The sequence below is a fragment of the Lissotriton helveticus genome, chromosome 3_1 (assembly GCF_964261635.1).
Source record: "Lissotriton helveticus chromosome 3_1, aLisHel1.1, whole genome shotgun sequence".
NCBI classification, from domain to species: Eukaryota; Metazoa; Chordata; class Amphibia; order Caudata; family Salamandridae; genus Lissotriton; species Lissotriton helveticus.
In genome coordinates, this window is record NC_136061.1 from 1163159314 (window position 1) to 1163303492 (window position 144179).

General features: G+C 44.0%; 1 protein-coding gene and 1 long non-coding RNA gene across 2 annotated transcripts in view; both read left to right on the forward strand.

Moving 5' to 3' along the window:
• Positions 1-69, forward strand: part of LOC144824219 (NXPE family member 1-like) — a 23773-nt gene extending 23704 nt beyond the window's left edge. The window contains exon 5 of the mRNA XM_078683367.1: positions 1-69. This exon is cut by the window's left edge and continues 1220 nt beyond it. The gene's annotated coding sequence lies outside the window, so the exon portion shown is untranslated.
• Positions 70-15398: 15329 nt separating this feature from the next.
• On the forward strand, positions 15399-85057 carry LOC144824897 (uncharacterized). The gene is made up of 3 exons (XR_013609168.1): positions 15399-15510; positions 70007-70126; positions 84694-85057. It is a non-coding gene; the product is annotated as an uncharacterized LOC144824897 (long non-coding RNA).
• The last annotated feature ends 59122 nt before the right edge of the window (positions 85058-144179 follow it).

The window sequence follows — 144179 nt, forward strand, 5'->3', positions numbered from 1 at the left end:
ACACAGCCTGAACGTGTTTCACTGAGGTCCCGGTCACTTCGCACATCCTCCAGCCACTTCACATATCCATTAGCCACTTTGCACATCCTCCAACTACTTCATAAAGCCTCCAGATACTTCAAAAAGTGCCAAGATACTTCTTACATCCTTTAACTACTTCACACGGCCTCCAGATACTTCTCACAGCCTTTAACTACTTCATACTGCCTCCGGCCACTTTGTAGATCCTCCAGCTGCTTTGCACATCCTCCATCCACTTTGCACATCCTCCGGCCGCTTCACACTTCCTCCAGGTATTTTGCACATCCTGTAGCCACTTTGCATATCCTCTAGCTACTTCACACACTCTCCAGATACTTTGCACCTCCTCCTGGAGCTTCACACAACTTCCAGCTGCTTCGCACATCCTCCAGCCGCTTCACACATCCTTCAGCCGCTTCACACATCCTTCTGCTGCTTTGCACATCCTCCAACTGCATCACACATCCTCCAGTTATTTCACACATCCTCTATCCACTTTGCACATCCCCCAGTTACTACACACAACTTGCAGCTCCTTGGCACATCCTCCAACTATTTCACACAACTTCTAAATACTTCACACATCCACCAGCTACTTCGTACATCCTTCATTGCACTCCGGGCTCTTGCATCCACCAAGTAAATCATACTCTGGACCTCAACTTCCACCTAGACAACCCCAGTGATCAGAACACCACCTCCCTACTGGAGAACCTTGCCAACATCGGACTCAAGCAGCTAGTGACCGCACCGACCCACACGGCTGGACACACTGCCAACCCTGTTTTCTCTGCTAGCAGGAACACCACCTACAGCCACCCCAGTTAGCTCCTCTGGACCGACCACCACTGCGTACATTTCAACTTCACAATGCCCAACATACCCCACTGCCCTCATCGCCCCCAATGCAACTGGAACAAGGCCACCGAAGAACGTCTCGTTGACCTCCTCTGCACAACCACCCCACCAACACCAACAGATGCCAACACTGCAGCTTGCAACCTTCACCGATGGATCTCCAACTGTGCCGACAATCTGGCACCCCTGAAGAAGACACCAGACTAGCAACACTCCACGAAAGCCAGATAGTTCACTCCCACCTGCCGTGAGTCCGGACGCACCTGCCGGCGACTCGAGAAGAGATGAACAACAAAACCCCTGAAACCCACCAACCTTCAAATCTGCCGTCAATGCACACCACCTTCTCCTCAAAACCACAATGAAAACGGCCTTCCAAGACAGAATAAATGCCAAGGCACACAACAGCAAAGAACTCTTCACCATCATCAAGGAGTACGCCAGGCCCAATAGCGAGACCACAAACGTCCCACCCTCCTAAGACCATTGCAATAAACTCGGCCCCTTCTTTCACCAGAAGATCAGGTATATCTACAACACCCAAGACCCCGCCACCACACTCAGCACCACCACATGCAACCACACCACACTCCAACAGATCGTGCTCAACTGGATTCCGCTCACCACACACAACGCACTCAAGAACATGAAGAGGATCCACTCAGGAGCCCCATCGTATCCTTGTCAGTACCACTTGTTCCACAGAGCAGCCGCCTCCATCACCCCCCAGCTTCGCTTCACCATCAACAGCTCCATTGAAACCACCATCTACCCAGATGACTGGAAACATGCCAAGCTCAACGCCCTGCTGCAGAAAGGGTCCGCCAACCCGACAAACCTGAAGAACTGCAGATCCATCTCCCTCCTTCCATTTCCTCCCAAGGGCATCAAGAAGGCATCAACGTCCAACTCTCCGATTTCAACGAAGAGAACCACATCCTGGACACCTCCCAATCGGACTTCTGAAGCAACCATTGCAATGAAACTGCACTCCCTGCTGCCACCGACGACATCGGCTCCCTCCTTGACCCGGGAAAAACCGCAGCCCTACTGGACATCTCAGCCATCTTCGACACCATCTCCCACCGCACCCTAATCACAATACTCCACAATGCCGAAATCCACGACAATTCACTAGACTGGATCCACTCCTTCCTGTCTGGCCGAAGACAGTGAGTCAGACTATCCCTGCTCCTCTCAGAACCTTCAGAGATCAGCTACGGAGTGTCCAAGGGCTCCTCCCTGAGCCCCACCCTCTTCAACATCTATATGGTTCCCATCGCAGCCATCTTCAGAAGCCACGGGCTCAACACTGTCTCCTACGCCGACAACACCCAGCTGATCATCTCCTTCACCAACAAACCCACAACCGCCAACATCAAATTTCACAACGGAATGAAGGCATTCGTTACCTGGATGCAAGACAGCTGCCTCAAACTCAACTTGGACAAAACCAAAGTACTCATCCTGGGACCCACCTCCTCAGCCTGGGACGACTCCTGGTCATCCGCCGCACTAGGAACCCCTCCCACTCCTACGGACAACAAAAGCAACCTTGGCATCATACTGGACTCCACAGAACCCAGAAAGAAGGTCACCTGCGCACTCATCACCAGCAGACTGGACTATGGCAATGCGCTCTATGCTTGTGTCACCCAGAAACAGCTCAGAAAACTACAGAACATCCAAAACACCGCAGATAGACTGGCCCTCAACATCCCCTGCCTCAGCCACATGACACAACACCTCTGACTACTCCACTGCCTCCCTATCAACAAGAGAATTACATTCAAGATCATCACACATGCCTACAAAGCTCTCCATGATGCTGGACCAGAATATTTGAATGACCTCCTCACCTTCCACACATCCGCCAGACAACTCTGCTTCACCCAACTTGCCCTGGCCACCACCCCACGGATCCTCCAGACCAGAACCAGAGGAAGATCCTTCTCCTACGTCGCCGCCAAGACCTGGAACACCATGCCACTCCACCTCAGGCAATCCACGCAGTTGACACAGTTCAAGAAGGATCGCAAGACCTGGCTCTTCGACTGACCCTCCACACCCAGACGGATCAGCAGCCCCCCACAGCCCCACCCTCAGTGCCCTGAGAGCCTCACAGGTGAGAACCCGCGCTCTACGAACTCCTGATTGATTGATTAATCTGCTAGTTTGCACATCCCTCAGCTACTTCACACAGACCTCAGGTACTTAGCACAGCCTCCAGCTCCAAGACAAAGGTCTATGTACTTCACAGAGCCCCCAGCTATTGCACAAAGCTTGGAAATACTTCACCGAGCCTCATATACTTCATACATCCCCCAGATGCTTTAAATAGATTCCACATTCTTCACAGATCATCCAAATATTTCACACAGCCTCAGAAAACTTTACACCGTCACCAGATTATTTTCCCAGACCCAGATACTTGACTATCCGCTATATGTATCAAGCTATTTAGCATTCGCAAAGGCCGAAATTCTGCGAATTTCGGCCTTTGCGAATGCTAAATAGACAAATGGAATGTATCAAACAAGTTTGATGCAAAATAAGGATTAGCAAAATTTGCTAATCCTTATTTTGCGATTGCACTTAAGGAATTGCAAATTTTGCGATTCCTTAAATGCAATGTATCAAACAAATAAAATGCAAAAAATGCCATTAAGGAGTAGCAAATTACCACCAACTTCTAGTTGGTGGTAATTTGCGAATTCTTATCAAAAATCTTTTTTGATAAAAACCAAAGGTGCCATATGACGCCCATACATGCCCTTAGGGCATGTATGTGCGCCATATGCCCCCAAATGTCTTTTTCAGGGGTGCAGCAGGGTGTTCTTGAGACACCCCTGCACCCTTGGAAACATCCCTAATTTGCGATCAGCAAAGTGCTAATTGCAAATTGCACTTTCATTCCTATGGGCCTCCTGGCCCATGGAAATGAAGGGGTAATTTGCGATTGACAATTTGCTAATCTCAAATTAAGGAATGCTAAGGAATCGCTATTGGAAAGCGATTTTGTACATACATACCGTTTTGCATTTCCTAAATAGCGATTCCTTAAAATTCGCTATTTAGGAAATGCAAAATGGTTTGTTGATACATATAGCGGTATATCTCTACATACTTCACAGAGCCTCCAGACATGTTATCCATCCCCCAGTGCATGGTTAATTCACCCTACCTCCAAATCCTCCACATATGTCACCTCTGGGTACTACACACAGCCTCCACATACTTCAAACAACCTATCAATACTTTAAGTTCACCACCAACTAGTTCACACAGCTGTTAGGTAATTCACGAAGACTTGGTTATTTCAAACATCCTCTTTGTACTACAGTTACTGCACACAACCTTCAGATACTTCACATATTTCACATATCCCCAGATACTTAACACAACCCCCACATACTTCATGCACCCTCAGCATATGTTGTTTAGCCTACAGATACTTTGTTACTTTATACATAATAAATATACTTCAAATAGTTGTTAGGTACTACAAACAGCCTCCAACTAGTTCAAACAGCTTCAAGATATTTATTGCTGTATTCAGATAGTGTGCATCAAAACCAGGTATTTCCCATAGCCTCTAGATACTCCTTGCTGGCTTCACAAAATTCACGTAGCCTACAGTTTTGTCTCACAAATGTAAGTTGCTTCACAAAGCCTGCAGATACTTCATATATAAATTGCACCATTCAGATAAAGCACACACTCTTATGATCCTTCACACAGCCACCAGCTACTTGGCTTATCTTGCAGATTCTCCACACACCCATTAGGACTGGATGAGCAAATGCAGCCTACAGATACTTCACAAAGCTTCTAGATACTTTACACAGCCCCAGAATACATTACACAGCATCCGGATGAGTTACACAGCCTCAAAGCTATACTCTACTCAGCCTACAGACACTTTACACAGCTACCAGCTACTTCCCCAATCCTCAAGGCAACGCATGCAGACAATGCATGCATGTTACCATATGGTTCACAACCTTCACAAAACGAAAACAGCTCCAGATATTTTGCACTTTCATCACATGTCCCCAGATATTTAACACAATCCCCAGATACTTGTAATGTATCTTAGCTTTTGTTTAGCTCTTACTACCCCTATTTGGGGTGCTGAAGCACTTACCCACACAGAAAGCAAGCAACTGTGCATGGTTGGTAGGGTGCTAATTTTGTATTGAGTTTATGTGGTAAGTGTTTTCATGTTGTGTGTGATGACTACTGAGGTACTATTATCGTGTTATGGGACATAGGCCCTGGTGGTGTAATGGGAGGGGGTATGTGAGAGAAAGAAGTGTAAATCATAATTGTAATAAGGACTAAAACATGTGGTCATTTAAGCTGCAGTAGAATGGCCATAAGGGCAGTAGATGTTTAGGGTGTGTCAACAAATAAAAGAGGGGAAATCGCAGATGGTTCAGTAATCCATATGGGGTAGTTTTATTTTACATGAGAAGGCTTCTTCCTGACATTTTAAAATGTCATCCTAAACAACTTCCACTTTCATTAATAGTAGTGAAGGAGACTTCAGGATGAAAAGAGATAACGTTAGGGAAAAGAGGCTCACCCTAATTCCATTGTACTGTTTTGGCTAGGACAGCAGCATGGCACAGATGTGGAAGTTCTCGCTTTGTTCAATCTTAGCCCAGCTCTACTCTGGATATTTCAGCTTTGTGAAAAACACCTTTTATATATGTTTCTACAAGTCATTTTCCTTCCTATCTCCTCTCACTGGCCCCTTTCCCTTTTCCCCTTCCTTCTTACTGGCTCTGTTCTCACATTTGATTTGAAACAATAGGAGCCAATAGGTGTCATTTTCTGTCCTACATATCTCCTAATTCAACTTCTCTGATTGCTGACTGCAGCCAGCAGAGTGTATTGATTGATCCTTCTGAATACTGCAGCTCAAGTCTGCCTTAGGAGAGCCGAGCATTTGCTTACCTTGCTCATCCAAGAACTCAGGCTTTGGGCTACGTAGGCACATTTTAGTGAAAAATAAAACTGACCCTGTTAGACCTTGCATACTTGGCGGGGTTTCCACAGTCTTTTTGCCTCTATCACCTGTATTTTTTTTTACTGTATGCTGGACTTCATTTTTGCTGGTTTGTGTACTCTGAGCACTTTGCCATTTTCGATCAGCGCTAAAGTGCAAGTGCTCCTTGTATAACTTGTAATATTATGATTGGTTATCCATGATTGGTATATTTGATTTACTAGTAAGTCCCTAGTACAGGGCACTTTGTGTGCCCTGGATCTGTAAATCAAATGCTACAACAGTGCCTGCAGCACTGATTGTACCACCCACATGAGTAGCCTTGCAAACATTCTCAAGCCTGCCTCTGCAGTGTCTGTGGCACCCACTTGCCAGGCCTAAACCTTCCATTTTCCTACATGTAATGCATCCCTAAGGTAGGTCCAAGGTAGCCTCATGGACATGGTACAGTGTATGTTAAAGTTAGGGCACATACTAGTGTTTTTTATATATCCTGATAGTGAAACACTGCCAATTTCGTTTTTCACTATTGTAAGGGCTATCTCTCCCATAGGTTATCATTGGAGCTGACTTGTGACGTCTTACAAGTGTAACTTACAATTAAGAAAAGATAACGATTTGGAGTTTGGGTTCTCTGAACTCAGGATTTAGAAATACATGCTTTAATGAAGTTGGTTTTAAAGTGCGAGTTCGAAAATGTCACTTTTTGAAAGTAGGCATTTTCAAACTTTACCATTCTCTGTCTCTGACTGCCTATGGAATCAACGTCTGGTTTAGGCTGTTGGTTGGGTTATTTATGAATTCATTCTAGACAGTCACACAAATGCAGCTGAGGTGTGCCCTGCATACCTGATGGCCCATCACCAGGCTGACAGGCCTTCCTAAGGTAGAGTTGTGGAAGGAGTTGTCACACCTGAGTAGGGCTATGCCTAGTCTCTCACAATGCTGTCTCTGTCCCCTGTAGTGTGTCTGGAGGATAGGCAGGATCTTGTGGACAACAAAGACTTTCCTCCAAAAGGGTTATAAGTATTGGACCTATAACCCCACATCTTTGAAACAGTTCTGGACGGAGTGCCCTGCCAAGAAGAATAGCTAAAGAGCTGTCAGAAGGAGTACTGCCCCTCTGCTGTGTGTTGTCCTGCTGGGTTAGGCTGCATCTGCTGCTTCTGTCTGTGGGCAGTGAAAGTACTGGACTTTGCCCTCTTGTATCCTGCTTTTCCAAGGTTCTCCAAGGGCTTGTGTGATCTTGTCTCCTATGAAGTCTCAGGGCCATCAAAGTCTTCATCTGCAGCATTTGTGAACTCCACTGCTGGGAATTCAGACCTGCCAAGTGGTGCCAATTTCAGTTCTGGGCCCTTGGAGGTGATGCTGCTGGTTCAAGACTTGAAAATCCACGCATTGTCTTTCCAGTGCCATTTTTCCTGCCACAAGCTTGCTGCGTGGTTGAAAAACCAATGTATCGCTGAGGTGCAGCTGATAAGTCGATGCAGAGCCTGTTTGCAACCCAAAGAATTGCTGCAGCTCCCAAAGAATTGCTGCAGCTCAAGTCCAGAGCCCCGAGTCTCCGACACCCAAGACCCCACTTCAAATCTGAAGCAGGCTGTGCTGTGAGGCTGAAGAAATCGATGCATTACCTGTCTGCGGCTGTGGAAATCGACGTGGTGCCCGTTTCACTGCCAAATCAACCAGTAGCACGTGGATTTTCTCAGTCATTGCATCGGTGTGCCAAGTTTCCAATGCATCGCCCGGCCAAAAGGAGTCCCCTCTGGAAATCGACGCATTGCTTCTCCTAGCAGTAAGGAATGGATGCAACACTTCTCCTGCTTGCTGCAGAACAGACGCATCCGTTCTCCTGGGACTTAAGAACTGATACATCACTGTGTTTTCTGATGTTTTCCTCCTTTGCGGTTGTTTTTTTACTTGTATTTTGGTGCATCAAAGGTACGTTGTGCTAAAATCAACGCATCCATAGAGTTTTATAGACAGAATTGCTTAAACCTTTTAAAAGTGATATCTTGAGTTATGTATGTTGGATTTGTGTAGTTTTCGTTTTGTTTGGTTTAGATAAAGATTGGGTGTTGTTCTACAAATGTGTGGTGTCCATTAGTAGTGTTTTCACTGTGTTACTATGAGTATGATGTACAAATGTAAATGTAAATGTAAATGTCGGAATTTGTAAAGCGCACAGCTACCTCCACCGGAGGTGTCCCGGCGCTGTCCGTATACCGCTTAGGAACCCTTCCTGGCTTTCCTGGGAAATGTCCACTCCTGGGCACCCCCCAGGTGCAGCCAGGCATCCCAGCGCTTTTGGGGCCGTTGTGGAGACTAAGCAAGCTATTGCCCAGAGTTGCAGCGTGGGACCCATGATCAGAACAGGTACTGAGGCGAGAATATCCAGTCAGGGGAATTAATGAGCCGGAGACCCGCCGAGGCGGGAATCGAACCCTGGTCCCTGGCCAGAGCTCTGCATCAAGGTCTGCCTGCTCTAACCATTGAGCCACACATTGCTTCTGAGGTAGGCCTGACTGCTTGTTTCAAGCTACCAAGGGGGTGAGCGTTTCACAAATACCAAGGGGATGAGCAGGGGTTATCTTGGGTGTGTAATTCCCTTATCCTGACTTGAAGGAAGGGTCCCTAATTGGGCACAGTGCGTACCATTACCAACTTGAGACCCCCCTTTCTAACAACCCCTTAGTATTCTAAAGTTGGTCACAATGTATTGGCTAGCTTTGCTGATTCCTGGGCACTTGGTTCCAGCCTACTGGCCCTTTTCTTTGCAAAGGTGCAACCTGCAATCTGCCTTTATGATCATCAATAAAGAATGAAACTATCCTGAGCCTTACCATTCAAGAGAAATCAAACCCCCTCTACTACTTTCATTCTAGTTGTGATGTCTTGTGCCATCTTTGCTGATATCTGTGCATTTGGCCCCACCCTACTGACCCTTCCCATTCTTTGGGGATCTCCCTTAAGGTTTGCATTTAGGAGTTAAGGAAAAGGAATATAATTGCAGTTAGGATTAATCAGAATGCTCAAGGATATAAAGAAGGAAATGTTAGGGATGTTAAAATGTATACACAAATTCTAATTAAGGCCCCGATCCTGAATGCCGAGGAATATTTGGTTGGATGTTCACCAAAGTTACCAAGAGAAATTAAAATCGAAGTAGTGGAATAAATCAGCATGCACAAATACTTCACCTAGAGGGAGTAGCCAGATAAAATGAAATACAACCAATTTTAAACTGTATCCTGAATGTCAAGCAGCAATCAGTCCCTAGTTTCCTAATGTGTGTTCTTTTCTCTTTCTTTTTTATAAAGTTCCTTTCTTTGCTTCGGACTTTCTTCATTCTCTCAAATTCCTATTTTTGCCATAAAATTTCAATTTTCTTTTCGTCTTTCTTTCCTTTTTTCCATTTTTCTCACTTTCACCCCTCTTCCCTTCTGTAAATCTTTCCTAATATGGTTAAATGTTTTTTTTCTTTTGGACAAGCACATATTTTTTAGGCATAAAACACTGATGATCCGGCACCCTTCATGTTACTGCACTCCACAGAAACAGCCATCACCAACACACCCAACTGATTTTGATAATGTTGATCATTATAATTAGGTTTATAATAAGTATTCATAGGGTATCTTCTACTAGCCACCCTACCAGCCTTGAGATCACACAAACCATACTCTGTATAGTCTCATACTTGCTCTCAAATTAATATTGGGCTGTTTCTTGGTGGCCTTTACTTACCCTACCTAAGCCTCTGCTGTCAATATTATGCAATTGGCAGGCCTACGTCCCCTCCTCTGCTTACTGTACACCTAATCTCCAGTCACATAATTTCTTCCCTTGGTTATTCCTATCCTATCTAGGCAAACCCAACCCAAGTGCTTGTTACGTCTCCTATTTCCACTTCTTACAAATTAAACTGAAGTCTCAATCTGCTTCTTGGACATCTGCAACTGGAGACAGGTCACTCACTGGTGTTAGATTCCTCTAAAACAGTAATAATTACTTTACTGACACTTTGAAAGTCTTCTTACCACTACCAAACTAGCTATGTATCAGCAAAAAACAGAGCACTATGCAAGCTACTGATCCTGGTCTTTAAAGCCATCAGTGGCGACTCGCATAACTCTCTCTCTCGCCCTTTAATTCTGAGTCAGTAATATGTGCTTATTTACAGCCTGCGCTTAGTCAACAAAACCTGTCCTGCCACTGCACCTTCATGTGCATCATATAGGTCCAATTCCTTTATTTAATGGTGCAAACTATGGCGGAACTCTCTTCCAGCTAATCTGCTCACATCAATTGCAACTGCTGTCAAGAACTATTCATTTCACAAATGTTCTCTTGACTACTTTACCTACTCACCAATGTGTCACTAAGAATATATGATAATGCACTGTACTGTATTCATTTTTCATCATCTAACATAGTCAGCCTCATTTCGAAATGTACACTCATAACTACAGTTATGTTTTAAGGAGTTTCAATTTTTATGTGCAGCATTTTCTATGAAAAATGCTTGTTCAGTGCAAACAAATGAATAAAGAAGCCATAAATATGTACTGTGGATATTGGTAGTGTAAGACCCATGTCCTGGTAGCCCCCATTCCATAAGGAATGACTTGTAAAGAGACTGTAATTTTGGGTACAAATTTACTGTTGCCTTATCACAGCACCAACAGAAATTACCCACATTAGTTTTCCACTAACTAATTAAAGTATGTATTTTCTCCCCAACCGTTTTCTCACTTTACATGTTTCTACTTTTATTATGAACCTACACTATAAATTGAATGAGACTTATCAAGAAACACTTCCCTGACATGAGTACTCACAAGCATCACATCCACTCATCAAGTCTGGAAGTCTCAAAGAGCTTGAAGAGACAATCGATGTGGACTTCATCGAATTAAACTCGTGTAGTAGACACTGCAAATGTAACTGCTAACAGGTTTTTCGACTTCAAGTTTGAGTATCTCATCTAGTGTAGGTTTTTAGTTTGCATTCCGACGTGTTGTAGTCCTGTTAATCCCATCAGTAGCGGTCGGCATGGCTCGCGAGTGGGGGAGTCGGGGTCGTGGGGGGGCAGGCGCTGGGTTGTAGGGGGGCAGGCACAGGGTTGTGGGGGGCAGGGTCATAGGGGTGGGCGCTGGGTCGTGGGGAGGCAGGAACAGGGAGGGAGGTAGATCATTTAAAAAAAAGTTTAAGCCTACCTAGTACCATCATGGCAACGGTCCCCCCCCTCTTAGCATACAACCCGCAAATAAATACACACCACACAAGTTTTAACTTGGGAAAAACTGCTGCAGGTTTATTACATACAACGTTATGTAATCTGGTGGGTTAGCTTACGGGCGATCCAAGGGCAGGCAGCATTCTCGCCACCTGCCCGCCAGATGAGCCAAGCAGCACTGTGGCGAACCACCTTTGTACTGTCCTTCTGGTGATCCCCTTCCCGGATCACATGACCATTGGTCCCTTATACTCACGTCCCTTTCAGGGCGGAGCGTAGCTAGGCAAACCCCTGGTTGCTCAGGCCCACAAGCGCCCGAAGGACTAACGGGGCGCCGACACAGGTTCCAGGAACCTCCTATGAGGCTCCTGGGGTTAGGCTCTGGCACAACCTATGGTGCTGCGCAGAGGTACCCTTCTGTACCCATATGCTTCCAGATCGCCCTGTAACTCTGGAGACGGCCACCGTCGCCGCCAGAGCCCCCCATCAAAACAGCTATAGTCTTACCCGCGACTTCTCCTGTCTAGAGCCTCATGCCACTCTAGATGAAAGTGAATTATCCCTACTGATGATAGATGGGCCCCATCTATATCACAATAGTCCTTTACGTTAGCCTGGATCAGCTAGTGTCTGATGAAACCAAAGGCCCTTTTGGCCTGTGAAAGTTCCACTGCATCACATGACTCAACCCCGTGCCAACTCTGGGAGGGACTATTGCAGACACCATGGGTCAACTTGCCCCATCTATTTGCTGGTCTCACCTAGCTGCCGTCCTTCTAGCACCGTGTGTGCCTGGACCTCTGCGTGCCTCAACTATGGGACAGCAGCCCACTTGCTGGTGACCGCTCCCCCAACCCACCTGCCCACTTTGGCTATTATGGCGAGAAAGATTATACGTAACCTTTGAACAGTCCCTATGTTTGCTAAATCATGCCGCACAGGAGTGTTCATAACTAGCAGTATGTGACAATGAGCAAGGGTGCCCTCCTGCCCTTGCCATGTATCCCTTATTCCTTATGGGCAGCAGTGCCCACTGTCTATAATATGGTGTCCAACATTAAGGGTAGACTAAGTCCTACTTTACCCCCTCCTAGAATACTCCCAGATGGCGGGCGGGGTGGGTGTGGGTTCACCCCCCCCCCCCCCCCCCCCCCCCCGCGGTGAAAAATTACCTGCCCCAATAATTTTTTTTTTTTTTTAACACTGGACGTGTCAAATGTTCTCTTACATAGTAGCCTTTTGTGGTTGACACCTTGTTCCCCCATTTCTTGTGACAGCAGCACACCATGTTGGCTGACAGCATCCCTACCCAGCGAGGCTAATATAGGTACCCGGGTGGGGCATTTGTGCTTAACTGCAGGAACATGTCACCTACCCATGGTTCTGGGGTGCCCTTACTTCGCCCTGTAGACAAGGCAATTGCACAAACCCCTTTGAATGCTAAACCCTGGTGAACACCGTAATGTTGTCAAATCTGGTTTGAAACAATATCTGCCTTGTGCCCATTATTGGATACAATACAACCTTTTGTGGAGTGACAACTACTTGGGAACCTACACAAGTTACCCAACCTACGCGTTGGCCCTGACTGCCTTGTGTTCTGGTGCCAGATTTGGAAAGAGCCTTGCCTTCCCTTGCTGCCCCCTGGGATTAAGTCATTCATAGCACTGACCCACAAGGGCCTCATACTGGGCTGTGTAAATGCAGCCGAGGAGGACCTTAAACAATCGGCTTGGTGTGGATGGGTGCTAACATTACCTGGCTGAAGTGCAATCCCTTTGACAATCACCCCAACAAGATGTGCCAATGCAGGTAGAAGAAAAAGTTATCCAGCCCGCCTTACTTCATGTCCCAGTTATCTGAATTGTCATGATCCCAGATCCCCAGTTCACTGTTTCGCTGTAGTACACCTTCAGTGGCACCATACCTCACATTTTTTGTATAAGCTTAGTGTTCCGCCGGCTGGTATTTCGAAGCTTCTGTCCTTGCATCCAGCTATATGCTGCACAACCACACTATACCTGCAATACATCACTACCATTGGCTAAGACAATGCTTGTTTAGTTGTACAAGGTAAATTAAGCCCTAATTTAAGCTTTGTTGCATAGCGTATTGAGAATGCTTCAGAACACTGGTGTGTTGACCATTGAATAAAATGGCTCATTTCACTCGAAAGCAAGTTCAACCGCAAAATCAACTGAGACCCAGTACCGTCCCATGAAGCAGCTAAATGTGTGTAAAACCAAGCCGTAGCCAAACGAAACCTCTAAAAGCAGTTTACCCGGGAGTCGTGGAGACCACCGGAGGCCCTCCGTACTTCTGCAACAGCTAGAAAGGTCACCCGCGCACCTGCCAGGTGCCGAAACCAGAAAGCGGCAGCCGTATTGAAAATGGAGTGGCGGTGCACAATCCTCGCATAGGAGACAAAAATGGCTAGTGCCGGCATCTGCCCCACACTGGGCAATCTATTTTATTTATCCATGGTGCTTTCAGTGAACTGCCTTCTTACAGTGAACTAGAAAATCATGGCGGAAGCTGCATCTATCCTTAACCTATCAATTCTCACCGGCACCATGCAGCTCCTTACCTGTGAACTGCGTGCCACACGATGCATCAGTCAAAAACCCTGGTGCTCCAAGGCCCAAACTGGTGAAACCCAGCACACAACCAGAGCACTGTGACTGCACTGTTAGCCTGTAGCGAAGACGCCCAGGTCCATAATGTGCTTCTCGTAAGTTACCTCTCATTCCAACATTCTACAAAACTACTGTTTTATCACCGTGCTATATGTCTCTTGGCCACCTATCCAAGCACCCAAACATAACTAATAAATTGAGCCTCAACCTTGAAAAGTAACAAAACACTGGCCCTGAAACGAGGCAGACAATGCTTGAGCAACTCAGCAGCCTCACTCTCCAAAATTACCTGCAGGTTATATGCTAAACACAACAGGGTAGCTAATAGCAAAATGGCCCGAAATATTGATTACCTTTATATGCTCATACCTACTCTTTGTCAGTAAGGAGAACCGGGTCCATTTCATGGAGCATAATTCCATTGCATCTGTGAGTGACATCCAGACTGTGCCTGACATTTTCTAGCACCCCACCTATGACAAGCCCATCCCCTGGCTTAGTCACTGCTTATTTGTTACCCACACAACTACTAACCACGCTACTCTTATGAGAGCGACAACTGAGACTGCTCGAGATACCAAAAGTGACTTGCCCCGCTTAACAGGATGCTTGAGCCTACCACCAGACGCAAAGAACTATTCTGGAGCAGGGACTAGTTGTCTCCAATGCACATTGAACAACTGCTGTGCTCATCTTTAACCACACAACAAAACACACAAACAGCGCAACCATGTAGCAGCGACCATCAAGGCCGGCGTCCGATGCTCAGCTCCCGAAACCACCAGCTCAAACCCAAGCTCTGCGAAAATACCGGCGAGGCAAACGCAGACCCCCCCATCTCTCCGATGGGCACAGCGGGCAGCAATGTGCATCCGCGCTTGACACTGGACTACATCCAAAGTAAATTTATCACAAGTTATGCAACAGCGTCCCCATGTAAAGGACCACTCTCCTTTGCGCCGGACCAAATTAAACGCTGTAACATTGCCAGCAAGGCCAACTTAGAGCTTTATCACTCCGACGGCGAAAACTGGGCAGCACACCTCTGAGTAAATCTCGTTATTACCGCACTTCCGCTCCAAGGCGTTTTGTGCCTGTTGTGGGCGCTGCAGGGTTCGCACCGTGCCTGACATTTGCTCACTTTATTGATAATTACACTTCAGAATGACCACCCTTCAAGCACCAGGGTTTGAACACATGACAATCAGAATAGGAGTCAGAGACCTTAACTAGTACGCACTGCTAGCTTTAGAAACATGACTACTACGAAGGAAGGTGCTTCCTTCCTATTATGTAATTAACAAAATGGGCTCCCTCCATCGTATGCTGAAACTGCACTTTGAAGTTCATTGCACTAAGAAGGGGGCAGTCCTGCAATCCAGTTAGCTGATTCACCCAGCCACTTCCCCTAGCTTCAGCGGGGCCTGCAGTTGCAAGAATGCGGCTGCCCGAGGCCACGCAGTGGCCATCAGGAGGGCGGCCCCTTAGGCACCGAGGGCTTCCCCCCATCCCTCTCTAGCCTCTCTCCTCCCCCGGAGCTAGGAGGAGCTGAGTGGGCACGTCCGGTGCGGCAGGCAGGGCGAGGGGTACTTAAGCCCCCCTCGCCATCTTCTCTGCCTCTTTGCCGCACCGGACGCGTCGTAGTGTCCTCGCGGGGTGACACACATTTTTCTTTCGCTGCTCGGATGCCGTTGGATCGTCCTTGTGACATGTCGTACCGGTCCGGCGTCGGTTTTGTTCCGGTGAGTGTGGGCGCTGTAGCCTAGCCGTAGGTCTCCCCCCCTCCCTCTCCTGCCTGTGGCTCCGTGTGGGAGTCAGGTCGCACTGGTCTTGTGGGCAGGGGTTGGGGCCAGGGTGGTCCGCCAACCCCCTTATGCTGGGGTGGTGTTGTGCGGCAGAGGAATCAGTGGCATCGAGCTCGGGGGACTAGGTCACGTTTGTCTAGCGTGAAGATTGCTGCGGTCAGGAAGGAATGTGATTGAGTGCCCCCTTCCCCCACCGGAGGCCATTTTGGGGAGGGCCGTCGGGGCACAGGGGCAGACGCGCGATGCCCGGGCTGAGACTGTGTTCGCCAGCGGGGGTGGTGTCTTCCATTTTGCCTTTGCTTCCGGTTCATGTACCCCTAATAGGATGGTGGGGGTCAGGGCTGTCGTGTCCCAGGCCTGCCTGTGGCCGCTCGGTCTTTCATACAGTCCAGACGGGAGTTATTCAGACCTAATACTTTATTGTGTTCACGTGCGCATACTTGCGCCTCGTAAGTTGCTATATGTTTCATTCAGCGCTTCTTACTAGAACCGGTACAGTAGCTGCCGGAGGTATATCAGTCAGATTTCGCATTTATTGGGGTGACCCGTTGTCGCCGCTCCGTGCGCTGCTTGCATTCACACTTGGTGGCGGCTATGCCATCTGTTGACATGCCTCCGCAGGCATTTGTCATGCGTGGGGCCCCGCAGTTGATCAATTCTATCCGGCATGTCTTGAGCGTGATCTGTGCCCTGCAACGGTAGAGCGGCCGCCCTAATGCATGTAGAACGTTCAGCCGGTGAACCTTTCCCCAGCTAATAACACTTCCCGGGGAAAGTTCAAGGTATGTAAGTGTGCGCTGCGAGCGGATCGGTGTCAGCTTCTTTGAGTAAACTGCGTATCCATTAATAGTGAACAAATAGATAGTTAAATAAACGGAAAAACATTGATTATGCAGAGGTTTTGCCGTGGTTGGTGCTGATAGCGCTTTACGTGACAAGATTACAGGAGTTTAGAAGAAGTTTCATATTTCCAGGTGTGCTTCCCTTATCATGCAATATGCCTTCATGCACATTCAGATTAGACCTTTTTAATGATCCTGGTTACAGAAATCAGTTTTTGACAATAAATGAAATGCTTTATCATTTTCGTAGGAAAGTATTTTAAGAAGGAAAAGAACCAACTGTATATGCTGATTACTGTCATCAAAATTCAGAAATACACCAGCAAATTGTTTGTGATGATAAATTAGAAACGTGCAAAAGTGTGAACTACCACATTTTCTCAGCTAAGCCTCTGGCGCTGTAAAGAGACTGTAGCTGGAGCTAGCGGGAGGGTCTTGCTGCAAGTGTCCGAAAGTCAATGGTTGTGAAACCATACAGGGCTGCCCCCGGGTGCTTTGGAGCTAATTATAGGTACCTTTTTACAACTCGCGTTTTCTTAATGTACAATGACCCACCCTTTGTTCATTTGGGGATTCAGTGTGAGTGTGGACAAGACTGTGGCTTCCCTGTAGGTTTGCCTGCTTCCACAGTGGGTGGGACTTACTACCTTTGTTTAGGAGCCCCTGCCCAATTGTGTAGTTGTCTAGTGGGCTGGGGCAGCATGCGTCCGCTCACTGCCAGACCACTCCTTGCTCTCCAAACAAACACAGCTCAAAGATTTTCTGTACTGTGCAGGCCATCGCCCTGCATGCAGGACACGGCACCTCAAACCCGCTAGCACAAACCAGCAGAACACATGGTGCCTAGAACCCGAGCATCCAGGCAGAGGGAAGGACAAAGGCCAAAGAGGAACATTCGGGGCCCTTGTTTACTTTCGGCTTCCATCAGTTCCCCAGAGAACTTAGCTGACAAAGCAGTAATGCCTCCTGGTTTTATTCGATTACTGTGAAAGGAAGGTATATTCTCAGTCTTCGGGAAACATAGATTCAATGCCCCTGGGTCAGCTGGCCTTTCCTGGGCAGTATGTCATACACTGTCCGGTGCGCGTGTGTATTGGCGTCCGCTTGCGGCCATTTTCAGGCGAAGTATGTCTCATGAGGTTCGGCGCACGTGGGTAATGGCGTCCGGGTCCGGCCATTTCCAGGGGCATATTTCTTGCGAGATGGTCCGCGCATGTGAGTAATGGCGCCCGGTGAAGCCATTTTGCTTTTATTTTCGTATTCATGGGGGACATGTATGTTTGCATTAGTTATATGCGAGGTTGTAGGTGCGTTTCCAGGCTGCAATTTTGCGGATAGTTCGCTCGTGTGCATCTCGGGCTGTGAGGTGTTTTGGCATCGGGTGGCACTGTCCCTCGGTTTCACAGAGTCTCCGTGCACGCCGGGGTTTTTTGGATATCCATTCAATGGTTTTACTCCTGCTTTTTCATACATAGTACTGTGATTTTATTGAACTCGCAGTCAGGGTCGTGTTTGATTCCCGTGCATGTTCTTTTGTTTCGACGATTTTGTCTCTCGATTTACCGTCAAGCCATAAAGTTTTCACAGCGCTGGCTCGTCCGCGACCTTGTCCTATGAGAGCTTAGCCGCACTCGTTAGTTGTAGGCATTATGGCCCACTCGAGGCCAATGTATCAGTATGGTGCCCCCCCCCCTTTCACGCAAGGTGTGGAGAGAACAGTGTGGGCCTTTTGTACGAGGTATGGTTTTCTTTGCGGGGTTATGCTTACCGGGCGCGGCCTTCAATCGGCACTCGGTGAAGGTGTGCGTTTGGTTCGTTGCCCTGGCCTGTGAGGTGTCTCTAGTATTGCAGACAGTACGACCGGTACTGAGAAGGATCTTTGCGTCTTCATCGCAGTAGCCTAGGAGGTTTTGGGAATTAGTTCCTAACTGGTGCTTACAGCATGCAGTGCCTCGTTTCCACAGCTTAGAAAGTGCTATGAGTAATCCACATTAGCAATTCGTTAGCACGTTTCTTTAATTGGGCCATGGGTGACAGACGGGCTTCCGGTGTGGCGGTCAGTATCGCACTTGGATGCCGCACGCTTTTAAATCCCAAAATAAGACGATTATTATCCCAGAGTATTTAAAAGTATATAGTGTACGTATGTCACCGGCCTTCGGTTGGTGGTACTTGGTGAGGTACCAGGCTGACCTTGGTTTTTTATTTACTATGCTACACCAGAAGTAGCAGAGGGGCATTATCTGGTAGAAAAGTGACCTGGGGTATGCAGATATTTTCCAGTAGAGGTTATTTCAGGAATGCTTGGCAGGCAGTCTAAGACATGTTCTATAGATTCCATAGGCAATGGTGGCACATGCCAACTACTGGTTACGTAGTCTAGGTTCAGAAGAGTGGCGTGTGTATGTTACACGAGAGTACCAAACTCAGGCGCGAACATACCCTAGGGTGTCAGAGCGATGCATAGGAGAACTAGTTCTATTAATTCAAACCATGTTTTCTGCTTCCCTCATGCTGCCTGCAGGAGTTGCAGCGACGTTTATTTAATTGTGTTTTATATAGCGCAAACATTGCCCGTAGGGGTCAGAGCGCATTCAGAAAAGCAATTGCATTCAGTGACTTTGGTCTACATATTTTGAAAATAGATAGAAACAGCCAGAGTTGCTTAGGAACAGGAGGCGAGTGGAAGCGTTTCTATTTACACATTCCATGGCTGACTTTGTGGAGTGTGTACACCTTACATAGCTAACGCTAGTTTCAGGTTATAAGTGACAAAGTTGGGCAAATGTTTCAGGGTATAGCTTACTTGCCATTACAGCAGGATATGTGACTTATGGGTAGTTACATAAGCTTCAATGTACATGTAGAGGCTAAAAGCATTACATGTCAGAAAGTTTCCATGGAACCAAATTCGTAAGCTGGGGTGGACGTAGCACAATGTGTGTGTCAAGATAGCAGTTGAATAGTCGTCATAGTTGCATGACACGTTCCACACTATTGACCATGGCGCTGGAAGTAGGCATATGATTGCCTCACCCACCCCTTACGAGTAGGTACTTTGCTCACTCTGGTTTGCGTACCTGACTAGCAGGATTGGCCTGGGTGGCGTGCGGGCATTGCTGGCCCCGCTGCATTGCTGAGAATATGTATTGGCATCAGGGGGAGGCAGGGCGCTGGAGTACCGCACAAACTCATCTTTCATTATGGCGCAGCGCATCTGTGTGATCTTTTGGCAGCACTCTGCCACTGATTAAGACATTAGTCTGGACTTATAGGTATGATACTTGTGCAGCAATACTGTTGGGTGTCCTCAGGACGTCTAAGGTTAGCGTTTTCTATACAAGTTGCTAATTAGCTCAAGCACATGTCTGGCAGGCTCCACATTCGCATTCCCGGCTTCCGGCCATTTTCTCCCTGTATTTCACCAGCCAATAAGTAGTGCTTTGGCTTTCCCCTATGTGGCTGCTCCTGAGCATTAATGTTTGATAGATATCAATCATTTCCTAAGTATGAGCCCTGCGAGAACAGCCTTATGTTTTTGTTTTTTATATGTGGTTGTTGGCCGGGCATGTGGGCCATTTCTTCGTGGGTTTCCTGGGCTGCATAGTGATCCCAATCCTCACTGCTGGCGACAGGCATACCCAGGAACGAAGGTTACGCAGGTGTTGGTGTCACTGGTGCTTTGCAGGTAACCACCTCATTGCATAGGTAGCATACAGGTGTGACAAGAGATTAGTAATATGGCATGTTACTACGAGTTCCTTAGACTGGTAGGAGAGATTCCCGCGTGTTTACGGACTCTGTTACAACAAGTATTACTGGGCTGACACCTACACTCAAGGCAAGTAGAATTCCCTAGATTGTAAGGTATGCCATCAGATATTGGTGAGGGCAGGTAGTATTATTGGAGGTGTCATTTGTTGGGAGGTCTTTTAGGTTAGTTTGAAGGCCCACGCCTTTACCTTACCTCTTCATCAGGCACTGGAGGTACGTAAGCAGTTGCCCAAATATCTCCTGGAGGGAGGGTTGGTGGTACTGCTGGTACTTGTAACTGGCAATCAGGCCTGGCCTGGGTGGCGGGGGGGGCATCCACGACCCACTTCCCGCTCTGTGTTGCAGATTGGTATATGGGGGCGGGGCAGGACTTCTAATGGATGTTTTTCTGTCCAATACAGGACCAAAGTTGGAGTACTGCCCCACCCTTGGGGGGCCAGCGGAACCACCATCCGGTGTAAGGTTGCGCATTTGGGGCAGCCCGCCAGGGTTTGGGTCTATCTATGGTTCCCCCCCAGGTGTCATTAGGTCCATGTGGCGGGGTAAACTGGTTCACCCCTTGGAAGTATTACAGTAGTAGTTATCTGGGCCCGGGGCTCAGAGGTAGCTCCTGTACTATATTCCCATGTGTGCTCTCATAGTACATTGTAGTGTCGGGGTTGGTGCTGCTTGACTGGGCATTAATGCATCTGTTGTCGGTAAGCAGCGCTGTCTGGGGCTAAGCATGCTGACTCAGGCAGCCTCACTATGAGTAACGGAGTGTGAGGCGTCCTTGCCCGAGCAGACGGGAGGCCAGCCTGGACATGTAAATCCCCTCGGACACCAGGCGGTCTCCTCCTAGGTGTACACGGAGGTTCATTTAATGCTGGATACTCCTGTGTATTTAGCTATTGGTATTGCTCTTATCAGCCTTTTCGCAGCCTTTACTGCTGTGCGATAATTTCCTGGCCACCTTAAATTATACAATTTTCATACTTGCCGTCAGGGCGTTTTGCCTGTGGCGCTCATTGGGAAGTGGCCCTCACATTTTTTCCAGCTTTGGCGGGGGATCTGATTGTTCTGTCTGGTAACTTTTCACCCCTTTTGCTTGTTTTACTCAGAGGGGGGGTGGCTTTGCTCAGTGTGTTTCTTTCAGGATTGGGACGCGCGGCGTCACGAACACGTTTACGTGTGGCTGGGCTCCCCTGGCCTGTTTCCGAACAGCCTCGTGAGTATACTGGAGTATCCTTAGATTCTCATGGAGCCCCTCCTAATGTGAGCTGTGGCCTGATGTTTGATGTCTCCAATTCCTGGAGGCACCTTGTACTAGTCTAAGCTATCCCTTACGTGGGTGGTTGTAAGTCAACTTTAGACAAGCTATCTTGAGGTAGCGTGGACTAAGCAGTCTCCGGCGAAACTCAAGAGGGCATGTGGAGCCAGCTGTTTATTCCTTTCAATCCCGTTATATCTAATGGAGGTACACCTCACCAGTTATTTATGATAATACTTTGGTATTTATCATTACAATAATCGCCTGTATTCTTCGAGTATAGAATCTCAAGCGTTTAAATTAAAGCACAGTGTACGCCAGCCTCACCCTGAAGCAGTTGTATCTGGGCCTTGGCCAGCGAATATGTCTGTTTAACAGGAATCAAGCAAGCGTTGTTGGCAGTTGTATGTGTACGAGGCTCGAGTGCAGCAGGAGTACATGACGCCCCCGGCTCTCGTGGACTGACAGATATCTTGGGCCTTCTAATGCTGTTTGCCTTGGAATAAGTGAGAGGCCTGTGCAGACATTAACTTTTAAAATGTAGGTTATGCCGCATATCTCACAGTTATGTCAGAGATGACAGGGTGTGCTACAAGCTTCTAACGGGGGTCAGAGTATGATCCATATGGAACTCAGCTGCATAACTTCCTAGCGCAGAGGGATAGCATTAACCCTTCAGTCTTATGTAAACAAAGTGTGCACAGCGTAGGATCTACATAGTCCTTCTAGGTCAGCTCGAGTGGCTTTGGCCAACAAGAATCTTTTGGGTAACAGCTTCGGCCTATTTTGCGGGGATAGGTTCTCTGCCCTATTGTGGGAGGGACCTTTCTTCGGATCGGCAGGAAGCAGTCCGGTTTTAAGGATGCACTGCTAACTGAGAAAGGTTATTTGAAAGACATACGTACAAAGGTTGCAGGTAGGAAGGAGGCTAAGTAGTGGGGGGCCCGGGCAGCGACGGTGACCGCCGGCCGGGCTGTGGTGGAGTTACAGGGCAATCCGGAAGCAGAGAAGTTCAGCACTGGACCTCAGCGGGCACATAGGGGTGCCAGAGCCTAAGACCTGGGGCCTCATGGGACGTTCCAGGAACACGTGTCGGCGCCCCATTTGTCCTTCGGGCGGTTGTGGGCCTGTGCAACCGGGGGTTTGCCTAGTACGCCCCGCAAGGGGCGTGAGTATTATGTTTACCATAAGTGGCAGCACATGGTGGTTCGCCACGGTGCTGCCTGGCTCATCAGGCGGGCAGGTGGCGAGAATGCGGCCTGCCCTTGGATTGCCCGTAAGATAACCCACTATGATTACATAACGTTGTATGTAATAAAATAAACCTGCAGCAGTTTCTTCCCAATGTAACACTGGTGTCTAGTGTGTTATTTGCGGTATGCATGCTAAGTGTGGGGTGGGAGGGTCCTGTTGCCCTGAAATGGTTATGCGGCTGCCCGAGGCCACGCAGTGGCCATCAGGAGGGCGGCCCCTTAGACACCGAGGGCTTCCCCCTGCCCCTCTCTAGCCTCTCTCCTCCCCCCGGCAGGCGGAGTCCCGAGGGGAGCTAGGAGGAGCTGAGTGGGCACGTTCAGTGCGGCAGGCAGGGCGAGGGGTACTTAAGCCCCCCTCGCCATCTTCTCTGCCTCTTTGCCGCACCGGACGCGTCGTAGTGTCCTCGCGGGGTGACACACATTTTCCCTCCCGACCGCTCACCCTGTGTGTCAGCTTGTGGAGGACAGTTTGAATGTTTTAATGTTCTAATTTTCGTTGCAGGAGGAGTTACAGGGCAATCCGGAAGCAGAGAAGTTCAGCACTGGACCTCAGCGGGCACATAGGGGTGCCAGAGCATAAGACCTGGGGCCTCATGGGACGTTCCGGGAACATGTGTCGGCGCCCCATTTGTCCTTCGGGCGGTTGTGGGCCTCTGCAACCGGGGGTTTGCCTAGTACGCCCCGCAAGGGGCGTGAGTATTATGTTTACCATAAGGGGCAGCACATGGTGGTTCGCCACGGTGCTGCCTGGCTCATCAGGCGGGCAGGTGGCGAGAATGCGGCCTGCCCTTGGATTGCCCGTAAGATAACCCACTATGATTACATAACGTTGTATGTAATAAAGTAAACCTGCAGCAGTTTCTTCCCAATGTAACACTGGTGTCTAGTGTGTTATTTGTGGGATGCATGCTAAGTGTGGGGTGGGGGGGTCCTGTTGCCCTGAAGTGTCTATACGATGCGTCCGAGGGGCAGTGTGACCAGAGGCATGTGTCGCCGTTGCCAAAGGTCCAGGCTCATCACTGCAAGCTATCGCCTGGCCCCCCTCCACCGCCGTTTGGACCGCACCGGCGGCATGACAAGGGAGGCCTAGGAACTTGTGCAAATATCCCTCAATGGTGAAGTGCCCTACCACGTTGCTAATCTTGCCTCAACTCATGGAAAATTTGTGCCTCGAATGTGCATGAAAACTACAGGCGCGCGTGCCCCTTGGGGATGCGTGAGCATGACCTATCCACGGCGCTGCTGGTGAGGCCAGACCCATGTGGTCGCCCAGCTGGAACGCCCCAACGATCATCAATCAGGATGCAGCGCATCAGTGTAGACTCGCGGTCCCGGGCTCTGTCCATGTGGGACCTCATCCAACCGGAGAGAAGTGAACCCCCCACGTAAACCAGTTACATGGAACACTTCAGCAGCCTGACTTAACCATCCTTTATTACCTCAAAACCGCAGGCCACCTTGTCTCCCTGCGCCCTGTGTGTGTTACCTCGCAATCACATCTCCTGCTTGGTAGATCTGTGCTTAACACTATTAGGCTTACAGAAGTGCATCAGAGGCGATGTTCCTTGGCAGAAAACCCATATAGCGTGGTGTGAGAATCGGAAACAAGAGCGCTTATTCATGGCAGTGTGGGGGACGGCAGCTGGTGCTGTACCCCTTTTTATCGTTCGCGGTCGAGGGATGCCCGCACTCTGTGGGCCCCTCCCCCTTACCCTTTGCTCAACGCCGCCACTGTTTCCATTGCTCAGAGCGCCACGTATGTGATTCCACTAGCCTTCGGGAAACAACCGTTTTACATTTACCCCACAAGTCCCTATCACATTATTATTAGTCCAGCATATCCACATCCTAGTGACTAGTTCTATCATCTACCTGGCATTTCGTTTTTCACGCAGGATACCAGCTTGAAGGTGCCCAGGATGCTCCACCAGCAACCTGGGAATCTGGTCGCTTTGCATGAACACCACATGGGAATCAGGGTGCTTGCATGAGCACCAATAGCGTACAAGACATGTACCTAGTTCTTGCGTTGCAGGGGTCTACTGTTTTAGTGTTATAAATACATCACTTAATCTGCAGGACTGCAGTACAGCAAATCATGATTGCCCCGCGAATACATCAGTGAGATTGAACTCAGCAGGCAACTGGCATGTCCTGAAATGCTAGCAAGGCGCTGCAAAGGTGCAGTTGGCCCATCTTAAAAACTCCTAACAAAGCAAACAATATGCCCCCAGAAGCAATCATCTGGAAGCGCATGACGGCAGCAGTGCCACCCCTGGCGCCAAACAGGACCGGCTGACAGGAAATAAGGGACACCAACTCTGGGCATGTATGCATCTTAGGGTGGCAGGCCGCAACCAGCTGACTAGCCCAAGATCACCTGGTGTTGAGACACACGAGATTTGATCCCGGCTTTCTCGAGCCCAAGTCAGTCGCTCCTAGCCCGACACCAAAAATGGCGACCAAGAAAGAGGAGGCACGCCGCGGCCCCCTTTGTGCAGGGAGACTCCTCACCGCAGAGGCTCCATGCACTTGATGCACTGGTGGAGATAGGGCAAGCTGTGACGACACCGCGTGTGCCCCACCGGAGCCCACGGGGCACACCCATCAACAGCACTGTGGGAAGTGGAGCTAATTATGCCACGTGACGTGAGGGTCAAGGACCTCCTCACTAGGCCACTGTGACACCTTGGTTGCCCCAGGATCACCTCCCGGCGCATGCAGCTGTACACTGCACACAGAGATGGGCTGAATCACGGGGCCAACGCCCCCCAAAGGCCACACCCACCAACCAAAGCCCCTTCCTTGGCACCGGTGCCATGGATGGCATCAGGTCAATGAATCAATCAATCAATCTACTTATAAAGCGCACTACTTACCTGTGAGGGTCTCATGGCGCTGAGGGAGGGGTGCCACTATTACTCATAGAGCCAGGTCTTGAGGAGTCTTCTGAAGGTGAGCAGGTCTTGGGTCTGCCGCAGGTGGGTGGGGAGGGTGTTCCAGGTCTTGGCGGTGAGAAAGGAGAAGGCTCTGCCGCCGGAGGTTGCTCGTTAGAGGTGGGGTACAGCGGCGAAGATGAGGCTGGCGGAGCAGAGCTGGCGGGTAGGGGTGTTTAAGCTGAGTCTCCTGTTAAGGTAGGCTGGTCTGGTGTTGTGTAGTGCTTGTGGGCCTGGATGAGGAGCTTAAAGGTGATCCTCTTGTCGACGGGGAGCTAGTGTAGCTCTCTCAGGTGGGGGGTGATGTGGCTGCGGCGGGGGATGTTGAGGATCAGCCGGGCGGAGGCGTTTTGGATGAATTATAGTCGTTGCAGGTGTTTGGCCGGAATCCCTGCATAGAGTGCGTTGCCGTAGTCCAGCCTGCTGCTGATGAAGGCCTGGGTCACCATTCTTCTGGTTTCGGTGGGGATCCACTTGTAGATCCTGCAGAGCATGCGGAGGGTGTTGTAGCAGGAGGAGGAGACAGCGTTGACCTGTTTTGACATGGAGAAGGAGGAGTTGAGGATGAATCCTAGGTTGCGTGCGTGGTTGGTGGGTGTAGGTGTCGGTCCCAGCATGGTCGGCCACCATGAGTCTTCCCAGGTGAAGGGGGTTGGTCGGAGGATGAGGACCTCCGTCTTGTCCGAGTTCAGCTTTAGGCGGCTGCTCCTCATCCAATCTGCGATGGCCTTCATTCCCTCGTGGAGATTGGTTTTGGCAGTGAGTGGGTCCTTGGTGAGGGAGAGGATGAGCTGGGTGTCGTCTGCGTAGGAGATTATGTTGAGGTCGTGTTGGCGGGCCACTTGTGCGAGGGGGGCCACGTAGATGTTGAACAGTGTCGGTCTGAGGGATGAGCCCTGGGGTACTCCGCAGATGATGTCGGTAGCTTCGGAACAGAAGGGTGGGAGGCAGACGCTCGGGGTTCTGCCGGAGAGGAAGGACGTGGTCCAGTCAAGGGCCTTCTCTTGGATTCCGGCTTCATGGAGGTGAGTCTTTAGTGTGCGGTGGCAGACCATGTCAAAGACGGCTGACAGGTCCATGAGGATAAGGGCTGATGTTTTGTCGTTGTCTAGTTGGCGCCGGATGTCGTCTGTGGCAGTGATGAGGACTGTCTCGGTGCTGTGGTTTCGTCTGAATCCGGACTGGGATGGGTCTAAGATGTTGTTGTCCTCGAGGTGGCGGGCCAGTTGCGTGTTGACGATTTTCTCGATGACCTTCGCCGGGAACGGGAGCAGGGAGATGTGCCGGAAGTTCTTGAGAACCTTGGGGTCCTCTTTGGGCTTCTTGAGGAGGGCGCTGATGTCGGCATGCTTCCATCTTTCCAGGAATGTAGCTGTCTCGACGGAGATGTTGATGACCTTCCATAGTTGGGGTGCGATGACTGCGTCTGCTTTGTTGAATATGTGGTGTGGGCAGGGGTCTGCTGGTGAGCCTGAGTGGATGGAGTTCATGACCTTGCGTGTCTCGTCGTCGTTGACGTTGATCCAGGAGGCCAGGCGGTTGGTGCGGGTGGTGTTCGCAGGGGGGATGGAGTCTGGCGTGGTCGGGGTAGACTTGGTGTTGAAGCTGTCATGGATGTCAGTGATCTTGCGGTGGAAGAAGGTGGCCAGTGAGTTGCACAGTTTTTGTGATGGTGGGATGTTGGCATTGGCGCCGGGGTTGGAGAGTTCCTTCATGATGCTGAAGACCTCTTGGCTGTTATGTGCGTTGTTATCTAGGCGTCTTTCGAAGGAAGATCTCTTGGCTAGTCTGATGAGGTGGTGATGTCTGTGGGTGGCGTCCTTGTGCGCTGCTTGGCTGTCCGGTGTACGGTCGTAGAGCCATTTCTTCTCCAGATTCTGTCATGCACGTTTGGAGGTCTGGAGCTCTTCGGTGAACCAGGTGGCTTTCTTGCTGGTGCGACTGTTGGAGGGTTTCTTGAGCGGGCGAGGGTGTTGGTGCGGTCAACAATCCACTGTCTGAGGTTGCTGGGAGCGGCGTCTGGATCAGTGGGGTCAGTGAGTGGGTTCTGGTGAGGGTGGTCGACAGCTGGTCTGCGGTGACTTTGTTCCAGCAGCGGCGTGGTAGCTGTCGAGTGCGGTGGTGCGTGGTGGGTTTCTTGAAGGTGAAATGGATGCAGCGGTGGTCCGTCCAGTGGAGTTCGGTGGGGTGGTTGAAGGCGACATGGGTGCTCGTGGAGAAGACGGGATCAAGTGTGTGGCATGCGGCGTGAGTGGGTGCGGTGACGAGTTGTTTGAGGCCGAGGTAGTAGGGGTTGTCGATAAGGGTGGTGGAGTTTGCGTCGTTGTTGTTCTCGAAGTGGAAGTTCAGGCCCCCGAGGAGGATGTAGTCTGTGGAGGTGAGTGCATGTGTGCTGGCGAGGTCGGCGATGTGGTCGCTGAACTGTGCCCAGGGACCGGGGGGGTCTGTGGACGAGTGTTCCTATGAGGGTGATGTTGGGGTCCGTGTGGATCCGGAAGTGCAGGTGTTCGGCGGTGTTGAGGGTGTCATCTGCATGGGTGAAGACCTGGAGGGTGGATTTATGAACTATGGTTATTCCTCCTCCGATTCCGTTGGTGCGATCCCTGCGGGTGATCTTGTAGCCGTCCAGGATGGCTATGGCCATGTCAGGCGCCGAGAAGTCATTTCACCAGGTCTCAGTCAGGAAGGCGACGTCCAGGTCCGCAAATGTGGGGCTGAAGAGGGGCGGCCCCCCACTGCAGGGACCCAAGGTGACAGGGCCCCGGTGCCCGGGCCAAGCGAGACCGCAGTGCACTCGGAACCAGCCAAGAGAAGCTCAAAGGAGTTGGGGCATAACATGGCAATCAGGTACGCAAACTATGGTGCGGACCGACTTGTATCCTGCTGTTTCTGTCATTGCCTCTCGCTGTGTGTATACAACAATTCAGCACTCCTGGCTTGTCAGCTATGACGTAACAACTGAAAACGAGCCAGTGTCATCCAAATCCTTCACCTATTATTACAGCGGCTCTCCGTAAGGCCCTGACAAGACGTGGGTCCACAACCAGTGCAGTATCGGCACCTAGACCCCGCATTTGCAATGCTCCTTCCCACCGTGCTTGAAGGATCCCATTGGGGTGGGAAAGCCTAAACCCAGAGGCTCCCGATAACAAAGTGACAATTTACACACCTATAGAACTGCGCTGCCTCACCGGGACAGTGCAGGCTGCAGAGCTGCCCAAGAAAGCCTGAGCGCCGGCTTCCGGCCCATTTGCGCACCTCACTGAGGGCAGAGGGCTACACCTCCAGGGCAAAACGCGCTGGCTCTTTGCAGGTAGCCGATGCCGACCCCCTTGTGCGCTCCATCCCCCCAGCAACCCACCCCCTGTTCAGACACCACCGCCACTCCAGGGTACCAAAACCGGAAAAGGGTGGGGGCGGCGTGTTGGAAAAGGCAAGAGGAGCACTGCACAGCAACAACAGCCCCCTTCCGAGCCCCGCCTGCTGTCCCTTTAAAGGTGCAACCTCTCGGCCGCCATCGTAACCCCCCGAGGGGGGGGGTGTTGGGTTGGGGTTACGCTGTACGCCGTCCTCCCCACCAACACGATAGGGATGACCAGGCCGCCCTGCGCAGCCACCACTCGAGAATCGACTGTGAGGAGGGGGGTGCACATGCAAAACCCATGCCTCCATGCGCGAAACAACCCCGGAACTCGCTGAGCGCTCCACATGCCGATGGACCAGCACACTGCCCCAGCCCATGGGCACCGCACCAATGCCGCACACCCAAGAGGGGGAGGGGAGGGCCCGCAATCCCAAGGATCATCATTGAAGACCTTCCAGCTGGCGTTGGCAACTCGACCTGGACCTCACCTCGACCCTAACTCCCCACGCACAGGCCCCCGCAGCTCCGCGAGGCGACCTGCGGGGCCACTGCACCGCGTTCGGAGCGCAACTCGAACCACATAGCCCTGGGTTACGGAGGTGAGACCTTCCCACCGCACCATTCATTCGGTGTCAACGGGCATTTTGGTAGCCCTGCGCCCAGTCGCATTCACAGAAGCGGCGCCTGCCCCTATGGCCTGGGGATACTATGCGTGGCTAGCGCAAGCGCCTGGCCCAACCACCTCTCACTGAAACCTGGTGCCCCCAAGCTAGGGAGGGGGTCGCTACCAAATGCCCCCCCCCCCCCAAAATCCCAGATGCTCTTGCTGCCGTCGGGAGCTAGTTGCTCCCCACCCCCAAGGAGTAACCATGAGCGGGCGCCCGGTGGAGGAAAGCCCGCAAGGTTAGTCGCCCGCTCGACCCCCCCACCCGAGCCTGGGCCGCAACTACCGTATAAACCTACCTAAAGCTAAGCCCAGGGCAGGGACCCCCGCAAGCGTGATCCCGCTGAGGGTGGGGCGCACTCACCAGCACCACAGCGAGCGCATCAGCAGCAAGTAGGATGGCAAGCAACAACAGCGAGGCAGACAGACAGCACGTCCAGCCCCAAGGCGTCCGCTGCGCGTCCGGTGCATCAAGAGGCAGAACACATGGTGAGGGGCACTTATGTACCCCTCACCCTGCCTGGCGCACAGGACATGACGCAGCACGCCCATGACTCCTCCCTGAGGAGACGCCTTCCTTGGCCAACCCCCCACTGGAAGGCGGATGGGGGGGAGTTAAAGGGGGGGGAACCCAATGCTACTAGAGGGCCGACCTCCTGAGTGGCCCCCTGCGGTGGCCCCGGGCAGCCACATATCCGCCGGCCCGGGTTCTGCGTCTTCACTGCTCCTGAATCTCACCATAGAATTGAACAACACAGTACAAACAAAACATATGAACTGGTTTAGCTGTGCACTCATTGAATTTAAGAGAGTATTATTCCATGTTTTTTTAGACTTTTCTGCTATACGATTCTTCATACAAGTTAATAAAAATATTCCCACAAATGTACCATGGCAGGAGAAAGCACTTGTTTGTGCACATTAGAAATGGACCGCCCTTCCCCAAACATCTGTCAGCCACTGAAGAGTACTCATGCAGAAAGCTGTGCTAGCAGGCCCTCATCACAGAGAGGTCCAGCGGATCCCACAGGCACCTTCCAATCACCACCAAGAAGCATCGCTGCAAGGAGCTCAATGTCGTGAGTGAGGCTGTCAGTCAGTACTAACTGTTGGCCCACTGACCGCTGGCGCTTTGTAATTTTAAGTTTTGTTTTTAGCTTAGACATGTGAACGTAGAAATCCGAGACTTTAAAGTGTTGGTGAATAATAATAAAGGACTGTGTCAAGGTGTCACACATGACGTGACTAGTTGGCTGTTATTATATTACTATATTAAGAGGGCAGTATCAGTCAACAGGTCTGAAGGGCTGGATACCCACGAAGAGATCTGCGGTTTCCTGGCTCCACATGCGAGCAGCTCATCTATTCCAGCTTAAAACAAAAGAACATCTATATATTTATATTCTTTTTTATATTGACAAGTATCATCCGCATATTAACAAAAACCACCAATGCGTTTCGACTATTGCAGTCTTGTTCACAGTGAATACGTTCTGTTTGTTAATTGGTACATTTATACTTTCAATCTTTGAAGGGCATTGTGGGAAATATAGTGCATTCAAACATGAAAGCAAATTCGTCAGTATGTGTAATGTTTGGCAAACTGCATGGCGCTGCCAGATGTTTTTATGCGGGCCTTATTGATGTTCAAGCTCAGGGAAATATGCATAATTACAACTGTCTCCGTCATTCTGATGTGTCTATGCAGCTCAGTGCTGTTATTTCGAAAAGTTCGATTTGACCAGAAAACCTGCTAAAGATCTTGTCCTTTCTCCTTAATCTCGCGAGCCTTCCTTCCTCGGTGTTTATGAAAACGCACATAAATATCATGCACCACCTGTTATTCCCACACTCTTCCAAGAAGTCCATACACATTAATCTCCCGTTTGCCAAACGTTCGCCTTCGATATGACTTAAACTACCTTTCAATGTTACAATGGTCGCAGACCAGGTGTATAGTTAGTTGGTTCGATCATTTCTTATTTTCTATTTCGTTTAGTGGCATTTTTGCAATAAATAATTATTGCAGAAAAGTTACCTTTGCACTGGCTAGCCAGGGCCAGAGCTTTTGTCATTGCCACTGCTTGTTTTCCAATGAAATTTGGGGCTAGTCCATTTATATTTAAGTATTCATAGGGAATCTTGGGCCCCAATTTACAAAATGGGTGCAAGTATACAGCATTGCAAAATGTGTAACGTGGTCAGCCATTGGCCCACGAGGTACACTTCTACCAAGTGACTCTTGTGTCGTGCATCGTCTTCTGCCAGGCCTGACGCTTTGTCAAATGCTATTTCATAGTCTTGGACATGTAGGCTCACCTCTTTCATTTTATGTATTGGACTACGAATTAACTGAGCGGCTATAAGTATCCCACGGAACATGCAGTTAACTGGGAGCTTTGCATTTACGTCCTTTACTCTATTCAGCTGTTCCATTTTGCATTCTCACCTTAGAATTTCATAGTGAGTCATTTGATTTTTTCCAGTACGATGTTGTCTGCCTTTAACCCTTCTAGGGCCACATGTAGGTAATTTTCATTTACCGATTCTTAAATACCGACTCATACCGAACCGGTATTTCAGAATCGGAAAATGAGATGTAGATAAAAATTCGGTAAAAATTACCGAATCGGAATCACTCGGTAACTGAAATAGGTATTTACCGAATCGGTACATACCGACTCGGTAAAATCCGATTTGGTAAAACCCATACATTCCAACGGGCCCATGGCCCATAGGAATTAATGGGTATTACCGAATCGGTAAATACCGAATCGGTAAATACCGAGTCGGATATTTGAAACTGACAAACATGTAAGCCTGTGAACCAATCAGCAACTCCAACCACACCCAATCCCAAAGGTACTGGGGAATCAACCAATCAGAATCAAGCACCCTCCCCAGTACCTGGGACTGGCCACGCCCATGCAGGTGCAGAAACCAACAGTCAGGAGAGCAGGAGGACAGACTGAGGAGCAGGCTTCCCTGAGCTAACCTGTACAGCAGCATGGAGAGTCAGGATGCACAGAGGGATGCTGCTGAGCGCAAAAGGAAGCTGAAGTTCAGCCCTGAAGAACTGCAGGTGCTTGTTGCAGAGGTCGTCAGACATAACAGCAAGATCTTTGGGAAACAATCCCTGCATGTAGCTGAGTCCATCAAGCGCACCACCTGGATTGACATACAAGGCAAGGTAAATGCCATTGATCCCCCACCGCGAAATTGACGATTTGAAAAAACGGTGGTATGATCTCCGCATCATCACCAAGAGGAAACTAGCTGCCCACCGCAAGGAATGTGCTGCAACAGGGGGAGGAAGCAACCGAGCCCCACGACTCACCGACATAGAGGAGCTGGTGGAATCCACCCTTGAGCCCGAATCCATCCACGGCATCGGGGACGCTGACAGCTCTGCAAGAGCTGCAAAGAAACAAGGTAAGATGCAAGTACATTGTCATTAACCCATTTACCTATTCCCCCCACACACTCTGTGTGCCTACATTCATACTCCATAACAGGTTTTACCAATGTCCTGCAATGCATCATGGGAAATGTAGTCATGGGTAGATACCTTTAAGCAGTCGGCATGCCATGCAGCAAGGGAAGCAACAGACTACTAGCATTGGCTAATGAGAGACAGGCAAATGTGCTATAGTAGTGTGTTTAATCAGGAGACACAGGTGAACCACTCCACTGACACAATGTCCATATCTGTCCACAGGGGAGTCATCGCGCAGCGCAGCAAAGGATAGGGAGAAGAGGAGGGAAGAAGCTGGACCCAGCACAGGACACGGAGGGAAGGACAAAGAGCAGGCAGCCAAGTCACCTGAGGCGCCAACACCACCACAGCCCCAGTCCCCTCTGTTATTTGGGAGTCAGGAGTCTGGAGCGGCTGCACAGTCCCCCACCCCCACAACTCCATCCCCAGTGCTGGGAAGGGCAAGGCGCCTTGATGTGCCCCCTCCCCGCATACTGGAAACATCGGAGGAGGAAGAGGATGAGGTTGACATGGCCATCAACCCACAGGAATCAGCCGACGCTGAGCAGCTGCCCACTCCCAGAGCTGTGCGGGCCAGTGTCCGAGGACGAAGGCCACGGGAGGCTGATGATGTGCGTGTCGATCAGGGGGTCTTCTGCGGACTGGAGGCCACCATGGTCAAAGTACAGCGCCTGCAGGCGAGAGCAATGATGGGGGTTCAGAGGCAGGCACGCACAACCAACAACAAGCTTGATGAAATAGGCAAGGGCATTGGAGACATTTCCGAGAGCATGCAGTCAATGGCATCTGGCATTTCCGACATCACACAGTGCATGACTGTCCTGTGCGACAAGTTGGTCAGGGACCATTTGGAGAGACGCAAGGCTCGTGTCGATGTGCGGCAGCAGACAAAAGCCCTGAACAGATTTGCTACTGCAACCACCGTGCTGTGCAGACGGTCAGTGGCAATGCAGGATGCCATTGTGCAGTGCTGCACCAATTTATCAGTGGGAATGGCCAGACTGACCTCTGCAATGGAGCTCATGCTCGCACAACAGACTGCCACTCAAGGCGACACATGTGTTGGGGAAAGTGAGGGGTCCACCAGCAGGAGTCGCGCAAGCACTCCTGTACAAGAGGTACGTAGGAGCGGCAGGCATCATGCAACTGAGACAGGCCACACCGAGAACATTGACAAACAGCCACAGCAGTCCCACCCTGTGGTCCGTGGCCGTAAACATTGACTATGCCCTCCACCCAAGGAACAGGTCACGGTGGTGTTAACCGTGACAACACAGTAATGGACATTTATATATCTTCTAACCAATGTGTGGTATCATTGCACTTGCGTAGTGAAAATTAAACTACGTACGTCATGAACTTTGCCTGTCTGTGTCTCATTACTCACTCAGAAATATTGCTGTGTGACCTCTGCCCGTCTCAGTCTCCCCTCTGTAGCCGCTGCTGCTACTGTACCATGGGGCTCTGCCAGTTCTGTGTCATCATCAATGTCCTCATGATGTGTGATCTCCACCTCTGTGCCTTCCTTGGTGGCGAGATTGTGTAACATTGCACAGGGCGCAATGATTTTGCAGCACAGGATTGGGGTGTACTGACGTGCCCCTCCACTCTTGTGGAGGCAGCGAAACCTGCTCTTTAGGAGTCCAAATGTGCGCTCCACAACGTTGCGTGTAGATCTGTGAGCCACATTGTACCGCCTTTCGCTCCTGGTGGATGGGTTGAGGTAGGGGGTGAGCACAAAGGACCGCAGGGCATATGCACTGTCGCCTAGGGGGGAGAAAGAATGACATTAATTACATGTACATGATGCATTGTTCTGCTGTGAGTGTCATGGTGTGTCAATGTCATTTACCTAGCAGGTATCCGTTTCCAAATTCTCCATCAAGTAGGCGTGGGTATATTCCACTATTCTGGAATATGTACGAATCATGGGTACTTCCAGGGAACTTCGCTACGATGTCTGTGATGATGTTCCCAGCCTTGCATATGACCTGTACGTTGATGGAGTGCGTTGACTTGCAGTTTCTGTATATGTGTTCTGTGGCTGCAGGTGGACAGAGTGGTACGTGAAGAAGCGGGACAGGCAGCTCTGGGACACACCACCCACTGCAGCTATCACACTCTGGTAGCTCCCGGAGGCAAGCAGGTGAAAGCTACACATCACCTGCACATGGGGTGGGATGGCGTGGGCCCTGGGTGTTTGGTGCTCCAGGAGTGGGTGTAGGTCCCTGATCAAGTCCTGGATGGTTTGGGGATGTAGCCTGTACCTCTGGAGTATTTCAGGCTCTGTCAGTTGGAACAGTGTTATCCTCTGCCTGCACACTTGTTCCTCCCTTTGCCATTCTCTCTCTTCTGCTGCCTGTAGTCTTTGCCGCCTTGCCCTGTTGTAGAAAGCCGCCATTATGGTTCCACAGGTGCATTTTGGGACTCTTTTTATGGCCTTCACCTGGTTACCACCTGCATTCAATCCATGGTAAATACCGACTCATAAATACCGAATTTCCGTGAATTCGGTATTTTTGAGCTTCCCTACATCTCCATGGCCATTTATTACCGTTTCTTATTTACCGATTCGGAAAATAAGAAATCGGTAAATATTAATTCGGTATATTCCGCCTCAGTAAAAATACCGACTCATATTTACCGAGTTGGAATTTTACAGACTCATATTTACCGAGTTGGAATTTTACCGACTCATATTTTCCGAATCGGTAACTAATATACTCCTACATCTCATTTCATGGATACCGGTCGGTAACGGCAGAAATTACCGATTTTCGGCCGTTACCGACCGGTATTTGGCGACCTACATCTGGCCCCTAGTATCTTAAATTACTATAGTTGTGCACTAACCTACTTAACTACATAGGCCTGGGATTTCGCAACTCTGAGGCAGAGCCAAAAACGTACGCCTCCTGAGTGAAGGATTATTTCTCCTTGTGTTCCTTTTTTTCAGCACACATAGAAAGTGGAAAGTGGAAAAAGCCTCTTGTGATTGTTATTGTGCAGGAAGGTTTCCCTTCCTGCCCAAAAACAATCATCCCCGCAACACAGGCACCCTTGCACCATGGTGCAGCCCATTGTATTCTCTATCTCTCTCTCTCTCTCTCTCTCTCTCTCTCTCTCTCTCTCTCTCTCTCTCTCTCTCTTAAGATTGTTTATGTGCAGTAAGGAACACCATCATGCACATAAACAATCATACTGAAATTAGCATCAGGCAGGGGGAAACGCAGGGCTGCATTATATATTGTTGTAAATACGAAGCAGCCCTGCGTTTCAGAAGTAGTGGAGCGTGGCCTTAGGCCAAGACGGTTAATGCCACGCTCTGTCACTTCTTTGTGCATATGCCCCTAAGTACTTTAAATTGGGGGAACATCCCTTAAAAAGACAAACAATTTACATTTTTTTATGGATAATATTAAGCTCTTCCCTCTCATGGAAATTCCTCCTTTCAATGAAAACTCAACAAATTGCAGGAATATTGAAGCCATCTTTCACTTCGCTAATATATTTGTCCTGATGTAATGCCAAGTGATCGTTTTTTGACACAATTGAGGCATGAAACATGTCAACATCAAACTAAGATCTAGATATACTGACTAGATCGTACATCATTAAGTATACCTCTACATTGAAAAGACTAGGATCATTTTTTCTCCTAGTCTCTCAATCTGCTTTTAACTTCGACATAGACTCAGAACCCAATTAAATTGATGGCCCCAAGAGGTCTATAGCCGATTTTAGTTGACATTTCTCCAATCGAGTTTCCCACCGACTGAAAACACACTGAAACCCCCAGTTAACCACTTGTGATTAAAAGATCTCCGAAAAAGTGCCCTCTCGAGGGGCCCATTAAACATTGCAGCCCAGTCCAACGAGGAGTGAGGCCAATGATGAAGCCTTCCACCTTCGGGTGAGTGAGAGTGCTTGCTGCTCATGTGAACGCATGCTCCCAGAGACTACAAACAGACTCCACTGTGAGTCTGTCATAGTCCGTGTGGAACTGTTTTATGGTTTAAGATTAGAGGACTCTGTATATTAGACCATACATCTCCTTGGCGTCCCATATATAGATGATTATTGCAAAGCAGCTCAGCTGTAGGACTTTTACTTTTTAACCTACCACTCACGTCACCCTCAAGGCAAATGTAAATGTATATGTACATGTACAGGAATTTATATAGCGCAAATCACCGAGCGGTTTCTAAGCGCTTGCTTAGGGAACCCGTCCTGGTATTCCCCTGTGAGATAACCCCGGCAGGGTATCCGCAAGGTGAAAGCCAGGCATCCCGCCGCGAGGGGCCGTTGTGGAGATTAAGCAAGTTATTGCCCAGAGTCGCAGAGTGTGAACCCGTGAATCGAGTAGGCACCGGAGCGAGAATTGTCGAGTCCATGGACATTTTAGGACTCAAGACCCCACCGAGCCGGGAATTGAACCCTGGTCCCGGGCTGACCTCTGCTTCCAGGTCTGCCTCCTCTAACCAGTGAGCCACACTTCTCCACTCCCCAGGTACACATTTCCACCCCACCCCCATCATGGCTGACCTACCGGGGCTGAGCTATGATGACGGCATGGTGAAAGCAATCCTAAGAACCCCTTCCCTTTTAGGGAGCGATGGTAGTACTCCTTCCGGAAGTCTTAAGGAGGAGGATTGAGACAAACTTTCGTCTTTGAAAAAAGAACTAGTCAAGACAGCTCTCCACAGAGCCATCATGACCGAATATCTGAGGGCCAACATAGCACCAAACAGTCTCATAGTGACCAACATCCCACACATCTTCTTAAAAGATCTAGACTTCCGTAAAGATTGGTCCCAAATTGCGTGGAAGTGCATGAAAAAACTAAAAACTCATCTATTCCCTAAATATTTACACTTATTTGTATCTCCCTATTAGCAGCCATGCCTTGTTTTTGCTACCAGCGCCTTGATATCTCTTGGGATGAGAGTTGCACTTCATAAGTAAATAAATAAATAAATAAAAATAAATGAAAGACAGGCTAGTGCTGATCATTAACACAGCAAATAAATTGGCAGATGCCCAAATGGTCAAGATCTCAGTAGCTGAGAACGCACTGAAGTCAATGATCCAAATAACTACATTTCTGACCAGGTTAGTAGAAGTTAACACTGAGATCAGTAAATACAAAGAATTCCTCACTCAACAAAAGATTATGAAATTACATAAGGATATCATCTAAATTCCGTCAAGAAAAGGCCTTTCCGCATACCAAGTATGATTATCATAAAGAAACTCAATCTAGATAGTCAGGCAAGGGAGCCACCACCAAAAAGAAGTACAGGAACTAGAATAGCAGCTCAGGATCTGGTGTCTGGAATAGCGATAAGGACTGGGGCAGACACCCTGAATGACCCAAACGAGTAGGCCAGCCCAAAGTTCAACCAAAACGTAAAGCCAGTTCATCTGGTAGCATAACTGTCCAGACTGAGTCTCATTCTGAGACACAGACTTCAATTGCCCTAGTGGAGTACTAGACTCGTACATAAGGGTTAGGCTTGATCAGATGTCAACTAGAATGACTAATATGGAAAATCTTCTACATAGCAAATTCAAATCAATAAATTTAACCCCAACAACTGATAAGGGTCCAAACATGAGTTTAAATACTCACGTAGGGAACTCATATTCCCTAACAAGAGAGGATAGTTCTCCTAGCAATTCCCACGGCTTCGATTGAGCAGACATACGAGAAGGCAGTAGAAAAAAGGACACAGCACACGACCCAAAGGCAGACTAACACAAACACTAACATGATTTCACAGGTAATACTACCTCAGGTGCAAACGCCCCTTTCCCCCCAGCAATGTAAACAAAACCATCCTTCCACCTTTTTCCCCGCTGATCAATTGGCCACTGATGGCCATTTGGACCTTCCACCAGAAGCCACACCTTATGTTATCATCTTGGGTAATGTGCCACCCAACCAAGCTTCCAATGTTGCAGAATCAACGGCAGCAAATCCCATGGTACCCTTAAGTCATCGGGAAATACCAACTCTTGAGCCCTCACAAGCTGGATTAGAGCCAGCTATTCTCCTTACTCATTGTATAAATAGTGGGGATCGGACCAGATCGTGTGAAAATGTGGTCCTTTCTCCAAAAAAGGGGGGATTGGTAGGAGGCTCGTCAGCCCCAATGCTAAACAGAGAGCGCTCGCCCCAGGAAACGAGTTCCCACCCCAAAATGAAAGGTCTAAAGTTGGACATTGTCTTTTGGAACGTTGCCGGCCTACTCTATAAAATTACAAATGATAATTGGTTAACATTAGTAAGGAAACACAATATCATATGTTTGCAGGAAACATGGCTTTGTACCCCTGCCCACTGGGTGGGATATAATAATTATTTCTCTGATGCAATTCAATCTTCCTTGGGGAGGGGGAAAGGGGGCCTAATAATGTATATATCAAATGTCCTATCAGTTAATAAAATAGAAGCTTTGAGTTTAGAAAGTAACTATCAGGTACTTTTGATATTTGTAAATAAGGCGTCCATCTATTTTGTGGTACATTTTTATAACAATCTGAATCAAATCGATTTAATTGATGTTTTAAATAAGGTTTCCTTTTTATTGCAAGATTTGCTTTCGAAGTATATTAATAAATCGTTTGCACTGATTTGGAGCGGTGATTTTAATTTTTCACTATGTAAAAAGAATAGCACTAACAACTGTGGTATTCAGGATGAGGGTGGGAACAATTCAACGCATTTCACGCATACGAACGTGGGTAATCGTATGAACAAGATAATGGCTACTATGGACTTAGGGTTTGCAAATGAACTTGTTAGACCCCTGTCCCTTTTTCCTGTACTTTTAATGGGAGAGGGCTTACTAGCACAATTGATTTTATACTTGCTTCTCATTGCACTGTGTCAACCATGCAAAAGTTTGATACAATCACTAATGCAATAAGCGATCACTTTCCCAATAGTGTGTCAATATGTGTTCCTACCCTTTTGGTGAAGACAGATTATTGGAGTCCCTGAATTTAGATAGACTCAATGGCTTCTCCATAAAATGGGGTAAAGTAGATCAAGAGTTGGTAACGGCCAAAGTAGTTAAGCGAGCACTGCTTTCTTTTCTAATCTGTACAATAGGGGGTGGTGATGGACGGAGCATCTGAACCAATCAAACACTCACACCCAGTCATAAGATCTGGGTTTAATCCATCACCGTTCTTTAGCCCACTCTGCCACCCCAGTTCAGACACGGCCATATGCAAATCAGTCTGACCCTGTGCCTCATGGGAACAGTCCAGCCCGAACTGCCAAGCCATGCCTTCCCTGGACCGGAAACAAGCTTCAGAGGACCGGTTTCTGGCATTACAGCCGTCTTCAGCCCGGCTTGCTTTAATCCAGTGGCAAAGTGAGCAAGGGACTCACGTCTGAGCATACCCTGCCACACTTATGGCGGCCAAAGCGGTACAAAAGGGGGTGGTGATGGACGGAGCATCTGAACCAATCAAACACTCACACCCAGTCATAAGATCTGTGTTTAATCCATCACCGTTCTTTAGCCCACTCTGCCACCCCAGGTCAGACACGGCCATATGTAAATCAGTCTGACCCTGTGCCTCATGGGAACAGTCCAGCCCGAACTGCCAAGCCATGCCTTCCCTGGACCGGAAACAAGCTTCCGAGGACCGGTTTCTGGCATTACAGCCGTCTTCAGCCCGGCTTGCTTGAATCCAGTGGCAAAGTGAGCAAGGGACTCACGTCTGAGCATACCCTGCCACACTTATGGCGGCCAAAGCGGTACAAAAGGGGGTGGTGATGGACGGAGCATTTGAACCAATCAAACACACGGGGGAATCGGCAAGAGTCAGGCACGGGGTTGGGGGAGAACTCACCGAGCCCTTCCGGATAGAGAGGGGGGTCAGACAAGGTTGTGTTTTGGCCCCCTTCCTATTTACACTATACACAAATGGGCTTGAATCAGCGATAGTGAAAGGGAGCCAGGACCTGCCAACAATATGTCGTTGGCCAATTCCAGCATTACTGTATGCCGACGACGAAGTGATCTTGGCAACAACCCCCCTCCAGCTCCAGCAGTCATTAAATAAATACTGCAGCTTTATTAACACCCTGAACCTTAACGTGAATATAAAAAAGACTTATGCCATGCATGCAGGCCCAAGACCGAAAAAAACTAAAGATATCTTTATTAACAGCACTACACTAGAGTCCACGACATCCTATCCCTATCTAGGGATTTTCATAGATAACAAGTCTAAATGGACAATGGCCATCAACGCGAGGAAACTACTATTTCTGAGGGTTACAATTGCATTGGTGGTATTCGCGCAGAAGTTAGGGAAGGCAAAATGCGTTAGTGTTGCCAGCTACGGCTCAGGGCTATGGGGATACGCAAATACGGATGTACTACAGAGGGTTGAGAATTCCTTCCTGCGTTACCTATTAGCAGTCCCCCAAAGCACCTCGACATACGGATGCCACTTAGAATTAGGGTTGGACTACATATCGGACATTTTAAAGATCCAACCTATAATGTTATGGCGTCGCATCTGGACTACTGACCAGTGCAAACTAACACGACGCCTTGTTCAAGAATACATGACGCTTGACAATATGCATAAGATGAGATGGCTAGCCCATGTGAAGTCTTTTTTTGATGACCTAGGCCTCCGAAGATATTTTAATCATCCATTGACTATCTCCGAGATGCCAAGGAAGAAGCTAAAAAAAAATTGTCTTTTGCAATTAGGCCAGTTACGACTTACACATGAGATAGGGAAACGCTCAGTCCAACACTCATTAGCTGTTCAAACTACCTTTTCCATACAACCGTATCTAATATTTAATCTAAATCAGTCCGGAAAATTTTTGTTAACTCGTTTTAGAATGGACATTTTCTATCGTCTAATTTCCTTTCCTCAACAGAATGATTGGTCAAGGAACTTATCATTATGCCCGTGCGATACCATCTCTGCACAATCCTCAATCCATATATTGTTGTTCTGTAGATTCTACAAAATCCCACGTAGACGCTGGATTGTCCCATACTAAGATCTATGGGGCTTCGAGCCTATCACCCAGCCTTTCTAGCACTCCAATTTTTGGAAAATGAACTATATGCTAAATCGGTACCTGTTTTCGGAAATTTTGTGTTAATCACTGCCCCAATCTTGGTTAAACGTTGATACTTATGTATTTATATTTTGAATCATGATCTCTAAAATATTTTTTTTAAAGAAAATGCTGAATTAATTAACAGGTTTGCGAATGGATTGTTGTATGACTTTTGGTGATTGCAACTTCTGAAATACATTTTTATGGTTTTTGTACTATAACTTCTGGAAAACATTTTTTAATTGTACTTTTATGTTTTTTCTACGAATTATGGAAACCGAATAAAGATGATTTGATTTGATTTGACCCAATGAGTCCCTTCCCATATCAACAACATCCAATGTGGCAACCACCCTTACCCTTCTACTAACCTAGGATGTTAGCACCATTTAACCAGTTTTTTTTAGGAAAAGGAAGGCTAAGAGGCAGAAACAGAGAAAGAGACAAGCAGGTACAATGGGAGAGAGAGGAGCCCCAAATGGTGCTGAGGATGAGATAAAAGCATCAGAGGAATAGAACCTAGTGGTAAACTTATCTGTGAGACTCCTTAGTGATGCAGAATCTACTGCTCTAAAGAAAGGTTTGGGTTTTGTATCCACCCCAAAGGAGGACCTATTCCTCCCGGATTGCAGACTGGACAATTAGATTACAATTTTTCTTCCAGAACCAGGAGACTACTCCACCCCCTATGGACTTGGGACTCCGAAAGCTATTCACTTTCAATACACCAACTGACACCATGCCTAGCGAAAACATCATCTTCAAAAAAGCAGTGATGGTTGACTTTCTGAGACTCACACCAAAATGCACCTTTCAGAACCTGACAAAGGCTGAGAACGAGGCAATCAAGACACTAGCCAATGATAAATCAATCCCCATAAAACCAGTGGACAAGGAGGGGCAAAAATTGTTAGTCTCTCCACTTCAGACTACAGGATGGAATGTCCCAGGCTGCTGCAAAATACCAACCACTACAAACCGCTCACCCATGTCCTCCGTCAAGACTTCAAAACCAAGTCTGTATACTGGTCAATGAGGGTGAAGCCAATGGATTGATTATGAAAAAAGAGGCTGATTTTCTTCTCAACCTCAGGTCCCAGATACCTTACTTCTACTTGCTACCCAAAATCCATGAAGGGACGGCACACCCCCAGGGAGACCAATTGTCTCTAGCATCTGGTCTCTCATTGAACCTCTGTCGAGGTTTTGCGATTATATTTTTTAACCCCTTGGTGGAGAGGACAACAACTTATCTGAGGGACACCAAAGCCCTCTTGAACCTCATTGAAGCCATCAACACTGGAGGGAATGGTGACCTTTTAATAACTCTCAACGTACAAGTACTAATCACGACATACCCCAGGATGCTGTCCTCATGGTCTTTGAACAAACACTGAGGGGAACCACATAGGACTCTTCAATACCTACCAATTTTGTTATGGAATGCACTACATTAGCTTTGAATGAGAATATATTTCAATTTGAGGAGAAGCTGTACCTCCAATGCCAGGGGACTTCAATGGGCAGTACTTTTGCCCAGAGCCTAGCCTGCCTATACATGTACCACCAGACCAGATTGAGAGTGTCAACACATTCTGGGTTCTTATCCCTGTGACAGAACATTATCCCTGTGGATGATGCAATGTATGCCACTTGACAACGAAAAACTAAAGAGATAGACCTAGGCCTAGGAGAAAAATGGAAACCGTTAAAGCACATCAACTGCAAGACAAAGAATTGTATCTACCTCATTGTAGCAAGCTGGCAATATTATGTGTTATGGCTGGGAAGCCTTATCATGTAATATAATCACAATAACAAAAGTGGAACTAGGATTCACACTAGTAATCCATAGCTCAGTCCTACGGAGAGTGGCAAAGAGCAGATAGGTTTACTTAGAGGAAGATGTGTGAAGCATTTCGGAGCACCAACATGGACGATAAGTAATTGGCACAACATGAAAGAAATCCGACACCAATTTATAAAAATAGAGCTTATTTTTATATAAATTTAGACACCAAGATTAAGTTAATACAGTTCATATAACCAGAGTTATCTGTTTTTAAGTGTTTAATGAATCAACACTTTGCAGAGCTGTCAAACTTCATCATTGCGGTCAATGGGGAAAATCTCAGGTGATACTCGGTCAGTTGCCGGGTAAGTTCCATCGAACCCACTTGGAGTTATGGACTTTTGAGTCCACAGACAAAGCTGCGACAGTCAGAACAATTTTTCCTTGCCCAGGGAGTCTGGATGGATAAGCGACTTGGCTGTCATAGGTGCTGAATGGAAGATGTGGGAGCTGTCAAAAACAGTACCTATGAAACTCTGTCAGAATAGCTATACCCACCTCAGGCATCTTGGTGCAGAGGTGAACCTGGCTGTTCATGGTGTTGAACTGAACTGCAGGGACTGCTTTGCTATGTGTCAACAGAGACAGGTTTGGGATGCAAGTACTCGACAACTGCGCAACAGAAGTAGGAGGTTGATGTAGCAGACAATTCCCTCTACTTGGAGCGTCTTGTAAAGTAGTCGGTAGTCAGCAAGACTGCCAACAAACCTTGGCCACGACAAATGCAGCACTCGGAGCAAATTTTCTTCCAGAGGTCGTAGGAATGCTGTAGTGAGCAGAGATTCCCTAGGGCTCATGACTACACTTCCCAGAAGGCACCTGGCTGGTTACTTTCGGGCTTGTCTTCAATGGGGCCTGGCAGACAGTCCTTCTTGATCTTCAGGGTTTCAGTTTTTGCCTACTAACTGCAGGGGACTAGTACCTCTAGTTCTAGGGAGTCCTAGTGAAGTCTTTTGGTTGCTGAAGGATTCACCTTCTTTTTGGAACCAGTCTCTGCTCCTGGATGAGTTGTAGTCTGGCGGATGTGGGGGGCTGCCTCAGGTGTGGAGCTTTGTGCCTTCTCTTTGTGGAGTCCTGTCATGTGCAGTCACGGTTCTCTCTTTGTCTTTTTTCTTCAGAGCAGATCTGCATTTCTGGTATCATGGGTGCCCCTTAAATCCTGGATTTAGGGTGTGTTTTGGGGTGCGAGGGCTGGTAGCGAATGGGTTACTTGTGCTGCCACTAATCTGCCTCTGAGGTGACCATTAGACCTGGGCGTAAAATTCCGTTACGCTTGCAAACTTTGCATAATTTGGGAACTCAGCATTTTGCAGGGAGTGCAAAGTCCCAGATAAACTCCGCACTCCACAATCGAGTGGAATTTTTTTTCCGTTGGTGAACTCGAGTCATGTTTTGACATGCACTGGTGATTCTTGCCGAGCTCTCACGAGTGCTGGTGATATTTGCTCCCCACTCGAGAGCGCGAGTGAGACTTGGCAACTGCCTGTGAGCGCTCGCAAGACTTGCCGGCTGGTAGTGCGGCTTTAGGCTGTCCAGGTGACATTAAGTGCCTTTTTGTGTGACGCTAGCGAGTACAAAAGAGCGCCAGCAACCGTGGCTGCATCCTCAAGCAGATTTCTCCTTGAGAAGCAGCTAAATATACTCAAAAATATGTTTTTTGAGGTAATGTTCCCCTCCAACATAATGTTTAAGTTGTTTTTTAGTGCAAGGAGAATTCTTTTAAATGTAACTTTTTTTCCAACAAGGAGGAAGTGCCTCAAAGACTACAACTTCCTGTTCCTGTCCAGTAGGCTCCTCCCAGTACTTTTTCTATCTCCTGGGCACTTTTCCTTTGGAGTTGGAGCTAAAAGGATCACTCTGTTAGTTTGCTGAATATATGCCATTGGATGTCAGGTCTTTGTTTTTGTGATATCACAAGTAGGTTCAAAAACTGTTGTTTAAGGGGGTTGTTTATTTGATAGAGTGCATTCACCAGGATTTATTTATACATTTATTGTGGTGGGTGGCCTGCAGGTTCAGTAGGGATCTTCAATTCATTTGATCCACTATGTGGCCTAGTCTGCCAATGAGCCATCCAGCCAGTAGACACGGTACTAGTTTTGGGTGCAGTTATGGGTGCATGAAACTGTTCCTGTGGTGACTGTTAAATTGAAACATCATTTAGGCCATGGAAGGCATTGGATTATGTTAAACATTGTTAAATTGGGGGTATTTCACACTTTTATTCTGCAAAATGTGTATAGGTGGGGAAATATATATTGTATGCCTTTCGAGGATGTGTTTTATAACATTTTACAGCCCAGTTAATTTAATTTTTGTTTTGGCATTGCTGAATTAAGCTAGCTTCAGAGTTTGTCTGGCCAGTGTGTGAGTATGTTTGCCAGCCATAGACCACCATTTGTCTTTTTCCCCATGCCATGTGGACAGGGGCCATTTTGTATAGTCAGTGTCAATAAGCCTGCATGTGTTCTTGTTTTCCATGCCTCTTTGCCTGTTGTTTTACAATGTTGACGGTGGCCATTTTGTGTAGCCAGCCAGTGTGCTTTTTGCCACAGGACTGCATGTATTCTTTGTGTTCCATGCTTACTTGCTTGTTGTTTGACCATGTGGCTAGTGGCCATTTTGAGTAGCCAGCCAGTGTGCTATTTGCCATAGGCCTGCATGTATTCTTTGTTTTCCATGCCTCCTTGCTTGTTGTTTGACCATGAGCCCATTTTATATAGCCAGCAGAGTGCTTCTTGCCACAGGCCTGAATGTGTTCTTTGTTTCCATGCCTCTTTGCTTGTTGTTTGAATATGTGGCCGGTGGCCATTTTGTTGGCCAGCCAGTGTGCTTTTTGTGATAGGCCTGCATGTGTTCTTGTTGGTTGGCCATTTGGAAGGCAGAAATTTTGTGCAACCATCCTTTTTTTCAATTTTTAAAGCCATTTCCTATGTGGAGGCCTAAGCCTTTTTTACGTTTGTGTTCCTTTATATTTACTTTTCCCTCATAACAGTTTAATGATATGCTTGAGTCCTAGTTGCTAGTTGCTAATAGTAAATGTACTGTATGAAAAGTGTTTTATATTATATACTTTTTTGCATTTTTCTCCTGCATCACTCCTTGTCTCCATCCCAATGGGTTTCTCATATTAATCCCCTAGTACATCAGCAATTATATTTCATTAATCTGAATTCTTTTGATAATTGTATCATTAAAATGTTTTTCGCCAAATTTCTTTTTTGAGTTTTTAACATTCTTTTTTATTTAATTTGTTTTACCTGTTTAATTTGTGTAAAATTTTTTAAAATTGTTTATTTTGTTTTAAAATAAATGCAAATCTTGTTTTGTAATTTTCTTATTCACATTTTCCCAAAATCCATTAATGCCCTGTCTGCCACCTGTCTGAATCTACGCAAAGCCGTAAAAAAAAACTCTGCAACCCTACACGGAGTTACGCGAGCATGCGGAATTGCTTGTTCTGCATGCTCGCGAGATGTTTCTGACGTTCGCCAACGTAGATTGTGTGTTCAGGGGAAAATATCGTGCAAACTTCACCACGCGGTCGCCAATGGGCGCGGCCATCTTTTCTACTCTTTGTTTGGTTCTGGGGCCTGTTTTTCATCCCTCGCCAAATATTTTCAATCCTTTGTTACTTACAGTGTTTTCCTTATCTTTTCTATTCATTATCTATCCCTCTCTCTCCCTAACTGTATATTTTGCGTTTTATTTCTACTTTTGCTGCGTTTTTTGCACTGTTTTTCTATTACTTACTTTTTATTTATTTTTACTTTCCAACTTCTTCACCTTACTTTATTTTTGACTTCAACATTTTCTGTTCCGCCCGTTCCACCCAGAACCATGGCTAAGGCGACTAGTAAGAAGGCCAAGGCTAGTGAGACCAGGAGCCGTCTTCCCTGAGGAAGACGTTCCCCGAAGAAGTACAACCCCGGGCTGTGTTTTCGGAGGTGGGGGTGGCCGCCCTTGGTTATTTTTTACAGCGTCAGCTCCCCTTAACCTTGGCAGCAGACCTGGCTCTGGCTACAGTCCCCTGTTGAAACCCACAGGTGGGCGTGGTCTGGTGCACCCACAGCCGGCTGACTCACCAGTGATCCAACATCTTGGACCGGGAGCAGGACCTGCTAGGTGTTGAGGTCATGGGGCTTGGTGAGTAGCTAATTATACTACTTATATTATGTGACACCTGTCTCGTTTCTAGAAGAATAACTGTAGCGGTTTCTTCTAGAAACGAGACAGGTGCTCGGTGCTACTAATCTTACTTGTTTGCAACTTTGCGCTCACTTGGGGTGAGTTTAGATAAGTTAAGTTAGGTAATACTAGAGAGATTCCTTTCCTCTATCCTGACACTAAGATAGTGGTGGTAGGTAGGTAGTTATTAAACTTAGTTACATAGTATTAGATGGTAATTTTTGAGGGGTCTGTGACGAATGTATGATGTTATTCCGCGGGATAAAATCCCGCATACCATTACTCCGCATTTTTTATAATGCAAATGCGTTTACAACTAAATACCATGACCCCGCAAACATTTACGCCGCATATGCCTCTACCACGCATGCCATCAGAACGCAAAGGCAATCGTTGTAAAAGTAGAATATTTAAATATATATATATATATTCCAGTGTGGCCCCGGTAAGGACTCACGAGCGCTCTGTAGGTGGTGCGTTCAGAGTGCAGCAGAGCCAAGCTGCAATTAATCCATTCCAATTCCGCCAAGGCAGTATCACGCGCACACTCAGGCTTTCTTAAATAACGATCACGAACTTCGTGCGATCTTCGTTGTTTTTATTCCATAACAGCTATATCCAGTCGCATTACTCAACGCGTTTCGGTCTCGCAGAGACCTTGTTCACGAAACTAGTTTCAACTGTTTAGATTTTTGCCGCCATTTTTAAATAAGGTGAAAAAATTATAAAAAAAACAAGTGACATCATTTCCTTTTCGGGTTGTGGCAAAGCATTATGGTAATTATAGTGAAGTTTCTTCATCAATGCGATTTCAATCATGATATATGTGCAGCCTAATTTTACTAATTGCTCCATATATTAGTTATACTAAATCAATGTGCTCTTTCATCCCCTCCAGTGGGTTTTCTAATTTGTAGCGCATTATAACTATTTCTAATATCACATGTTTCCCTCTGGTGGGTTACATGTTTTTTACGAACATGATTCTGCCTGTACATTAATTCATATCGCCTTTTCATGTATTATATATTGCTTTTCATCTTGAGTGTGATCAAAACAAAAAAGTGAATAAAGCGAAAAGTAAAAAGAAAATTGTTACAATTGTTAAAATCAGTTACAGTTCCTAGGGGGGCGAGTTTCATTTTTTCTATTGTGGCAGTTTCAATGGTTCTTAAGGGGAAATTTAAAGGTGGTAATGCAGTTCCTCATCCTGGTTGAGTCCATACGGGGTCAAAGATCGGAAGTTTAAGATATGTTTGGACTCCTTTTGTCTGAGAACCTTTTCGCGGTCTCCGCCGCATGGATGTTTTCCTACTGTTTCCACCGCATAAAATTTAAAATCCTTCCAGTTGTCTTCATGTGCTTTTTCCATGTGTTTTGCAACAGCGTTACTGCGGTCAGTGTTCACTGTAGCTCTTACGTGTTCTAGTATACGTTTTTTCAGTTCGCACTTAGTGCTACCCACGTATTTCAAGGCACATGGGCATTCAATTATATATATGGCAAATTCACTCTTACAGTTTATCAGTTGTTGAATTTTCCATACCCGTTTGTTAGCCATAACAATTTCTTTTTTGTTTTCAGCAATTGCACATACCTTACATTCTGTACATTTATAGAATCCTATTGGTTTTGGCCAGGTATCCGTTTTTTGGCAACTGAAAGTGACTGTGTACTAATTTGTCACGCAGATTTTTTGCTCTTTTATTGGTAATGTTGGGATGATCTCCTATTATGTTGGCTACTGTCGAGTCTAGTTGTAGAATGTGCCAGTTTTTTCTAAAAATGTGCATGATTTGTTTATTGCCAGTGGAGTAGGTGGTTATCAATCGTATTTTGTTTTCTTCATTTTCATTTGGAGACCTTTCTTTTAACAGGTCTGTTCTGTTTTTCATTTCCGTTCTTTGAAGTGCTGTTTCAATTGCACAAGAATTGTACATTCTTTTCTTAAATCTCATTTCTGCCTGTTTTTTATGTGTATGCCATTCTTCCTCATTAGAACATATCCTTTTTATCCTGAGAAACTCTCCATATGGAATGTTTTTAATCAGACTGGACTGGTGAAAACTCTGTGCATGTAGCACCGCATTTGTGGCTGTGGTTTTACGGTGAAGAGTTGTTTGCACCTGATTTTCTTCGATGTAGATGATTGTGTCTAGGAACACCACTTTGTGTTCACTGATCTCATAAGTGAATTTCAACTTGAAATCAGATTCGTTCAGTATTTTGAAGTATTCAGTGAATTTTTCCTTTGATCCATCCCATACAAGCAGTAAATCGTCTATATATCTTAGCCAAGCCACTGTCTTGTTCTGAAACCGTTCATTCTCAACGCTCCAGGCCCATGTTTGTTCCCACTGGCCCATGGTGAGACAGACGTATGATGGACTAAATGAAAAGCTCATTGCGGTGCCCTTAACTTGCCTAAAGATTTGATCTCGAAACATAAAGGCGTTTTGCTCCAAATATAATTTGATCATTTCCAGTATCATTTGGTTATGGTCAGTGTATTGTATGTTTCTTTCTGCCAAAAAATGTTTGCAGGCTCTCAGTCGGATTTCATGTTGGATGTTTGAATATAAGGATATCACTTCCATGGTTACCAACTTGTAAGTGGATTGCCATGGGGTTTCCTGTAACCGCCTTAACCCCTTCGATGCTGATGACGGCCCACAGCCGTCATGCATCACGGGGCTCATGTGCTGATGATGGCTGGGGGCCGTCATAAACCCGCCCACTTTAAAAAACGCCGCACAGGCGCAGAATCGCGCACGCGCCCATGGGGTTAATAGATCACTTGTATCCTGGAGATATGACGTTAATCCCTTGACAAATGGTAGTAAAAAAATATCTAGGAAATTAGCCATAGGTTCCAGCAGTGATTCTTTGGCTGAGATAATTGGCCTCCCTGGTGGTTTAGTGGGGTGTTTATGCACTTTTGGAAGGAAATAGATGGTTGCTAGTTTTGGATGTGTTATCTTCAAATACTTGACTTCATCATCGTCCAGTAATGTTTGTTTTTGCCATTGATCTAGTTTGCCATCCAGTTCTTCTTTCCATTTTTTGGTGGGATTGCTTTGCAGCTTCTCGTAGTATTCTTTATTTTTGAGTTGTGAATATGCTTCTCGCATGTATGATTCTTTTTCCAGAATGACGACATTGCCGCCTTTATCTGCCATTTTTATGTCAATGGTATTGTCATTTTGTAGCTGATTTAGAGCTTGGCGTTCTTTATTTGTGAGATTGTCCTTAATTTTAGGATTTGAAAGTTGGTATAGATCCTTAATGACACATTCATGAAGCATATCGATTTTGTTCCCTGGAGTTAGCTGTGGGTAAAATTTAGATTTAGGTTTCATTTTACTGCATCCAGCTCCTAGTTGTGGACAATAGGCTTGGATTCCCTCACTCTGAAGTTGTGGATCTCTGTCCAGTTCCATGAGTGTTACAAAATGTTCTGCATCTCTGGATGGTAAGGCCATTTCTAATGGAGGTAATTGTTTTTCATGTTTGGCCAATCTTGGATTTTCCGCGAACAATTTAGCTAACTTGATTTTGCGGATGAATTTGTAGAGGTCAACCCTAATTTCTGCCAGATCAATGTTGTTCGTGGGGCAGAAATTTAGACCTCGTTTCAAGATGTTAACTTCTGAGTCAGTCAAAGTTTTTTTTAGAGAGATTAATTATTTCTAATTCTTGATCTGGACATAATTCCGTTATGTCTGAATCTTGTTCATCTTCATTGGTTTTTAATTCCATTTTTGTTGCATGCTTCTGGTCATCGTTCCCACTCGATTTGCTCCAAAACTTTGGTTTGTACTGCCGCTTGCCTCTTCTGGTGCATTTCTTCTGGCATTCCCTCGTCCTCTTCCTCTGCCCCTTTGTGTTGTTCCTGAGGATGGGCCCATTACTTTTTCCCAATTTTTCGGCTGGAGTGCCAGCTTCATCTCGTCTAAAAAGTAAATTTGGTTCTCTGTTCTCTTTGGTCACCTTCTCCTTCGCTCGTACTGGCCTCTGTTGATGTTAGTGAAGAGATGCTCCCTGTATCAATGCCATAGCTTGTTTGCATTGTTTTTGAGCCGGTCAAATTTCCGTGCATACGTGAAGATTCGGCCCTCCTGGTAATCCTCTTTGTCTCTTTGAAATTTCGACTGTTTACGCATTTTGACTGTTTCCTCATGTTTTCCAATGTAGTATTCAATTTCCTCCTTAAACTTTTTGGCATCTGCATCCAAAATGATAGCTGACAGTTCTTTTTCCATGTCCTTGAGTTGTTTTGTGATTTTCTCCAGTGCTATCTCGATATGTTTCACTTAAATTTCCATCAAACCTAATGAAGACTTTAGGATGTATTCTTTCAAATGTTTTATTTCAAATCCTGTTATTTCTTCTCACTGAAAATGCTGGTTGGTCTCGAACGTGTGTGGGAAGTGTTTGAAAAACAGACGAGTCAAAGTACTCGAGGAACTAAGTCCTGAATATTACAAACAAAGAGTACCACACCTAGAGTCAGCTGAATTAAAGAGACAAAGACACTTTATTGAACATTCAGCTTAAAGACTTACAAACCAGCACATTATGGATAAGAGGGAGGCAGACAGAAACGCTGTCATAGAAACTGTATTTGAAGAAGGAGCACAATCTAATGTCAATGGAAAAGCGGGAGCTCAGAAGTCGGACATTAAAAAAAAGTTACGAACATGGAAGAAATTGTCCAAAAGAGAAATAAACAAATGAGGGGAAGTGGCTTACTTGAAAAAATATCTAGAGGTAAAGCGTGTTCCACGTGGATTGCGAATTAATCTCATGCCCAACCACCAAGACACCAGTAATGACTTATTGAGTGAATGGGGTGAATACATCCTAAAGTCTTCATTAAGTTTGATGGAAATTTTAGTGAAACATATCGAGATAGCACTGGAGAAAATCACAAAACAACTCAAGGACATGGAAAAAGAACTGTCAATTATCATTTTGGATGCAGATGCCAAAAAGTTTAAGGAGGAAATTGAATACTACATTGGAAAACATGAGGAAACAGTCAAAATGCGTAAACAGTCGAAATTTCAAGAGACAAAGAGGATTACCAGGAGGGCCGAATCTTCATGTATGCACTGAAATTTCACCGGCTCAAAAACAATGCAAATGCAAGCTATGGCATGGATACAGGGAGCATCTCCTCACTAACATCAACAGAGGACAGTACGAGCGAAGGAGAAGGTGACCAAAGAGAACAGAGAACCAAATTTACTTTTTTAGACGAGATGAAGCTAGCACTCCAGCAGAAAAATTGGGAAAAAGTAATGGACCCATCCTCAGGAACAACACAAAGGGGAAGAGGAAGAGGATGAGGGAATGCCAGCAGAAATGCACCAGAAGAGGCAAGCGGCAGTACAAACCAAAGTTTTGGAGCAAATCGAGTGGGAACGATGACCAGAAACATGCGACAAATATAGAATTAAAAACCAATGAAGATGAACAAGATTCAGACATAACGGAATTATGTCCAGATCAAGAATTAGAAATAATGAATCTCTCTAAAAAAAAATTTGACTGACTCAGAAGTTAACATCTTGAAACGAGGTCTAAATTTCTGCCCCACGAACAACATTGATCTGGCAGAAATTAGGGTTGACCTCTACAAATTCATCCGCAAAATCAAGTTAGCTAAATTGTTCGCGGAAAATCCAAGATTGGCCAAACATGAAAAACAATTACCTCCATTAGAAATGGCCTTACCATCCAGAGATGCAGAACATTTTGTAACCCTCATGGAACTGGACAGAGATCCACAACTTCAGAGTGAGGGAATCCAAGCCTATTGTCCACAACTAGGAGCTGGATGCAGTAAAATGAAACCTACATCTAAATTTTACCCACAGATAACTCCAGGGAACAAAATCGATATGTTTCATGAATGTGTCATTAAGGATCTATACCAACTTTCAAATCCTAAAATTAAGGACAATCTCACAAATAAAGAACACCAAGCTCTAAATCAGCTACAAAATGACAATACCATTGAGATAAAAACTGGCAGATAAAGGCGGCAATGTCGTCATTCTGGAAAAAGAATCATACATGTGAGAAGCATATTCACAACTCAAAAATAAAGAATACTACAAGAAGCTGCAAAGCAATCCCACCAAAAAATGGAAAGCAGAACTGGATGGCAAACTAGATCAATGGCAAAAACAAACATTACTGGACGATGATGAAGTCAAGTATTTGAAGATAACACATCCAAAACTAGCAACCATCTATGTCCTTCCAAATGTCCATAAACACCCCACTAAACCCCCAGGGAGGCCAATTATCTCAGCCAAAGAATCACTGCTGGAACCTATGGCTAATTTCCTAGATATTTTTTTACTACCATTTGTCAAGGGATTAACGTCATATCTCCAGGATACAGGTGATCTATTAACCCCTTGGGCGCGGCCGCAATTCTGCGCCTGTGCAGCGTTTTTCAAAGTGGGCAGGTTTATGACGGCCCCCAGCCATCATCAGCACACGAGCCCCGTGATGCATGACGGCTGGGGGCCGTCATCAGCATTGAAGGGCTAAAGGCGGTTACAGGAAACCCCGTGGCAATCCACTTACAAGTTGGCAACCATGGATGTGATATCCTTATATTCAAACATCCAACATGAAATCGGACTGAGAGCCTGCAAACATACAATACACTGACCAAAACCAAATGATACTGGAAATGATCAAATTATGTTTGGAGCAAAACGCCTTTATGTTTGGAGATCAAGGGCCCGATGTAGGTAGGCATTTACCGGTTGGTAACGGCCGAATTCGGTCATTACCGACCGGTAAATGCCTTTACCAATGTATGGGGCATGTATTTACAGATTCGGTATTTTTACCGAATCTGTATTTACCGAATCGGTAAAATTACAGAATTGGTAAATACATACTCGGTAAAAATACTGAATCTGTAAATGCAGATGTAAGTGGCGTTTTAAACAGTGCCACAGGCCCCTCAGAATTCGTTATTTACCATGTATTACTATTGCATGGTAAATAACGAATTCAGGTGTACATGCACATCTGTGCATGTTCACCTATGCCATGTGACACACAGACATGCCCTTAGGGCATGTCTGTGTGCCACATGGCACACAAGCCTGACATTGGGCTGCTACAGGGTGTCAAAGAGACACCCCGTTCCCCCTGGCAGGATTCGGTATTTACCGAATCGGTAATTACCGAATCGGTATTTGCCATTGATTCCTATGGGCTTCAAGGCCCATAGGAATCAATGGCAAATACTGATTCGGTATTTACCGAATCGGTAAATACCGAATCATACAGATTCGGTAATTTAAAAAGAAAATTTACCTACATCTGCCTACTTCAAATTTAACTACTCTTAAATACCGAATCGGTATGATTCGGTATTTAAGAGTAGGTAAATCGAAATGACCTACATCGGGCCCCAGATCTTTAGGCAAGTTAAGGGCACCGCAATGGGCTTTTCATTTAGTCCATCATATGCCTGTCTCACCATGGGCATGTGGCAACAAACATGGGCTTGGAGCGTTGAGAATGAACGGTTCCACAACAAGACAGTGGCTTGGCTAAGATATATAGACGATTTACTGCTTGTATGGGATGGATCAAAGGAAGAATTCACTAAATACTTCAAAATACTGAACAAATCTGATTTCAAGTTGAAATTCACTAATGAGATCAGTGAACACAAAGTGGTGTTCCTAGACACAATCATCTACATCGAAGAAAATCAGGTGCAAACAACTCTTCACCGTAAAACCACAGCCACAAATGCGGTGCTACATGCACAGAGTTTTCACCAGTCCAGTCTGATTAAAAACATTCCATATGGAGAGTTTCTCAGGATAAAAAGGATATGTTCTAATGAGGAAGAATGGCATACACATAAAAAACTGGCAGAAATGAGATTTAAGAAAAGAATGTAAAATTCTGGTGCAACTGAAACAGCACTTCAAAGAACGGAAATGAAAAATAGAACAGACCTGTTAAAAGAAAGGGCTCCAAATGAAAATGAAGAAAACAAAATACGATTGATAACCACCTACTCCACTGGCAATAAACAAATCATGCATATTTTGAGAAAAAACTGGCACATTCTACAACTAGACTCGACAGTAGCCAACATAATAGGAGATCATCCCAACATTACCTATAAAAGAGCAAAAAATCTGTGTGACAAATTAGTACACAGTCACTTTCAGTTGCCAAAAAAACGGGATACCTGGCCAAAACCAATAGGATTCTATAAATGTACAGGATGTAAGGTATGTGCAATTGCTGAAAACAAAAAAGAAATTGTTATGGCTAACAAACGGGTATGGAAAATTCAACAACTGATAAACTGTAAGAGTGAATTTGCCATATATATAATTGAATGCCCATGTGCCTTGAAATACGTGGGTAGCACTAAGTGCGAACTGAAAAAACGTATACTAGAACACGTAAGAGCTACAGTGAACACTGGCCGCAGTAACGCGGTTGCAAAACACATGGAAAAAGCACATGGAGGCAACTGGAAGGATTTTAAATTTTATGCGGTGGAAACAGTAGGAAAACATCCACGCGGTGGAGACTGCGAAAAGGTTCTCAGACAAAAGGAGTCCAAGCATATCTTAAACTTCCGAACTTTGACCCCGTATGGACTCAACCAGGATGAGGAACTACATTACCACCTTTAAATTTCCCCTTAAGAACCATTGAAACTGCCACAATAGAAAAAATGAAACTCGCCCCCCCTTGGAACTGTAACTGATTTTAACAATTGTAACAATTTTCTTTTAACTTTTCGCTTTATTCACTTTTTTGTTTTGATCACACTCGGGATGAAAAGCAATATATAATACATGAAAAGACGATATGAATTGATGTACAGGCAGAATCATGTTCGTAAAAAACATGTAACCCACCAGAGGGAAAAATATGATATTAGAAATAGTTATAATGCGCTACAAATTAGAAAACCCACTGGAGGGGATGAAAGAGCACATTGATTTAGTATAATTAATGTATGGAGCAATTAGTAAAATTAGGCTGCACCTATATCATGAATAAAATCGCATTGATGAAGAAACATCACTACAATTACCATAATGCTTTGCCCCAACCTGAAATGGAAATGATGTCATTTGTTTTTTTTATAATTTTTTCACCTTATTTAAAAATGGCGGCAAAAATCGAAACAGTTGAAACTAGTCTTGTGAACAAGGTCTCTGTATACATACCTACAAATATATTTTACTTAATTTAAAAAACAAATGTCATTTAAATTGAATTATTTATATTTATATTTATATATATATATTTATTTTATATATATATATATATATATATATATATATATATATATATACATATATATATATACATATATATATATATATATATATATATATATATATATATATATATATATATATATATATATATATATATATATATATATATATATATATATATTACCTACTGGCGGTCGCCAGTAGGTATATATAGTTAGGATTTTTTTCCTATGGGATTTTTGAAAATTCGATGTCTAATAACTTTGGCGTTTGTGGACGGAATTGGCTGAAATTTTCTGGAAAATTGAACAGTTTGTTTCTGAGCAGCCCCTGGAAATTTGGGGGGGGTTCGTCAAGGGGGGGCCGAGAAAAAAGGGGGGTCCCAAAACGTGTTTTTCCAATGTTAATTTCCATAGGGCGGTTGGCCTCACTTTTAGCCCGAACGGCTGAATGGATTTCCACAAAACTTGGCAAAATTGTAGGGACTGGTAGCCCGATGTGCCTTTTCTAGGTCTCAATATATGTGCTTCAGTGGATTTTGAGAAATTAACGTTTAAAAAAAGATATATATCTGTAAGCGCGCTCTGGGCAGCGCTCCGGTTCGCGGACTTTACGCGTAACGGGACTTCACGAAGCGATGCTGATTGGCTCTCCGGTGTCTGTCAACATTCTAAACAGTCCGGAGCGGCCGCCATCTTGTCTCTCGGTAGGATCGAGAGACAAGAGGAGGCCAAAACAAAGGGGGAAATGACCATAAGGGGGCATAGTAGATCCTCCCTGACCCCCTAGGTTTAATGTGGAGGCTTTAAAAGGGCCCCGCGGGGCAGCGTACTATAAGGAAAAAAGAATGATAGACTTTTCAAATACTGTATGTTAATTGATTGTTGGTTTTGTTGATTATTTTTAATTTTTTTTTATTTTTTAAGCAATTATTTATTATTGTGATTGTGTTTGAAAATTTAATAACATTTCTAACATTTAACTAGTTTATGAATTACATATAAAAATGATTAAAGACTCAAACAATTTTTTAATATTACATACAATTTTATTTTTCGGATTGTTTTTCAAAATTTAATAGAACGTCTAGCATTTGACTGTCCGATATGTCCTCTTGTTGAGTGAACATAAGTTCCCACATTTGACCGTCATCATAATGAAGTAAATGATCCACAGATTCTACACATTGAACTAATTCATGGTCCCGTGATTCATCCATGAAATCTGAGTCATCATTGTCCTCAATATCTTTTTCTGTGTTGTTCTCCAGAACAATTTCGAAGGAAACATTCTGCTCACCTTCCATTTTATTGCTGTAATTTGCATAAAAAATAAATATATCAGTAGAGATAGGGCACTGTTGGGTTTAAGTTCAGACAGGTACTTGTGAGTTTATAACAGAGAAGTAATCTATGGGCACTGTATGGTTTCAGGCGTGAAGTAGTACTATTAAAAAGTGCCTGTGAAGAAGCCTAAGTAAATTCATAATTATACCACAGAAACCTAAATCAATCCATAATTATAATAAAGAAGCCTTTCTCAATGTCTAACTCTTACAGAGGGATAGTATATAACTATCTGAAAATGTTTTCAAATGTATAAAATAATATCTCACCTTCTAAAAAGAAGTTTAAGTTGTGAGTGAAAATGATCTTGCAATGTAGTTCAGGAAGTAGTAGTCAAAATGGCTGTGTTTCTCTCTCTTCCTTTATATATATTCAGGTACATAGCCAATCAAATGTCAGGTAAAAAAAGTAGAAAATGAAAGTAACATTTTAATTGGTTGTCAATTCCAACACTTCAGATGTGTTTTGTGAAGTAATTTACCTCAGGGTATTTAGAGAGGTCTACAGGCTAAATGGTTAAATGGAATTTCAATCAAATTTGTGAAAATGGTAGGCATTGGTATGTAGTATGAGCTAATCTATATTTGGTGAAATTGTCTCCAGTCGCTTTTCTGTAAACTACTTTCCCACCTTTTTTGATGGTGCGCTTCCCAGGGAGCGACCCGGTACGCGAACTGGTTAGCGCCCCGGTTCGCGAACCTTAAGCGTTACGGGAGTCCACCATTTTGTGTTTCGGTCGAATTAAGATACAAGATGGAGGGCAAATAATGTTCAGAATGGGTAGAAGGGGGCACGGTAGACTTATCTTGACCCCTTAGGTTTTCTGAGGGTGGCTGAGGAGGCCCATATGTGCGGGAAAAAAAACATTTTTTTTTAAATTTAGCGAGGTTAGCTCCCGGTTCGCGTACCGGGTAGCGCCCCAGGGAGCGTACTTTATTGAAAATTAGTGAAAAATGTTAGAGTAAAATAATAATTGTGAGTGATCAGATGTAGGGTAGCTCTGAGAAGAGCTTTTGGGTTTATGGTACATTTAGGTACTTATAAGTAGGTACCAATGCACAGTCTTAAAGTCAGAATGAAAATTCTGTTGCCCTCATCTGAGAAGTGAACTCCATCTCCTCTGTAGATATCTTGCATGTAGTAACGCAAGTTATTGTTGTACAGGGAGCCCATTCCATGGTCTCTCATGTAAGCTGAAACAGATTTGTTTACTCGCTTCCTCGACTTCTCAATTTGTGGACAAAATTGGTTTGACCACCTCCATTTCTGTCTTTGGCATATATTTGAATATACCAAGGCAGTCTGAGGAAAAAGTGCCATCAATTGCTCAAAGGTGTCCTTTAAAAGCATTTCCAGACCTACCCCAGTCAAAGTGCCCAAATCATTACCTCCACAGTGCACAATTAACAGGTCAGGTTTTGGCAAATGCATAAAGGTTTTCACCAATGGTATCAATTGGTGACATTTTAATCCTCTGTGGCCAAACCACTTAATTTCCACATCTTGTAGATTGAGGTTAGGTAAATTCCTGTTCTCAGCATACCTCTGAGCCCAATAGATGTAACTATGTCCAACAATCCAGACAGAAAACATGGTGAGAGAAGCTTCTCCTGCAGTCAGATGAAGTGTGGCAATGAAATGGCAGTTGAAAAAATAAGAGTTTAAAATGAAAAAAACTGTGGAGTTTCTGTGTTAATGAAGCAGTAACAGTGATTGGTGGATTTTGATTGCTGAAAACAGAAAGTTAGGGTGCATGGATGAGTTGTTTGAAAGATGTATTTTGAGTGGTCAAGAAAAAATCATTAAATGAAAGAATGCACTGGATATGAGGTGCACTGAGAGTTCAGAGTTCAATTGCAACATTGTTGTGTGAACTTGCAAACACCAGAGGTCTTCCAAGAGGTGGTTGCCATGCAGAAAAGGCATGAAATGGCAGAGGGGGGAAGGGTTTTCATTTGAAAAAAAGTGAGGGAAGAGTTTTGATTGGGTGACATGAGAGATATGTGTGAAGAATTACAGCATTTCTGTGCTTTTGATAGCTGCAGACTCTGGAGTGCATACCTTTTGCTCTGCTGAAGACAAATTGGTGTGTTTCTGAGACTGTTTTGAAACTCAAAGTATTTGCTAAGGTGAGAAAAGATTTCTTTAATTTAGATAGAGAATAGTGTGCTTTAAGGAGAAAATTATGAAGAAAGTTGTGTTCTTCAAATGTTGCTTTGTCTCAAGTGTTTTACAAATAGATTTTGTTTCTTTGAGAAAATGTAATTGGAGAAAATGTAAAGTATTAGTACTGACAGGGTGTTATTGTGCATAGGAGCTGTGGAGTCTTTTCAAATTATGATTTGAAAATCGTTTTTGAGGAAAATGAATGGTTATAATATTTATGACAAGGACATAATGGTGTATGCTTCATTATAAGGCAATTGAGTGTCTCTGATGTTATTTTTCCCATTTTAATGTAAGACCTTTCTCTGTGGAGCATATTGCTTGTAAATATGCTCCCACCTGTGCATGGCAAATTTAGATTTTGAATGATTGTGTTACATAGCTATGTTAAAAGTGACCCAACCATGCTGCAAAGGCAATCAAAAAACGCTTTTATGTGTCTTAAGGACATTTTAAGTCATTTCCCTATGTGCAGTGTTTTCAAATTATGATTTGAAAATCGTTTTTGGGGAAAAGGAATGGTTTGTAAATTTATGACAAGGATATAATGGTGTATGCTTCTTTATAAGGCATTTCAGTGTCTCTGATGTCATTTTTCCCATATTACATTAAAAGACCTTTCCTTGTGGGGCACATTCCTTGTAAATATGCTCCCACCTGTGCATGGCAAATTTAGATTTTTAATGTTTGTGTTACATAGCTATGTTAAAAGTGACCCAACCATGCTGGAAAGGCAATCAAAAAACGCTTTCATGTGTCTTAAGGACATTTTAAGTCATTTCCCTATGTGCAGTGTTTTCAAATTATGATTTGAGAATCGTTTTGGGGGAAAATGAATGGTTTGTAAATTTATTACAAGGATATAATGGTGTATGCTTCTTTATAAGGCATTACAGTGTCTCTGATGTCATTTTTCCCATATTACATTAAAAGACCTTTCCCCGTGGGGCACATTCCTTGTAAATATGGTCCCACCTGTGCATGGTAAATTTAGATTTTGACTGTTTGAGTTACATAGCCATGTTAAAAGTGACCCAAAAACTTGCAAAGGCTTTAAAAAAACACTTTCATGTGTTTTAAGGACATTTTAAGTAATTTCCCCGTGGGCAGTGTTTTGTAAGTGGCGCAAAAGAGGCATACACCTATCATAAATCTGTCCCTAGCATTTTAAATGATTAATTCAGGATGACGATAAGGTGTGGCCTATCCAGAGGTTTGTTTAACTGAAATGCCTTATAAAGAAGCATCGCACTTAACCTTAAAAACTCTTACCTGGTGTTTTTAAAACCAAAATTTTAGGGAAACAATCTTGGGATGTGCTCTGAGGAATTTCAAGAAGTTCTAATGGCTCCTACACAATTTGGCCTTGAGGATAAGTGTAGTACAGAGACATAACTTCTTACCATAACAGTTGACATCATCGAAAAATAACTGCACTTTGAATGAGTTCAGAAAAACTGTTTCTTTTTATAAGCTAATTCAAGCAGCCAATCAAAACATAGAGTAGAGGGAATGTAAGTCTGCAATGCTGTCTACTGTTTTACATTGCTTTGTGATTAAAAGTGATGTAGAGAATTAAATAATTGTGGTAGTCATAGAGGTAGTGTAAGTCTGCTTCATAGTAAGCAGTATCAGTGTCATAGGAAATGTAGAACATGACTGAGGAAGAAGGGGAAGATATTACTAATTACTAGTCCAGGATTGTGAAAATCAACATTTTAATTCTGAAAGTTGCGGAAATGCCAAATGACGGGATTGGCTTACAAGAAATCCAAGAGTTATAAATGGCTCTGACAAGATTTGGCCTTGTGGAAACTTGTGGTAGAGAGCAAGAAGTCATTTATTGTATGTAACATGTTTTTCAAAACGATGGAGGTTTTCTTTCAGAAAGTGGCGGGCTGAAAGTAATAACAGCACAGCAGAGTGTAAGCTGTTCATAGGACATCCTTTGACGTCATGGAAAGTAAGTTAACTTTAAGGAGTTCTGAATTCTGATTTGTTATGTTGTATGGGTTTTTTAAACACAATCATTTTGATTGTGTTTTTTTTTCCCCGCTGTTATATGATGAATACCTTCAAGTCACTGTTTTTAGTGAAATTTGATACATTCTGAGAACAGCAAAAATAAACCATTTAACATGTATAATTAATTCTGTACTGTTTCCATTTATGATGTACATTTAGAACTGTGTAGGAGGCATGGAGAAGGAGAGGCTTCTGTAAGTGCCAAAGTTCTTGCATACAGTGCTCATATTCTACGTAGTCTTTCATATGATAGACTACATTTCCACAATGAGATACCTAAGCAAAGGAAACACAGGTCATATGATTGTGGAATGAGAAATTTTTTTTGCATGTTTTTCAATTATATTACCTGTGTTTCCTAACATTACACACCACATTGTGTAGATGAGGTTTAGGCCTGTTCCTGGAGACAGAGGAGGTCTGACATTTGTTCAAGAGTGCAGTGGACATTAATCACTTCGTTGGTAGGCCTCCACATGTATTATGTCCTCTGTTCTCTTCAAACAACTCGAAATTTCATTTGGAACCCTGAGTAGGTCTCACCTCAAACAAACCTCTGGATAGGACACATCTTATTGGCATCCTGAAGCAATCATTTAAAATGTTAGTGTCTTGCGACACTTTTCTGAGACAACAGCAGTGCAAAAGATGCACCATGTTTTAAGATAGGCCTCACTTCATCTGCATCAAGATACTGTTAGTTTAAAATGTATATCTTTAGGACTGTGTAGGGGGCCTGGAGAAGCAGAAGCTTCTGTCAGTGTCAAAGTGGTTGAAAAACTGTTTGTCCTTCAATCTTTCCCCTTGTCTTTTGTAATTTTTAAATACATGTTTTAATATTTTTCAAATGTCTGTTCTCTCTTTCACAGATTGAAAGTATAAAAACAAAAAGTGAGTAATTTAACGACAATTATAAGGTAAATGTTTTGTATTATTTTCGTTACATTTCTATCACATTCACCTACTATTAGTTCCACAGCTTTATTTCTTTAACCCTCAGTTTCCTGCCTTTGCTACTTTCCTCATTCCTTTCTCTTTTACCTACTTACTCAACTCCTTCCACTCCTTTTCTCAGTCCCTCTCTTCTCATAGTTCCTCACTCTTGTTCACTCACTCCGTCTCTATTACTCTTAGTGTCTTTGACTGATCACTTTTTCACTACTTGTTCATAATGCTTTCTCTGTGTAGTTGAAGCACACTAAGGGGCATATTATGAACACAGCCAATACAATTATTGCTGTTTTTATTGGCAGAAAACTGGTGCAAAAGTGGTTTTAGCGGCAGTTTTCTGCCGCAAAAGCGGCTTTGGTGACATATTTCTGCCGATAAAAGCTGCAAAACTTTTATTGCCTATGTTGATGATATGGCTCTATGTTATTTACATTTCTTTGCTGTTTCAATTAATCTTTTTCTGTTATTTTTTGTTTTCTGTTTTCTATTTTTTCTCTCTGTTATTCCCCATGTTTTAATCTTATTTTGAACATTCACTCACATTCTCCAAGAAACTCTTCTTTGTTATTGTTCTACTCTCTTTTTTTTCTTTCACTTCCTTATCTATTTTGTTTTCCACAATTATACCCTCTTCCGTCTTTTCTTCGGTAAATAGATCTATTAAACAGTATCTCTGGTTTACTCCCTGTAGCTGTCTTTCTTTTAACATCACTCTCTGTTTACTTTCCTTATACTTACTCTTCTTTTTTTTTTGTTTTTTTTTTTTTGGTTCGCTCCCGGTTCGCGAACCGGGAAGCGAACTGGGAGCGAACTAAAAGAAATAGAGCTTGCTAGAGTGCTAAACATTCTAGCAATTTTTTTTGAAAGGGGAGGTAGTTCTGAAAAGAACTTTTTTTTTAATGTTTTATATTTTTTTTTATTTTTTGAACATTTTTTGTTTTTTTTGTATTTTTTGAACATTTTTATATTTTTTTTGGTTTTTTTTGGGGGGGAAACAACAAAAAACAGGCATTGAAAAGGGCTCAACAGGAGCAAAAAAAAAATTACTGTGTGGGGCGGTTAGGGCAATTATGATTGTTGTAAGCTAGGTTTATTGAATTGATACTCATGTTGCCACATGATATCAATGCACCGCAGTGCAGACAAGTAAACTTCATATGCCCAAAATTATCCTGGATGTTTGGCACGGTTTCCCGTGCCTCTGCTGCTGTCAAAGAAATCAACGAAGTTGACCTGGCCACAGGAGTTGCTGTTGGGTTCTGTTCCATGTCTCGTATTTCCGCCCGGCTGTAATTGAGTGGATGCCACCTGCTCATGTGCCTATGCATGGTATAGTTCCCATAGCTATACTTTTTATCAGTCCCTCTTGATAATTTTTCTTTGCAAATGAGGCAGGTGACATACCTCGCATTCACTTTCTTCTGGCCTGGAGGGATTGAAAAAAACTGCCAAATGAAACTGGCTTTCCTATGGGAAACCCGGGGCACCTCTTCCAAGAACTGTGGTCCTTCTCTCTCCTCTTCCTCTATTTCTTCCTCTTCCTCCTCTGTGTTGGTGATGACCTGGGGAGGTGGTCCTCTCTTCCCATGAGTAGGTGGTGGTGGTGGTGGGGGTCCACCAGCTGAAGCTACCATTGAAGCCATTGCTCAAGTATGAAATAAGGTCTTCCTCTCACAAAGATGAAAGTCAGAGTGAGAAAAGAAGGAGGGGTTTTCATCATTTGGGAAAAACAATAGTTCTAAACCAATGAAAAGTGTTATTTTTAGGTCACCTGACCTAGCCTTACATGATTATGAAACCAAAAGTTAAATGAACCAATGAAAAATTTTATTAACAAGTCACATGACCTCTCACGCTTATGTTACGCGCTGCGGAACGCGCCCCGGATCGCTTCCGGGTCACTGCGCTTCGCGCCTCGGTTCGCGTACCGGAGCACTTCCGGGTGCGCTAACGCAGCGCGTCATAAGACGCATTACGCGACAACGTGATACGTCGCGCTTCCGCGACGCGTCACGATGTTGATTTCTAACGCGGCAGTTGCGCTAACGGAACGTTTACCGGTTCGCGGACCAGGTCGCGGCATCAAATTGAGCTAACGGAAAGCTTCCCGGTTCGCGAACCGGGAGCGAAACAAAAAAAATATTAAATTTTTTTTATTAATAAACATATAAAATATATTTTTGGATTTAAAGAACAATACATTTTACAGCTATAGATATTAGCTTTTAAAAAACCAATGAAATTCACTGAAAAAAACATAGGTTATAGACCATATATAGTTAGGAATTAGCATTTACAAAACCTTGAAAATTCACTGAAAAAACCATAGGTTATAGACCATATATAGTTAGGAATTAGCATTTAAAAAACCTTATTTTACTCACACAAAACCATTGAAATTCCATATATAGTTAGTTGTACTAACTATATATCGCGCACCCGCAATCCACTGCTGATCATGTCACATATTACATCATTCATGACATGGTCAGTGACATCACTGATGACATCACTGATGACATCTCAAATGACATCACTGATGACATCACTGATGACATCTCAAATGACATCACTGATGACATCACTGATGACATCTCAAATGACATCACTGATGACATCACTGATGACAACATCCAGTGACTGTATTTTTCTGTAAAGTTAAAATATGTCTTGAGTGGATGTATAAGTGTCTGGATGAAGGATTTAGTAGGGGCATGACTGACTGTATGAGTGACTGATTAAATGTGTCTCACTGAGTGCATGGGTTAGTGACTAAACTGTCTTAATTTGTGCATCATTATGTCTGTTGTTCTGTAAACTGCTGCATGTGTTGATCAGTAGCTATATGATTAACTATATGGGTTATTGATTGGTTGCCCAAGCATTTGTATGGGAGACTGAGTGTGTGTGTGTGGGTGGCTGGGAGGTGTATGACTCTCTGCATAGATGTGTGAGCAGTTGATTGACTAGATGTATGGGTTCAAAAGTGCATGTGGAAACAGCTGTATGGGCAGTTGACTGTGTGCATGAGTGTATTGGTGAGTGAATGGATATCTCAGTGATACATGTTAAAGTAAGTACATATGTAAAATACAGTACATGTGAGAGTTGACATATATAAATAACTGTGCATAAGAGCCAGTGAATGTGTGAGTGGCTGTATGGATCATTGTGAACTTGTATCCAGGATTGTATAAGTGAGTAAATATGTTTTAGTATATGTTTGAATAAGTAAGGTGTGTATAACTGTATAGTTGAGGAAATGGAGGTGTGATTGATTCTTTGCATGACTGACTAAGTGTCTGAGTAACTCCATGGATGAGTGACAGTCTATGAGTGTCTGTTTACACTGAGTGTATCTAAGGTTATATTAGAGTCTGAAGAGGTTCATCGTATTATCACATGAATGATGTCATCAGTGATGTGATCAGTAATGTCAAATGAGATGTCATCAGTGATGTCATCAGTGATGTCATTTGAGATGTCATCAGTGATGTCATTTGAGATGTCATCAGTGATGTCATCAGTGATGTCATTTGAGATGTCATCAGTGATGTCATCAGTGATGTCACTGACCATGTCATGAATGATGTAATATGTGACATGATCAGCAGTGGATTGCGGGTGCGCGATATATAGTTAGTACAACTAACTATATATGGAATTTCAATGGTTTTGTGTGAGTAAAATAAGGTTTTTTAAATGCTAATTCCTAACTATATATGGTCTATAACCTATGGTTTTTTCAGTGAATTTTCAAGGTTTTGTAAATGCTAATTCCTAACTATATATGGTCTATAACCTATGGTTTTTTCAGTGAATATATATATATATATATATATATATATATATATATATATATATATATATATATATATATATATATATATACTGTATATAATTTTAAGTATATATATATTTTTCTTTTTTAGAAATTACCCTGTACACCCCAAATAATTATCACACCTAGGTCCCTTTAAATACCCCTGCACCCCATAATCATAACCCACCCTTACTCCTTTAAATACCCCAGCACCCTTAAACAGTAACCCATCCTGACCCTAAAAATACACCCTGCACCCCAAAACCCATACCTAGCCATGAACCCTAAAAATACCCCTGTACCCCAAAACCCAAACCTAGCCCTGAACCCTAAAAATACCCCTGTACCCCAAAACCCACACCTAGCCCTGAACCCTAAAAAACCCCTGTACCCCAAAACCCAAACCTAGCCCTGAACCCTAAAAATACCCCTGTACCCCAAACCTAGCCCTAAACCCTAAAAATACCCCTGTACCCCAAAACCCATACCAAGCCCTGAACCCTAAAAATACCCCTGTACATCGAAAATACCCATGTACCCCAAAACCCAAAACTAGCTCTGAACCCTAAAAATACCCATGGACCCCAAAACCAACCCTATAATTAAAAAAAACATACTCTAAAAGTACACTGTGCACCCCATAACCCAAACCCACCCTTAAAATACCCCTAAACCCCTAAAACATATACCCCAACACCCCCAAAATGAAACCATATACTTACCTTAAACTTAAATATTAAAAACACATACTTTTACCATTCATGCTTTTACAACGAATTTCGTTGTAAAAGCATGCGTGATAAAAGCATAAAAGATACAATGGTATGCATTATAAAAGTATTGCGGAGTAATGGTAGTTTAGTTGTAATGGTATGCGGAGTGAATGTATGCGGAAAAAAAGTTGTGTTATAAACGTGTTTTACCATCTGTGACGCATCCTACGTCAGGCGCTGCTGACTTCAGTCCTTAGTAGAACCTTTTGTAGTTTGTTAGTGAGTGAGTAATATAGCAACTCATCAGCACATCAGCAGCAACCAACCAACAATTTGGTGTATGCAATATGCCATATGCATAGACTCTGAAGACCTGGCTCTTCGTCTGAACGGATCTGCGCACCCCCCCCCCCACTCCCAGCGCCTTGAGACCCTCACGGGTGAGTAGCATGCTTACAATTCCCTGATTGATTGATGCATGTGTCTATCTATGCATTTTTGAGGACTCCAATAGATGGAAATCCAGACTTAGTGAACAATTGGCCCTTCAAAGGGGGTTGATTCATTGATTGATGATTTCGAAAGAAATCGATACTTAGAAGAAGCAAATATAATTTTTGGCAATTAATTTCCAATGTCTTTGGAATAGGCGTGCTAGGTGGTACTTAGGTTTAGGATTCTGGAATCTGAATAGAACACTGGATTAATAAATAAAATAACTAGACGGTCCGCAATCACGATACTACTAGTCGATCAGATTTGATAGGTCAATTTTATTGCAATTGTCGTTTCCTGTAAAAAAATCTTCATAGAGCATTTTTTTAAAATATTTTATTTGCTTCACACCAATCAATTTTTGTCTCTTTATTATTATCTTACATGATAAGCATCTAATATTTCCGTTTCCTAATTTAATTTTTACCAAATCTTCCTTGATCTATCTGTTTCTAAACTCTTGTTATCCCTGCATTACCTACCTACTTAGTTATTATATTTCTAGTCCCTGCATTTTATTTTTTTACATCAATGTAACTGCCTCTGACGCTGTACTACTATTAGTCTGTCTGTAGCTTGCCCAGTTGGCCACTCTTTTTCTTTTTAAAAAGTTTTGAAACTCAGATTCATCAACAGCTGTAGCCACAGAGTCCAGTTATTTGGGTTGACCTCTTCTTGAGAGGGGTTGCCACCAACAAAATGGGCAGCTAGATAGTTTACTTTTTGTGATAGGGTAGGACATACTACTGCCTACTCTACTTTAGTACCCGATTTGTATTAGTAGTGATGTGTATGGTGTATGCATTATATTTCCAATCTTGCTAGTGAAACAAAAATAGGGGGAGGCGTATATATGGCATCTAAAAAATGTGTAATGTTTTTTTCTAGGCGTACCAACCACCAATGCAGGGGCCAGCGGTGGGGCAAGCGAAGCCAGCCATGAGGGAGGAGAATGGAGATGAAGCAGCTGCTGCAGGGGTGGGTGAGCCAGCAGCAGTGGCGGGCGTGGTAAGTTATATTCCTTACTTATTGACAATACACGCTCGCTGCAAGGCTTTACATAGTACTGTTGAGAGAGACTAAGTTGTTGTGAACAACGGTTGAAGAAGACACCCTTTACTTCGCATTAGCAACAGCATTAGCGGCGGTAATTGAGTAACTAATGGTGGCCTCTTCTATCTGACTTCAATTCAGCGGGGAAAGTTTTATGAAGAAGACTAAGAGTCAGACGACCTTGATGGATGGGTTGAACGAAAAGGGAAAGAAAGATCGCAGGAGGAAGAATGGGCGACATGTGTATATGACTGACAGAGAAGGATGCGTGGGTTGCATAGAGGGCTGATAGGAATCGGATGCATGAGTGGTTGAAGAATGGGTGAAAGGTGAAAAAAAGGATGCCTCCCTAGGTGGGTGAAACTGTATGGGTGATAGGAATCCTCCGGGGAGTTTGATGGGTCAAACTCAAAGGCAAGCAAGGAAGGACGCATGGGTGTTGTGTTAAAAAAGATTTACAAATGTATGTTGTTGGTGAAAGGTTTGTTGAGAGATTAAGAAGAATGATAGCCATGTTTATTTGGATGGATGGATGCCTGGACGGTATTCAATCATAGCTTAGGTAGAGACTGTCACTGTATGAAGACAATGTAAAAGAAAAATAACCATGCCAGAATAGCAAAGCTAAGGAAAATAGAATAAGATTAGAATAAAAATATATATAATGCTTGAAGAGCAATGCAATGATAAATGGAAAAAATGCTGGGAAAAGGAACAAGGACTGATTTTTTTCAAAGTTTTTGGTTCAAGGTTGTATTTCAGAATACTCCCTTTATTTGTTTATTTATGTATTTATTTAAACAACTTATAAAGCCCGCAAAGACCCATAGGTGTCCCAGCGCTATATGCTGCTGAAGGTAAGGCTTAGAATGGAAAAAACTTATTACTTAAAAAGCCATGTTTTTATTTGATTCCTGAATGACAGCAGAGTAGGGCTACCCTTGATCTGTGAGGGCAGAGATTTCCACAGATTAGCAGTGGCAACTACAAAGCTACGGTCGCCCCAATTGGTTCTCTTGGTTCTAGGGACGACAAGAAAATTGGCATCTGCTAAGCGAATGGATCTGATGGGAGTGTATACCTGAAATTACTTCTTAAAAAATTCTGCCCATGTATTGTGAATGGCCTTATAGGCAACAGATCGCTTTAAATTTTGTTCTACTTCTTATGGGCAGCCAGTGAAGCTGTCGCACCACATTAGAGATAGACTTGAAATTTGGAGTAGTTTCTGCACCTACTGCAGCTTTCTAAGAACCATATCCTGAGCATTAATTAAAGGCTATTGCAGTAGTCAACCTTGGACAAAACCAGAGGGGAGATTACCTTTCTCCAGGCCCCAACCGGGATAAACGACGGCAGTTTCTTTACCATTCTTAAGACATAAAAGGATGAGGAGAACACTGCGCTAGCATGATGTCTAAAAGACAATTTATCATCAAGAATGACACACAAGTGCCTGGCTTTAGTGACTGGACTTAGTAGCGATCACAATTTATCCAGCCACCAGCATGGAGACCACCCCGGGTAAAGTTTCCAAAGATCATTACTTCTGTCTTGGATGAGTTTAATTTAAGGTAGTTCCTTAACATCCAGGTACTGATGGCCAACATGCCATTGTTAAAGCTAGCCGATACTGCATCCCCGTTTTTATGAACGGCGAGCACCAATTGGGTGTCATCTGCATATGATGTGAGAGCCAGTCTAAACGATTTGATTACTCGTGCTAAGTCGGTGACATTAATATTGAACAGTGTCGGACTTAACGAGGACCCCTGTGGGACACCGCATGGGAGTGAAAAAACTGGGGAATTGAAATAACCAAGACTAACTAGCTGGATACGATTAGATAGACATGATGATAGAAGGGCTTTTGCCTTGTTCCCAATACCTAGAGCAGAGACATGATTGATCAACGTGGTGTGATCAACCGTGTCAAAAGCTGCTGATAGATCCAATAGCACAAGCACCGCAGTACCTCCTTTGTCTAACAAAAACCTGGTTTCGTCAGTAACTTTGATGAGTGCTGTTTCTGTGCATTGGCCTCTCCTAAAGCCAAACTGTGTTTCATCCAATAGCTTATTCTCCTCAATAAATATGAGCCAATTGAATGTTCATAATTTTTTCAACAAGTTTGGCCAGCAAAGGGAGACGCGCAATAGGTTGATAATTGTTGATCTCCCCTGGATCCAGATTAGGTTTTTTAACAACAGGAGAATTGAGGACTTTTTTCTTCGGGAAGGATAGGTGCCAGAACTGAACATTGAGTTGAAAATGTTGGTCAAGTTTGTGCCTATTATATCTGGGATCAGCTTCAAAACTGAAGGGGGCAAGGGCCGAATGGTGAACCTGATTTGACTGTGTTTACCAAATTGATTATCTGTTCCACTGAGACTGGCCTAAACTTCCTGAAGGCAGAGCTGACCTGTCCCTCACTATTTAGGTCCAGCTGACTACTGCCCTCAGCAGAGGCATTAAAGTTTGAATAGATGGGGGCGTGGCTACCGGCCAAACATGGAGGACGTGAGCTGAGACTGCTCCGTCCACCACCCTGAATATTAGCTTAATATCCTGAAATACCCGACTCCACGGAACGCCCACCTCCACACCGAAGCAGCGGGACATGTATGGAAGGTGCGTGGCCGAAATAGCAGGCTGACAGAGGACCTGCGTGGAGCTTCCGAGCACACATCCTAGCGAGGCCGTAGCCGGAGTGAAGCCGCGGCCCACAGTGAGGACGGGACCGGGAGAACGGCTGAGCAGAGGGGCGGCTGCCGGGCCGTTCCCCGCTGATCACAGACTGAGAACTGCGGCACCTAACACCGCGGAGTGCGCAATCCCCCTCCACCCTCCCACAGGCTTGCCGCCTAACAGCGGGACAGAGAACTGAGCGGACGCTCCTGTTGGAAGACCCGTCAACCTGCATGCATCTGGGAGCTGAGGCCCCTGCACACTAAACAACGGAACAGACGGTGCCGGGCCGGAAGAACTGCCTGGGGTGCCAAGACAGAGAGGTAAAGTGCGGGAAGCGCTAGACTCAAAGGCTGCCTGCCGCTCGATGAGAGAGAGCCCCCCCATCCACAGGCGCAGAGGCCCCAGCGGGAAACTATTAAAGTTTACACAAGCACTGATACAGGGAACAAAATGGCGCCGTGAGGCAAGAGGGGATGACACGGCCTCAGGACAGGAGACAACACCCCAGGAGGGACGAAGAGCTACGTCCCTGAGCGCAAGCACAGAGTGGCCATTAAATCAGCAAGTGAGGGGGAACTGCCAGCGCCACAAATGTACAGAGAAGTAAAACTCACTAAGGTGGCAGCGCGATCTTGGAAGCACCCGGTATCGCACGCCGGACCCCCCCCCCTCGCAGGGCGGAATTCGGAATCGGCGTAATAGCGAAAGACAATGGGGAGAGCGACGAGGGGCACGCATCGGCGCCCACGACCCGGGTAGTGGCTGGCACCCATTGAGAACATTCCTTTGGACTGCAGTGGCCCACCCATAGAGACCCAGAGACGCAAGAGAGGGGTATGCCGCCAGCAGCAGGAGGGACTACCTCGCTACATCAGGGAGCATTCTGGGCACAGTTGCGAAGAACTATCATGGGCACAACAAAATCAGGCAGACGGATCCAGTGGTGGGCGCTACATTGCAGTCTACCGGCTCTGAGGACCCCTTAGCCTCATCCAATAATGAAGTGATACCACCAATAGGGATGGGCTCACAGGAGGCCAAATTGGATTTTATACTGTCCGAAATCAGGGCATCTAGAGAGGCTCTGGAAACACGCATGGATGCGATGTCCACAGGACTATCTCTGCTGAAGGCGGACCATAACAAACTTGCAGAGAAGGTAACTGAGCATAAACTGGCACTTGATGACTTGATACTGCAGCAGACAGAACATTCCATGCGTCTGGAGGAGCTGGAGCGTCAACTCAGAGGATTGCGGGACAGAGTGGATGACGCGGAAGGGCGCTCACGCCGCAATAATATCAGCATCCTGGACATTCCAGAACGCAGCGAGGGGACGAACCCCACCCAGTTTGTGGAAGACTGGCTCAAAAACGTGGTGGCCCCAACGGGCTTTACCCCACTCTACAGTGTGGAACGAGCACACAGGGTGCCTCCGTGGCCGCCCAGACCAAGAGCCCCCCCGCGCCCCTTGATTGCGCGCCTACTTCATTACAAGGATAGAGACACGATCCTCAAAGCTGCCAGAGAGAGCGCCTTGGTGAAATATGAAAATAGGACAATATCTTTGTACCCGGATTTCACCCCAGCAGTCCAGAAAGCTAGATCGACCTTCATGGGAGTGAAACGTGCGCTGCGGGATCGTAACCTAAATTACGCCCTCCTCTTCCCGGCATGACTAAAAATCATGTATGGACACAAGACTTATTTTTTCGATACCCCGGAGGAGGCGTCAGAATGGATGGAGATAACACTCACGCCGAAAGCCTCACCGGATCCCCTGACGGGGTCACTAGGAGTCCACCCCTCTCACCGATTGGATCTGCACACGAACCAGGCAGGACACACACATGGCACGACCAATACAGACTCGACCCAGACGCCGACGGCGGAAGAGACAGTTGTAGCAGCAGCGCTCCTGACAAGGACGGCTTTGGCAGTCCACGACGCCCAGGAACAGCCAGGCACGGACCATCAGTCTTGCACACACACGGAAGTTTCGAACACTAGCCTGCACTTGTTTCCGCGTATCACAGCGCAAATGGCGAACGAATTTTGACTGCCCGTGTTGAAGATGCCAATTGGTAATGTATGTAAATGTATAATTTCACCAAGAGGAGGTGGGCACATGTGGCACGGGGTTCTTGATTGTAACAGGGTGCAACACAGGAACTTTCAGTGGACAAATACCGGGTGCGCGAAACCGGACCCACACCCCTTAGGCGAAGGCACAGTTGTGTTTATTTGTTCTGCCCACGTTGGGTAACAGATGTTTGGTCCCCAGCTGGTTATGGATGAGGACCCTAAGGTTGGGATGTTTAGCACAGTTAGAGCACTCGGATCACAGCTCATCATGTCTAACACACCTGTTGTATTGGGTATAGCGTCCACCGTACAGTCTCCTCACTATGATGACACCTAACACACATACGTTCTGCACCTGGAATGTGCATGGAATGGGATCAGTGCACAAGAGGCACAGAATACTGGCACAATTGAACAGAAGAAAGATCGCTATAGCTTATCTGCAAGAAACCCATCTAAATGGGGCAGAAGGCTCCAAATTGCCAATTATTTGCCACCACCTACTCAGCCTTCTCTAGGGGGGCTACTATATGGATAGGAAATTCAGTCCCCTTTAAATTACTAGAGCAGCGGGTGGACAAGGAGGGACGATATGACTTTGTACGTGGGATTTTAGATGGCTCCCTTGTAATACTGGGATGCGTCTACGCCCCCAACACAGACCAGATGAAGTTCCTTACCACCCTTAGCGGAGTAATATCAGACTGGTCTGAACACGGATGGATAATAGGCGGGGATTACACTGCGGTCCTGGATCTCTCCCTTGATAGATCCCACCCTCTACTACACTCAGCCGATAGCAGAAAGCAGGCAGAGGCGCTAGCACACTGGGCAGAAAGCTGGGACATGTCAGATGCGTGGCGAATCAAACACGTGGAACATAGGGAGTATACATTCTACTCGCCACCACACAAATTACATACCAGAATAGATCGCTTTTTCTGTTCTGATACATTACTGGGGTCCATCGATTCCGCTATACATATGGGAAAGACGCTATCCGACCATAACCCAGTAGAACTAAAGATGCAATGGGGAAGGGTCCCAACCCCGATACCAACTTGGCGTCTACCGCCGGGGGTACTTGAGGATCCGGTTTTTCAGTCAACAATATCGGACGCCAAAACCACGTTCTTTAACGAAAACGCGAACACAGCTAGCTCCAGACAAATAGAATGGGACGCCTTCAAGGCGACTATACGGGGAGCGGCAATGGGCACAAAAGTAGGCATCAGGCAGACTGTGGTGGAGAAACTTACGGAGGTAGAGGGCAGACTAGTTATGCTGGAAAGCGAGGCTGCGGGAACGAACGTCCAACTTACACAACTTCAAGAGGCCCATATACAGCATGCAGAGTTACTTGAGGAGTTAAGGGTAATTGACTACAGGGAATATACGACTAGACAACACACCCAAGCCGATAGGTCGGGCCATTACTAGCACGAATGGTACGAAATGCACCCATGTGCGCCCCTATAGTAGAGGTCAATGATCAGGATGGGAAAACAATTGAGACGCAATTAGACATCAATACCACCTTTAAGGACTACTACACGCAACTATATGGACCGCATCCACTGATGACTGACATGACTTTCGAGTCCTTTATGGCAGACCTACCCATCCCACAACTTACGACTGCGCAGCGAGATGACCTAGCGCGACCCATTACGACCGCAGAAATTAGACAGGCAATTAAAGCGTTGCCACGGAATAAATCCCCTGGGACTGACGGCCTACCGGCCGAGTTCTATGTAGCATATGTCGGCCTACTAGCTCCACAGCTGCATCTCCTATAACGAGAATCGATAGGGTCCAGGGCCCTACCACTCATGACCACACAGGCACTGATAGTCTCCCTTTTAAAACCTGGTAGAGACGGTTTACAGCTGGCGAATTACAGACCGCTGTGGCGGCCATACGTATTTCTTATACTTAGACTTACTGGCATGATACGAGATACGGGTATTGCGATTGGTTGAACTCCCGATCACATGACCGGCGGACAACCAATGGCGGCTGAGCAGTCAGGTATCTATGGAAACATGTAGACCTTGCGAAAACGCCGCACTAATAAAGTTATATGACAACATATAAACCATCAGGGTGTTCAACACATTTTAAAAAAGGATAGATAATGTTTGTATCATGCCAGTAAGTCTAAGTATAAGAAATACGTATGCCCGCCACGGCGGGTTGCTCAATTTTCAACTTTGGACACAAGAAACACGAGAGACGCTTTGCGTCTTCATAGTAAGTTTCTAGTTCATTAGTGATGTTGCTGTAATTTGTTTTGATGATACAAGCACACGTGAAGAGTTAGGATGCTTTTTGTTTAATACAGCTCGTTTCCCCACAGTTTCGTCAGTTACATTAAATACGGACATCTTTATATTTCGCTTTTAAGGCATGATCTAGGACAACATGAAATGTGAGTCATATGAACCTTTGAGGCGGTTTTTCACGTCACAACAGGGGTGCACATCGATCTGCATGCGAGTCACGAATTTGACATTGTTAGAACATGTATTTTGTTATTATGCTTATGTTTGTTTGCTTTCACGTTCATTGTACACACAACTGAATATTTTGTTACTGTGCCTTGTTCCTAGCTTTGTGGTCCCCGATGAAGGGCTCTTCAGCCCGAAATGCATTGGACTAAAGAACATGTTGTTTATGGAATGAAGTGAAACAAATGACAATCACAGAATAATGAACTTATGAATAAATAAGACTTTTTGATTCAAATCAATATTTGTTATTATACCTTCTTGGTGAATTCTGGCTCATACCAGAAGAATAGAGAGGAGCGCCAGGGGATGCTTCCAATGATCCATTGGAATCACAACTTGCATTTCTATAACGGACGCCATTGACAAGAGACGCCACCTAGGCGGCACCCTCAAAATTCAAAAAATGTAATTCAATTTTCTAGTAAAAGTTTCCAATCAAACCACGCTGTTCGCTTCTCCTTTTCACAGCTTGGAACCTTTACTACACAAACTCCGAGCCCTAGCCGCACCACGGGGGATGCTGCGCAATTCAGTGCCACACGTAGTATCGGCCTATGTGGATGATATAATATTATACGTTAGGGACATGACAGGCAGCCTAGATCCTATGCCTGAAATCTTTGAAACTTTCCGAGCAATATCAGGTCTTTCTATAAATGAAAATAAATCATACGGATACTGCTTTGCTAATGCTTCAGGTGATACCCAGTTACAGTTTCCCCCCGCATAGGTTCCAGATGGCGCCCTCGACATTTAAATACTTAGGGATACAAATATACCGCGACACGCAAGATCTCCTAGACGGTAACCTGGGTAGGGCGCTTGAAACCCTTAAAGCACAAGTACAGTTTTGGAATACCCTGCCACTGTCAATAGCAGGAAGGGTGGCAATTACCAAGATGGTGGTCCTACCCTGAATGGTATACTTCTTTACGAACCTCCCGCTCCTCGTACCGATGAGCACCTTTAAATTGCTGAACACATTGCTGACGGAACTGGTAGGGGCATCGGAAAGACGACGTATAAGTCTCGCTAAGTTACAATTGCCAACATCACAGGGCGGTATGGGGGTCCCAGACATGACCGCATATAGCTACGCCTGCCAACTCCAATGGCTGGCCTACTGGCTGGCGGGCCGTAACCTCCACAAGCTAGACATGACCATGACCGATAGGGACTGCGGCATCATACACCGCCTACTGCTACTGAATGTCAGGATACCCAGATAGACGCCACACCTATTACGTCTTGCAATCAGGTCCTGGAAGAAAGCTGTCAAATATGCGAGTGCGACGACCTCTTACGCGCCCACAATACCCTTGCTGGGACTTCCCCTCGGGACAGGGACACTGATGGAGCGCGAGCTCCGAACATGGCCTGACGCTGGTGTTATGCATATACGTGACTTTTTTAAGGACGGTAACCTCATGACACATGTGGACTTCGCACGAGCGCACCAGACCCCTGAAGCATTGTTTTTAATGAATGCACGAGTGACACACTACATCACTACGACTTGGGCACGGGACGGCACAGAGCCACCTACGAACCCCCTGCTCACCATGCAATATTTAATGGGGACCGGCAGCCACTTAACGAAATGGTTGACATATGGCATACGAACTGGAAGGGCAACCTCCCTACAACCCACCCGGGAGCGCTGGGAACAAGATATAGGACGGGCGCTCAGAGACAAGGAATGGGAAAAGGTATTGAAATTCCCCAAAAAGGTGTCACGAAACCCTAAATTTAAATTCATTCAACTAATGATTATGCATAGGGCTTACCTTGCCCCCCCACTGACTGCACATTATGTTCCCGGAAGCGGCGGACACGTGCCCCCGATGCATGGCTGAGGACGCTGGCCTCCTGCACATGTTGTGGGACTGCCCCAGACTGGGTCGTTACTGGGGGACAATACACAATGCTCTGACAGTGATCGCACCCGCAAGACCTTACTCCTCCCTGACATACTGTATACTAGGTCTGGGCCCCACCAAAAAGAAGAAAAGCACCATCACATGTTTCGTAGATCTGGCCCTCCTCTTGGCTAAAAGAACGATAACGATGAGGTGGAAATCCGCTAGGCCACCTGACCCTGGTGACTGGCATGGGGAGGTGCTACAATGGGGGAAAGCAGAAGGAACCAAACTGCAGAGAGAGGAGTATAGAGGCATCCGTAAAACGCACATCTCAATGGAATGGCAGGCCATACTCATAGAATTTGAAGCATGTGATGTCACTGTATTGGCATAGGCAAACGCTACTAGTATGATGGTTATGATGTATAACGGATGCAAAACCTAGGACCTTCCCCCCCCCAACCCTCCCCCCACCTGATTGAAATGGGAGCACACTGAAGGGTGCAGTAGTAGACAAACTCGGAGGAAGTTAGTACTGAAGACAGGAGTGTCAGAGATAGGAGGAACAGAGGATATTACTGTAATGTATAGAAATGACCCACTACAATGAGAAACACATGGACGATTTGATTAAGTGCAAGGGAAGTTGCGGAAGGGGGGTTTAAGAACTATAAGGGATGTTATGAAAAAGAAAACTGCAATTTTATGTATACTCAGATTTCTGTGCACAGTACAGACTATATTGCACGACGTAATGAAAACAAATGCTGTAATGTTGAGATAATCACTGCAGAAAATAAAATAAAAAATTTAAAAAATAAAAAATAAATAAAGTTTGAATAGATTTTCCCCACCTTATCCTGAAAGGTGAGGGCTAACGAGTCGCAAAGCACTTGGGATGCTACCTTAGCAGAGCTGGCTGCTGGTTCTGCCAGTTTATAAACCACCTGAAACAACTGTTTGGAGGAATCTTATGGGGTTTCTATTTCCCTATTAGAATAGTTGTTTTTTTCTGTTAGTATAAGGCCTTTATAATTCGCTAGTGCCAACTTATAAAGACATTTTTCCTGGCTGTCAAATTCTAGGCACCAGTGCCTTTCTTGTTTCCTACACTGCTGTTTCTCCAGCCTCAATGACTCAGGAAACCATGGGGCAGAGGGAGTCCTCCTGTTTTTGGAAACTGTTTTATACGGAACTAGCTCAGCAATGGTGTTCTGGAGCCAGTCCGTATAGTTTGTAGTTGCCAGTTCTGCGTCCAAAACAACTTCTGTCCGAGTGTTCGATAGATACTGTTTGAGAAGAGCCTGATCTATACCACTCCAAGCCTTAAACCGTTTATGGGGGACTGACCAAGTGTGTGGGGGTGTAGGGTGTAAAATACCAATATCGAATAACACTGCATGGTGATCGGACCACGTCAGAGAAAGGATCTCATTTACGGAGATCTGTTCATTATTCGTAAAAAGACCATCAAGCGTATGACCCGCCGAGTGGGTAGGGCCACTGACTCTTTGCAGGAGTCCTATAAATTAAAATTAAAATTCCCTAGAATGGTATAACTAGATTCACCAATGAAGGGTTCCAGTAGGTTTCCTACCATTGATAAGAAGTCTCCCCTAGGGCCCGGTGGGCGGTATAGGAAGTTCCCCTTAAAAGATTGATGATTGGAAAGTGTTACGTTGAAATTGAATGCCTCGTGTCCTGTGGAGGGAACCATCTCTATCTTTACCAGTAAATCATTTTGGTGTATGAGAGCCAAACCACCGCCTCTTTTCTTCAGTCTATTTCATCTGTGTGCCGAGATGCCATCAGGTGTGACAATACAGAAGTCTGGGCCCGCTGAGGGGTCGGCCCATGTTTCCGTAATAAATAGGAGATCAAGATGATGGTTATCTAGAAACTCCGCTATTTCATATTTGTGCTTTACGAGAGAACGTACATTGACAAGGGCCGAGTGAACCTTGTCGTGTTCCTTATACTTTTTGGGCTGAGATGTGCTGAACACTGTGTCTACCAGATTTAACTTTACCCAATCTTGGGCCTCCAATACGAACACACAGGCAGGGTAAAGAGCTTTGACCCAATCAGGGAGGTTCACAGGATTTAGGTGGGCACAAACGTGCTCACACACTTTATCATATTTGTTGAAGGCACTGAGGGGTCGATTACGATTGTGGAAGGATGGCCACTGTTGCAAAAGAGAACCGGGCTCTTCCTGGAAAAAGAGACCGTGTGAGTAGGTCACAGAGAAGTGGAGTGGAAATGATAACTCAGTAGAAATTACAAAGTGGTATCCATTTTATTGGATGGAATGGCCTCACACACCTTTGCAGGTGTCATGCTTCATCAGCGGCAATGCTCCTCGTTGGGTAGGCGGTGCAATCCCCAACGGGCAACACCTCAAAGAGGGGCTCTTTGGCGGAGATCTTTTAAATCCAACTGCATGTAGGTGAAGTGCGGGTGAGGGGCCAAAAGGTTGTAGATGGAGTGATGATTTAAAATTAAGTGAGGGGTACCGGAAAAAAGTTTTATTCAGGAGGTCCCCTACTCCAAATAAAACAAAACTAGTCTGTACTCGCTGAAAGTTTAAGTTTTCTAGCTCGAGACAAGACTAGAGAGTGTAAAGAAAATGGTCGACATGTTTCTCGCTAATCGTCCATTGACATGCGATTCATCAGGACCTAAATGAAGAGGAAACCTGTCTACAAAACTTAGACTGCCTAAGTATCAGTGAATGATTACCAGAAATGAATGAAATACCTGGGTTACACTGTTCCTTGCCTGTAATTTTGGAGACAAAGGACATTAATCATAAACAGGTAAAGTAAATTAACCACACTATGAGTGAACAAACTCACACAGTGACATGCTAGTGAGCGTGCCGCTAGCATGTATTAAAAACCCGAAGTGAGTACTCGCCCCGTGAGCACAGTGAGTGGCATGCTCATGTGGGGGGGGGGGTTACAATTAAAAAGACAATAAAAAAGACAGTAAAAAGCAGCAATATTCCGGTGAGATACATAGTAATCGTGCTCACCTAATGGTCAAGATTTATAAGTAACATCAGTACCCAGCGGGTCGTACATCTGGAGGGTAACCTCTGTAACTTAAGGCTAAATATGGTGAGGAAGAGAGAAGGAAGAAAACAGCATATAAAATATCACAAATGCTTATCTCCTTATTGACTATCTCTCGGTCACTGTAATGCTGAGGGCACATGATGTATATTTCAGTAGAAACATGTACAAGGAGTATGTTCTCAGTCCCCAAGGATCCGTGGGCTCAGGTTGACGGTTTGACCGGTTTGAAAGTATGCGCCCGCTCTGTGGATGGCACCCGGGGGAGACCCAGGCTAAATTATAGTTTAGAGGCCGCCTTGGGTAAACCAGCCAGTCCGGACAATAAGTAGAGGTTGTGTAAACTGCGGTGGTCCAGTCTTGAGGGAATGGTTTGCCAAGAGTGCATATATGTCAATAAAACTTGTTATCTCCTAGCAAAAAGAGGGGGGGGGGACTAGATCGTATCTCCCTGGGTTTAGCTACAAGTATAAAGGGGAGCGTCGCGGAGCGCTCGCGTTTTTCGCACTTACTTCCATCCTCCCATGCCGGTGCCGGTGTGCCTATCCCTCTCCGCTGGGACCGGGTAGTGGCGTTTGGGATGGAGAGCTGCCAGCCATGCAGTGGCGGGCCTTCCGTACGCCGACCGCGAGTTTCCCCCACCAAATTAGGATGGCAGCAGGAATCTCACAGCGACTCTCGTGGTCGCAAAGACTGTCCCCCACGGAGCCGCCACAAGCAATCCTCCGAATTGCGTGGTGGAGTGGTCTTCACAGATAAAATGGCGGCGGTGCCTAGCAGGTTCCGTCCTCCAAATTACGATGAAGGATGGCGGGAATTGGGTTTGGGAGCCCGTTGCGGGCCCCCCTTGTGATCAGGGAGGCCAGGGTGCACTTACCCCCCTACATTTCACAGCACTACGTGGCAAGTACCATGTGGTGCCTGCCACTTAATGCTGTGAAATGCACAGCACGGCATTTTCACATCGCGGCAGGTGCTGCTGTCGGCAGCAACCGCCTCAATGTTGAGATGCAGGATCAGGCTACCACAGTGGCGGTTGCATCCTGATCTGGTGAACGGGACTGCCGCATGTATGGCGGGCGGTCCCAGTTTACATCAGGATGGAGGACTGGAGTCCGTCCTCCATCCTAATAAGCCCCTCAGTTCCTTACTGGTATAGGAAACTACAGCTTGCCACATACATGAAGTGAGTGGACCAGGGGTCCTGGTGTTGGGCGCAATCCAGGTGTGCACAGGCACAGACAGGCTTGCCTTTGGCGTGCCGGCGGTGCGTCCACTGTGTGATGGAACCATGCTGTGCTTTTATCGAGAGGAGGCGGAAGAGCCCGGAAGAGTCAAGCAACTAGCAGGCCAACCTCACATGTGAGCTGGAAATGGAGGGTGAGCAAAGGTTATGACCGTCTTCCCTCCCTCCACTCAATTAGCCCCTTTGCGCTGCGATGGAATTGGGAGTTGGAGGAGACGGTCCTAATGCCAGGTAAGTAATATGCGTGACAGTTAAGCAGAACACGTTTTTTAAAAAGTATAAAAAAGGAAAACAGAGGGTTTTAAAATCAATTCAATTCAGGTTAAGATTCACAAAAGGCGATTAGTAAACAGTGTTACCTTCAGGAAAGCTCCTTGACTCACAGTAGTTTGCAATCACAGCATATATATATTGTGTATGTATGTATGTACCCATACCCACCAATTTGCCTCCCTCTGACTCCGAGGCCCACTCCCTACCTATTTCATTTTCGACTGTGTTAGCCTACCATCGGTGGCCTATCGGCTGCATGATTAGTGTTACACAATCAATTAAGAGAACCTCACGCCATCCCATATATAATCAATGATCATTTGGATTAGATATCATCTGCCTTGTTGTAGTAGCCAGGGTTAAAGTGAAATTGAGCAGTTGCCATTCATGTAACCGAGTATGGCCATAATAGAAAAATAAGATAATTGTGTAGTTGTAGACCACAGATGCACCACCTGCAAACAGTAGTAAATAAAAATAACATGAGTCTGCGACACAAGTCTGTCTGTTTAAGGCGCAAGCTTACTGAACTAGCATGCATACAAGGTTAATTTAGCTAAACAGAGAGAGAGAAGAAGATGTGTCTACTCCATAGTGCCTAGTAGTAATGCCTGAGACTTCCACAAATATTAGAGGCTTAGGAAGTGGGAGGATACCACAAATGTTATGTACTGTGTTTTCTAGTGCCACTGTGCTACTATGCGTATAATACATTTTGTGTTACAGTTTTGCTAAGATAATTGGTTACAATTGTCTTTTTTCTTCCTTGATATAGCTACTCCTTCCCAACTGAAACCACAACCAAACAGGAAGGAGTTAGCAGCCATAGCCCAGCACCGGAAGCTGGAGGCCCTTCTGTACCGAATATCGGCAGCTGGTGGCTCTGGCGGAGGAGGAGGAGGAGGCGGCAGCAGCTATAACCTCATCTAATGCCCCAGGCCCCAGCCAGGCCCCCCCTGTGCCTCCAGTGGTACAGCGCCGCAGTCTGGCAGCTGCCTGCCACACTTCTTTGAACACTGATGCCCACCCCTGTGGGAGCAACTGTAAAGCATTCAAGCGTCGCATACTCCTCCAGATGGTGCGGCTAGAGAAGTGGATAAAGGTCCTGGAGAGTAACTAACAAGCCCGCCGCTAGAACTCCGTCGCCTTGACCCTTTTTTAATCTTTTTTTGGGTGGGTGGGAATTGGGCATTGGAGAAAAGTTGGGGTTTATTTTTATTTATGGACCATGGAGTGGAGATTGGACTCTTATCTTATGGACATTGATTGGGGTTTGGGAGAGGGGTGGGTCACGTTTTCTTTCTTCCAATTAGTTTATTTTGTTAGGGGAATAAATTATTTCTAATTTGTATACGATGTAAATGTTTTGTGGGGGGGGTTACTCTTTTACTTCACATGGTTTCCTTTGCTGCTGCAGGACCGCAGCCAGTTTTTGATTGAAATGATCTGCCGATAGTGTAACACACCAACAGATAGATGCGGTACCCTCACTTGTGACTTGTCCTACTAGTACTGTCAGTCTCTCCTCCTAGTCTATGCAGTCTGCAACTAGACTCGGAAGGGTGTGAGTTTGTGAACTAATGAATTAATTTCCATATTATTAATTATGCCTCCCTCAAACTTCTTCTCTTACCTGTGGTTGATGTTCATTCATACTTAGGCGAGGCGATGGCTGCATGAGGCCTGATAAAATGGTTGTATGAAGTAACTCTTGAGGCTATGTTTTAAAAAATTGCCAATTTTGTAAATGCTTTGTTAAATTACACAGGAAGAAGTGCAAATGGTATGATAAGAAATAGTTTCCCCTTTTAGAGAACAAAAAATGAAACATGGATATTTGTTTTCATGTTGCTATGTATACATTTTTGTGGTTTTAATTAACTGAACAATAAAACGAGTTATCAGTTATCAGTTATCAGGCTGCATGGTGATGATGGTTAGTTTCCCAAGGTGGTAGTAGTAGTAGTAGACACTGACAGTAGCATTTGCAAAACAAGAAAATGAGACAGTCAGTTGCCTCAGGAAAACTCGGGAACGAATACTAGAAGTACAGCACACAAGAAGACTGGCAAACAAGAAACCATGATGATGATAAGCAATGCTAAAGTAACTTAATGGTGGCAGGGATAGCCTAGTAGAAGTTACAAACTTTAGTTGACCCGACCTATGAAGTAGACAAGCGTAGCCTTTAGTGCTGGAAGGATGATAAATCAATGCCGGTAATTAATTTAGATGGATTATGGTCCTCTGGGAAAAAAATTGAATAGCGAATACTGAGCACGGGTGGGCAAGCAGAAGAAGATCCTTGACCTGTTTTGAGTTACTGTTACTTTCACCACTTCCGGACCAGCAAGTGTGTGATCAATTATTGGTGTAAATTTAATTAAGTCACATCTCAATTTAAATCACGCAGCGCGGAGGAGGAGTGTTAGGGTGTGATGAATAGTTGGGAAGGGGTATTTGAGGGAAAGGTTTGACAAAGAAAAACACTACACATGGACAACACACAATCTTGGCAGACGACTATCATAAATCTGTTAAGGGAGAAAAAGGAAATGCATGCATGATGATGACTTGAGTAATACTACACTAGTAGTACAGGACAGCAGTATATTATTAATTATTATTATTAAGCAATTGGGGTGGGCGGAATTTGCGTAATCATGTTTCACAAATCTCCACGAAACGGTAAAAAATCTCTGCGATCACGCAGAAATTCCGCGAACACGCGGAATTGCTTGTTCGCAATGCTTTTTTACTGTTCGCAATCGCTGTTTGCACACTCGGGGAGAAATATCTCGCGAACACGGAAGCAGCACTCCCGCCTCAACGGTCCGACTCCAACTTACCCCCAAGCCCATGTCTGGGACAGAGGCAGCCACTGTAATCATAGCAAAGCTGACGGGCAGTGACATTGAATTTAATTTATCTCTTTTGCAAAGTAGTAGCCAATCTTTGCCGGAAACCCCACTAAGTAGACAGCAACAGACAGTAATAGTAGTTCAAGCCAAAGTAGGAGCACATCAGGAGACTGAGTTCCGTTCTGGAAAAGTAAAAGAAGCCCCTCTTTCAGAAGATCTATTAGTTTCCAGATCTCCAACAAGAAAATGAAAGGGTACACCACAACTTCTTCTCCAAGACCCCTTCTGATGATCAAAACTCCACTTGGATCCTGCCTCAGACTGAGACACGCTAGGAGAGGCAAGGTAAAAGGAAGGTTCCTGAAAGCCTTAGAGTTATGGATGAAGAAGAAGAGGATGATGACCCAGTCATCACGGTCACTGATGTAAGCCCAGCCCCAGAGAAGACCAATGTTACCCCATTTCAACCTACTCTGAGGGATTTGGCACTGATACTACCACCAACAGCTTTCATTTTTGCAAGAACCCTGCGACCATCATCCAAAACTAACTCAGTAGAAGTTATATACAACAGCGAGGCAAACGTCAATACGCCCACCTACCGCTACGGACATTGGCAGTGGCACGAGCGTCAGAAAGTGGACCTCCCCTGTTTGGGACTTCTTTACGGTTAGCAAGCAGGTGGAGAACATTGCCATATGCTCCCTTTGCAACACAAGTGTTAGTCAAGGTAAGCTTGGTACGCACAACGGTACTAGAGGCCAAACTACCTATTTGAAAAAGGCAATCCGCTGGGAGGCGCGCCTTAGCAAAAAAACTGCAAGTTACTTTGGTGAAGGTGGTGAGAGCAAGGAATCTAAATTGTCGCCGATCATGGTGGAAGGTGAAGGTGAAGATGAGAGTGACATTTTCATTACACAAAGCAGCCCTGTCCCCAACAGTGAGGTAATATCGCCCACATCAGCTACATCACAATGGCACCGAACTCAGAGTCAGGTCTAGACGCCAAGGGTAGAGAGAGCAGACAGTGACTGGCTATCAGTCCTCACACCCCTAAGTCGCCTGTGTCTGTGGCACCAGAAACAATGGCGTTGTTACATCGCATACCATTACAACTCAAGTCGGTACAAACGACTTGATGTAGGGGGCTGAAGGTGTGGATTTAAAATCCAACACCATCCCTACTGTTGCACAGACTGAAGTTGGAATAGTAACTTATACTATTCCAAAATCCAGCTCCCCCTTAAAGCAAGTCGTTGTTCCGACTTGCATTGTAGTGGTATGTGATGTAACAAAGTGGTTGTTGTAATGACCGTGTTGTAGTGGCATGCGTCATAAACGCAGGCGATGTAACATGGCCTATTCATAAAATACCATACTTGGGCAAGCAATCGTCACAGTAGACCTAAAATGGTTTCTCTGAGTCTTACAGTACTAGTCCACAAGATATATAAGAGGAGAGGGAAAGCCAACATACAAAGTAGAAGAAAGAAAGATACAGCCAGGCTCGTACAGACAGTTTGAAATTAAGTACAAAAACTTGAAATATAGAACATAAGTAAATAGGATAATGCTGGGTTAAGAAGAAATTAGCAAACTGAAGGATCCAAAATGTAATGCCAATGGACTATACTTACCAATAGCCCGCATACATATATTAGTATTAATAATTCAGTCGGCAATGGAGAAGGTTCAATCGTTTATTCAGAAAATACACGCCCTGGCAGGGGAGCCTCAGTCTACACGACCCTCAGAGGTGCGCAGAGGAGACTGACTACATGTACAAAACACAAAGCACATATACGTTTCATGTATTCAAGATGACACCCAACAAGGAAAGATACAGTTTGTCAGTAAGCCAAAAGGAATGCCCATATAAGGCACAATTGATTGCTACTAGCCTGGGCCTAAGCTATTCCGGGGGCAGGTCAATGAGGTGCCTCCGTGTCTATCTGTAGCCTGGGGAGTACAGGAACGGACTCTGCTAGAATGTGCGCATCCCACTAGAAAGGCAGATGTGACCTTGAGTCTCCCCGAGCTACCAGCTAACAATCATAATCGGCCTAGCCGCCATCATGGTTTCGAGCAGCGAGGGTTATCACGTGATTTCAGGGAAATAACACGGGCACACACGGAAACAAAACAAACTGACTCTAGTTATATCAATAGGAACAAGCGAATAAAAAAATTGCAATTACGGTTTATACTGCATCTTACTTCGTGATTATATAATTACGAGATTACATTGGATATATTAGGCCAATAATATATGGTATCGAAAATTCAATCCCAACAGACGGCCCTTTTGGCCTACTATAGCCAATACTATTCTACGAAAATTCCCTCATCAATCTGCATGAGATCTGATACTTCCTTTCGGATCATCTGTTTCTCGACTTTTACCTGCCGAGAAAAATTTAAAGCAGATGTCATTCTATCTGCACAAAACGAGCAGCAAGTCGGGCCACACTGAAGACATAGGCAGCACGTGAATATTACTCCAAAAGCTCCGGCTAGAACTATGAATATTTTCCAACCCCATGTGGCCAACAGACTCCAGAACCAGCTACTAAGGGACCAGGTGCCGTTATCCACATGGGCTTCACTTGCTAAACGATGTAGTTTCTGTATAGCTAGATGAATGGTAGGGGCCGAATCTGGAATAAACACACAGCAAGAGCTGCCGATCACACGACAGGCTCCTCCCCTATCTGCGAGGATGACGCCAAGAACCATCCGGTTCTGGAGCGAAACAAGCCTTGTCGCAGCAAGCTCTACAGTGATATTAGTCAGAATCCCAGTAGTGGTCTGAACCACGTTCTCAACTATTCTGGACAAGCGTCGGATGCTGCGGCTATTAAATATAGGTCCCCAGAAAGGGACCAGGCCCTTACCAAAATCTTCGAATTGTTGGAGGGAAGTGTCCGTTTGGTCAGTACTTTCAGTGTCGTAGCTTCTAACATTTCGGCTAACTACTGCTTCTTTCTGTACTAACTGATGAGTTCGGTGATATTCGGGCGGAGTAATGTACACAGGGGGGTAGAGGAATGAAAGATAACAACTTCCGGCCCATCCCCGGGGAAGCCATGTATATGCATTCTCCCCACAAACGAAATATACATCGGGTGGAGTGATCATAGGTGGGGTACTATGTATCTGTAAAGTGTAGGTGTAATTACATCTGCTCTTCCCTACCTTAATATGCCCCCTCCCCTGTATACAAAAGGGTGAAGTAGTATTAGTAATGGGAATCGGTAAGGCCTTATCATTGGTAACGTTCCTTTCCTTAAAATGCTGGAAATACATGGTGTCATTAAAGAGTTCAAAATCCTGCATTTCTTCCATTAACCATGTGAAATTCTTGTAATCTGTATACACGTTCATGCAAGCATTCGGGTCCAAAGAACCCTCTCCTCCATTTCCGGCTGCATCAAATCCTTGGTGTTTTTCTATGTATTTTAAAATGGCTTCATAATCTTTTTCAGTATAAATTTTTGGTTCAGCTACATAATGTGAATACATTAAGGATAACAACTGGAACCAGGCTTCACAACTAGCTAAATAAGACATTGGTAGAGAAATAAACAATTCATGCTGATGCATAACAGAAGGGAGTAACCCACACACCCAACAATTCGTTTTGTTCGTAGTAATATGTGTCTGGTGTAACATTTCAATGAAAGCATTTTTCATATAGGTTTCTCTGTGTCGGGCCTTGTGAGGGGGCAAAGAATAGAAAAGATGCTCTTCCGGGGCAACAGTAGTTCCTAACAATTTCTGTGCTGGGTGCTGAAATTTTAAGTATATGAATACACACATCATAATAATGGTAATAATAACGATAAAAACAATGAATGCCACCTTCACTCTGGTGGACCATCCAGAAAATAAATGCATATTATCCACATATCGACGAGGGGCCAAAGGCCTTTCATCCTCCATTGCAAATCGAGCAAAGGGAAACATACTCTCTATAAGTCCAGATATAACTCGGTCCCTCTCTACAAGTCCAACAACTACCTTGTATCCACAAAGCACGCACGCCACCAGAGGGGATCTTCTTCCCGTGTCCGTTCAGAGCCTCACGGGCAGACTCTCTTCATCCGTCAGATGGGAAAAGTAAAGTATCTCCTTTGTCTGAGAGGACAACCGCGACCCCAAATTCAGTCTTTCTTTCTGAACAGAGCTTCTTAGCACAACGTTCCAAGCTCTCAACGAGTTCAGTCCAGTGTCTCGCTCAGTACCCCAGTAAAACTATCCAATGTTTTCCAAACGAAGTCTTTCCCTACCTTTTCCCACGGAGAACTGGGGTACCTCGCTGTTTTCGGGGTCGCAGGTTGTACTTACAACGGCCAGGTTACTCCTGGTCAAAAAACAACTCAACTGTGGGAACATCAGATGTGTTTGATCCCAATGATATATCAGAAACAACAATCTTCGCCGTTCGAGCCGCTACCTCATCACCTGTGGGCAATGCTTTGCTTGCCTGCCCCTTCTCTCGAGCTTCAGAAAAGGGCACAAAGCTCTGTAGCGACTCTCCTTCTTGGCTAGGAATTCCTTCACTGTTTTGCAAATCAAAAGGTAAAGGAAGCGGAAGGCGCTTCAGATGGGACGCATGAATCCAGTGTTTGCGCCCATGCACCTTCACCGCCGACCTCGTAGCCAGTATGATCTGGTAGGGGTCAGACCATTTTGGTTCCAAACTTGATTTCCGTTGATAGTTCCTCGCCAGGACCCACTGGCTGGGTTCCAATCGATGACCTGGACCCTCTTGTAGCGGCCGCAATGTTTTGGATACCTTTTGATGAATAGAACGTAAATCTTTAGTTAATGCATATAGATAGTCTGTCATCAAAGGATAATCAATATCTCTAAAGGATCTGGGCCTTGGGACTCCCCACACATTGGCGGGTCTACCGAAAATCACCTCATAAGGGGATAAACCAGTTCGGGTGTGGGGAGTGGTACTTAAAGATAACAGAGCTAAGGGTAGGGCATCGGGCCACTTCAATCCTGTACTAGCACAAATCTTGGCCATTTTTAACTTCAGTATGCCATTATATTTTTCAACGAGGCCTGCCGATTGTGGATGTCTGGCTGCTTGAAACTTCTGCCTGATCTGTAATCCATCACAAACACTCCGAACCAGGGTAGCATTAAAGTGTGTGCCATTGTCAGACCAGATAATTCGGGGCAAACAAAAACGGGGAAAATACTCCTTAATCAGAGCCTTAGCAGTAGCCACTGCGGTGGCATCCTTAGTGGGGTAGGCTTCAACCCATTTACTGAACGCACAAACCACCACCAGTACATATTTTAAACCATTCACTCGTTCCATCTCTATATAATCAAGCTGAAGCACTGCAAAGGGTAAAGACGGGGGAGGAAAGTTTCCACTCAGGACAGTCTCTCTACCCCCCGAATTATAAAGTAAGCACACCGTGCAATACTTGGCCACATGTACTGCTGTTTTAGGAATGTTGGGGTTATTCCAAACTGGATCCAACACTGCACAAATTCCTTTTGCTCCTATATGTGCTGGACCATGGGCCATGGTCACTACAGCGTACACCAATGCATTGGGGAGTAACCAACGTTGTTTCTCTGTTCGATCTACCCAACATTCATTTTTATCCAATTGTCCCACTTCTTGTTCCCACTTCTGTATCTCATCTACCGTGGCTTCCTTCTGCAATTCTTTCACACTTTCAATGGTATTATCAAACACAGATGTTTCTGCCACCCACCGGGCTGAGGCACTAGGGAACATGGGATTCATTTTAGTTTGTGCGGTTTCTTTTGCTACCGAATCAGCATATGCATTTCCCTTTCCTGTAGAATCAATGATTTTTTTATGAGCGCTACAGTTAATAATGGCAACCTTATCTGGTAAAGTCAGAGCATGCAGTAAACGATCAATCAAAGGACCATATTGAATTTTCTGGCCATGTGTAGTAAAGAAACCCCTCTCCCTCCACAGCCTCCCAAAGCTATGGGCGACACCAAAAGCATACTGGCTGTCTACCCTTAGACCTTTGCTAATCTTACAGGCTCGTAGGAGTGCTATTAGTTCAGCTGCCTGGGCCGAGTGATGTGAAATCCTAGCGGTTTCCACCACCGTTTTTAGGGTTGTAATGGCATATGCAGCTGTGGCCGTACCATCTGGTAATTTAAAGCAAGAACCATCCACATACAATTCCCCCTGGGGTTCTGGTAAGGGGGTGTCAGTAAGGTCTACGCGACCTTTAGTTTCTTCCTCAGTTCTAAATATACAGTCGTGAACATCATTTGTTTCAGCATCGGAAGGGAGAGGCAATAGTGTGGCTGGACTCAATGTAGCACATCTTTTGATTGTAATGTGTGGTGCAAACAATGTTAATTCATATCCTGTCAAGCGAGCACTCATAAGGAGCTGAGTCTTAGTTCTATTTAACAGAATGTCTACTGCATGTGGTACCAGGACTGTAAGTTCCGTATTCAAAACAATACCCTCTGATTGTCGGATGGCCACCGCTACTGCCGCAGTGGCCCTCAGACAACTGGGAAGGGCTTGAGCGACCATGTCTAATACTGATGAAAAGAAAGCACAGGGTCTCTGTTTCTCACTGATATCCTGTGTTAACACTGAAAGGGAGCAACCATCCACCTCGTGCACGTAGAGTGAAAAAGGTTTTCGGTAATCTGGGGTACCTAAGACAGGTGCAGAACACAAAGCAGATTTCAAAGAGTCAAAGGCTTCTTGACATTCATCCGTCCAGGGTAAGGGTTCATGCACATCTTTGGTGGTCAAATACAACAAGGGTTTAGAGAGAAGTGAATAGTTAGGAATCCATTGACGACAGTAAGAGGTTATGCCAAGAAAAGCACGAACATCACGTTGAGTAGTAGGTACAGACATGTTAGTAATCACAGATATTCATTCCGGTGTTAGACGTCTCCCTGCTTTCGACAGCAAGTGGCCGAGGTAGGTCACTTCCTGTCGACAATATTGAAATTTAGAGAGGGAGACTTTATTTCCATTGACAGCCAAATGATGTAACAATTTTACCGTTGCCTCCTTGCAACCGTCCTCTGTATCAGAAGCCACCAAAATATCATCCACATATTGGATGATTGTGTTGCCTGCAGGCAAAATTAATTCATCCAGGACTGCTTTTAGAGCCTGGCTATAAATGCTAGGACTTTCTGTATAGCCTTGGGGTGCGCTCGTAAATCTGAAGCTTCGGCCTCCTAATGAGAATCTGAAGATATGTCTGCTATCTGGATGAATTGGAATACTAAAGAAGGCGTTCTTTAAATCTATCACAGAAAAATATTGAGCCGTCGGAGGAATCATTGTCAAAATGGTCGTTATGTCTGGTCCTACTGGGTACTGGGGAATGACTACTTTATTGACCGCTCGTAGGTCAATCACAAAACGATAGGCAGTTTTATAATCAGGAGCACCATCAATTGGGGTCCTTTTTAAAATCGGTAAAATAGGACTATTACAAACATTAGCAGCCGTCTCTTCCACCACCCCTCTGTCAACTAGATCACGAATGATTTGTAACAAGGCCTGTTCACCTTCTGGTGAAATCTTATACTGAGGAATGCGAGGCAGCTGCGCATTTGGTATCAGGGTTATTGACACAGGAGCTATTTTCAACAAACCAACATCGGTGTCCCCAGTTGCCCAAAGTGTCTGAGGAATGGTGGAGAATTCAGGAGGCAACGTCGCATTTTTAGCAAAGTATTGGGCCTCTTTTACAGATGGTTTCTGCATTGTCAAATAAACACCATCAGGGGAGCAATAAATACGAGCATGCAATCTTTTTAGAATGTCTAACCCTAAAAGGTTTTTACCACAATTAGAAGTCAGAAGGAAGGGGGTGTGTATGGAAATGGGACCTATCGTAAAAGGCATAGGTTTTGAAACGGGGCTCACTACCGGTTTTCCAGAGAATCCCACTGACACATTATTTTGGCCAGACAGAGCTGCCCCTGGGACCAGTGTACGAGCGACTGAACTACTCATCGCCCCAGTATCCACTAAAAACTTTCCCGATGTACCCAACAGTTTTCCTTGCAAGTAATGTACCTCTTGGTCAACTGGTACAGTAATATGGCCCCCGCTCTGTCCATGGCTGTCTCATGCATAATCTCGTTCACCATATCTGTCATCCTGGTAAATCTCATTGTAATATTGTCTATTCTGTGGGTCAACTAAATAATTTTTCCGAGAACCCTCATGTTGTGACTCTTCTCGTGCTATTCCGATCTGTATTCCCTCGGCCTCTTCCTCGTCCTCTACCAGGTCCATTCCTCGTCAATAACAGAGGGCAACCTACTCTCCAATGGCCTTCCTCCTTACAATAAGAACACTGATTTATTCCAATATTCGGCGGGCCTCCCCTTCCTCTTCCTGTTGCCTGACCTCTCTGAAAGGAACCTCTTACTCCCCGTCCCGAACTATTCCCTCTACTAACTTGCTGCAGTAGCACCCGAGTTTTTAGATCCTTAGCCTTTTTCTCTGATTTCTCCTTACTTTCATTTTCTCGATGTTCATAATACTGGGCCATGCTAAGAATGACAGAGGGTGCAGCCATAGTCCATGTGCTTTCTGCCGATTGGAGACGAGTCATAACCTTGGGAAGCAAATTTGTAACGAATATATTTACAAATAATCGAATCCCACCCTCCGTAGAGAGGTCCTGTCCACTAAAATCTATGAACACTTTCTCAAACCTGGTGAAAAAATCGGACACACTCTCATCCTTTTTCTGCTTACAAGCTGTCAATTTATCCCAATCTACCTTCCTGGGAGGGAGGAGAGTCTGCATATAGGTAACAATTTTTTCTGGGACTGCTAATATTTCATCCCGGGGTTTCTCACCCAGTTTCCGTTCCTTATCCCAATCCTTTAATTGAGTCCAAGTTCCTCCCAACTCAGGAACGTGGTCTGTATCATGTATCTGTCCCCAAATATCCACCGGAATTAGGAGACCAAAGAATAGCTCGATGTCAGCTATAGTCATAATGGCCGAATTGGCAGCTTCTGTCAGTTCTTTATAATAGGCAGTAGGATTTTTACGGGGGTCAGGGAGCTGGGCTTTTAACGTAAGGACCTCACTTCGTTTCCAAGGGGTGTAGACCCATTGTTCCTGAAGTCTAGCGTCCACTCGTGCTCTTGTGATCGTGCCCCCATTATCCCTTATTTCAGGTAGCTCCGGAAAGAAAAGAGGATGCACCTCTCTCATAGGATGCTGTGCCCCCCCATTCAGCACTCTTCCGGTGCATCCGTTCCCTATAATGCAGAAGGGTGTTTACATTTTGATACACTTCCTCGATTTGGAGATGAAATTTATGAGCCCGATCCCTGATATCACGCAGTATCTGAGGAGGTAATCCTTCCTGAAAACACTGTTCCCATAGGGAGATCAATCGAATCGCCATGCTCTCTAGAGCCAATTGTTGCGCAACAGGTTCAAAATCCTTCATAGTATTCCAAATATCTTCCAGAGTATAAATAGGATTCCGCATCCACTGGGATGCCTGAATTATAATAGCTCTCCTCTCCTCCTGTCCCAACAACGACCGAGTGAAAGCTCGCTGATCACTCAAGTCAGACATCAGTCACTTGGGCGTGGCACCTGGGCCAACTAGATCCCGGAGCTCTGGAGTGGTCTGAGTCGGAGGAGAAAGAAATACGGGGTGTAGGGGAGAAGGAACAGCCGCGTCCGGCTGAAGGGATATTAAGGGCGAGGTAGTTGGTCGAAGAGAAGGAGGGGAAATCGGAATATCGGGTCCTGATCTACCGACGGGGGCCGTGGCGGGCAGTCCCGACAAGGGTCGGACGGCCGAGACGGCACCCGCTTGATCAACTCGTAATACAGGCACAGCTGGATACAAGCCTTGCGGAGCATAAGGGGGAGGTGGTTGAGCTTCCAGTAATTCCTCTAATTCATCCCCTGTCTCTGGTCTAGCCACATAACTTTTGTCAGTTTCCAACCGGAACTGTCTATCCATTCGCTCAATATTCTTTTCCACCTTTTCCTTATCATACGCTATTGCTTTCTGTGTGACCGTTTGAGCCGACTTCATTTTTCCCCGCTTCTCTTCCCTGATTCGTCGTCTCTTTGCTTCCTTTAATCACAAATTCAAGGAATCAAACATAGACTGACGACTCATCTTCATGAATAATTTATTCTGTATATAATTAATCTTTTTCTCATCAAAAGACCCCGTGAGAGGCCATTGTAAATCCGAATTGTCCCTAGTGTACTTGTTCCACAAAGTATTAAACAAAATTGGCTGTAAACCATGCTTGGTGTACATGTCGAAACTGGGGCTGCCTTCGGGAGGGGCAGGCTGTCTTTCTTCGAGCCGTGTTCCTTTCCGACAGCAGCACCCGAAACACAATTTACTAAAACACGACATGGTGCTTTCTTCTATTCACTCTTTCACATATAATCACGCACACACAGTTGGACGCGTCCCTTCATAGCATTCACTCATGCAATCGTCTCAATAAAGTGCTGCAAAGCAGTGCAAGGCAATTAGTTATCGTAACCTATTCAAATGCAAATGACGTCTTCAAATACGAACAGAGCCCATCGACTCCTGTTTGGGGAATCGATTCAAAAGAATTCTAGACCAACAGATTCACAAAAAGAGACAATCATTAGAATGCTCCGAGACCCTCAGATCGGCGAACCACAAACTCTCTCATAGGCCATCCCATGGTCCTGTTCTGGTTGGGCCGGGTATCTGGACACGTCTCCAGACCCCTAGCTTACCCATATGCTCCCAAAGATTTCCCAGAGAGAATTCGGCCGAGCGAGCAACACCATACTCTGCTAGGGCATCAGAGGCGGTCTCAATTAATCACAAAACAAGTCCAAGGGATTTCTGCTCGTGCAGCCCCTTCGCCGCAACGACAGGTCCCTCGATTCCCTCGTGGTCCGGCTTCCTTGGCCACCTTCATACAAAGGCAGTTAACTGTATATCCAAAAGACCCCCTTCTCTGAAATGAGTCTTATCCAATTCAATTTAAAAAATCACTCACCTGGTGCACTCAGGCCGATTGCGAGTTCTCCACTGCCGACACCTAGACAGACCGACACAGCCTGTTCTTCTCTCGGGTTAAGCCCGTAGGACTCCGGCGTAGGGTCTTCAGCAGCTGGGAGGGAAATTGGACTCGAGGGTGGAACAAGCTTGTTTTTGTACCGCAAACGAGTGGTTCAAATCAGGATTCGTTTTCTGTCCACCCACTCGGCCAGAACTCCTCCCTGTCCCGTCACCCCTGTTTACAGGAGGGGACGACCCTATCGCGAAGTAGGTTCAATCGTTTATTCAGAAAATACACGCCCTGGCAGGGGAGCCTCAGTCTACACGACCCTCAGAGGTGCGCAGAGGAGACTGACTACATGTACAAAACACAAAGTATATATACGTTTCATGTATTCAAGATGACACCCAACAAGGAAAGATACAGTTTGTCAGTAAGCCAAAAGGAATGCCCATATAAGGCACAATTGATTGCTACTAGCCTGGGCCTAAGCTATTCCGGGGGCAGGTCAATGAGGTGCCTCCGTGTCTATCTGTAGCCTGGGGAGTACAGGAACGGGCTCTGCTAGAATGTGCGCATCCCACAAGAAATTGAATATGGCCTGGTATCAGAAGACTACCAGGGCTCCAGCACGCACAACGGAATTAAATACTCCTTTTGTCCATACAGTATAATGTTTATCTTATATCTTGTCAAACAAGTTCATAGCATTTCAGTCATCATGTACTATTAATCAATAAGTCACAAGGAAATCACGAAAAAACATTCAAAATTTACATATTCATCATATACATAAATGATATCAATCAGTCTACAAATTGTTAAAAACAAATCAATAACACCCAATGCATTTCGGGGCCACGCCCCTTCGTCAGGGGTCTATTGGAGAGAAAGAAAAGGAAGAAAAAAGAGAAAAGAAACTTTATTACTCTTGATATCAGGGAGGGAGAGTATGTAAATTAAACAACTCTCATGTTGCCTATGGCTTACCTAGTTATTGTGATTTGTTTGTACTACAAGATATAGAATTTATATCTGTAATGGTCTTCTGCTCGCTCTATCTGCAAGGAGATAGTTTTAAATTACTCATTATGGACTATACGCTGGCTAAAAAATGTAATCACGCAAACCTAAATAATATAGAAAGGCTCACCTGTACTTGTGGCCTCAGTTCGTTCTTACTAAAAAAACGGGTAAATGAATTTTAGTCAAACGTGTCTGCAAGGTTGCATTCATCAAACAAAAGGGAAAAGAGGGAGGTATCTTTTACCTGTTTAGTTCTGGCGTTGTTCAAAAAATTATGTCCTTTTTTAAGTTTTATATAATCATCTGAAAACGATGAACGAAAAGCATGGGCTTAGCTAATTTGCCATAAACGATGCTCAAACAATTGATAGTTGGGTAAAGCATATCTGCTTAACTGCGGGTTCCGTGAGTAAATCAGTCCCGCTTGGCGTCCCAGGTTTAATTGTCAGTGGGCTTTTTGTACAGAGTTGTATTGATAGAAATCCCTCGAATTTCAACCCAGACATCCAAAAACGGTAGTGCATCATTGCTGACGCTATGTGTAAATTGTATTCTGGAGTTAGCAAGGTTTAAACTCTGGATATTCCGAATCAGATCAGCGACTGGCCGTTTCTATATTAAAAAGATATCGTCTATATATCTCTTATAGTATACTAGACCATCTTGCCAGGTTGAATCTTCCAAAATATAGTCTAGCTCGAATTTGGCCATAAAGATGTTTGCATACACGCAGGCCCCAGAAAAACCCATGGCTGTTCCCGTGAGCTGCATGTAATATTCCTTCTCCCATGTGAAGTAGCTATTTAGCAGGCAAAATTCCAGTAGTTGCAGTATTAGGCACTTTAATTCTTCTGGTTTGTCGTCACGAAGCAGAGCCCACTCCATTGCTTCCAGGCCTTGTCTGTGCGGGATAGATGTATACAATGCTGTCACATCAATTGTGCACAAAGTCCAATCCGTTACTTCTGTGGTGTCAATAGTTGCCAGACTTCGTAAAAAATCGGATGTGTCTTCCAAGTAGGTGGGCCAATTGCGAATAAACGACTGCATGTGGGCGTCGATGAAAATTCCCAAATTCTCAAAAATGGATGCGCATCCCGATACTATCGGTCTGAACGGGGGATTTTTGAGATCCTTATGTATTTTAGGCAGGAAATATATCCTAGGTCTTCTTGGATAAATTTGCCTCAAGTATCTCTTGGTTGTGATGTTAAGCCAACCCAACTCTTCAGATTTATCCAATATTGCGTCCAAATTCTTAGCGATGGTATTTGTGGGATCTCCATCCAGTTTGGCATATGTGTTTACATCATGCACATGATCAAATCCTTTATTCACGTAAAAGTCTAGATCCATTACGACGAGGCCTCCTCCTTTATCGGCTTTTTGTATTTTGATGTTCTCATTCTTAATTAATCCATGTAGAGTACTACGTTCAGCTCTTGACAAATTGTTGATTTTTCTCTTATATTGAATTTTGCTCAAATCAGTTTTTACAAGTAACTCGAACGTGTCCAAACTTTTGTGGGAGACAGGAGCCATGAAGGTACTTTTTGGCTTGAATTTAACAGAAGTGTTGTCTTCGTTCTCTATAGGATTGAGAACAGTAAAGAAGTGTCTCAGTCTCAAAACCCTCATGAACTTGAAAAGGGCTATTTCTGTTTATTTTCCCCATTTTCAAATTACTTTTATCTGTCCTGTTCTAGTATGCTTTCTCGTTTAATATTAGATCACTTAATGTGTATGTATGGCAAGGTATTGGGATCGAACTATTTGCATACATAACAACACCATTTAGAAATGGCCGACACTTCCCTCGTTCTCGATCCAGCGTCTGTTGCGCCTAAATAGTAAACATTGAAAAGGGACTAACTCGATCCCTGTGTTTGAACACAACGCGGATGCGTGAGCTTGGACTCTTTCGCTCGAGAGACTAGAACTTTGGTAAGGGATACTATCTTCGTTTCTTTGATATTTAGCGAGGATATTTACCACTTTCACAGAAAGTGTACTTAATTACACTTTTGTACACTTTTGTACACACAGAACTATAATTAAACCTGGGACGCCAAGCGGGACTGATTTACTCACGGAACCCGCAGGTAAGCAGATATGCTTTACCCAACTGGCAATTGTTTGAGCATCGTTTATGGCAAATTAGCTAAGCCCATGCTTTTCGTTCATCGTTTTCAGATGATTATATAAAACTTCAAAAAGGACATAATTTTTTGAACAACGCCAGAACTAAACAGGTAAAAGATACCTCCCTCTTTTCCCTTTTGTTTGATGAATGCAACCTTGCAGACACGTTTGACTAAAATTCATTTACCCGTTTTTTTAGTAAGAACGAACTGAGGCCACAAGTACAGGTGAGCCTTTCTATATTATTTAGGTTTTCGTGATTACATTTTTTAGCCAGCGTATAGTCCATAATGAGTAATTTAAAACTATCTCCTTGCAGATAGAGCGAGCAGAAGACCATTACAGATATAAATTCTATATCTAGTAGTACAAACAAATCACAATAACTAGGTAAGCCATAGGCAACATGAGAGTTGTTTAATTTGCATACTCTCCCTCCCTGATATCAAGAGTAATAAAGTTTCTTTTCTCTTTTTTCTTCCTTTTCTTTCTCTCCAATAGACCCCTGACGAAGGGGCGTGGCCCCGAAATGCATTGGGTGTTATTGATTTGTTTTTAACAATTTGTAGACTGATTGATATCATTTATGTATATGATGAATATGTAAATTTTGAATGTTTTTTCGTGATTTCCTTGTGACTTATTGATTAATAGTACATGATGACTGAAATGCTATGAACTTGTTTGACAAGATATAAGATAAACATTATACTGTATGGACAAAAGGAGTATTTAATTCCGTTGTGCGTGCTGGAGCCCTGGTAGTCTTCTGATACCAGGCCATATTCAATTTATTTTCCACAGTGTGCAGGCACTAATCCAACACAGCACACATATTGGATTAAGAATTAGTATTAGTGTTATTATACCGAGTGCAGCACCCCCTCATACATATCATCCCACAAGAAAGGCAGATGTGACCTTGAGTCTCCCCGAGCTACCAGCTAACAATCATAATCGGCCTAGCCGCCATCATGGTTTCGAGCAGCGAGGGTGATCACGTGATTTCAGGGAAATTACACGGGCACACAAGGAAATGAAACAAACTGACTTTAGTTATATCAATAGGTACAAGCGAATAAAAAAATTGCAATTACGGTTTATACTGCATCTTACTTCGTGATTATATAATTACGAGATTACATTGGATATATTAGGCCAATAATGTATGGCAATCCCAACAAAACATTAGAGAGAATGAAAAGGAAAAATATTCTAGATGTGGAGCAGTAAAAGTTAGGGAAATAATAATTATATTAACAGGAGGACTTACTGGGGCCAGCAAACCCATCGGACACTGCACTTGTTTTGCCCTTGGATGCTAATGTAAGAAATAAACAAGACAAAATAAAAAGATTAGTGGTGCAATTAATAACCTCCCGAAAAAAGATTTTGACAGGCCAAGGCAAACGCAGTAAAATTTACTTTTCAAAGTCAGATCACCTACGCTAGTAGTATCGAGTGGACCTATTCTTAATTTCATATACCTAACCCTATTCCAAATTTCCAAAACCACAGTTTGGAACTACTAATAAATTGCAATGAATGATCTTTGCTCCTCTTCTCATTCTCAATGTCAACCACCTTTGATGGGCCAACTAAGTCTGCAGTTTTTTCACTGCATAGATGCATGCATACTACACATCACTGGGAGAATGCTTGTGGCTGTACAAGCTACTAAAAGAAAGGCACAGAGAAATGACAGAATGCTAACTCACTAATACTATTAACTACCACTATCTTAGTGACAGGACAGAGGAGTCTCTACATCACTCCTTAAGTAATCATCCCAAGAGAGCGCCAGGGATTACAATTACATTGCCCTGGCTGGATGATGATCACATAATATTTGTGACGTAAACTTAGCTTAGCTCTGAGAGGCAGCTGAAGCATGCTATATGGAAAAACAATTAGCGCAAAAAGACCATAACAAATAAATAGTTACGCACTGAACCCCACAACCTCCACACCCATCAGGTCCCGCAGGTCCTGTTCCTTGTCTAGGGTGTTGGCTCACCTGTGTGCTAGTTATTGTTGGGTGACCCGGACCCCCAAGCTGTGGCACACACACAACACACCAGCTCTCCCACCGCTGCAGATGCTCCTGGGGGAACTAGCCACTGCCAGGCCTGCCGCCTGCTGCCAGTGTGGATGAGAGGTGGTGCTGCACGTATAATATTAGCACAGCCACTTCCACCTTGGAAAAGATGGCACTGGGATGCACACCTTCACTGTGTCGCCAACTGCAAGGTAAGGCAGCTGGTGCTCTGGGTGGTTCGGGGGGGGGGGTGTGGCTGGCGCTGCCGCTCCCCTGCTCTGCAATGGTGCTTGGTGGGGGAAAATAAAAAACTGGGAAAAATGAGGAAGTAAAACAAAAATGAAAGAAGTACAAATGTCATGAAAAATGCAAAATAAATTTACAAAAATCATAAAATACAGAAACACAAAGAAGCACTGATATAATAAATACAAATGATGGACAGATAAGTTTGATAAGGAAGGATTTAAGAGATTAAAGAAGGATTGGAAATAGACACAGCACCATAAACAGAGCAAAAACCAAGATGGCTGCGCCCATGCGGACTGCATGGTGCTGTTTGCATGACATTTCAGGTGCAAAAACTCTGATTTGTACGGCTGAGCATTTTGTCCATTTCGCAGAGTTCCACGAAGTGCAATACATCAAACTCCGCCCTCCACAACTGACCACATCCGGGGGTGTATGTCACCAAACTACCCAGAACCCACTATTGTTGGGACTTTCAAGATGGCACAAGCCATCCTCGGCTGTACAGACCAGCTGACTCACCCTGGAGGTGTGACTAACCTTTGGGGGTTGTGTGCCTCCTGAATACCTAATTTCTAGACTGCTCATAAACACAAGTGCTTGAGGGCAGGTAGGGGGCTTTGTCTCCACTGGGAGACAAGTCACTTACATATCAGAGGAGGTGTGGCCTTTGAGACTCACCTCTCTGATGGGTCACTCACTAGCCATCCACGGAGGACAGAGGTGTGACCTCCTTCCTGCCCAGGCTTTTTGTCTCCTTCCTCTGGGTGTGATAGCACTTCCCAGCAGGAGGACAAACTTCTGTCTTGGCGGCGACTGGATTGGAAAGACAGCGATAGCACGGGGAGACTGTGGCAACTTGGGGACAACCTCTAAGGATGCCACCCAGTTACATGCCAGCTCACCCTCGACCTGAAGACCATGTCAGGGGTGAAAAAGCATGTGGTTTGATACCAAACGCGATGGAATTCGGTGGTACCAAAATGGAGATGGCTATCTCGGGGTTGCCCAGTAGCCAGTCCCTGTTAACCTACGGACCGCTGTTCACTTGCGCTAAACTTGAATGGCACGGTTACTGTAGAGACATAGATGCTTGTGCATATATGTCTGCAACATTGCTATATTGCACCTTGTCTCGTTGGCTATAGGAGGCCTACTTTAAGGGTGACTTATGTATGGTACTGGCAGTGAGGGGACTCTGCTACATGTGATGTGTGCAGAGTCACACTTGAGCAGCACAGCTGCTTGAGTAGGCTGCGATGGTAGACCTGCAGGCATTACTTTTACTTGGGTCAGTCAGGGTGTGGCAAATAGTGCTGCAGCACTGGTGACCCCTTTAGTCTCCCTGCCCTGGTTACCAAAGGTATCATATACTAGGGACTTACAGTGGAGGTTAAAGCATCTTGTCAATTGGGTGTACCAAGTCACATTACCTTTGAGGGTAACCTGACAGTGGGGCCTGGTTAGCAGGTCCCAGTTCACTTTCAGTTCTATTACCACAGCATCAAGAGCAAAAAGTGGAGGTGAGCATCCAAAAAGGACACTTTCCTACACTCATTGCCTGCCCATGTGGCTTAAGGTACATTGGCATGACCACAAAGCTTATCAAGACAAGGATAAACGAGCACCGCAGCAACATCAGGTGCCGTCGCCTCACCATGAAGCTAAGCACAAACTAATTCATGGTTAACCATACTCCGGATGACATGAACTGGATCATGCTAGAAACGCGATACAAGGGGACAACATATCCACCAGGCTCTTCGAGAAGAAACATCGGTGAATCTTTAGGCTTAAGACACACACCGCCAGTCTCCATGATGAAATCCCAAGGGTTGAGATCAGTAATTAAACAGTATCCCTCCAGTACATCCCATCACTATAGGGGCATTTCATTCCATCCCCATTCCCATATTGTTTTATGAAAACCACCCTCATGACTCTTCTAATTAAGACTTACCCACACTGAGGGGCATCAACATTCTATGTTAATGTCACGTTATCCACATGCCACTACTCATATTTGAGGTTAAATAGCTAAGGAAATATCCTCCTCATGCCGGAAAGTAATGGGGTCATTCTCCATTACAACCCAGACACATTCCTCTGTGCCGCTGTTAGAAATGGGGTTATTGGTTGGCTGAGGTATAAACCCATGCCAGGCAGGAATTCTCACTCTAGTCAGGTCAAGCTAGTACACACTAAAAGATTGGCTGTGCTCACCCCCTGGTTGCGTGGCATAGAGCTGTTAGGCTTATCTAAAGAGGTAATGTGTAAGGTATGTGTGTATCATACAAACACATTCAGTAACACAATGAAAACACAACAAAAGGACTCCATACAGGTTTAGAAAAATAGCTTTTTGTATTACCAGTAAAATGATATCAAAATGCTAAAAATGCAAGGTATGTGCATTCAGAGTTATAAGTGTAAAATACAATGCTCTAGACTCTTCCCATAATTCAATATTCATATACAAGTGTGCTGGAGCGGGAATAACGATAGAATTCTGATTGGGGGCCCTCCACAGCAGCTAGCACCTGGTATTACACACAAACAATGCCCCCAAAAGAGCTGGCAGCGGGTCAGTAGGCCACTCAGGCCGTGCTCCAATGCAGCAGTGTCGCCCGTGAGAGAGCATGACTCGGCAAAACAAAGTACCTTGAAGTGGTATAGAGGGACGGGAACCCATGGAGCCCAAGTCAATCCAGGAGTTGGGCTGTGGGGGTTGCTGGTGGGCGGCGTAAGGGGAGCCCATGTTGTCAGTTGATTTGGATCACCCCAGCAGCTGTTGAAGCAGGCAGCACCATGTAGCTCCAGTGTGCAGAGATGGTTGAGAAGCCTCGCACTTCGGAACACGCATCTCGTAACCAGGGCAACACATCGTGGGGAGCCATGCTGAAGGCCCCTGCAGCTGCTGCGAGCATGGTGGGGAATTCAATCGGAAAGAGTTCAGCCAATGCTTGGAAAAACGGAGCGCTGAGTCCTCATAGTCAGTAGATGCAGGTCAGAGGAGGATGCTCGACTGTTGTAGGGACCCTGTCTGCTGGTCAAAGGAATTTGAAGTCTTTTCTAGCCCTGACACTTCTTAAACAGGGGGAAAACAGCAAGCAGAAAAGAGGTAGCAGGGAAGTATACAAGGCAGGTCGCAGAGTGGCTGTCCCTCCTGCAACACAGCACTCAGCAAGTAGCAGGCCACGACAGCAAAGCAGTTAACAAAGTCACAATCCCTCCTGGCAGCACAGTAGTCCTTCGGGCAATGTGCAGATGTAGAGCTAGCAGGGTCTGATTACAAGACCCAAGCAGTGTCTGATTTTTGTGGATCAGAGCCCCAGTACTTATGCCCAAAAGTGCCTCTCATGTGTGGGGTGACTTCAAGGGAGCCCTATGAAGTGCACATGAACCCATTCAAACTAGACCTGTCTGCCAGGATAGTACCCATTCAAGTGAAGCGTAAGCCCATCCCATCTCTCCAAGCCCAGGAAGACCTGTCAGAATGCAGATGCAGTTGAGTGTCATCTGTTGTGGCTCTCTAGAGGGAATGCACAAATGAAGCTGTCATCCAGTCCAGACATGCATTGGAGACAGGCTGTCAGGCACATGGAGCAGTAAGTGCAGAGCATGTGGCATTTCCAACTCAGTAAGTTTAAATCCCAACTTCACCAGTGAGGAGGATTTATCAATATCCAAAGATATAAAATATGAAAAAGCTACTCCTCTTAGAGCAGTAATTACCACTTAAATAGGTATAAAGTAATTTCCAATGCTAATCTATGAGATGAGTAGGCCTCACAGCAGTGAAAAATGAATTTAGCGCATACTCACTACTAGGACATGCAACACATAACAGTACATGTCGTACCTTTTACTTACATATCACCCGTCCCTTAGGACTACCTAGGGCCTACCTTAGAGGGTGACTTATATGTGATAGAAGGGGAGTTTTTAAGGCTTGGCAAGTAGTTTTAAATTTCAAGTCAAAGTGGCAGTAGGACTACACACACAGGCACAGCACTGGCAGGTCTGAGATAGGTTTGAAAGGCTACTTTTGCGTGTGGCACAATCACTGCTGCAGTCCACTAGTAGCATTTAACACACAGGCCCTGGGTCCATGGTTTCCCACTTTACAAGGGACATCAAATATGTCAATCAGGTATACGCCAATTACATACATGTTTAGAGAAGACGCACATGCACTTTAGCATTGATTAGCAGTAGTGAAGTGTAAGATTCCTAAGGCCAACAAAAAGGGTTCAGTAAGAAAAATGAGGAGAAAAGCAAAATGTTTAGGGTTACCCTTCTGAGAGGGCCATTTTCTAAAACGCCCCCTCCTGCATAAAACCAGGATATTCCAATCAATATCATGATGGTGTTACCTGCTTAGGGTGATAGAACATGGACAATGGCCCACTACTGTTGAGGTACATGTCAGTTCTACACCTCACGGAACTCAGTTTGATCCCTCTGCCTATGCTTTCTAGGGCCACTAACCTAATCCATGTGGAATCCTTCTCCTTACCTGTGGACCCCATCTGTGCAGCACCTAACTTTAACTTGCTCACAGATGCATTCCAATAGGCAGACAGTACCACCATAGTCAACAAAGTGATGTGACCCATTCCACTCCCTGGGTCTGACTTCTGTTCTCAATCCACAAGGACAGCACCAAACAAAGGCTACTGACAGCTGTCAGTGTCAAGAGCCAGGCCACAGGCCATTCAGGGGTCTCTGTCCTCTGTGGTTTCTCAGAGGGCGGGTTGTAGCCCCAGGAGACTGGCATCTTTTCTCCACTCTCCCTCCCACCGGTTAAGGGGTGGTATCCTGTAACTGGCCCTTCAACCCAGGGTCTATACCCTTGGACTGAACAGGAGTCATAGTAGAGTCCTTACTAACCCTGCCTCTCCATTTTGGGTTCTGTAGCCTCCATTTGGGAGCAGTACCCTGAGAAACCTAAAATGTCAGGGCACCTGTGGCGGCTGCCCTTCCCAGTTCTCCTGACATTAGGGCAACTCATTCCCCTGAATGCAGATCATAGGCATCTGGGACTAACTATTACCCTTCTCTGGATAACCTCCCCACCCACTCTAGGGACACCAGGGCCATAGGGCAGAAAATGTCCTGCCCATGGGCTGGAGTCACTCTACACACCTCGCCAGTGTACTGCTCGGGGGAGACTAGCCCGTACACAACCATGGTCTTGCTAGCCCCAGTATTCCCTCATAGCAGTTATTGGGACCCCATTTACTCCCACCTGGTGGCAGCTATGACTCCCACCCTCAAGGATGGCTACCTCACCTCTGAGTCTATCTCCCAGCTGAGGGATTTCATGGCATGTTCTATGACCTGTCTCAGTCACTACCCTTCCCTAAGGCATCATGGGGAGCCCCTGGGACTCCTTTTAGGCAGACAGAGTTTCCCTGCTTGTGTCCTATCTGGGAACACTCAAAGCAGCTAGTTTGGAAATGGGGCACCCTGGACCACCGCCCACCAGAACCTCCCTCCTTTTTCTGGGAAGGAAAATGGGAACCCTTTGCATCACCCCTTAAACTGGGACCTCTCTGTGTCTCTCTTGACCTCTCCCGCACTCTTTTGGGGGAACATGAACCACCTTTCTTGGGGTCACTCCTAGGTACCTTTTTGGACACTCCGGTATCTACCCTGATTACTGGGATCATTAAGCTTACCATCCACCAGGTGTCTGCACAGCTATGTAAAACAAACATAAAGCATGTGATCCTTCATAAATAAGTAATACTGCCCTTTATAATCATTTACTTTGCTGTCCCTCAACCAGCCCTTCTGTGCCTTGCCAGCATTGTCTAAGCAATCAACCCACCTGTTTTGATAGCTTGTGACTGGCCCTGAACTGTTGTCTGTACTTCTCAGGTATCAGCTCAAACATACTGGTCAAAATGGTCTTCATGGCAGTGTCGCATGTCTGGTCCCCCAACTCTAGTGAAAGAAGAGTTTCCTTCCCACCTGTGGGTATGTACCTCCATCAACTGCCACCCCAGAACTCTCCTCTGGGACCTTGTGCACTTTTAAATCTGCTTCATAGGATGCAAACCATTTGTCCATGTCATCTCCTACTACACAGCTAGACACCAATCGGATCGATGGGAGCGATCGATCCCATCGGACTGCCGTATTCGCCATAGCGCTCCGGCCATCACAAATTGAGCCATCACGCTCCTTTCCTGACAAATCCATACAAACCTGATGGAAGCCCTGGACTTGATGTGAAAGAAAGCACATCTATCAGCGTTTACTCATCAGTATTCCTGAACCTACGAGGAAACCAACATTAATGCGATAATAGGCATTGTGTTAACCCCTTCGACGCTCATGACGAGCTGGGCTCGTCATGGCGTAGCCTCCTCGCACGCTCATGACGAGCCCAGCTCGTCACGTAAAGTGCGATTTGAAAAAACCCAGCGTACGGGCGGAATTCCGCCCGCGCGCATGCGGTTAATAACTGTTGTACAAAACAATAATGTTGATCATTCTTGTCCTGATGATGATGTCACAAATGTAAAAAGGCATCGAAACGTAGTCGACTAAAAAACCCCATATGCAATATGATAATGCTATATTATTTGAAGCAATGGTATGGTTATGTTTAAGAGATTGAGTCTGTAGCACTGACCACAAGTATACAGACAGATTTTCGCTTTGCCCTTTTGGCCATTTCTTTGTTGTTTTGTCTTGATTGTTGTGGGTCACGGCTGTGCCCACTTGTTATCTTTTTTGGTTCTTAAAATTCACTTTATCAACCAGAACATTTAAAATAAATGTTCTTGTCCGGCTGGACAAAAGACATACTACTTATCAGGTGTATGATTAATGATTTTTGTATGTTATCTTGTCCACATGTAGGGACAACTGTTTTTTGTAAACTAAAAGGTCAAAAAGCAAGAGGGGGGCCCAAAGAAGGGCAATATTTTTTTTAAAGGAGATAAATCAATTCAGGAGGGAGCAAAGGACAGAGTCTGAGGAGGGTTTGGTAGGTCAAATAGATGACAGGTATTTATTTACACAAAATCAATTGTAGAGTGCTCACATGATAGAAAAGCGTGATGTGAAATAGTGAGAGTGAATTTAAACAAGGCATTGCTTTAACAACAATACAATAGAATTCCGTTAATATTTTTTACACAATACGAGGAATTCATGATGTGGGGTGGTTGAGGCCGTTTCGAACCCAATTATTAGGGTTCATCTTCAGGACAATAGTGAGCCAGTTGGGTTGTGAGGGTGCTGGCAGTGATGAAAGGAAAGGAAATATTTCAAAATGATCTGCTGGTAAGGAAAATTAATTTCCAAGTGATTTCTATATGCAGAAACCAGTCCAATACAATTGGGTAGTTTCTAGGGGCAAAGATCCCAAGTGAGAGTCAGGGGCTTCACGAAGCTAGGTGAGTCAGTTTAAAGAATTCAGTCATTCGTTTAGTAAGAACAGCTGGCAGTAAATGGATCCGCCTGCGCAACATCAATTTCTTTTGAAAGGAGACATGGCAATGAATGGGTGCCTGAAGCTGAGCAGCCTAGGACGTCCTGCTGCTGCTGGGGCTGGCCGTTGATGGCATTTAACAGCCAGCCCCAGCAGCAGCAGACGTCCCTTTTAGGCCACACTTAAACCACTGTTCTTTAAATATTCCCTATCACCCCAGGTTCACATATTGGGGTACCCTTGTCTCCCAAAACCTAGTCAATCCTCCAGGGCCTACTTCTTCTCAGCCAGTGCAAGTTTCATCTGTTGCTCTAACTTTGCAAGAAGTTTCCTTTAATCCATCCTGTCTCTCAGATCCTCTGGAGGCGAGTTTCTGGAGGAACACTGCTCCTGGCTGGGGGAACCACTATTGCTTCCTGCAAGTCATTGGCCCTGTCCCAAAGTAGTGGTAAATCCCCATTGGAATCTACAATCAGATCATCCTCATCCTCTATGATTTCTTGCTCATCCTGCAACCTGGATCTCCGCCAAGACTCTCAAAACCTTCTGAAACTCTCTACCTCCATGGTGAGTCCCTTAATAGAAACCAGAAATCCCTTACAGAAACCCTTTAGCTGGGTCCCCTTGTAGGACTTTAACTTAGCCAACTCAAAATCAGATGTGAAGATGCAGGTACTACTTCTCCAGTTTGGGATATGGTCTATCAGGGAAAATTCCAAGGCTAAACAGGAGAAATTTAAACAAAAAAATTAAAATGGTCTCAGTATAGAGTACAGAGTTGTAGTGAACAATGAGTCACTGTATGATATTGCACAAACACAAGACCTAACCTCACTGCTGATCACCAATGTTAGAAATGGCGTTCTTGGTTGGCTGAGGTATACATCCAAGACAGGCAGGAAACTTCACTCGTGTCAGGGCAAGCTAGTAAACACTCAAAGATAGAATGTGCTCACCCTCTGGTAGCTTGGCACAGAGCATTCAGGCTTATCTAAAGAGGCAATGTGCAACACACACACACACGCAGTAAAACAATGAATACATCACAAAAAGATGCAACACAGGTTTAACAAAATAGCTTTTTGTATTATCAGTAAAACAATACCAAAACAATAAAAAGGCAAGGTATACTTTTCAGGATATGTGCATTCAGAATTAGAAGAGTAAAATACAATACTCTGGACTCTCCCTGTATTTTACTGATTGTTTGTGGTCGCAGTGGACCGAAATTAATGATAGAATTCTGAATGGGAGATACCCATGGGACTACTGCCAGGCAGTAAGAACAAACTTTGCCCCCCAAAGCCCAAAAGTGCAAACAGGGGGTCAGTGTGCCACTCAGGCCATGCTCCATTGCAGGGGAGCCGCCCAAGAAGGAACATGAGTTTACAAAACACTGTATCTTAATGCAGTGTTGAAGTATGGAAGCCCGCTGCTCCCAGGTCAATCAAGGAGTCCTGCTGTGGGGGTAGTCAGCAGGCAGCTTCAGGAGGGCCCATGTCGTCAAATGATTGGGATCACCCCAGCGGTGGCTGAAGCAGGAAGCACTGTGGGGCTGCTGCATGCAGAGATGGTCGATGAGCCTTTCACTTTAGGACATGCCCTCGTCACCAGGGCAACACGTTGAGGTGGAGCCGGGGTGAAAGGCACTGTAGTGGCTGTGAGCGGGAGGGGGAATTCGATCGTCAAGAGTTCAGCCATTGGTTGGCAAAATTGAGTACTGGGTCCACGTAGTCGGTAGATGAAGGTCATAGCAGAGTGCTCAACCATTGTAGGGCCCCTGTGTGGTCAGGTGAATATGAAGTCTTTTCTGGCCCTGAGACTTCGTAAACACGGGCCAAGCCATCAAGACCTTGAAGAAACACATGTAGTTAGCGCAGCAAAGAGTTAGCAGGCCAGTACACAAGGTACAACTAGAGAAAATGGACGACGTAGGGTATAATTGTTGGTGCACTATGAGGGACAATTTCACCAAATTATTCCCTTGTTTCGCACATCTACCAGCTACTATTGCACCGTCCAACCCTACACTGACTGATAAATACTAGAAAAATGAGCTGGGAGTGCTAAATGTTTAAGAAAGTACAATTATTTAATTGCATTTGGCACAACAAAATTGCATCCGAACCAACAATCACAAAACAACAATTCTTCAAATAAGCAGTATTATTATTCTTTGGTTCACGATGTATTTCTTATACTGTCCACAGCCGACGCGTTTCGTCCCGGAGATGGGACGTCATCAGGGCTGTAAATGTAAGAACAAAATGTATACATACATAAGTACACATTTTACATCCAAATGTATTTTTACAAACCATTATACCTTTCCCCTAGCATAAATATTCTGTGTTATTATCACACTGTGCAACCTGGTACCATATGGTAATCAAAATATTCATTAACATTGCTATAATGTCTAATAGAAACCAAAGAGAAATGCGGGATTCTTGTCATTCAGCATTACCTGTACAATCAATACCAGTTCCTACATACAGATTATTTATTCCTATGTATTGACAAACTGGGATAAAATACGGGCAACCTGGTCAATATTAGCAAAAATTCTGCCTTATATATTTCATATTCTCAACACACGTAGGTAGGCTCACCTTAAGTCTCACTTATAGTTCAATGCTTCCACATCTTGTGATATTACGGCTTTTGAAAAGTAGGAGGCTCCCAAGGATAACTGTAGACCTTCATAAATCTAAAAGCATAATACCGTATGTTATTAGTAATGGAAAATAGTCGTCCATTAGAAGACTTCCTTCTCCCTAACTTCTTACTACTGAGTACCATAGCCTAACATTAAAGGGTTCTCCACAGTGGAATCCCATCTATTTATTAGATTACCCAATTTCTTATTGCCTGACCACTCCCATTAAATTACCGCGGGATTCTTATTAGTTAATTCAGTCCCACTGTCAGCAGATGTACCTGTAATCCAGCCATCCAATGTTCTTAACACCCAATGTATCCTTTCATGATATATTTAATTCTTCGGGAATGTTTCACCCAACGTCGCACCTATTGTAATCAAACAAATCTTCCTTAGACTCCCCATTTACTTGTCAGTTTAGAACCAAAGCCATGGCACTACTTGCTATAATGAACTCATATCATCAAAATTAACTCACCGAAACATCCAAAGAAATGATTCTCCCTTTTCCCCAACAATCCACGTTCCGTATCTTATTTCTTCACTACCAAATCAGTATTCTAATAAGGGCAAAAGAGACAAATATATCCAACTATTAGTATTCCTCTACATTATCTCAAATCTATTTCTCCATAAACCCCTCGTGTTCTGAACACTCACCGTTAAACTAGGAGCCTTGTTTCTTCATGTAACGCCCGGGTTCGATAAATCCCGTGAGCAACTCCCCTATGCAAACCATTTAGATTTTAAAGAGCCAAATATCCAATCAAAAACTGCTAAATTGCCGGGAAAATCTGAATGTAAAACACCTGTGTCACTAAACCTGCTTCCAATTCGGTCCGACAGCTCAATTCCATCCGGTATATACCTATTCATTTCCGTTATTACGTCTGACTTGTCCCTTATAATTCCTCACCACTTGCTCCCAGTGCGGTCCGTCATGTCTAATATATCCGGTATCGGCCAATCATTTCCGTTGTTGACATCACACTGAACCCGTATGTTACATAACAGTGCGTTCAGTGAAATCTGCCGTCCTAGTTCTGAGAGCAGCAATCTTATTCGCTGTTCCAATCTTTATCTCGCTTACTGATTGGACCATATCGCTACCTTCCTTTGTGTGTCCCGTTTGTTCGTTCTCTAAGGTAAATAAACTACAAAGTGTGTGAGTCACACAAAGTGCACCAAAAACAATTGTTTTATTAACTATTTGTAAGCTATTCTGTTCATGTTCCAAATGAGGCAACCTGTTCACGTTTACCAATATATTAAATTGCTATTAATAATTATGTTTGCCGGTCTGCAAATTTATATAACCGGTATGTGTGATGTTTAACCGGTTGTTCGTATATTATACCCAGTATGTGTACCCAGACATTATATACATACTATATACATTGTAAAAATGTTTCAGTGATATTGACAATGAGCCTCACACAGGAGGCTGAGGATTAGAGGAATAACATCTTTCTTTTTATTTTCTTGTTTTCACAAACCCTATTACATAACAAACTACATGACCAGCCTTCATATTACATCTCTTGTGTCATGCATTATGCCAAAAAATGATGTAACTCCGAGTCAATATTAAGACCTTGTTTCATTGTCCGACATTTAATTATCCAACGTGCCTCTGCCTGTCTAATTCGTAACTCCCAATCACCTCCTCTGACATGTTGTTGTACCTTTTGAATCCCATGGAATTGGAAGTTTCTATTAGAGCTATGTTCCCTCTCCATGTGTGCAAACAATGGTGATTTAACATCACCATTAATGATTGCCCGCCTATGTTCCTGTATCCTTATTTTCAGGGGTCTCTTAGTACTCCCTATGTATACTTTAGTACAACTACAGATAATGGCATATATGACCCCCGTACTGTTGCAATTTATAAACTCATTAATCCAAAATTGTCTATTACTATTGTACTTAAAGGTTTTGATCTTGTTGATGCCATGTGTGCATATTATACATGAGCCACACACATAAAAACCTTTAGGCTGTGGGGGAAAGCAATACTGTGTCTTTGCGGTCATGGAGCAAATATAATTACTTGAAATTTTGTCCCTGATAGTTGGACATTTCTTGAAAATCAGACGTGGTTTATCATCTAACTGAGTTGCCAAACCTGGCACGCCTTTTAACAACTCCCAATTTCTGCCTAAGGCTTGTCTGATTTTATCTTTCTGTATACAATATGTAGTTACAAAAGACAGTCCCTGTTTTGCCACCTGTCTCTTATTTTGAATCAAAGTAGTTTTCCTATCAATTTTTGATACCTTATCCCTGGCTCGTGTTAGATCTATTTTGGCATAACCTCTCCTACTCAATCTTTCTTGCAATTTGTTCAGTTCATTAGTGTAGTCTTCTTCCCGACTACAGTTCCTTCTTACCCGAACCATTTCGCCACACTGTATACCTGAGATAACAGCCCCTGGGTGAAAACTGTCTGCCCTTAGAATAGAATTGGTAGCCGTTTCCTTTCTGAACAATTTACTTTTTATGTTTTCCCCTTCAACCATTAGTGTCACATCCAAGTATTCTATACTTGATGAGCTATGGTTCATGGTTAATCTTACATTGAAATCATTATTGTTTAAATAATTCAAGTAGTTTTCCAGTTCATCGGAAGTGCCTCTCCATATCAACAAAATGTCATCGATGAACCTGGCCCAAAATACCACCAGATCCATCCATTTGCCCGCTCTACGGCTCCAGGCATGCTCCCTCTCATACCAACCCATAAATAGGTTGGCGTAAGAGGGAGCAAACCTGGAACCCATTGCAGTACCCCTGATCTGATGAAACCATTCATCTTCAAATAGAAAATAGTTGTTATTCAAAATCAATCGACTCATGTCCACTAACCTTCTTGAATGGTGTCTTAGACTTGCACTTCTACTACTTAAAATGTGTTCCAATGCCTCTACTCCTTTATCAGTGTGAATACAAGTGTATAGGCCAACTACGTCCAACGTAGCTAAAATCATGCCTTCTTCCCACTTGAAATCATTTAACGTATTCAAAATATCCATTGTGTCCCTCACATAGGAAGGTAAATTGACCACCAATGGTTTTAAAAAACCATCTACAAATTCTGAGAGATGCTCAGTGGCACTGCCAATGCTAGAAACTATAGGTCTTCCCGGGGGGGTTCTCCCTGCACTTATGAATTTTAGGCAGTGTATATAAAAATGGAAAGGTGGGGTGAGTAACATTGAGATATTTATATTCTGATACATCTATGAACCCCTCTTCTTTCCAGACAAACAAATGTTCTGATATATTCCTAGTGACCTCTTTCATCGGATTACCTCTTATTCTCTCATAGCAATGGGGGTCACTCAATTGTGCACGTATTTCAGCTACATAATTTGACTTATTCATAACCACAATATTTCCCCCCTTGTCAGCTTCCCTGATTATTATTGATGAATCCTGTCTAAGGTCTGAGAGAGCCAATCTTTCCAACTGGGACAGATTATCTTTATTATTACCTTTCTGAAACGGTCTATCTTGTAATCTGTGAAACTCCTCTAGTGTTTTCTCCATATATAGATCTATGGCTGCGAACTAAATACCATGGGGGATAAACTTAGATTTACAGCGTAACCCACAAGTACATTGATAATCTGTTTCTATATCACAGAGACTGGCTACATCATCCAAATTCAACTCCAAATCCCCTGACAAAGTCATCAATAAATGAATATTCTGTAATTCTGCTGTTGTCATTTCTGAATTTTTATTGAGTATTTTTTTCTGCACATCAAAATCCAATAGTGAAAAGAAACTTTTTAGTTTTAGATTTCTACAAAATTTGAACAAATTAATTTCTAGGTTAGTGTAATCACAACTATTCACAGGACAATACTTCAAACCTTTTTTTAATACAGATTCTTCATGTTCATTCAAATGTCTATTTGACAAATTAATGACTTCTAGTTCTCCCCTGATAGTCTGATCTTGATCTAGTTCTTGGTTTTGTTTTGGACCGACATGCTCCTGGTGCCCATCCTGATATTTGTGAGATTTCCTCCTCCCCCTTCTGATACTCCTGTAAACTTTTTCTGACCTCTCTTTATCATTTTTAACTCCTCGCAAAAAGAAGAGCTGCTCTTGGGGGCACCACCCGCAGTCGCAGCTGCCGTCTCATCAATGGAAGAGATACTAGAACTACTGTAGTTCGTGGATGTACTCAAATTCCCTGATTGAGCTGCCCCAGAAGTCTGATTAGTTTTAGTTTTGGGTCTGGCCACCTCATCATAACCGCGGGCAAACGTGAAAATCCTTCCTTCATTGTAATCCCACTCATCTCTTTTTAATTTAATTAATTTTTTGTCTTTAATTTGCAATTGATGTCTGTTAATGACATCCTTTAGAATTGAGTAGTTCTTATCTGTTAGTTCTGGTAGGTTCATTTCTTTTATTTCTTTTTCCAGGTCACTTATCTGTTGCCTAAGTTTTTCTACTTTTCTATCTGAATTCTTTATAAGAATGTTCATCATAGTGAAAGACGACGCATACAGATTTTCTTCCCATTCCTTTAAGTGGTCTTCCTCTAAGTCATCGAATGTGGGGAATATGAGTATGCGTAACCCTCGAGGTATCCTCTTTTGATCCATGTAATTTTTTAGGGTTGCGCCATCCCACTATTTGCTCAATTCTGACTTACGCAGTCTCTCCAATTTTAGAAATTTGTCTCTAAGACTTATTTTAGTCCCATTCTTATTACCTATGGTCCCATTAGGTTGTTTCATGTGGAAGACTTCTGCTGCTAATTTATATCTGTCATCGTCCATTTTTACAACAATATGAAGGTAACAGTTACACAGGAGCGCACAGCGTGTATAAGTATGTAAGTATACAGGTTTCAAGTCCAATTGGTGCTCTAAGCGGAAAGAGTAGGTTACCACTACTCTAAATATAGCCAACAAGTGACTTTAAACAAAGATAAATTATCCACCAAGCACTCGTCTTCAAAATAAAGTCAATTTCTTCAAATGTTCTTGTGTTATTTTATTCCATCTTCGCGTCATTTGATTCCATCATCCAATGTATTTCATAACACCAGCCAACACGTGTTTCGTCTAGTCAGTCTTATGACAAAACAGACTTCTTCAGGGCTGTAGATAATATAGTAACCAATGTACATATCACAATTTTGTATTATATATTAACAAAAAGCACAAATTCACCGAATATTGTGTTAAAAAAGAGTAAACAGGGAAGTACCAATCACCAAAAATAAAGCCAGAAACACCCAATTTGTAAAGCAATGAATATGCTTAGTACCAAAGTAAGAGTCCCATACACAGAAAGGCAGTTAAAACTGGAATGACGTACCTAAAGGACTTCTAGTTCAAATGTGTAACAAGGTAAGCTATTAGCGAGTAACCTAGAATACCAAAAATGAGACCCAATCACAAACAATACCTTTCAGACAAAGTCAACATCAGAAATACAGCTAGAATCCTTATCAACTCACCAATATAAAGGACAAGGGTCGTGTAGCACGTATTATTCAACTTCTTATGTAATCCCATCAGATCCAAAGTAACCGAAATTATAGTCAACCACTTCTGTAAATAAAGTACATATCACTTTGTCTTTACGAATTACTTAAACCCAGAGTACCATTAACTATACACTCGTACTGTGAAGAAACGTTGTATTACATCAAATTTCCGAACTCATGCTGTACCTGAAAGTTGCAAGAATTCATAAATCCAGATATCAGTTCCAAGGCGTCATCAGATCAATGTACGCATATCAGCATTAAAAAGTCCAAAACCATCATGAATTCCAATTATTACATCTGAGCTATCATCATATCTACAATTACAAACAGAGACAACTCCATTTAGTATACGACTAATATCTAAACCCATCGACATACCATATAAACATAACTGCATTCTGTTTGAAGACTCACCGCAAATCAGCATGAACAGAGTCAGAAACCTTCGCGTGCTACACCGACGCCACCTTAGAGTGGCAGTTTATACCTTAAAACCGCGGGCGCCATCTTAGAGTAGTCAATCTACCGATTCATGCTAAAGAACCTCAAATATCAGTACTACATAGTGCAAAATAGTACCTAATATTAAATAAAATTAATTAGAACAGAGTATATTATATTATCAAATCCGCACTTCCAAAACAAAATAAATTATTAACGCGTACTTCCGCAGTTATTACCTATTATAAACGTGCCGAATATTAATGGTATTATAATTATAAATAGCCACATTATCTCACAACAACCACCAGTACGAGTACTCATAAACTAAACCCACTATAGTATCTACGTGGTAATTTATTATGCGCGCCATCTTGGAGTGGTTATTACGTAACCACAGTTATGTAAAAGGTGAATAAACCCTCAACTGAAGGTATATGCAAATGAAAAGGTCAAATTAAATTATTATTTATCCCACGTCCATCCTAACTGCCAAAAAGTCAATCCAGAACAACCAGGAATGGAAAGGCATAGGGACAAAGAGAACAGTAAAAAAGCATAGGCAACATATTTAGCATTAATCGACCTCACGAATACTACGTTTTCCAAAACATGAAATACAGTCAATTATTATTCTGTCAATTATTATACAGAAAGCTACAGAGCAAGATGTAAAACATTATACATCCACAAATTATTCTTGCCCTAAGTAATACTCAAATTCGTGGTCAATATTTAGACCACGTTCAACCGCTTTAAGTTTCAATAACCATAACACTTCTCTGCGTCGCAGTTGTAATTGTCTTTTCCCACCTCTAGCATCACGTTTGATATGATCAATACCATGGTAACTAAAGACATGTTTTTCTTTTTCATGAAAATTTCTAACAATGTGGGAGGCAATGGGATAACGCGTGTCCCCTGTTTTAAGGGCTCTAAAGTGCTCTACCATTCTTTCTTTTAACTTTCTGATAGTGCTCCCAACATAAATCTGTTTACACGAACAAACTATAACATAAACAACAAAAGTAGTATCACAATTAATAAACATATTAATTGAATGTTCTCCAGTATTGTTATAGTTGAAAGTCTTTACCTTACTCTTTGCCCATCTACAAGAGCTACATCTTCCACATTTGTGGAAGCCTATAGATCGCTCAGTGAGCCAATCAGGATCAGTGTTCCTCACAGGGTAACTTGGACTGATGAAATTAGAAAGGGTGCGACCCTTCCTAAAGGTCAATCCAGGCTTATTTCCAATATAGGGCATCAAGTCCTTATCCATGCTCAGTAGATGCCAATGTCTATTTAAAATACTGTACAGTTTGGCACTATCAGTACTGTAGTTAGTAATCAAACGTATCTTAACATCCTTGTTCTCACCGGATTTTTTGTCAAGAGTTTTTGATCTCTTTAGTTTTTTGGCCCTAATAACAGCATTTTCAACCACTTTGCTCTGATAGCCACGTTTAAGAAACCTCTGTGATAAGTCAGTAGGATTATATTCAAAATCATTATCAGTTGAGCAATTCCGTCTTGCCCTTACCATCTCACCATAAGGGATCGCATTTATTTGACTCACTGGGTGACAGCTTCGGGCATGCAAAACAGCATTACAGCTAGTAGGTTTACGAAACATGCGACTGCAAATTTTACCATCTTCAATAAATAGTTCGATATCCAAGAAACTGATGCTATTTTTGTCATAATGCGTAGTAAATACTAGGTTCATTACATTATCATTTAAGTAATCAAAAAAGCCTTTAAGTTCATCAACTGAACCTGTCCAAATGAGAAGGCAGTCGTCTATATATCGCCCCCAATAGTATATATGCTGTATCCATTTCTTACCGGATGGGCCCCAGATTCTCTCCGCCTCGAAGAACCCCATAAAGAGGTTCACAAAGGACGGAGCGAATCTAGAACCCATCGCGGTTCCAAGGCGTTGTCTAAACCATTTACCATCAAATAGGAACACATTATTTTGAAGAACCATTCTCGTCATCATCAGAATCATATGGTTATGATCATAATATTCCGCACTTCTATTGCTCAGGAAGAAATCAATGGCACGAATACCTAATTCATGATCGATATTGGTATAGAGTGATACCACATCTAATGTTACCAATAACATCATATCGTCCCATACCAAATCGTTCATTAGATTTAATACATGCTTAGAGTCTTCAATAAAAGATGGTAAATTCTTAACATAGATCTGCAAAAAGGTGTCAACGTATTGGGAAAGACGTTCAGTTGGCCCCCCAATACCTGAAATTATGGGTCTACCAGGTGGTTTCACCCTTGATTTATGAATTTTAGGCAGCGTGTACATACACGGTGCACGTGGCGTAGTAACCTGTAAATAAAGAAATTCATTATAATCAATAAGCATTTGATCATACCAAATTTTAAGTTGATCATTGATGATCTTTGACAGGGATAACAGAGGATTACCCTGTAATTTCTCATAATACATAGTATTATTCAATTGGGAGTAAACTTCCTCATTATAGTCCAATGTATTCAGAATTACAAAATGGGAACGTTGTAATTCAACTGAACGTCTTTCCCAATACGTTGACACCTTTTTGCAGATCTATGTTAAGAATTTACCATCTTTTATTGAAGACTCTAAGCATGTATTAAATCTAATGAACGATTTGGTATGGGACGATAGGATGTTATTGGTAACATTAGATGTAGTATCACTCTATACCAATATCGATCATGAATTAGGTATTCGTGCCATTGATTTCTTCCTGAGCAATAGAAGTGCGGAATATTATGATCATAACCAGATGATTCTGATGATGACGAGAATGGTTCTTCAAAATAATATGTTCCTATTTGATGGTAAATGGTTTAGACAACGCCTTGGAACCGCGATGGGTTCTAGATTCGCTCCGTCCTTTGCGAACCTCTTTATGGGGTTCTTCGAGGCGGAGCGAATCTGGGGCCTATCCGGTAAGAAATGGATACAGCATATATACTATTGGGGGCAATATATAGACGACTGCCTTCTCATTTGGACAGGTTCAGTTGATGAACTTAAAGGCTTTTTTGATTACTTAAATGATAATGTAATGAACCTAGTATTTACTACGCATTATGACAAAAATAGCATCAGTTTCTTGGATATCGAACTATTTATTGAAGATGGTAAAATTTGCAGTCGCATGTTTCGTAAACCTACTAGCTGTAATGCTGTTTTGCATGCCCGAAGCTGTCACCCAGTGAGTCAAATAAATGCGATCCCTTATGGTGAGATGGTAAGGGCAAGACGGAATTGCTCAACTGATAATGATTTTGAATATAATCTTACTGACTTATCACAGAGGATTCTTAAACGTGGCTATCAGAGCAAAGTGGTTGAAAATGCTGTTATTAGGGCCAAAAAACTAAAGAGATCAAAAACTCTTGACAAAAAATCCGGTGAGAACAAGGATGTTAAGATACGTTTGATTACTAACTACAGTACTGATAGTGCCAAACTGTACAGTATTTTAAATAGACATTGGCATCTACTGAGCATGGATAAGGACTTGATGCCCTATATTGGAAATAAGCCTGCATTGACCTTTAGGAAGGGTCGCACCCTTTCTAATTTCATCAGTCCAAGTTACCCTGTGAGGAACACTGATCCTGATTGGCTCACTGAGCGATCTATAGGCTTCCACAAATGTGGAAGATGTAGCTCTTGTAGATGGGCAAAGAGTAAGGTAAAGACTTTCAACTATAACAATACTGGAGAACATTCAATTAATATGTTTATTAATTGTGATACTACTTTTGTTGTTTATGTTATAGTTTGTTCGTGTAAACAGATTTATGTTGGGAGCACTATCAGAAAGTTAAAAGAAAGAATGGTAGAGCACTTTAGAGCCCTTAAAACAGGGGACACGCGTTATCCCATTGCCTCCCACATTGTTAGAAATTTTCATGAAAAATTAAAACATGTGTTTAGTTACCATGGTATTGATCATATCAAACGTGATGCTAGAGGTGGGAACAGACAATTACAACTGCGACGCAGAGAAGTGTTATGGTTATTGAAACTTAAAGCGGTTGAACGTGGTCTAAATATTGACCACGAATTTGAGTGTTACTTAGGGCAAGAATAATTTGTGGATGTATAATGTGTTACATCTTGCTCTGTAGCTTTCTGTATAATAATTGACAGTATAATAATTGACTGTATTTCATGTTTCGGAAAACGTAGTATTCGTGAGGTCGATTAATGCTAAATATGTTGCTTATGCTTTTTTACTGTTCTCTTTGTCCCTATGCCTTTCCATTCCTGGTTGTTCTGGATTGACTTTTTGGCAGTTAGGATGGACGTGGGATAAATAATAATTTAATTTGACCTTTTCATTTGCATATACCTTCAGTTGAGGGTTTATTCACCTTTTACATAACTGTGGTTACGTAATAACCACTCCAAGATGGCGCGCATAATAAATTACCACGTAGATACTATAGTGGGTTTAGTTTATGAGTACTTGTACTGGTGGTTGTTGTGAGATAATGTGGCTATTTATAATTATAATACCATTAATATTCGGCACGTTTATAATAGGTAATAACTGCGGAAGTACGCGTTAATAATTTATTTTGTTTTGGAAGTGCGGATTTGATAATATAATATACTCTGTTCTAATTAATTTTATTTAATATTAGGTACTATTTTGCACTATTTAGTACTGATATTTGAGGTTCTTTAGCATGAATCGGTAGATTGACTACTCTAAGATGGCGCCCGCGGTTTTAAGGTATAAACTGCCACTCTAAGATGGCGTCGGTGTAGCACGCGAAGGTTTCTGACTCTGTTCATGCTGATTTGCGGTGAGTCTTTAAACAGAATGCAGTTATGTTTATATGGTATGTCGATGGGTTTAGATATTAGTCGTATACTAAATGGAGTTGTCTCTGTTTGTAATTGTAGATACGATGATAGCTCGGATGTAATAATTGAAATTCATGATGGTTTTGGACTTTTTAACGCTGATATGCGTACATTGATCTGATGACGCCTTGGAACTGATATCTGGATTTATGAACTCTTGCAACTTTCAGGTACAGCATGAGTTCGGAAATTTTATGTAATTCAACGTTTCTTCACAGTACGAGTGTATAGTTAATGGTACTCTGGGTTTAAGTAATTCGTAAAGACAAAGTGATATGTACTTTATTTACAGAAGTGGTTGACTATAATTTCGGTTACTTTGGATCTGATGAGATTACATAAGAAGTTGAATAATACGTGCTACACGACCCTTGTCCTTTATATTGGTGAGTTGATAAGGATTCTAGCTGTATTTCTGATGTTGACTTTGTCTGAAAGGTATTGTTTGTGATTGGGTCTCATTTTTGGTATTCTAGGTTACTCGCTAATAGCTTACCTTGTTACACATTTGAACTAGAAGTCCTTTAGGTACATCATTCCAGTTTTAACTGCCTTTTTGTGTATGGGACTCTTACTTTGGTACTAAGCATATTCATTGCTCTACAAATTCGGTGTTTCTGGCTTTATTCTTGGTGATTGGTACTTCCCTGTTTACTCTTTTTTAACACAATATTCGGTGAATTCGTGCTTTTTGTTAATATATAATACAAAATTGTGATATGTACATTGGATACTATATTATCTACAGCCCTGAAGAAGTCTGTTTTGTCATAGACTGACTAGACGAAACACGTGTTGGCTGGTGTTATGAAATACATTGGATGATGGAATCAAATGACGCGAAGATGGAATAAAATAACACAAGAACATTTGAAGAAATTGACTTTATTTTGAAGAGGAGTGCTTGGTGGATAATTTATCATCGTCCATTTTTAACCTGACCCTCGTGCTACCTCTACCCTTATGAAATACAACAAGAGAAAATGGACGACGTAGGGTATAATTGTTGGTGCACTATGAGGGACAATTTCACCAAATTATTCCCTTGTTTCGCACATCTACCAGCTACTAGGGCACCGTCCAACCCTACACTGACTGATAAATACTAGAAAAATGAGCTGGGAGTGCTAAATGTTTTAGAAAGTACAATTATTTAATTGCATTTGGCACAACAAAATCGCATCCGAACCAACAATCACAAAACAACAATTCTTCAAATAAGCAGTATTATTATTCTTTGGTTCACGATGTATTTCTTATACTGTCCACAGCCGACGCGTTTCGTCCCGGAGATGGGACGTCATCAGGGCTGTAAATGTAAGAACAAAATGTATACATACATAAGTACACATTTTACATCCAAATGTAATTTTACAAACCATTATACCTTTCCCCAAACATAAATATTCTGTGTTATTATCACACTGTGCAACCTGGTACCATATGGTAATCAAAATATTCATTAACATTGCTATAATGTCTACTAGAAACCAAAGAGAAATGCGGGATTCTTGTCATACAGCATTACCTGTACAATCAATACCAGTTCCTACATACAGAATATTTATTCCTATGTATTGACAAACTGGGATAAAATACGGGCAACCTGGTCAATATTAGCAAAAATTCTGCCTTATATATTTCATATTCTCAACACATGTAGGTAGGCTCACCTTAAGTCTCACTTATAGTTCAATGCTTCCACATCTTGTGATATTACGGCTTTTTAAAAGTAGGAGGCTCCCAAGGATAACCGTAGACCTTCATAAATCTAAAAGCATAATACCGTATGTTATTAGTAATGGAAAATAGTCGTCCATTAGAAGACTTCCTTCTCCCTAACTTCTTACTACTGAGTACCATAGCCTAACATTAAAGGGTTCTCCACAGTGGAATCCCATCTATTTATTAGATTTCCCAATTTCTTATTGCCTGACCACTCCCATTAAATTACCGCGGCCTTCTTATTAGTTAATCCAGTCCCACTGTCAGCAGATGTACCTGTAATCCAGCCATCCAATGTTCTTAACACCCAATGTATCCTTTCATGATATATTTAATTCTTCGGGAATGTTTCACCCAACGTCGCACCTATTGTAATCAAACAAATCTTCCTTAGACTCCCCATTTACTTGTCAGTTTAGAACCAAAGCCATGGCACTACTTGCTATAATGAACTCATATCATCAACATTAACTCACCCAAACATCCAAAGAGATGATTCTCCCTTTTCCCTAACAATCCACGTTCCATATCTTATTTCTTCACTACCAAATCAGTAAGGGCAATAGAGACAAATATATCCAACTATTAGTATTCCTCTACATTATCTCAAATCTATTTCTCCATAAACCCCTCGTGTTCTGAACACTTACCGTTAAACTAGGAGCCTTGTTTCTTCATGTACCGCCCGGGTTCGATAAATCCCGTGAGCAACTCCCCTATGCAAACCATTTAGATTTTAAAGAGCCGAATATCCAATCAAAAACTGCTAATTTCCCGGGAAAATCTGAACGTAAAACACCTGTGTCACTAAACCTGCTTCCAATTCGGTTCGACAGCTAAATTCCATCCGGTATATTCCTATTCATTTCCGTTATTACGTCAGACTTGTCCCTTATAATTCTTCACCACTTGCTCCCAGTGCGGTCCGTCATGTCTATTATATCCGGTATCGGCCAATCATTTCCGTTGTTGACATCACACTGAACCTGTATGTTACATAACAGTGCGTTCAGTGAAATCTGCCGTCCTAGTTCTGAGAGCAGCAATCTTATTCGCTGTTCCAATCTATATCTCGCTTACTGATTGGACCATATCGCTACCTTCCTTTGTGTGTCCCGTTTGTTTGTTCTCTAAGGTAAATAAACTACAAAGTGTGTGAGTCACACGTAGTGCACCAAAAACGATTGTTTTATTAACTATTTGTAAGCTATTCTGTTCATGTTCCAAATGAGGCAACCTGTTCACGTTTACCAATATATTAAATTGCTATTAATAATTATGTTTGCCGGTCTGCAAGTTTATATAACCGGTATGTGTGATGTTTAACCGGTTGTCCGTATATTATACCCAGTATGTGTATCCAGACATTAAATACATACTATATACATTGTAAAAATGTTTCAGTGATATTGACAATGAGCCTCACACAGGAGGCTGAGGATTAGAGCAATAACATCTTTCTTTTTATTTTCTTGTTTTCACAAACCCTATTACATAACAAAATACATGACCAGCCTTCATATTACATCTCTTGTGTCATGCATTATGCCAAAAAATGATGTAACTCCGAGTCAATATTAAGACCTTGTTTCATTGTCCGACATTTATTTATCCATCGTGCCTCTGCCTGTCTAATTCGTAACTCCCAATCACCTCCTCTGACATGTTGTTGTACCTTTTGAATCCCATGGAATTGGAAGTTTCTATTAGAGCTATGTTCCCTCTCCATGTGTGCAAACAATGGTGATTTAACATCACCATTAATGATTGCCCGCCTATGTTCCTGTATCCTTATTTTCAGGGGTCTCTTAGTACTCAAACAGTCCAGCCCAGACGTGTGTTGGAGACAGACGGTCAGGCACATAAAGCACTAAGTGCACAGAAATGTCCACTTTCTAAAAATGGCATTTCTACATCAGCGTGGTTCATTCTAACTTCACCAGTAAAGAGGATTTAGCATTATCTATCCAAAGATAAAAAACATGAAAAGGCTATGATTCATGTCCTCGTTTTCCAAGGGGACCTTTCCAGCAATTTAGAGGGTGAGATTACGCAACATGGATAATTACCAATGAAATGCCCACTTGTGTTCTTCACTGCACATACATGTTTTACCTTTTTGTACTGACTTTCACTGGTCATGTGTGTTTTGTTTAGGGATGATTTAAGCACTGGTCAACATCATGACCACAGTGTACTGTGATGTGATGTTAACCAATATGTACTTTTTCCTATTTTTGAAGGTCACTGTTTTAACATGAGGCACATATGCATTGACGTGAGTGTCCTCAATCAAATTTAATTAAAGATGGATTACCACTCAACCCACCAGGGTGAGAGAACCCAGACACACACATGGGTTCCACTCCTTTATAGAAGATTAGGCATGCCAATATATTGGTCCTGATGAGATGCCAAGTGATTGTTTTTTGACGCAATTGAGGTGTAAAACATTTCGACCACAGTCTAAGGGCCTAATTTAGGTCTTGATGGATGAGTTACTCCCTCACAACGGTGACGAATATCCTATCCTCCGAAATATAAATCCCATAGCTTATAATGGGATTTATATTTCGGCGGATGGGACATCTGTCACTGTTGTGAAGAAGTAACCTGTCTGCCGAGATCTAACTCAGGACCTAAGACCTAAATATAATGACTACATCTTACATCATTAAGTATACCTCTACAATGAAAAGACTAGGATCATTATGTATCATAGTCTCTCACTCTGCTTTTAACCTTAACATAGACTAGGAACCCAATTAAATTGATAGCCACACACGGGCAATAGTCGATTTTAGTTCACACTTTTCCAATCTCCTTACCCCCCGACTGGAAACCCCCTGAAACCCCCAGTCACCTACTGGCAATTAAAAGATCTCTGCCCTCTTCTGAGGCCTGTGGGGCATTGCAGCGCCAGCCCAAAACGGAGCAAGCAAAATGATGAAGCATGTCACCTTCGGGTGAGTGAGGGCACTTGCTCATATGAGCGTATGCTCCCAGTGACTACACACAGACTACATTGCGAATCTGCCATAGGCAGTGTGAAACAGTACACCCCTGTTTTATTTCATAAAGAGTGTCTGTCAGGCTGGGCAAACATCAGCCTGATAGACACTCTTTATTTTCTGTTCAGGCAGCCAGGAACCAGACATGCACTAAATGTGGAGGCTCCTGGCTGCCTGAGCAGAACTTTGGTGAGCTATGAAGGTCACAGTTCCTGTGGGTGTGACCTTCTCAGCACATCAAAGGTCCTCGAGGCCCTCTTCTCGTAACAAAGGAGAGCGTTAGTGATAGCCTTGTACCCAGGCATTTCAGTTTTAAGCCCTGAAGTGCCCAGGGCCAAGTGTCTGTCACTAACTACTCCTCACAGAGTGGGTGGGGTCAGCAGTCTCTCTGACCTGAGCCTAAGCTATGACGAAATAGGGACTGCTGCCTCCCCTGATTGTCAGAACTAAGGTTTCCCGACACCTCCGAAGCTCCCCTACCCGAGAGCTGCAGCAGGTAAGTGTTACTTCTTGTTACTGTTTGGTGCATGTGTGTATGAATGTAGGTGTATTTGTGAGTGTGTTGTGAATGGGTTTGTGTGTGTGCACATGTCTGCACGTGAATGCATGGGTGTAACTGACTGCATGAGTGTAGGGGCCTCCCCACTGTTTTCTCTGTTTGCAAAAGTTATTCAACACAAAACTAGTTTGGGGTGGTTTATTTTACTGCACCACCCTATGGTATTCTGAAGACTCAGAAGTGCCAGTCCACATTAGGCACTATTTCTTAATATCTAATTCTCCTTGAGGGGTATACTAATAAAATATCCTTTTACCCCTCATCTCCTTCGTGGGTGATGTATGACTATAGCTCATTTTGAGGAAAACAGGTTCACAGTGGTCGTCCGTTTTCGACCTTGGTTCAAACCTTTTATCACTATTCCCAATATTGTTTTGAGTGTGTTATGACCCGGCTATCCATTCACTCGTAACCAAGCTCCCGTCGTTATATATACTTTTGGTTATCACGGAGCTTAACTTTCACCACGCTAAGATGGCCGCCACTTTCCCTATGATTTACATTAAACCCTGAGACCTGGCAAGCACACTCTGCCCACGCACGCGCAGTCGGTCTAGCTTCGTGACCACGCCCCCCCGCCCGGTTGCCGAGGCGGGGCTGCGGACAGCTTTTAATCCCCACACACCGGAACTCCCGTTACCAGCTGTTCCGCGCTACCAAGTGAGCGCCTCGCGTGCGGGTAGGTTCGCAAGCCTTGGGCTGCACTTGCAAAAGGTAAGAGCTGCGCTTGTCCTTTACCCAACAGGGCCCCCTGATATCACTGACTCTGGCCGCCCATACCGTCAGGACACGGTTCACGATGTCCATCGTTCTTCCTGAGCCTGATCTCCGGCCGCGCTGGCCCCTCCTAAGATTGGTGGGTGGGCGTGCGGTCCCGGTGCGGCTGTGCATCAGGGCGTTTTCCTTGTGTTGTTCTTATGTGTGTTTAGACCGGATGTTCCTGGTTTCGGCCCCTGACGTGCATTACCCGGGGATTTTGGAGGCTTTGATCCTTTGATCTTTTGAGCACACGTGCCATGATAAAGTGCTCATGGTGTCCACACGCCTACACTATGGGGCCGCACTGCACGCCACCCTGACGGGGGGGTCTAGTGGGCTGGGTCCGGCTTGGGTTGTTCCGGATGTCGGGCTCTGGTGTTAGCAGTTGAACTGCCTGACCTCCTGATATCGTGGTACTCCTATAGCCATTACCTTCTCACTGGTCTTCTTCCTAGTCCCCCCCTATAACCTTGAACCGGGTGTGTGTATTTATTCTCGTCTCTCCAGGGTATTATACCTTTCTGTGCTGCCCCACGGGAACAGACTGCGAGGCCCTTTAGGGACTCCTTTAGGGTAAGCATCAGCCTACGCCTTCATTCTTATGTGGTGTTGTTTTTATCGTTATTATATATACCTAAATGTTCACAGGCCTTGCCTTTTGTTAGGCCCTTTGTTTTTAATATTCCTTGGAGTGTGTATATTCCTTAAGAGATTAAGGGTTACCTACTACTGGATGAGGTGATGATGCCATTATAAGTCAACTGGCTTGTTGTCTCACATCTCTTCTAGGTCAACCCTTTACCGCAGAACCACTTGGCCTGCACTCTTACAGACCCAGAGAGGTTGTATTGATCCTTTTTTTATCTTTTATCTTCACTTTTGGTTTTTCACTGTGTAGTACTGTGTACTTGAGGTCCTGAGGAATTGCGATACTAAGCAAGAAACATGTCGACCTGATTAGAGGGTCGAGGTAGTTCCACTGTGCCCCTTACAGCCTCTATCTCCCCTCCCACCTTTTTAACCAAGGTAATCAGTCACGCGAATAAAAACCCTTGTGAACTGGTTCACCTTTTTTAATATCACCTTCCCCACATGACTACACCCCTTACTCTCCCCCTCACACGCACACAACCGTTGGCTTGAACTAAAGATCTCCGACATAGAGCGCCTTTTAGGCGCCCGTCAGGCATTGCAGCCTGAGTCTGACGAGGAGCAAGAGGCCAATGATGAAGCCTGACATCTAGCTTGCTGGGTGTGTGAGGCCTCTCAGTTCTAAAAAGGGAGCCTGCTGCTCCCTGACTCCACTCTCTTATCCTGTTTACACACTCCTTCCCTCTCTAGATGCTCCCGGTGAACTTTGTACCCTCTGTGTTTCATTCTGAAGACTCAGCATTGGGGCAGAGTGAAGCTCCTCACATCAGGGTTGCTTCCACTTGGAGCACCCACAACAGAGGCACAAAGTGGTGTGAACTATCTGCACCCAGGGCATGAACATCCACAAAGGCCAACTTTGAACAACAGAGATTGCAGCCCCACCCTTCATCCTCACCATCTACCAAGGTGCCAATGACAAAGGAGGAATGACTAGCCGTCCCTCTACACTAAAGGATCTAATGTAATTTCTATGGGAGCCATGTCTGATTTGCCCCCACTTTAGTGTCTCGGTCTCCTTCCTCCTGCTTCAGGAATGTCAGCAGTTGCTCCCACTGTCTAGGAAAATCACCTCACCCCATCTTCTGCACAGGAACAGTCCAGGGATGTGGGGGGAGCTGTCAGGGGAAGGGAGTGCGATTGAGGGGTTGGGGGCTTTTGAAATGGAACCCACAGACCTCCATTACTGTGCGTCACTTATACATACAATGCATACCCCACTCTAGCCACGTACACAAACATGCAATTGGGGTATTAAAGCTAGGCATCTTTCATATCAGCGATTGCCCCATTGTGGTATAGAAACAACACAGAATAGTTTAGTGAGTAAAACTCCCTTAAATACAGAATATGTTGGGAAGATCAATAAATGTGATTTTTTTTAATAGCCATTCTCCCTCAAGAAGGCATCTGCATCACCTACTCTTGGGTAATGTACAGACCCTGCACCAAGTTTCAGATAATCGTACTATGTTATAAAGCTCTAACCTAGGCTTGGCACACTGTAGACTCAGGCTCTTAACGTTTAAATGTTGTGCACACTTTTTTTTGTAAACAGATTTTATTGGGTTTTTTCAAAATCATGTTTTACATTTTTTAGCTGAACAGCTGTATATGAAAAATCATTCCAGAAGTACAATAGTATCGGTACATTAAAGGCTTCCCTCAGATAGTAAACATTCTGTCCACTCCTCCCTGAGCGAGTACATAGTCATGTATGTGTTCTCATACAATGTCCCATCCATGTGCACTAGTGTGGGGTGCCAGCGAGTAGGTGGGCTATGGTTACCTATTAGAGCAATCGCCTCACCTCTTCAGGCATGTCTGAAGTGCGCATCTCTGCATGGTTGGTTGCAGTGGAAGGGCTATGTCGGTGCTCCAATACGTGAGGGTGCAGGAGTATCAGATTCAGGGGATGTTAAACTGTCTACCAGCATGTCTCAGGCCCGGACTATATCTAGTTTACCCACCCCACGTTTGGAGTAACCTTCCCTCGCAACTCACCCATTTTTCCATCTCTCTTCTCCAAATAGCTATTTCGGGCCCTCCCTGTGACTTCCGATTCCTCGCTTGGCTAATTTGAACACCAGGGGCCCCATTAGGATGTCGACCGGATCGCCACCACCATGCGGGCGGTGGCGATCAGCCCGACATCCTTACACACCCGCCGCCCATTATGGCGGGCGGTCCCGTTTTATGTCGGGTCCGCCCGCCATCCTAATGGGCCCCCAGGACTTCGAACTTGTTTGTCACTTTATTCTTTGATGTATGTCGGAACCATCCTAAAAGGCAATGGCCTGGGGAGACAGGAAACTCTTCCTCAATGACATTCGCAACAGTAGCTGTGATTTCTTCCCAGAAAGTGCTAAGCTTGGGTCATGACCAGAACATATGCAGAAATTGGGCTCCCAGTTCTCCACACTGAGAGCAGGCTGCCTCAGCCAGGTGGAAATATTGCAGAATACGCTCTGAGGTTAGGTACGACCTTTGGAGGACATAATCCTTTTAGAGTGGGCATTTTTAGATATTTTCAGAGTTCTCTCTAGAATAATACCCCACCTTTTAGCCTCTATGGGGGTTCCAAAGTCTTCTTCCCATTGCAGTTGTAGGTGTTCCAGTGGTCGCCGAAGATCTCTCTGAATAGCCGCATGTAGGCATGAAACTGCCTTGATTGTGCCCATAGAGAGGGTGGTTCACCGATAGAATATCAATGTCACAAACATCGATGTTCTAAATATCGAGTAAAAAACACCGAATACAAAAATACAGACTCCCATACCTTAACAGGTAAGTACAAAAATATTGCCTTTTTGTCATATTGAGGACACTTAGTGATGAGGTGTTCTTCCCCTTTTCTTGTTGTTGATTTCTTTTCGGAATTCACAGACCTTCTGATGTTTACACGGCCATCTAGGTATGTCTTCATTCTGTGCATTAAGTCACAGTTTCCATCACTGTGCACTACTCACTAAGCATGAAGAATGAATGAGTCGTACACGGATAGCACACTGTTTCCGCTGCGACAATCTTGACGTTTTATAATCCGCGCCTCAGGAACATTATTCAGGTTCCTTCACTATGTCATCACAAATTCACCGGTCACAAGCACGTCCATTTATAATATCGACATTGGACACACTTTCGAAACGAATGTATTGTGGTGGCACATAAAAGATGGAAGGTGAATCACTGTGCTTTCACTGCAGTAGGAAGCCAATAATGTTTGTACAGACCACATACCAAGGTCTGATGTGTTAACTGTATTCATACACGACACATGTTCTATGTTACTTATTTGTTTGTTTCAGCCCTGAGGAATCGCGAGTGCGATGAAACACGTGTCGGCTGGCTGTATACTTCATTAAAAGACTCCAAGATTCACTCTTCAGCTGGAGTTCTGTTGAAATACTTCTGTCATCTATTGTGTTGAATTGTTGTGCTATTGTTACTTAACAATCTATATACTGTTATTTTGAGTGCATCGGCAACCCATTCATTTAGACAAGTGGTAGTTTTCCTACACAATCCGAGTGGTTTAAGGTTTGTCCACTCGCCGATTTGCACCTATGATAAAATTGTTCTGAAACCTGTGTGCGTATGAACTGGCAGTGCACCCAGCTTTAACTGATTAAAAAGCCTTCAGAATCTATATATCAGACTTTCAGTTGAGGGTAGCCGCCACGCACTTAATTGTTTTGCCGTGTCACCTAGTATACCCCTAGGTTGGTAACTATAATTGTATCCTGAAATGGATCGCACCAAGGTGGCAGAAGAGTTGTTTGAAAATTTAGCGAAGGGTATGTCTACCCAATCTGCTTCCACTAGCACTAATCCCCCTCGCATAGAGGGTTTAAGAGACAAATTTCTTAAACTAGAACGATTGAAGAAATTGGAAAATTCAAAATGGTGGGATGGGATCACACTCAAGCAATATTTGAGATTGAAACGTATTCCCAGAGGTTTAAGAGGTCAGATATTTCCCACCTACGATGACCTAGATGCTGACTTAATGATAAAATGGGAAGAATCTCTCACTAATAACTCTATTACTCTCATGGAGATACTAATTGTTAGCGCAGAACGCAAGGTCACTAAACTGCAAGCGGAAATTGCAGCCCTTGAACAGGAAATTAAAGATCTAAATAAGCCAGAACCCACAGTTAAGAATTACACCATTTTGGACGAAATTCTATTAAAGCATCAATCAGACATCAAAAATAGGAAAGCCAGGCAATTGAGAAGGGACGAGTTGGACTATACTCGTGGTAGAATTTTCACTTTTGATAAAAAGTATGACTCCCTGATCCCTAACAGCTCCAAAACTGCCAATAAGGCCACAACAGGCTCAGAACCGGCCTCTTTGTCGTCCAGTAACACCTCTTTAAACTCTGCTGGTACCACCGGAGGAGAGTCAGACAATCCAGACAGGCAAAATATGCCGGTTTTTTTTCAAGAGGTTTTACGGATAAGGAAGGGCAACAGGTACACTTCAGTAAGAAACCAATCAGATCCAAAACCAGGAGGGGCAGGGGAAGCAAGTTCAGAGGACTACAGAAGGAAGCTGAGATCAGGGGCCAACAAGAACTAGACGGTGTGGATACTAGGGAAGTTCAGGTGATTAATCTCTCCAAATTGCATCTTACTCCAGATATGATCTCCCTTTTAAGCAAGGGTCTGAGCTTTAACCCATATGCCACAGGAGATATTTGCAAACTAAAGATTGATCTTTTCAAATTTGTAAGGAACTTAAAACTCAAGAAACATTTCTTTGGGTTGGAGAAGAAGGATAGAGGGGTTAAAAATACACCTGTACAAAGCACCGCTGATTCCCTGTCAATAAAAGATGTGCATACAACCCACCTTCTCTTGTCATTGACTGATATGGAGGATTCTCCGCTAGACATGGACAGATTACTGGAGGAGTTGGACATAGAATCGGATTTCAGCATTGTCAGTGGGTTAAAATCAAAATCCAAATGGTTTCCCACACTACCTGGTGGCAATGCGATAGATAATTTCCATAAACGTGTGGTAGAGGACATAGACAACCTGAATCGTCTACGAAAGGACAGGATGTTTAAATACAAAGATAATCTTACCAATGGGGAACGACGTGCACTCACTACACTCATGAATGACAACACGATTACCATCAGAGAGGCGGATAAGGGGGGGGATGTAGTGATAATGGATCGTGTAGATTATCACCAAGAAATTTCACAGCAGCTTCAGGATGACTCCTGCTATGAACGCCTCACATATAACCCCATTGGTCCTCTTACACTAGAAATTAACTCACAGTTGTTAACTTGGAAACAGTCTGGATTACTAAACGAGGAGGAGTACTTGTACTTGAAAGTGTTCAGACCAACATATCCATGGCTGTACACTCTTCCAAAGATACACAAGAATCTCCCCTTTCCACCGGGGAGACCAATTGTTTCTGGAATAGGGGGACCCACTGAAAGAATAGCGGAATACGTGGATCTCTTCTTGGGCCCTTTAGTCAGAAACTTACCTTCCTACATACAGGACACAAAACACATCTTGAGCACGTTAGCAGACATCCAGTGGCAAGAGGGATCCCTGCTTGTCACGATGGATGTGGTGTCACTTTATACCAGCATCAATACGGACCTGGGTATGCAGGCTATAAACAAATTTCTTTATAACAGACCAGCTACATTGTGGCAACACACTCTGATGCTGTCCACAATGACCGAACTGATTTTGAAAAACAACTGTTTTATGTTTGACAAATTCTGGTATCGCCAGAAGAAGGGAGTGGCCATGGGCTCTAAGATATCACCCTCGTTTGCCAACCTATTCATGGGAGCACTCGAAGCCGACCTAATTTGGGGCAAGAAGGGTGCTCAATATGTCGACTCCATTATATTCTGGGGTCGATATATTGACGACTGCATCCTGATCTGGTCAGGCTCTGAGGAGCTTTTAAATGACTTTTTCACACATCTCAATGAAAATAATTGGGAGATCCGATTCACGATGAATTGGAGCAGGACGAATATTGAATTTCTGGATATTGAGTTTTATATATCATCCAACTGTCTGCATAGTAGACTTTTCAGGAAGTCCACAGCATGCAATGCAGTCTTGCATGCCTCGAGCTCACATCCCCCGCACCAAATAAACGCCATACCCTTTGGCGAATTTTTAAGGGCGAGAAGGAACTGTAGTGAGGACTGTGAGTTCGGGAGATGTTTGACAAGCATGAAAGAGAGATTTTACACTAGAGGCTACTCAACTAAGACAATTGAGAAAGCTGAAAAAAGAGTCAGAAAAGTCAAGAGAGCACACACCCTGACTACCACACACAAGGCCACCATTTCGAGCAAGTAACACATCAGGATGGTGACTGATTTCAATGCACTCCATGATGTATTACGGAGAAGTCTTACCAAACATTGGAGCTTATTGAAATCAGAGAGAGCTTTGACGGATTACATTACAGATAGACCTCAAATTTCCTTCAGAAGAGGTAACACATTACGGAGTAAATTGAGTCCCACGGTACCTCGGGACACAACATGCACAAATTGGATGACACAACACAGTCTAGGCTTTTACAAATGCGGATTCTGCAGCGTGTGCAAATGGGCTAAACATGGTACAACACAATTTATTGGTCCAGATGGGGTGTCTTACACCATCAAGAGTAACATAAATTGTACAACCAAATTCGTTATTTACCTCATTGAATGTGAATGTGGAAAATACTATGTGGGAAGCACCATCAGACAATTGAAAGATAGAATGATGGAACACATAAGGGCAATTATGAATTGCGACCCGAAATATCCTGTAGCTTTACACGTAGCTTCCTGCCAAAAAGATAAGATCAATAAAGTTGTCCAATTTTTTGGGGTCGAAACAGTCCCTTTAGCAGTCAGAGGTGGAAATCGAGAATTGAGACTCAGGCGCACAGAGGCAACTTGGATTATGCGTTTGAAATCTGTGGAACAAGGACTTAATTATGACCAGGAGATGCAGTATTTCCTGGGAGACTGAGCAATGCATTATTTTAAATCAAAGATGTGATATTGTTGTGATATAGCCGCACGATATGCAGATCTGTATTTGTCGTTAATGTAGACCATATATGACCAATTATCAATCCTCATGCTTTGATAACTCTCCTGTACTCGATTATATTGTTGATTTAGATTTTCAGGATATACTAATGACGTTGTAAATTGGAATAGACAAGTATGAATGTAAATTGTATGGGATAATGAGATAGAATTTACATCCACGTATGTCTGAGATATGCACTGTGAGGTATACTACGTCCACTCACGGTGCGCACAACCTAATATGAAGGTTCGCCGAGATCGTTTCACCCCTTCGTTTCTTTTATTGCACTACGTATCACGATCGATTTATTTCAGGACACGTAACATGTTCCGTTGACTTTTTTACACTGAAAGACGGTATGAAATAGAATACCCACGTATGATCACTCACATCACAACACATCGCCTAAATATTGAAATCGTAGGGTTCAAGGGGGAACCCAACATGGATGCGACCGAAATAAACATAGACGCTCTAGTTGACCGGGCACGCTACGTCAGGACGCATATAACGCCTGTATGGACCCGGTCACGTGTCCAAACAGGAACAGAGCTCGGAGGACAGGACGCGCTGCACGGCATCACAGAGCCTCACACGGGTAAGATTGAAGAATCTAAAAGGGTCATATCGGCTGACATTCCTCATTAGGAATGGGTCATGGGAATACGAGACTAGCAACTTGACGCTTTTACAACTTGCTGTTATTTCAGCCTGAGGTCTTCGTCGTTTTCGAACCACAACCGGCAAGAAAACGTGGATTGATACATTGGAATAGGTAAGCTTGCATGAACCGTCACCCCAGGCACGATTTTGTTACACATAACGTATATTGGGAATATTCTTATCGAAGCCCCCAATTCTTTCAGAACGGCAGCCTGTTCGATGGTGCGATAATATTGAATCACGTGAGAATTGTGACCTCCGAGCCTCTCAGACACTGCTACACTGCAGATATGTAAGTCCAACCACTTAATCAGGTTTGTCAGGTACATGCGAGATTTTGTCGCAATGAATAAAACTTGGTCACAAGTAATTTAATAAATACGAATGTCCAGGAATGAACATGACAGTCAACGATCAGTTACGATGTTTCTTTGGATTAACATAATCTATATAATGGCTATGGAGAATTGGATTCATAGTTCAGATGATTTCTGGAATAAAAAGCTTTGATAAGAGAGTCACACTGATGTGTAGTGACTCATCTTATTTGGTCCAGTTACAGAATCAAGGAATATAACCCTCGTCGCATATACTCATACCGAGTATCATCGGTCACGGGCCCGGCTGGGTCGGAATTATCACCAGCTGAGCGGTGAGCCTTCAGTTATTTATTTTCTTTGACAGCCTCACCATGGTTATGTATTCTTGCCTTTTTGTCATATTGAGCACACTTAGTGATGAGGTGTTCTTCCCCTTTTCTTGTTGTTGATTTCTTTTCGGAATTCACAGACCTTCTGATGTTTACACGGCCATCTAGGTATGTCTTCATTCTGTGCATTAAGTCACAGTTTCCATCACTGTGCACTACTCACTAAGCATGAAGAATGAATGAGTCGTACACGGATAGCACACTGTTTCCGCTGCGACAATCTTGACGTTTTATAATCCGCGCCTCAGGAACATTATTCAGGTTCCTTCACTATGTCATCACAAATTCACCGGTCACAAGCACGTCCATTTATAATATCGACATTGGACACACTTTCGAAACGAATGTATTGTGGTGGCACATAAAAGATGGAAGGTGAATCACTGTGCTTTCACTGCAGTAGGAAGCCAATAATGTTTGTACAGACCACATACCAAGGTCTGATGTGTTAACTGTATTCATACACGACACATGTTCTATGTTACTTATTTGTTTGTTTCAGCCCTGAGGAATCGCGAGTGCGATGAAACACGTGTCGGCTGGCTGTATACTTCATTAAAAGACTCCAAGATTCACTCTTCAGCTGGAGTTCTGTTGAAATACTTCTGTCATCTATTGTGTTGAATTGTTGTGCTATTGTTACTTAACAATCTATATACTGTTATTTTGAGTGCATCGGCAACCCATTCATCAAGTACAAAAATATTGACCGAAATATATTGAGGTAAATAATATTCATGCAAAAAATATTCATTTAAAAATGAATATAAAATAAAATAATATGTATTAAATAATAATAATATTTTTAACACAATTAATTAAGTTTAATATACATTTTAACTAAATATAACAAATAAACTTAATTAAAAAAATATAAACACAAACATGATAATTGATACGTATACATATATTTACTTAAAATAATGTATTAACTATTATCTTTATTTAATTTTTACTTTAAAATTATATACAAATAAAATATTTATATATATATCAAATATTTAAAATAAAATAAAAACATTCTATAGTAAATTAAAACAAACTATAAAAAAACTAAACTAACATATCCCAATACCATAAGTGCAACAGTAGGGAAAGTGTTGGATAGCGGAATAAATAAATTTACTATTCCAACTCTAGTGAATGCAACAGTAGGGAAAGTGTTGGATAGCGGAGGGGTAAACATTACTACTCCCCCTTCAGTGATAGCAACAGTAGGGAAGTGTTGGATAGCGGAGGGGAAAAAAGTACTATTCCCATTCCAAAGAGTGCAACAGTAGGGAAAGTGCTGGATAGTGGAGAGGTAAAAATTCCGATTCCTACTGCAGTAAGTGCAAATGTAGGGCAAGTGTTAAATAGCGGAGGAATTAAATTTACTATTCCAACTCCAGTGAGTTCAACAGTAGGAAAAATGTTGGATAGCGCAGGGGTAAAAATTACTATTCCCACACCAAAGAGTGTAACAGGTGGGAAAGTGTTGGAGAGCAGAGGGGTAAAAATTACTATTGCCACTCCAGTGAGTGCAAAAGTAGGGTAAGTGTTGGATAGGGGAGGAATTACATTTACTATTCCAACTCCAGTGAGTGCAAAAATAGGGAAAATGTTGGATAGTGGAGGGGTAAAAATTACTATTTCCACTCCAGTAAGTGCAACAGAAGGGAAAGCATTGCATAGCAAAGGGGTAAAAATTACTATTCCCACTCCAGTGAGTGCAATTGTACGGAAAGTATTGGATAGCGGAGGGGTAAAAATTGCTATTCCCACGCCAAAGAATGCAACAGTAGAGAAAGTGTTAAATAGCGGAGGGGTAAAAATTACTATTCCCACTCCACTGAATACAACAGTAAGATAAGTGTTGGATAACGGAGGGGTAACATATTTTATTCCCACTCCAGTGAGTGCAACAGTAGGGAAAGTGCAGGATAGCAGAGGAGTCAAAATTACTATTCCCACTCCAGTAAGTGAAACATTAGGGAAAGTGTTGGATAACAGAGAAACAAAAAGTACTTATTACACTTAAACAGTTGAAAAAAAATATTAAAAACTTTAAAAAAGAAAATATTTAAAAAATATGAATTTAACTCTATTAAACAAATAAAAGGAACACACATTATACTATTAATTACATACAACAAAAACCTACAAATAATATATAAAATAAATACATTTATAAACAATAATTATTTAAAGGTAGCAAATATCAGAAAACAAAATAATTATTTAAAACATAAATGTAATTATTTATTTCATACCCTATAACACCACACTAATAACAAAACACCTCAACATTTTTAATTACATTTATTTCCAGAAATAACATAATTAATAATAAATAATTAAACATCTTATTAATAAAAAAATAAAAAACATTAATTGAGTACACAAGCTTTAACACTCTAATATCCACAACACATACAATTATATATGATTTTTTTTAAAGAAAAACTATTACTATTAACAACTAATAATTAAATAACAAAATTGTATTTAATACCCACCATTTACCCCTTTAAAAGTAAAAACAAAACACACAAAAATAAACATTTACCAAAAATAAATATCAAATAATTAACATTAATTAACTATATATTAATTAATTAAACACAAATTACTTCCCACCCTTACTACTATAAACACCACAATACACACATACAATTAATTACACAATTAACAAAATTAAGTACCAATTAATTCATTAAAATGAATTAACTAATTATTAATTCATCAATGAAAAATAATTTACTTCCAACCCTTCCCACCCTTTATACCTACAAAAACTACCACACACAAATATAATTAATTACACAATTACCAACATCTATTACAAATTAATTGATTAAAATTAACAACCAATTCATAATTAATTAATAATAAACTAATTTACAAATTTAACACTATAACATCCATAAAACAAATATTAATAAATACAAATTAATCAATAAATTAAATATAATTAAATTACTTCCCACCCTATTCCCCTATAAACCCCCACCCGCTACGGAACTAAAAATACAAAAATTAAATTAAAAAAATATTACATTTGATATAATTAAATTACTTCCCACCCAATTCCCCTATAAACCCACAACCCGCTACGGAATTTTTAAAAATGATAATTCTTACCGTAAGTTGATATTCTTGACCACGATATTCTTGCTGTCAATATTCCTAACCCACGATATTAATAACTCGATATTTGTGCAACTCAATATTTTGTACTCAATATTCAGTCTCTGCACCAGAGAAGGCCATATATTGGCAACTTCTAAGTGCACTTGGTTCAGAGGAGCCAGTGGTCCAATGTTTCCTCAGTGCCATTCTGAGTGCTCTAGTCAGCAGAAAATTGCCCCTCAGCAGATCAAACTCCACTTGGAGTTCCTGGAACTGGATCATTTCTGAATCACTAAACAAGTCCTCCAACTTTGTTACCCCATTCTCCATCCAGGTATCAACCCCCTCCCTCAACCAGCATCTGCCGTAGGGTAGTTCCCGCAACATGTTGAGGGGGATGTCAATAGAGTATAGTACTTTGGGCATGATTATGATGGTGGTGAGACTGCCACAGTCAGGCCGTCGGTAGTGGACCATGCTTAGCCACCCGCTGCATTATGATGGCGGGTGGATGGTAGGCGGACGGAGAGACTCAAGGGACTGCAATCACTACATCAGTGGCGATGCCTGCTCAGGCACCACTATAGGGATTACAATGTCCCTTTCCGCCTGCCATTTCGGAAAGTGACTTGGAGGCCCATAACGGTCCCCCTTTTCCCTATTGGCCCTCCGATATGGTCTATGGGTGCCCCCCTACAGATCCCTGCACCATGTGGCAGACACCACATGGTCCCTGCCACATAGTGCAGGGATATGCAAAATTAGTTTTTTTGTATTGCGGCCTGCAGCACACGCCGCAATACAAAATATACTCATTGAGACCGCCTTGAAGGCTGTCGCATCGTAATACCTGTAGCGGGACTGCCGACAGCTAGTTAGGCGGTCCCATTCCCGACAGAATGGCTGTCGGACGAAAGTCCAACCATCATAATCAGGCCCTTTGTTATGCATTTTCAGCAAGTATTGGTTCCATCATCTAGCATTACACCTTAAGGAACACCATAGTCAGGGCAGTGAGGCTCTGCACAAATAGGTTTTGGGACTTGTTTGGATCCTGTCTACTCGCCATCCATTGTACTGACCAATGCAGTTGCGCTGCAATATACTACGCCCCTAAGGCGAGGGCAGCCAGCCCTCCAGCTGCAGACGAGCATAGATTCATGGCTAATGCCTTGCATCTATGGCTCCTCCCCCCCATATGAAAGTGTTTCTTAAGGAATCAAGATCTCTGAACAGTGCCCTAGGGATCCAGACTAGAAGTGTGCCATAAATATGAGGTGACGCAGTGCCACCATTTTCAGCTGAGCTATTCAGCCTGCTACTCAGAGGAGCAGCTTTTTCCAAAAGTCTATGTGAGAATGAAAGGAGCGGATGGCCGTTCCTGCGTTGCCTTCTGAGAGATCCTGGTGATCTTGATAGATCTTGATCCCCAGGTAGGACAAGCAGCAGGGCTCCCACTGCAGGTGTTCCAGTCTGTAGAATGCTGGCTGTCTACATAGGCGTCGATTCCGATCCGGTAAAATATTCCGCCGTACGATTCGCATTAGTATCCGAATCCGTACGAATGGGAACTTTCCGTCCGATCTGCGAATTCCGATCCGTTCCCGCCGAATGCCGTACGAATCTCAT